Raw genomic sequence first — 130,000 nt, forward strand, 5'->3', positions numbered from 1 at the left:
AAGAGGCAATAAAACTGCAGCCATCCTCTCCTCAGCCTTCATACCAGTGCAGCAGTAACAGTGGTGATTTTAGCATGTAAATTTGGTGTGGCAAAACAAAATAATTGAGGAATGCATGCCAGCAAAGCCACTACACAACACAACACTAAACCATACATTAACTGCACTATAACGGTGACAAACGGTGCCCTAAATAGACCAAATTGTTAGGGTAATGCACACACTAACATCTTACTACACAACATACACTTAGTATTACTTTCTTAGCTACAGTGTACATATCTCCGTGACATATTACATCATTTTTGAAGCAGCATACTAGACATTGTTGGACTCACATTGTTGTGCTCGGCTCACTTGAACAGGTGGCATTGCGGTCCTCCGTGTTAACCTCTATGGGCTAGGTGGGACGCTTGCCTCCCACCTACTCAACAGCCAGTGTAATCCCGTGGCGAGTTATTCAAATTCCTCAAAAATGCAAAAACTTAAATTTTTCAAACATATGACTATTTTACACCATTTTAAAGATAAGACTCTCGTTAATCTAACCACACTGTCCAATTTCAAAAAGGCTTTACAACGAAAACAAAACATTAGATTATGTCAACAGAGTACCCAGCCAGAAATAATCAGACACCCATCTGATCTTCATCAGATGACAAACAACCCTAGGACATTATGTTATACAATACATGCATGTTTTGTTCAATCAAGTTCATATTTATATCAAAAACCAGCTTTTTACATTAGCATGTGACTAGCATGTGACTAGCATTCCCACCGAACACTGCCGGTGAATTTACTAAATTACTCACGATAAACGTTCACAAAAAGCATAACAATTATTTTAAGAATTATAGATACAGAACTCCTCTATGCACTCGATATGTCCGATTTTAAAATAGCTTTTCGGTGAAAGCACATTTTGCAATATTCTCAGTACATAGCCCAGCATTACAGGGCTAGCTATTTAGACACCCAGCAAGTTTAGCACTCATCAAAGTCAGATTTACTATAAGAAAAATTGTATTACCTTTGCTGTCTTCGTCAGAATGCACTCCCAGGACTTCTACTTCAATAACAAATGTTGATTTGGTTCAAAATAATCCATAGTTATATCCAAACAGCGGCGTTTTGTTCGTGCGTTCAAGACACTATCCGAAAGGGTAAATAAGGGTGACGAGCATGGCGCAATTTGTGACAAAAAAATTCTAAATATTCCATTACCGTACTTCGAAGCATGTCAACCGCTGTTTAAAATCAATTTTTATGCCATTTTTCTCATAAAAAAGCGATAATATTCCGACCGGGAATCTGCGTTTAGGTAAACAGACGAAAGAAAATAAAGCATTCGGTCGACTCGGCACGCGCCTAAGCCCATAGTACTCTGAGTGGCCACTTGCCAAAAGCGATAAAGTGTTTCAGCCAGAGCCTGCCTCGATATCGTTCAGCTTTTTCCCGGGCTCTGAGAGCCTATGGGGAGCCGTAGGAAGTGTCACGTTTTTGCAAAGATCCTCAGTCTTCAATAAAAAGAGCCAAGATGAAACACAATTTGTCAGACAGGCCACTTCCTGCATGGAATCTTCTCAGGTTTTGGCCTGCCATATGAGTTCTGTTATACTCACAGACACCATTCAAACAGTTTTAGAAACTTTAGGGTGTTTTCTATCCAAAGCCAATAATTATATGCATATTCTAGTTACTGGGCAGGAGTAGTAACCAGATTAAATCGGGTACGTTTTTTATCCGGCTGTGTCAATACTGCCCCCAAGCCCTAACAGGTTAACAGTTGTTTTGACCGCGGTACAAGTCTGTTTTGTGTATTTCTGTGTTTAGTTCTAGTTTTTGTATTTCAAGATTTAGTTTTGTTTGGCATGACCTCCAATTAGAGGCAGCTGTTTGTCGTTGTCTCTAATTGGAGGCCATATTTAAGTTGATGTTTGTCTCACTGGTGTTGGTGAGTGATTATTTTGTGAGTAGTGTATGCCTGCTCTGCGTCACGGCTTTCCTGTTTTTGTATTTCAAGTTTATGGTTTATTGCATGAGTTTCACGACTGAAATAAAAGATGTGGAACTACGATCACGCTGCGTTTTGGTTCAATCCTTCCGAAAGTTGTGACAGAATCACCCACCACCGAAGGACCAAGCAGCGTGGAAGGGAGCAGCAGGACAAGTGGATTTGGGAGGAGGTGTTGGACGGCAAGGGATCCTGGACATGGGAGGAGATCCAGGTGGGATGGGATCTCCTTCCATGGGAACAGGTGGAGGCAGCGAGAGCAGAGCAGCGACGAGAGGAGGCACGATACCAACGAAGAGGCAGGTGCGAGAGGCAGCCCCAATTTTTTTTGGGGGGCGGGGCACACGGGGAGTTGGGCAGAGTCAGGGTGGAGTCCTGAGCCAGCTTCATGTCTACTTCATGTCTACTTCAGCTTCGTGTCTACTGTGGGGAGCAAGCAACGGGGCAGGCACCGTATTGTGCGATGATGCGCACTGTGATCTGTGCCCGCACCCGGCAGTTGTCGAGCTGAGTTGAGCATCCAGCCAGGGCGGTTTGTGCAAGCCATACGCTCCAGGCCTCCAGCGCACATTCGCGGCCCAGTACGTCCTGTGCCTGCTCCTCACACTCTCCCTCCAGTGCGCCTCCATAGTCCAGTACGTCCTGTACCTGCTCCTCGCACTCTCCTTTCAGTGCGCAGCCATAACCCGGTACAGCCAGTGCCTGCTGTGAGCACTCGGCCCTTAGTGCGTCTCCTCAGTCCTGTGAGACCGATTCCTGCTCCTCGCACTATTCCTCCAGTGCGCAGCCATAACCCGATACAGTCAGTGCCTGCTGTGAGCACTCGGCCCTTAGTGCATCTCCCCAGTCCGTTGAGACCGATTCCTGCTCCTCGCACTCTCCCTCCAGTGCGCCTCCATAGCCCAGTACGTCCTGTGCCTGTTCCCCGCACTCAACCTGAGGTGCGTGTTACCAGTCTGGCACCACCTATGCTAGTCCCACGCATTGGACCTCCAGTGCGCATCCCTAGTCCAGAGCCTTCAGCGGAGGTCTGCAGCCCAGAGCATTCAGCGACGGTCTGCAGCCCAGAGTCTTCAGCAGCGGCCTTTAGCCCAGAGTCTTCAGCGGCGGTTGGCGGTCCGAAGCCTCCGACGATGATCCATGGTCTGGTTCCTCCAGACATACAGAAGTGGAGGATCAGCGGGCGGTGGGGTACTACGCCCGGAACCAGAGCCGCCGCCATAGACATTTGTCACCCACCCTACCCTCCCTTTGTTTTTGTGGGGGGGTTGTTGTTTCTTTTATTTTTTTATAGGTGCGGTCGGGGTCCGCACCTTTGGGGGGGGTACTGTCACATCCTAACCATAGTAATTTGTTATTTTCTATGGTAGAGTAGGTCAGGGCGTGACAGGGGGTGTTTGTCTGTTTTGTGTATTTCTATGTTTAGTTCTAGTTTTTGTATTTCTAGATTCGTTTTTGTTTGGCATGACCTCCAATTAGAGGCAGTTGTTTGTCGTTGTCTCTAATTGGAGGCCATATTTAAGTTGATGTTTGTCTCACCGGTGTTGGTGGGTGATTATTTTGTGAGTAGTGTATGCCTGCTCTGCCTCACGGCTTTCTTGTTTTCGTATTTCAAGTTTATGATTTATTGCATGAGCTCCACGACTAAAATAAAAGATGTGGAACTACGATCACGCTGCGCATTGGTCCAATATTTCCGAAAGCTGTGACATTGTGAAAATATGATGTTGACATGATCAGTCCAATCAAAGCTGCTGTACATATAACGTGATTTAACATCTTTTTATCTGTGGCCAATGACCTTGAGCCTTCTTTGATGGGCACTTTATAACATCAGCAGCCAAATGGCTAGAATTTTCAACGTCTCCTCTTAAGGGACACTGTGTTTTTATTTAAAACATAATGACTAGGCAAACAATCAGTCTAGATTATTCTAGTATATTTTTCTAGTAGACATGAGTGACCACGACTCATTGAGAGTCAGGCACGGACTAAACGCCAATCCTCACTACCAAACTACAGAAATAGAACGACGTAATGGTTTTCCATCTGTGCCAGGTTAGGCGGTTTCTGGCGGAACATTTATTTGCTTACTAAGACGTGTTACGGTGTACCCATTTGAGACAGCCTACATTTCAGATCCGTGGAAATAGTAAAAGTCCTGATGGTGAAGTTTATTTTACAGACAGGACACCCATCAAACGATTAGAGATGTCGGAATGGTTCTGTATTCTGCTCATCGCTGCACTCGGAGACATTGGTAAGTTTTAATATGATAAAGACATTTTCAGATTGTTTTGTAATTCAATATGAAAAGCACAGGTATTGAGATATCGTAGTTGTGCCAACGGTTTTTAAATCAAAGTAATGTTTAATTATTATTACACAGTAATAGCCTACGCAGCCTTCTGCAGTGGGTATTTATAAACAAGTTGAAAGTAGCTGGATGAAGGACGTTCTTGCAAGGCTACTGAAGCGATTTAAAGACAAAATATCATTTACAAGTGTACAACTAAATCTCTAAAGGGAAAATCCCTATTCTGGTAAACAGCTGGATGAGTCTGGAGAAATAAATGTAAGAGAGAGTTCGACATTTACTGGGGTACACTCTAAAAAGAAAAGTTTCCTGCTTTTAGGAGTTCTTCGAAGTGAAACTGTGGGGGTTTTAATGGATCCTTGAATAACCTTTTGAAGAACCTTTCCGTGTACATTTTTTGAACTACCCCCTCCCCTATTATTAATAATAATACGCATAACAATAACAACAATAACACAATATTTTAGTTCTCAGCGTTTATTATGATTTTAATGGCAAAGCAGAATAAAACAATCTGAGTATGAGTCAAACTACCAGCAGAGCCCCAAGTCCAATGGGTATATCCTCTGTCCTGTTGATGTTAATGTGTTGCTCTTCTACCGAGGTAAAGACAGTTTCAGGTTGGATATTCAACCAAGTCCAATGGATATATCCTCTGTCCTGTTGATGTTAATGTGTTGCTCTTCTACCGAGGTAAAGACAGTTTCAGGTTGGATATTCAACCAAGTCCAATGGGTATATCCTCTGTCCTGTTGATGTTAATGTGTTGCTCTTCTACCGAGGTAAAGACAGTTTCAGGTTGGATATTCAACGGATATTCGCCAGTATTTTTTCTTACGTCCACCAACAGCCGTTAGGGACCGTCAACATAGTGATAAATCAATTTTTTTCAAATTTCAGTAGCTGTTTAACCATTACTCCTAAAACTTTCAAAACGGGTTGTAGCTAACCCGATGGCATAGACACATATTGCACACACTTTTTTTTGTCGATTTACATCTCGCACTATTTTAAATTAGTTATTTACATTTTATTTATTTACAATTTCAATAGCTCCTTGGTCATGTGATTTACTGACTTCAAACAAGGTTCAGAATGTCCACTCAGTGGGCCTACAAATCAAATCAAAATCAAATGTATTTATAAAGCCCTTCTTACATCAGCTGATATCTCAAAGTGCTGTACAGAAACCCAGCCTAAAACCCCAAACAGCAAGCAATGCAGGTGTAGAAGCACGGTGGCTAGGAAAAACTCCCTAGAAAGGCCAGAACCTAGGAAGAAACCTAGAGAGGAACCAAGCTATGAGGGGTGGCCAGTCCTCTTCTGGCTGTGCCGGGTGGAGATTATGACAGAACATGGCCAAGATGTTCAAATGTTCATAAATGACCAGCAGGGTCAAATAATAATAATCACAGTGGTTGTAGAGGGTGCAACAGGTCAGCACGTCAGGAGTAAATGTCAGTTGGCTTTTCATAGCCGATCATTCAGAGTATCTCTACCGCTCCTGCTGTCTCTAGAGAGTTGAAAACTCTCTCTCCCTGTCTGGGACAGGTAGCACGTCCGCTGAACAGGTCAGGGTTCTATAGCTGCAGGCAGAACAGTTGAAACTGGAGCAGCAGCACGGCCAGGTGGACTGGGGACAGCAAGGAGTCCTAGGGCTTGGTCCTAGGGCTCATGTCCTCCAAGAGAGAGAAAGTAAGAAAGAATTAGAGAGAGCATACTTAAATTCACACAGGACACCGGATAAGACAATAGAAATACTCCAGATATAACAGACTGACCCTAGCCTCCCCGACACATAAACTACTGCAGCATAAATACTGTAGGCTGAGACATGAGGGGTCGGGAGACAATGTGGCCCCGTCCGACTATAACCCCAGACAGGGCCAAACAGGCAGGATATAACCCCACCCACTTTGCCAAAGCACAGCTCCGACACCACTAGAGGGATATCTTCAACCACCAACTTCAACCACCAACATAAGACAAGGCCGAATATAGCCCACCAAGATCTCCGCCCCAAGTGGGGGCGCCAACCCAGACAGGAAGATCATGTCAGTGACTCAACCCACTCAAGTGATGCACCCCTCCTAGGGACGGCATGGAAGAACACCAATAAGCCAGTGACTCAGCCCCTGTAATAGGGTTAGAGGCAGAGAATCCCAGTGGAGAGAGGGGAACTGGCCAGGCAGAGACAGCAAGGGCGGTTCGTTGCTCCAGTGCATTTCTGTTCACCTTCACACTCCTGGGCCAGACTACACTCAGTCATAAGACCTACTGAAGAGATGAGTATTCAATAAAGACTTAAAGGTTGAGACAGAGTCTGCGTCTCTCACATGGGTAGGCAGACCATTCCATAAAAATGGAGCTCTGTAGGAAGCCCTGCCTCCAGCTGTTTGCTACACATTGCACAGCCTTTAGTTTGCCCAGATTTTACATTCATTTTTCAAAATTTAACATTTCAATAGCTCCTTTTCAATTTCCTTTGTTAATATGGACTCTTTTGATCTAAATTGCTTTTGTTTTATAGATGAGTACTGAATTGCATGGCCTCTAAAGGCACATTTAAAAGTGTCCCATACAATAAAGGGATCTGCTGTACCTATGTTTTGTCTGAAAAAGTCAGTTATAAATTCTTCTGTCCTAGTTCTAAACAATTTATCATCTAGTAGGCTTTGATTAAATTTCCAATATCCTAGCCAACATGGAAATTCTTTAAGAGTAATATATATGCCAATTATGTGATGATCCGACCGCATTCTGTCCCCTATCAACACTTTTTTAAACTTTTGGTGCCAGAGAAAATGGCATAAGAAAGTAGTATCGAATGAAGGCTCTCTCACGTCTTAGTAAGCAAATAAATGTTCCGCCAGAAACCGCCTAACCTGGTACAGATGGAAAACACTTACAAGTAGAGAGGATTGGAGTTCAGTCACTTTTTTTTAAACTTTTGGTGCCAGAGCAGAGAGAATGGCATAAGAAAGTAGTCAAGACGACTAGCTTGATTAAGCCTCCGCCATGTATGTCTCACTAGGTCAGGGTATTTAAGTCTCCATATATCCACTAATTCCAATATATCCATGACATTCATGATTTCCTTAACTGTCTGAGGGTGATAGTTTGTAGTGTGATTTCCTTTCCGGTCCATAGAGGTATTTAAGACCGTATTAAAATCTCCCACCATAATAATAGAGTCTAGTGTTTCTTGTAGAGTTGATAAATTCTTATATATATTTTCAAAGAAGCTTGTATCATCTTTATTTGGACCGTATAGGTTAATAAGCCATATCTGTTTATTGTCCAATAACATATTTAAAATAATCCATCTATCTTCATGATCTGTTTGGACAATTTGCACATTTGGATCAAAATTACTGTTAATTAAAACCATCACCCCTTTTGAATTTCTTTGCCCCATGGGAGAAATATATTTCACCCCCCAGTCTTTTATCCACAAAACTTCATCTAAAATTGTTGAATGAGTTTCCTGTAAACAATAGATATTATATTCCTTCTCTTTTAGCCAGGTAAATACTGATCGTCTTTTCTTATTATCTGCTAGGCCATTACAATTGTAACTGGCTATGCTTAATTCACCACTTACCATAATGAGACACAACTTTCAATTCCATTTATCAAAATATATGCTTATAAACGTACCATTAAAAAGTAACATGATGATTGAGTGTCTATATAGCTGTACCATGATATTTGCATTGCTACTAAGTAAACCTCCAATTGGTCCCTACTATTCCACCCACTAAAAGCCCTCCTCATCCCTAGTTGGGTTGTCATCCCAATGCCCGGCAGACCACCCCCCGACCCCCCGTATCCCAGGGCCCTGAACAGACTGGGATCCATCCTTCGAAAAGAGCACACAGTGCCATTTACAGAACAGAAGTAGATCAACCTCCGTATGCATTTCCATCGCCCTCATCTCGATTTGTATTATATATAGCCATCAAAAAAAATATATATTTTAAAAATCCTGTTTCTTATTTTCCATAATTAGCTATTAATATTTGTAGTAATGTAGGCAATTTATGCAAAGGATTTTACCTCTCACCAGTCTCGCCATTACCAAAATTACATTATTGCAAGCAATTATTATATTAGCAAACAATTATTGTTTATCATCCTATATTGTCCCTAATATATTTTACTCCCTCGCAATAGTTGTGGGATACGCACATACACCCACACACTCATACACCCACACACTCAACCCTTTCCCCCCACACAACCATAGGCTCACATTCTCAACCCTTCCCCCACACACTCATACACACACACACTCAACTCTTTCCCCCCACACAACCATAGGCTCACATTCTCAACCTCCCTCCAGTTGCACCATCCCAGAGCCCAACTCAAGAAAGGTCTTGATTTATAAATGCATATACAGTTGCAGCTGTATAAGAAGGCCTTCAAGACCGTGCAAAAAAAATGGGCAGAAATGAAGAGATTTTATTAACCATTGTCACATCCTAGATGATGGAGCTCAAATGTACACCTTTCCCCTGAAACACCTACAACACGGTCCTCTGTATTCACCATTTTTCCCAAGCAAACTAACTTGCCTAGTTAAATAAAGGTTCCATATAGAAGATAAAAAAGGCCTTTGATACTGGGTAGGGAGCGATGTGTTTTCTGTTTGTCAGACATACTCTATTTGATTGTTTTGTTGAAAACACAAACCATAATGAAGCACCAGAAGTCGGTAATCGTTATGCAGTTATGCGTTGCTTTCTGGTTATGTGTGGTGCATTGGGACAGAAACCTGTTGGTGGAAAATCATTGCATATAAAATTATTTTATACAGTATAAATATAAATGTTGAAAATCTTATTTCCATTTAGCTGATGATTGTCTGCGTCCGGCTCTGATCTCTTTAATGAAACAGGCAGGGAGAGTGAGCTTGTCCGTCGTGCTTCGGCGAACCTTCAAACTTCTGGCCGTGCTTCGCTGCGCTACAGCCATTTGTGGTAGTAATCATTCTTTTTGAGTAAATAATAGGATTGGGGAGGGTGTTCAAATGTTTTTACAGGACAAGGAAAGGGTCATGTGAAAATATTTTGGCCAAAGTGAGTACATGTATTTTATGGGATACCTCCAGTTGGACCAGCTCCAGTAAATGTTGAACTGTCCAAAACCACTCTTACATTCATAGACAAAGCAATGGAAGCAATGTTTTTTTAAACTATACAATGTTTATTTACTATTAAAAGTAATACAAGTTAATATTTTGGACTGTGATGTCGTACGCTAAGACAGTTGAACTAAGCTCATGAGGCTTTTAATATATTCTTCAAGAATCAATGATGATATATCATTCATTTAAAAGTACAGGAATTGGATGTAGAAATCTCAGATTGCCCCTTTAACCCTTGCCGTTTTGCATAAGGAATTTTAGTGCTATCTAATGTACTGTATCTTCTTCCTACATTAGACCTCCACACTGACCATGGATTAGAGCTGGTTGTTAATAACTGAGTGAAGGAAAAAAGGAAACCGCACACTGTTCTTGATAGTATCACTGATATTTAATAAGCTTGCGTATCGGCCTAACGGCCTTCGTCAGAGCTTTTGTGAATTTTCGGAAAACAGCACCTCTATGTAAACCTAGCCCCACCCACATCCGTTCCACGTATGGAAAGGGGTTGGAGGCAAAGGAAAAATAAATAAGTGCTACCAAACATAACAATATGCATTTCACAAATATTACAAAAGTGTATAGACAAAACGTACCGAACACGTCAATAAAATCACAACGAGGACATAGCAAGTTTTCATTAATCATTGGGTACATCATACGTATCGGTTAGGCCGATACGTAAGCTTATTAAATATCAGTGATACTATCAAGAACAGTGTGCGGTTTCCTTTTTTCATTCATCCTGTTTCAACTGTTGCCATGCACCTGTAACAAGATTGCTCAGATGTGCGAGTGCCTTTTGAATCTTGTTAATAACTGAGTGAAATTGAAGATGTGTGCATTTATGGACATGATTTATGTGCATTGTGGAGCGGAGCCTACGGCTATGGAAGCAAAGTGTACTGATGGGAAATCCAGCTCCTCTGCTTTACAAACCAGCACACACTACTGCATCTATCCCCTTTGTTATAAGTTAATATCTTTCTAACCCTTTTGTCCCTACCATGACACACACACACACCCAGACACACAAACTCAAGTCTCTCCCTTGTTCCCCCAGATGCCTTCGAAGTACAGGCGCCCCAGCCCAGAGTGGTAGCCGTCTATGACCAACCGGCTGTTTTGGGCTGTGTGTTCCCCCCTAGTCTTGACTCTGGTGCCCCCCTGGAAGAGGGTCTCGTGGTGACATGGCAGAGGGTAGAAGATTCGCGGGTGGTCCACAGTTTCTACTACGGAACAGACCAACTGGCACGCCAGAGCGGGGAGTACCACAACCGCACTGGACTGTTCCATTCCCAGCTCCCTGGGGGAAACGCATCCCTCAGGTTGGAGAGTGTAGGTCCAGGGGATCAGGGAAGATATCTCTGTTCGGTTAATAACATGAAGGGGACAGGAAAGGCTGAGGTCCAGCTCAAATACGCAGGTAGGTTTGCTTTTCTTCTCTCTACTCTATTCCCCCTACTTCTCCTGATGTCTTTTGTTCAATTATCTTTCCTCATTTAGGTGTCGCCTATCTTCCCCATTATCCCCTGGGTATTTCTATCTGTGTTCTCTGTTTGTGTGTTGCCAGTTCGTCTTGTCTTGTCAGGTCTTACCAGCGTGTTTTCCCGTCTCCCTGCTTTCTCAAGTTCTGTTTCATAGTTTCCCCGGTTCTGACCATTCTGCATGCCCTGACCCCGAGCCTGCCTACCATTCTGTACCTGCCTGACTCTGACCCGTTTCTGAACCTCTGCCTGTCCTGACCCCAGCCTGCCTGCTGTTCTGTACCTTATTGACTCTGCCCTGGATTACGGACCTCTGCCTGCCTTTGGCCTGTCTTTTGCCTGCCCCCTGTTTGGGTCAATAAACATCTGTGACTCTAGCTGTCTGCATCTGGCCCTTATTCTGAGTTCTTATAGTACGAACTGGCCATGACTAACCCAGCAGACTCAGACCAGCTCCACAATGCTATCTCCCTGCAAGGAGCCACCATTGGAAGACACAAGGAGTTACTGCAATGTCTTATGAAGGGACTCCATACCCTGGCAGAATGCCATGACCAGGCATTTGACGCATTGCTGGAGCAATTCAGCAGATTCCCCTATTGGGCAGCGGGTCACACCAGTAATCTCTCAGCCTACCCCATTGTCCTGAGAACCCCGCTTACCTCCTCCTGAGCGCTACGCTGGAGATTCTGGAACTTGCCTGGCTTTTCTCTCCCAGTGCTCCCTCATTTTCCATCTGCAGCCTTCTTCGTTCCCCACTGACCGCTCGAGGATAGCGTACATCATAACGCTGATGACTGGGAGGGCACTCGCCTGGGCTACGGTGGTGTGGGAGCAACACTCCACCATCTGCCTCAGTCTGGAGGAGTTGATAGCGGAGGTTCGGGAGGTGTTTGATTCTCCGTTGTCCGGGAGAGAGGCTGCTCATGAGTTGCTCCAGCTATGTCAAGACTACACAGTGGATTTTCGCAGGTTGTTGGCTGAGAGTGCCTGTAACCCGGAAGCATTGTTTGACATGTTCCTTCACAGAGTATCGGAGGTGATTAAAGATGAGTTCGCAGCCCAGGAGCTGCCCATGGACCTTGACTCCCTCATTGCCTTGACCATCCGGATCGATTTGCGACTTTGAGAACGTAGGAGGGAAAGGGAATCTGTACTCTGTCGCCCAGGTTCGCACTTTCGATTCACCCCTCGTCTTTGAAGAATCCCGATGACGCCCGAAGTTTACATGTCCAAGTTCCTGCCACCCAGGCTCTCGTCAGACCCTGGCCTTTGTGTGACAACGCTTTTGGTGGCCTACCTTGGCTCCTGACGTTTCTGCGTTCGTCGCCTCATGCATGATCTGTGTGCAGAACAAGACTAACCGGCAAGCTCCTGCTGGTCTCCTTCAACCCCTGCCTGTTCCTCACCGTCCCTGGTCTCACATATCCCTGGACTTTGTCACGGGTCTCCCCCCGCCATCCTGACAGTAGTGGACCGGTTTTCCAAAGCCGCCTACTTCATTCCTCTCCCCAAGCTACCCTCTGCCAAAGAAACGGTCCAGCTCATGGTGCAGCACGTCTTGCGGATCCATGGACTCCCAGTGGACATGGTCTCCGACCGGGGTCCTCAGTTCTCGTCCCGGTTCTGGAAGGCGTTCCGCATACTCAGTAGGTCGTCGGCCAGTCTGTCCTCCGGGTTCAACACCCAGTCCAATGGCCAGTCGGAGCGAGCCAACCAAGACCTGGAGACGACTCTTCGCTGCCTGGTCTCCGCCAACCCCACCACATGGAGCCAGCAACTAGTGTGGGTTGAATATGTCCGCAACACCCTTCCTTGCTCTGCCACAGGTCTCTTGCCCTTTGAGTGTTCCCTGGGTTATCAGCCCCCGCTCTTCCCAGAGCAAGAGGTCGGCACACCCTCGGTCCAGATGATTGTCCGCCCCTGTCGTTGTACCTGGACCATAGCCCGGTCGGCTCTTCTCAAGACCACCTCCAAGTATCGATGACAAGCGGACCGCCACCGGATCCCGGCTCCCGGGTATCGTTTCGGGCAGAGGGTACAGCTGTCCACTCAAGATCTGCTCCACCGGGTGGATCCCAGCAAACTTTCCCCCCGGTTTATCGGCCCTTTCCCCATCTCCAAGATCATTAGCCCCTCTGCTGTTGGTCTTCTGTTGCCCCATACCCTCTGTATACATCACACTTTTCATGTGTTTAGGATCAAAACCATGTGTCACAGCTCTTTGTCTTGTGTTTCCAATGTTGCCACCTTTTTTGCAGTATTACTTAAGTGCATTATTGAAAACAGGAAGCATCTTTTGTCATATTTTTATTCTCTACAGGCTTCCTTCTTTTCCCTCTGTCATTTACGTTAGTATTGTGGAGTAATTACAATGCTGTTGATCCATCCTCAGTTTTCCCCTGTCAAAGCCATTAAACTTTGTAACTATTTTAAAGTCACCATTTTCCTCATGGTAAAAATCATGAGTGGTTTCCTACCTCTCCTGCAACTGAGTTAATAACCTCTTACATGTAGACGTTCCGCTAGCGGAACACCTGCTCCAATATCCAATGATGGGCGTGGCGCGAAATACAAAGTCCTCGAAATTCCGAAAACTTCAATTTTTCAAACATATGACTATTTTACACCATTTTAAAGACAAGACTCTCCTTTATCTAACCACACTGTCCGATTTCAAAAAGGCTTTACAGCGAAAGCAAAACATTAGATTATGTCAGCAGAGTACCCAGCCAGAAATAATCAGACACCCATTTTTCAAGTTAGCATATAATGTCACAAAAAACAAAACCACAGCTAAATGCAGCACTAACCTTTGATGATCTTCATCAGATGACACTCCTAGGACATTATGTTATACAATACATGCATGTTTTGTTCAATCAAGTTCATATTTATATCAAAAAACAGCTTTTTACATTAGCATGTGATGTTCAGAACTAGCATTCCCACCGAACACTTCCGGTGAATTTACTAAATTACTCACGATAAACGTTCACAAAAAACATAACAATTATTTTAAGAATTATAGATACAGAACTCCTTTATGCAATCGCGGTGTCCGATTTTAAAATAGCTTTTCGGTGAAAGCACATTTTGCAATATTCTGAGTAGATAGCCCGGCATCACGAGCTAGCTATTTAGACACCCACCAAGTTTGGCCCTCACCAAACTCAGATTTACTATAAGAAAAATTGGATTATCTTTGCTGTTCTTCGTCAGAATGCACTCCCAGGATTCTAGTTCAATAACAAATGTTGGTTTGGTTCCAAATAATCCATAGTTATATCCAAATAGCGGCGTTTTGTTCGTGCGTTCAAGACACTATCCGAAGGGCAAAGAAGGGTGACGCGCCCGGCGCGTTTCGTGACCAAAAATGTCAAAATATTCCATTACCGTACTTCGAAGCATGTCAAACTCATGCATGATCTGTGTGCAGAACAAGACTAACCGGCAAGCTCCTGCTGGTCTCCTTCAACCCCTGCCTGTTCCTCACCGTCCCTGGTCTCACATATCCCTGGACTTTGTCACGGGTCTCCCCCCGCCATCCTGACAGTAGTGGACCGGTTTTCCAAAGCCGCCTACTTCATTCCTCTCCCCAAGCTACCCTCTGCCAAAGAAACGGTCCAGCTCATGGTGCAGCACGTCTTGCGGATCCATGGACTCCCAGTGGACATGGTCTCCGACCGGGGTCCTCAGTTCTCGTCCCGGTTCTGGAAGGCGTTCCGCATACTCAGTAGGTCGTCGGCCAGTCTGTCCTCCGGGTTCAACACCCAGTCCAATGGCCAGTCGGAGCGAGCCAACCAAGACCTGGAGACGACTCTTCGCTGCCTGGTCTCCGCCAACCCCACCACATGGAGCCAGCAACTAGTGTGGGTTGAATATGTCCGCAACACCCTTCCTTGCTCTGCCACAGGTCTCTTGCCCTTTGAGTGTTCCCTGGGTTATCAGCCCCCGCTCTTCCCAGAGCAAGAGGTCGGCACACCCTCGGTCCAGATGATTGTCCGCCCCTGTCGTTGTACCTGGACCATAGCCCGGTCGGCTCTTCTCAAGACCACCTCCAAGTATCGATGACAAGCGGACCGCCACCGGATCCCGGCTCCCGGGTATCGTTTCGGGCAGAGGGTACAGCTGTCCACTCAAGATCTGCTCCACCGGGTGGATCCCAACAAACTTTCCCCCGGTTTATCGGCCCTTTCCCCATCTCCAAGATCATTAGCCCCTCTGCTGTTGGTCTTCTGTTGCCCCATACCCTCTGTATACATCACACTTTTCATGTGTTTAGGATCAAAACCATGTGTCACAGCTCTTTGTCTTGTGTTTCCAATGTTGCCACCTTTTTGCAGTATTACTTAAGTGCATTATTGAAAACAGGAAGCATCTTTTGTCATATTTTTATTCTCTACAGGCTTCCTTCTTTTCCCTCTGTCATTTACGTTAGTATTGTGGAGTAATTACAATGCTGTTGATCCATCCTCAGTTTTCCCCTGTCAAAGCCATTAAACTTTGTAACTATTTTAAAGTCACCATTTTCCTCATGGTAAAAATCATGAGTGGTTTCCTACCTCTCCTGCAACTGAGTTAATAACCTCTTACATGTAGACGTTCCGCTAGCGGAACACCTGCTCCAATATCCAATGATGGGCGTGGCGCGAAATACAAAGTCCTCGAAATTCCGAAAACTTTTATTTTACCTTTATTTATACAGGTTTATTCTCATTGAGATAAATATCTCTTTTCCAAGAGAGACCTGATCCAATAGCAGCAAGGGGAACAACGTTTCAGACAAACCAAATGTCATACACTAACACAACATTAAACAAAACTATAAACATATTACATTTAAAAACACAAACATCTTGACTAAAATCAGCTGGCCTAAAAATGATAACACTCTTCTATAATATATACATCCATCAAGTGTTTAAACTCCACCAACTAAACTATTTCTACCATGACCTGTTCTAATTCTTGGTACTGTTAGAAGCACATCAGAATGGGACCGTAATTGATATTTATTTACTGACCTGACTAAAAAAGTACAGAAATAAAATGGCATTTTACCCAATATGGCCTTATAAATCAGTGTATACCAGTGTTTAAGCCTACGCAAGGTAAATGACGACCAGCCAACAGCGCTGTAGAGATCACAATGATATGTTAGACGTTTCTGATTTGTAATGAACCTGAGGGCTGCATGATATACTGAATCAAATGCTCTCAGGGAAGTGGCTGAGGCCTGCATATATATAACATCACTAAAATCTAAAACCGACAGTAATCGTACCAGCTCCTTCCTGGCCTCAAAAAAAAACAAGCCTTATGCTGGTAATAAAATCCTATTTTCAGCTTGAGATCCTTATCAAGTTCTCTACATGAACAGTGAAGCTCAGCTTATCAACAACCCACACACCCAAATATTTGTACACTTTAACTTGCTCTATATTATGTCCAGCCAATGTAGCAATGACATGATTTGTAACATGCCTGGCATTTGAAATGCCTGGCATTTTGTTTTACTCTAATTTAGAATCAGCTTTAAATCATACAGATTCTGTTGTATGATGTTAAATTCTCTTTGGGCATTTTCAAAAGCTCATGATAAACTACAACCACTTGAATAAAGAACAGTATCATCTGCATAAAAATGAACATCCGTTTGTTTCAATAAGATCCCCAATGTTGTTGATATACAAAATGAACAACAGCGGGCCCAAAATAGAACCTTGCGGAACACCTGAGCTATGGACTCAGATTTGCAACCATCCGCCATTACACATTAAGACACTAACAGCTTACAGATGGTAGGCAATTAAGGTCACAGTTATGAAAACTTAGGTCACTAAAGAGGCCTTTCTGCTGACTCTGAGAAACACCAAAAGAAAGATGCCCAAGGTCCCTGCTCATCTGTGTGAACATGCCTTAGGCATGCTGCAAGGAGGCATGAGGACTGCAGATGTGGCCAGGGCAATAAATTACAATGTCCGTACTGTAAGATGCCTAAGACAGCGCTACAGGGAGAAAGGATGTACAGCTGATCATCCTCACAGTGGCAGGCCACGTGTAACAACACCTGCACAGGATCGGTACATCCGAACATCACACCTGTGGGACAGGTACAGGATGGCAACAACAACTGCCCGAGTTACACCAGGAATGCACAATCCCTCCATCAGTGCTCAGACTGTCCGCAATGGGCTGAGAGAGGCTGGACTGCGGGCTTGTAGGCCTGTTGTAAGGCATGTCCTCACCAGACATCACCAGCAACAACGTCGCCTATGGGCACAAACCCACCGTCGCTGGACCAGACAGGACTGGCAAAAAGTGCTCTTCACTGACGAGTCGCGGTTTTGTCTCACCAGGGGTGATGGTTGGATTTGCGTTTATCGTCAAAGCAATGAACGTTACACTGAGGCCTGTACTCTGGAGCGGGATCGATTTGGAGGTGGAGGGTCCATCATGGTCTGGGGCAGTGTGTCACAGCATCATTGGACTGAGCTTGTTGTCATTGCAGGCAATCTCAACGCTGTGCGTTACAGGGAAGACATCCTCCTCCCTCATGTGGTACCCTTCCTGCAGGCTCATCCTGACATGACCCTCCAGCATGACAATTCCACCAGCCATACTGCTCGTTCTGTGCATGATTTCCTGCAAGACAGGAATGTCAGGGTTCTACATGGCCAGCGAAGAGCCCGGATCTCGATCCCATTGAGCCCATCTGGGACCTGTTGGATCGGAGGGTGAGGGCTAGGGCCATTCCCCCCAGAAATGTCAGGGAATTTGCAGGTGCCTTGGTGGAAGAGTGGGGTAACATCTCAAAGCAAGAACTGGCAAATCTGGTGCAGTCCATGAGGAGGAGATGCACTGCAGTACTTAATGCAGCTGGTGGCCACACCAGATACTGACTGTTACTTTTGATTTTGACCCCCCCTTTGTTCAGGGACACATTATTCCATTTATGTTAGTCACATGTCTGTGGAACTTGTTCAGTTTATGTCTCAGTTGTTGAATCTTGTAACGTTCATAGAAATATTTACACATGTTAAGTTTGCTGAAAATAAACGCAGTTGACAGTTAGAGGACTGAGTTTATATAGTGTATTCTAGTCAAGGCCATCCTATTCAACTATTGCTGTAAATGTACTATTCTATCCTACATATTCTTCAGATATGCTACATAGCAAGTCTTTTCATCTTATTGGTGTCCTTTAGTAGTGGTTTTCTTTGCAGAAATTTGACCATGAAGGCCTGATTTACGCAGTCTCCTCTGAACAGTTGATGTTGAGATGTGTCTGTTACTTGAACTCTGTGAAGCATTTTTTTGGGCTGCAATCTTAGGTGCAGTTAACTCTAATGAATGTATCCTCTGCAGCAGAGGATATCTCTGGGTCTTCCTTTCCTTTGGTGGTCCTCTTGAGAGCCAGTTTCATCACAGCGCGTGATGGTTTTTGCGACTGCACTTGAAGAAAGTTGACATTTTACGGATTGACTGTCATTTCTCTTTGCTTATTTGAGCTTTTCTTGCCATAACATGGACTTGGTCTTTTACCAAATAGGGCTATCTTCTGTATACCACACCTACCTGGTCACAGCACAACTGATTGGCTCAAACACATTAAGAAGGAAAGACATTCCACTAATTTACTTTTAACAAGGCACACCTGTTTATTGAAATTCATTCCAGGTGACTACCTCATGAAGCTGGTTGAGAGAATGCTAAAGCTGCCATCAAGGCAAAGGGTGGCTTCTTTGAAGTATCTCAAATATAAAATATATTTTGATTTGTTTAACCTGTCTGGGATAGGGGGCAGTATTTTCACGGCCGGATAAAAAAAACGTACCCAATTTAAACTGGTTACTACTCTTGAGAATATGCATATTATTAGTAGATTTGGATAGAAAACGCTCTAAAGTTTCTAAAACTGTTTGAATGGTGTCTGTGAGTATAACAGAACTCATACGGCAGGCAAAAACCTGAGAAGATTCCAAGCAGGAAGTGGCCTGTCTGACAATTTGTAGTTCTTCTGTTGCATCTCTATCGAAATTACAGTATCTGTGCTGTTACGTGACACTTTCTAAGGCTTCCATTGGCTCTCTAAAGCCTTCAGAAACCGGAATGACGCGTCTCCTGTCTCTGGGCAGATAACAGCAGCATAGTTTGTCAGTGGACTGCCTGGTGACAGAGAGACTGGAGATGCGCATTCACGAGACCTCAAACATTTTTTATTTCCCTCTTTGAATGAATACAACATTGTCCGGTTGGAATATTAGCATAAAAATTGATTTTAAACAGCGTTTGACATGCTTCTAAGTACGGTAATGGAACATTTTGAAAATTTTTTGTCACGAAATATGCTCGCGCGTTACCCTTTGGATAGTGACCTGAACGCACGAACAAAACGGAGGTATTTGGATATAACTATGGATTATTTGGAACCAAAACAACATTTGTTGTTGAAGTAGAAGTCCTGGCAGTGCATTCTGACGAAGAACAGCAAAGGTAATACAATTTTTCTAATAGTAATTCTGAGTTTAGTGAGCCCCGAAGTTGGCGGGTGTCTGAATAGCTAGCTTGTGATGGCCGAGCAATGTACTCAGAATATTGCAAAATGTGCTTTCGCCGAAAAGCTATTTTAAAATCTGACATAGCGATTGCATAAAAGAGTTCTGTATCTATAATTCTTAAGATAATTGTTATGTATTTTGTAAACGTTTATGATGAGTAATTTAGTAAATTCACCGGACGTTTTCGGTGGGTATACTAGTTCTGAACATCACATGCTAATGTAAAAAGCTGTTTTTTGATATAAATATGAACTTGATTGAACAAAACATGCATGTATTGTATAACATAATGTCCTAGGAGTGTCATCTGATGAAGATCATCAAAGGTTAGTGCTGCATTTAGCTGTGGTTTGGGTTTTTGTGACATATATGCTTGTTTTGAAAATAGCTGTGTGATTATTTTTTGCTGGGTACTGACATAATCTAATGTTTTGCTTTCGCTGTAAAGCCTTTTTGAAATTGGACAATGTGGTTGGATTAACGAGAGTCTTATCTTTCAAATGGTGTAAAATAGTCATATGTTTGAGAAATTGAAGTTATAGCATTTTTAAGGTTTTTGTATTTCGCGCCACGCTCTACCATTGGATACTGGTGAGGCATTCCGCTCGCGGAACATCTAGATGCGAGAGGTTAACACTTTTTGGTTACTACATGATTCCATATGTGTTATTTCATAGTTTTGATGTCTTCACTATTATTCTGCAATTTACAAAATAGTAAAAATAAAGAAAAACCCTTGAATGAGTAGGTGTGTCCAAACGTTTGAGTGGTACTGTATATATAGAGAAAGAGAGAGAGAAGGAGAGAGAAGGAGAGAGAAAGAGAGGGAGAAAGAGGGGAAAGAGAGAGAGAAAGAGAGAGAGAAAGAGAGAGGGAGAGAGAGAGAGAGAAAGAGAGAGAGAGAAAGAGAGAGAGAGAAAGAGAGGGAGAAAGAGATAGAGAGAGAGAGAGAAAGAGAGAGAGAGAAAGAGAGAGAGAGAAAGAGAGGGAGAAAGAGAGAGAGAGAGAAAGAGAGAGAGAGAGATACTTTTTTGTATGGTGTATGTGGACAACCCTTCCAATTAGTGGTTTCTGCCACATCTGTTGCTGACAGGTGTATAAAATCAACCACACATTTATGCAATCTACATAGATAAACATAGGCAGTAGAATGGCCCTGAAGAACTCAATGACTTTCAACGTGGCACCGTCATAGGATGCCAAATTTCCAACAAGTCAGTTCGTCCTATGTCTGCCCTGCTAGAGCTGCCCCAGTCAACTGTAATTGCTGTTATTGGGAAGTGGAAATGTCTAGGATCAACAATGGCTCAGCCGTGAAGTGGTAGGTGTCACGTCCTGACCAGTAAAAGAGGTTATTTGTTATTGTAGTTTGGTCAGGATGTGGCAGGGGGTGTGTTTGTTTTGTGTTGTTTGGGTTTTTGGGTTGTGTTCTATGTTTTGTATTTCTATGTCCTATTTTCTCGTTTTTCTATTTCTATGTCTAGTTTATTGTTTTGACCTTCAATTGGAGGCAGCTGTTCCTCGTTGCCTCTAATTGAAGGTCCTATTTAGTAGGGGTGTTTTTTCTATGGGATTTGTGGGTAGTTGTTTCCTGTTTAGTGTTTGTTGCACCTGACAAGACTGTTTTCGTCGTTCTTTTTGTTCCGTGTCCATTTTTGTTTATTAAAGAAGATAATGAGCATTCACATTCCCGCTGCGTTTTGGTCCAATTCATACGACACCCGTGACAGAAGGCCACACAAGTTCACAGAACGGGACCGCCGAGTGCTGAAGCGTGTAATAATCATCAGTCCTCGGTTGTAACACTCACTACCAAGTTCCAAACTGCCTATGCAAGCAATGACAACACAATAACTATACAATGACATTCTAGACAATTCTTTGTTTCTAACTTTGTTGCAACAGTTTAGGGAAGGCCCTTTCCTGTTCCAACATGAGAATGCTCCTAAGCACAAAGCGAGGTCTATACAGAAATGGTTTGTCGAGATCAGTGTGGAAGAACTTGACTGGCTTGCACAGAGCCCTGACCTCAACCCCATCAAACACCTTTGGGATGAATTGGATCACCGACTGTAAGCCAAGCCTAATCGCCCAACATCCGTGGCCAAGCACACTGTTCAATTATATTCTTCTTACTATAAAATCATATAAAATAAAATTATAGCACGGGACTCATATTCTGTTCTTCTGAAATACATTTTCTTCATATCATAATGTTTCTTTAGACCTGACACAAATGAATTATGCATTTATTGTGATGGTGTATAATTCAATTGAGGTATTAGACTTTTTTATGTATCTGTTCCAAAGTCACGCATCAGCTGCTTGTATGTGTGGAGGCCAGGAGATGCTAAATGTGTTTGTTAATTAACGGTCAATTACCGTGAGACCGGCAGTCATTTGCCTGACAATAACCGTCTGACAAAATGCCACAGCTCTACCCTGACCTAGATTCATTTTTGCCTTTTAAAGCAGACAGGGCTGACCTGAATTGACTCCCTCTATTTTACTGTAAAAGTAAACCAGGAAGGGTCTGGCCCTTTTTTGCTTCAACTCATTTCCTGTTTTAGTGGTATTACTACACAGGACTAGATCCCGTAAAGAAGTGTGAATATTAGTCGGGGAAAATACCAAGTCATCTCTGTGGCTGTGAAAATACATTCTTTAGATTACCTGGAAAGATGACGGTGTTTGAAAAAATAATATACGATAGCCTCGTCCTGACTAAGAATAACAAGTTCCGGATAAAACATTCACGTCATTTTGGTCTGGAATTTTCCCCAACTCACTGGCTACAAACGGCACCATATTGCTTATCCAGTCTACTACTTTATACCAGGGTCCACTGAGCTACATTACCGAGCTACATATCCCCTTCAACCTCTCTTTATCCGTTTATTTTCTTTAACTCTCTCTGTCTCTCTCTCTCTGTCTCTCTCTGTCTCTCTCTCTGTCTCTCTCCCTGTCTCTCTCTCTCTCTCTCTCTCTCTCTCTATCCAATGGTTGCTTTGTCCCACTTGTTTCCCCCTTCATGTAATGCCTGTCTGTTCTCTCTATTCCACTCCCATTGGCTTTTGTCTTCCATCTGTCGCACAGTGACCACTCACACACGCACACACGGTCACTGTGGTGGTTAATATCTTTACTATCAAATGAGGAGAGACAAACGTATCATACAAGTCAGAGTTATACTTAAACTAAATCTTTATTCACTTATTAACCTCTATGGGCTAGGTGGGACGCTTGCGTCCCACCTACTCAACAGCCAGTGTAATCCCGTGGCGCGTTATTCAAATTCCTCAAAAATGCAAAAACTTCAATTTTTCAAACATATGACTATTTTACACAATTTTAAAGACAAGACTATCGTTAATCTAACCACACTGTCCGATTTCAAAAAGGCTTTACAACGAAAGCAAAACATTATGTAAAAAAGCTGGTTTTTGATATAAATTTGAACTTGATTGAACAAAACATGCATGCATTGTATAACATAATGTCCTAGGGTTGTCATATGATGAAGATCATCAAAGATTAGTGCTGCATTTAGCTGTGGTTTTGTTTTTTGTGACATTATATGCTAGCTAGAAAAATGGGTGTCTGATTATTTCTGGCTGGGTACTCTGCTGACATAATCTAATGTTTTGCTTTCGCTGTAAAGCCTTTTGAAATCGGACAGTGTGGTTAGATTAACGAGAGTCTTGTCTTTAAAATGCTGTAAAATAGTCATATGTTTCAAAAATGGAAGTTTTCGGATTTTAGAGGACTTTGTATTTCGCGCCACACCCATCATTGGATATTGGAGCAGGTGTTCCGCTAACGGAACGTCTAGATGTAAGAGGTTAACAACTTTTTTCCTCAACTTGTTTTTCGATTACTTTCTAGCTACTGTAACTTACAGAGTAGCTAGCTAGTTAGTCAGCTTTGGAGCCATGGATTGTGCACCTTTCATTGTTTAGCTACCTAGCTTGCTGGTGGATGTTTTCTTTTTGAAACCAGGTACAGAGGAAAGAAACATTCATCTCCACAAATGCTGTTTAGATTATTAAACAGTACATACTGAATGAAGACTTTCAGGAACCTCATGGGCACTCTTAACTTTTTCACATTCCAGGCCCTTAACCCTCCCTCTCTCCCTCTCTCTCTCTCTCTCGCTCTCCTCTCTTCTCCTCTCTCTCTCACTATACTTTTCTTGTCCTGCCCTGGAAAGTCCCAAAGAGGTATGGCCTAAACAATGAAAAAGCCTTTCTGGATGTTTTATTGTTTTATAGAAGCAGCCTTCATGGATATTACATTTGGAATAAGTAGCCTTTGTGGATATTGCCTTCTATATATTCTTCTATATCTTTGTATTTGACTGAAGAGATTATGTGGTATCAGTGATTACTGTGGGATATTTGAAAGAAGAAGTCAACACATTTATTGAGAATTCGATGGGTCAATAGGGTTAGACTGGCCCATGGAGTTGGGGACTGACAGATGAATGGTTGCTTTGTACCCCTGTTTCCTTCATGTAATGCATGTCTGTTCTCTCTATTCCATCCATCCCTCTCTCTCTCTCTCTCTCTGCACAGAGCCTCACCTCACCGGGGACTGACAGATGAATGGTTACTTTGTTCACCTGTTTCCCCATTCATGTAATGCCTGTCTGTTCACTCTATTCCATCCCTCTCTCCATCTCTCTCTCTCTCTCTCTCTCTATCCCACTCCACTCTCTCTCTCTCTCTCTCTCTATCCCACTCCTCTCTCTCTATCTCTCTCTCTCTCTCTCTCTCTCTCTCTCTCTCTCTCTCTCTCTCTCTCTCTCTCTCTCTCTCTCTCTCTCTCTCTCTCTCTCTCTCTCTCTCTCTCTCTCTCTCTCTCTCTCTCTCTCTATCCCACTCCACTCTCTCTATCTCTCTCTCTCTATCCCACTCTCTCTCTCTCTCTCTCTATCCCACTCCACTCTCTCTCTCTCTATCCCACTCCACTCTCTCTCTCTCTCTATCCTACTCCACTCTCTCTCTCTCTCTCTCTCTATCCCACTCCACTCTCTCTCTATCTATCTCTCTCTCTCTCTATCCCACTCCACACTCTCTCTCTCTATCCCACTCCTCTCTCTCTAGCATTCTACACAGAGCCACACCTCACAGTCCAGGCCCAGCACTCTTACATGACCTTCCTCTATGAGACTGATGGTTACCCAGAACCAGAGGTCCGCTGGTTGGACCCGCATGGCCATAACCTCACGCATAACATCTCAGTGACCCAGTCGTCCAGGGCCCCGGGCCTGCTCCTCTCCCTCCGTACCCAGCTCGTGATGCAGGCTGGTGGGGCAGTCAACTTCACCTTCTCCCTGAGGAACCAGGTCCTGGAGCAGGTCATGGAGAGGTCCCTGAGCTATGGTGAGCTGATGTCCGCTGAATAGTTTGATTGAATACCTCGTTAATGATAATAGTAATACTCTTTTAAGTTACATTTTAAAAAAGCGTTTCAAAACAGATGAAAAAAAGCAAACATAAGATAAACAGTTGATTTTGAAAGCGGATGAATAACAACAGGACAAGAAAACAATATTGAGACTGGGAAAAGCTCTGGTGGACATTCCTGCAGTCAGCATGCCCAAATTGCATGCCGCTGCAAAAGTTGAAACATCTGTGGCATTCGGATTTGTGACAAAACTGCACATTCAAGCCTTTTGGTGTCCCCAGCACAAGGTGCAATTGTGTGTTAGGTTCTTATTTTTCAGAATAAATCACTCACGGACACTGGAGAAGCTTTAACCAAGTTTAATATTATATTTAAAATCCCCAAAAGGTTCTGTACAGCTGTAAACAGACAGCAAAAGATTTCAGACTTCACAGTTTATATGCATCCTACTTAAGACACTCCCCTTTCTCTCCAATCCTTACATTTGTTTTATTTCACCTTTATATAACCAGGTAGGCTAGTTGAGAACAAGTTCTCATTTACAACTGCGACCTGGCCAAGATAAAGCGAAGCAGTTCGACACATACAACAACACAGAGTTACACATGGAGTAAAACAAACATACAGTCAATAGTACAGTAGAAAAATAAGTCTATATACAATGTGAGCAAATGAGGTGAGATAAGGGAGGTAAAGGCAAAAAAAGGCCATGGTGGCGAAGTAAATACAATATAGCAATTAAAACACTGGAATGGTAGATTTCACAGTAGATGAGTGTGCAAAGTAGAAATACTGGGGTGCAAAGGAGCAAAATAAATAAATAAATACAGTAGGGGAAGAGGTAGTTGTTTGGGCTAAATTATAGATGGGCTATGTACAGGTGCAGTGAACTGTGAGCTGCTCTGACAGCTGGTGCTTAAAGCTAGTGAGGGAGATAAGTGTTTCCAGTTTCAGAGATTTTTGTAGTTCGTTCCAGTCATTGGCAGCAGAGACCTGGAAGGAGAGGCGGCCAAAGGAGGAATTGGCTTTGGGGGTGACAAGTGAGATATACCTGCTGGAGCGCGTGCTACGGGTGGGTGCAGCTATGGTGATCAGCGAGCTGAGATAAGGATTTATGGCTCTACAGGAAGCGAATTAAAAGGGTAACAGGATTCCAAACATTTATTACTCTCTGTCCTCACCTCCTGACCTCAAACCCTCTTTCATCTAATACACAGATGTTTATCAGTCTCCCCTGTATCAACACATCGCTCTCCTCTCCTCCATCAAACACACTCGAAAGCCTTCTTCTTTCTTCTGAGAAGCATTAACTTCTAACATAACCCCCAGTCTCTTTCATTTCCAATCATTCATTAAGTACCTCAATGATCAAATTTTAGCCGAACATGTGTTCTGTCTTGATATGCCACACCTGTTAGGTGGATTGATTATCTTGGCAAAGGAGAAATGCACACTAACAGGGATGTAAACAAATTTGTGCACAAAATTAGAGAAAAATAAGCTTATTGTGGCTATGGAAAATGTATGGGATGTTTTATTTGAGCTCATGAAACATGACACCAACACTTTACATGTTGTGTTTTCATTCAGCATACAGCTGTGCCTGTGGAGTCATGTTTCCTAGGACACTGTTCAAACAATAACAAAGAAGACCACATCTTTTTATTGGTAAAAATGGCTACGGGATGGGGATGTAGCTATAGATACAAAGACTGGCCATTCACGAGATCAAAAATATAGTTGTAACCATGTCTTGAATACAGTATTTGTTTACAATTATATATGTTTTACCAACATTGGAGTAAAGCAAGCTTACAGTGCCTTGAAAAAGTATTTTCTGTAGTTGTTGATCAGTCTCTCACGTCGCTGTGGAGGAATTCTGACCCACTCTTGCACGCAGAACTCCTTTAACTCAGCGACATTTGTGTGTTTTCAAGCATGAACTGCTCGTTTCAAGTCCTTCCATGACATCTCAATTGGGGGGCAATTATTTTTTCACGGCACTGTATATGTTGGGTTCTGATGAGATAATACTTTTGAACTAAGCTCACGAGGTATTTACAGTGCCTTCAGAAAGTATTCCCACCCCTTTACTTTTTCCACGTTTTGTTGTGTTACAAATTGGGGATTAAAATTAATTTAATTGAACAATTTTGTCAACGATCTACGCAAAATACTCTGTGATTTGAAAGTGGTAGAAAAATCTGAACTTTTGTAAAAAAAAAAAAATATATATATATATATATTTATATATATATATAAATAATAATATAAATAATATATAATATATAATATATTATATAATATATATATATATATAAATATATCTGTAACACTAATGTCTTGATTAGATACATATTCACCCCTGAGTCAATACATGTTAGAATCACCGTTGGCAGTGATTACAGCTGTGCGTCTTTCTGGGTTAGTCTCTAAGAAGCTTTGCAAACCTGGATTGTACAAGATTTGCACATTATTCTTTAAAAAAATTCTTCAAGCTCTGTCAAGTTGGTTGTTGACCATTGCTAGTCAGCCATTTTGAAGTCTTGTCATAGATTTTCAAGACGATTTAAGTCAGACCTGTAACTAGGCCTCTCAGGAACATTCAATGTCGTCTTAGTAAGCAACTTTACTTTATACAGTATTTGGCGTACTGTCGCGCCCTGATCTGTTTCACCTGTCCTTGTGCTTGTCTCCACCCCTTCCAGGTGTCGCCCATCTTCCCCACTTATCTTCTGGGTATTTATACCTGTTTTCTGTCTGTTCGTCTTGTTTGTTCAAGTCAACCAGTTTTTGTCTCTGCTCCTGTTTTTTCTCCGATTCTTTTTTTTTCTTCTCATCCTCCTGGTTTTTGACCCTTGACTGTCCTGATCCTGTACCCACCCACCTGACCACTCTGCCTGAGCCTGCCTGCCATCCTGTACCTTTGCTCCACTTCTGGATTACCAACCTCTGCCCCTGTTACTTCACACAGTCTGCACTTGGGTCTTACTGATAGAATTCCTGATAGAACCAGGTTTTCCTCTAGGATTTAGCCTTTGTTTAGCTCTATTCCGTTTTTTTATCATTAACCTCTATGGGCTAGGCGGGACGAATTCGTCCCACCTACGTAACAGCCACTTGAAGCCTGTGGCGCGATTTTAAAAACCTTAAAAATCCTATTACTTCAATTTCTCAAACATATGACTATTTTACAGCTATTTAAAGACAAGACTCTCGTTAATCTAACCACACTGTCCGATTTCAAAAAGGCTTTACAACGAAAGCAAAACATTAGATTATGTCAGCAGGGTACCAAGCCAGAAATAATCAGACACCCATTTTTCAAGCTAGCATATAATGTCACAAAAACCCAGAAGACAGCTAAATGCAGCACTAACCTTTGATGATCTTCATCAGATGACAACCCTAGGACATTATGTTATACAATACATGCATGTTTTGTTCAATCAAGTTCATATTTATATCAAAAACCAGCTTTTTACATTAGCATGTGACGTTCAGAACTAGCATACCCCCCGCAAACTTCCGGGGAATTCGCTAACATTTTACTAAATTACTCACGATAAACGTTCACAAAAAGCATAACAATTATTTTAAGAATTATAGATACAGAACTCCTCTATGCACTCGATGAAAGCACATTTTGCAATATTCTAAGTACATAGCCCAGGCATCACGGGCTAGCTATTTAGACACCCGGCAAGTTTAGCACTCACCAATATCAGCTTTACTATTATAAAAGTTTGATTACCTTTTGTTGTCTTTGTCAGAATGCACTCTCAGGACTGCTACTTCAATAACAAATGTTGGTTTGGTCCAAAATAATCCATCGTTATATCCGAATAGCGGCGTTTTGTTCGTGCGTCCCAGACACTATCTGAAATGGTAAATCAGGGTCGTGCGCATGGTGCAATTCGTGACAAAAAAAATCTAAATATTCCACTACCGTACTTCGAAGCATGTCAACCGCTGTTTAAAATCCATTTTTATGCAATTTTTCTCGTAAAAAAGCGATAATATTCCGACCGGGAATGTCCATTTAGCTAAACAGAGGAAAGTAAACAAAGCTTTCGGTCGACGCGGGCACGAGCCTGAGTCTCACAGTACTGTAACCAGCCACTACCCAAACGCGCTACTTTTTTTCAGCCAGAGCCTGCAAAGCCACGATTCCGCTTTTTGCCGCCTTCTGAGACCCTATGGCAGCCGTAGGAAGTGTCACGGGACAGCTAAGATCCTCACTCTTCAATAAACAGAGACAAGAAGAACGACACCTTGTCAGACAGGCCACTTCCTGCCTGAAACCTTGTCAGGTTTTTGCCTGCCAAATGAGTTCTGTTATACTCACAGACACCATTCAAACAGTTTTAGAAACTTTAGGGTGTTTTCCATCCATATGTAATAAGTATATGCATATTCTAGTTACTGGGTAGGAGTGGTAACCAGATTAAATCGGGTACGTTTTTTATCCGGCGGTGTAAATACTGCCCCCTAGCCCTAACAGGTTAACTCACTAGTCCTTGGTGATGACAAGCATACCCATAACATGATGCAGCCACCACCATGCTTGAAAATATGAAGTGGTACTCAGTGATGTGTTGTGTTCGCCCCAAACATAATGCATTGTATTCAGGACATACATTTAATTTCTTAGCACATTTTTCTGCAGTTTTACTTCAGTGCATTATTGCAAACAGGATGCATGTTTTAGAATATTTTAATGTACAGGCGTCCTTCTTTTCACTGTGTCAATTAGGTTAGTATTGTGGCATAACTACAATGTTGTTGATCCATCCTCAGTTTTCTCCTGTCACAGCTGTTCTGTTATAGTACCAATACTTACCTATATTACTTACCTTGAATTTGGCTCCCTCTAGTGTTGATCGGGAGTATTTTCCTTTAGCGAGAAAATGACCCGTCATTTGACCTGTTAGGAGAAAGTTGTTCATTGTTGCCTCATGTAGAGCTCAGAGTGCTCTGTTTTAGTTGTCTGCTTACAAACTTCATCCATCCTTTGTTGAATGCCTTGGGAAGCTTTGTCAGTGGGTATTTTCATTCCTTTTGCGTATATCTTTTGTTTCAGCATTATTTGTGGAATTTGGATGTGTATGTTTACTTTCTGGAATAGATGGACAGCACTAGCTTAATTCCTACAGTATGTTAGCCTAGCTTTTCCTAATTGTCAGTGTGAGCAAAATATCAGGTTACGTTCATATCTAGTTTGTATTTCAGGACAGATTACATTGTCTTATGCAGACTTTGTTTTTGTTTAACCTCTCTGGTTTCATTGGGACGCTAGTGTCCCACCTCGACAACAGCCAGTGAAATTGCAGGGCGCCAAATTCAAACAACAGAAATCCCATAATTAAAATTCCTCAAACATACAAGTATTATACACTATTTTAAAGATAAAACTTCTTGTTAATCCAACCACAGTGTCCGATTTCAAAAAGGCTTTACGGCGAAAGCACACCATGCGATTATGTTAGGACAGCTCCTAGCCACAAAAAAACCATACAGACATTTCACAGCCCAGGAGAGGACTCACAAAAGTCAGAAATAGCGATTAAATGAATCACTAACCTTTGATGATCTTCATCTGGTGGCACTCCCAGGACTCCATGTTACACAATAAATGTTTGTTTTGTTCGATAATGTCCCTCTTTATGTCCAAAAACCTCAATTTTGTTGGTGCGTTTAGTTCAGTAATCCAAAGGCACAAAGCGCTCTCAACACCCAGACAAAAAGTTTAAAAAAGTATAATAAAAGTTAGTAGAAACATGTCAAACGATGTTTAAAATCAATCCTCAGGTTGTTTTTAGTCATAATAATCAATAATATTTCACCCGGACAAAAGCTTCGTCAATAGAAAAGGAGAAACAAGAAAGGCGTGCTCCCGATCGCGCGCTGGCTTCATGTCTGGAAATTTCCACTGTCCACTCATTGAAAGTGGTGTTTCTTCCTCATTTTTCAGAGTAAAAGCCTGAAACAATGCCTAAAGACTGGCCACATGTAGAAGAAGCCATAGAGATCGTGAACTGGGTCCTAAGTCTTTGCATGGTGGATAGGCTTTCAATGGAAAAACAGCCTTTCAAAATAATAGTACTTCCTGGATGGATTTTCCTCAGGTTTTCACCTGCCATATCAGTTCTGTTATACTCACAGACATTCTTTTAACAGTTTTGGAAACTTTAGAGTGTTTTCTATCCAAATCTACCAATTATATGCATATCCTAGCTTCTGGGCCTGAGTAGCAGGCAGTTTAATTTAGGCACGCTTTTCATCCAAAATTCCGAATGCTGCCCGCTACCCTAGTGAAGTTAAGTTTCACGCTGTTTCAACTCAATACATCTTGGGAACATGGATATAATGCTTTGAGGGTTGTGTCGTGGAAAATTGTCTTAAGAACATAATACTCTTACAAGAACTTGTGAATTCAATATAGAGTTTAATACAGAGTAGCAAAGCCGAGCCCTTCCATGGAAGGACTCTACCACACACGTAACAGAGCCAAGCCCCTCCATGAAAAAGCCTAAATTCTCATATTACAGAGTCCTATCTTTATATGATTCTGTCTTTGCATAACGTATAGAGTCCCCTCCCTCTATATGAAAATAGCTTCCCTTGACCGTTCTTTACCATTATCTCTCCATATGAGTTGTTGCTTGTTAACGCCCACATCCGACAGCTGTATAGATTATAATGCTAGCAGGGCCTCCTCATGTGGTTTCTCTGTACTTCTTTGTCTGGCTATCTTGAGTTTTTGGACCCTTTCTGCATAACTCAAGTCTGGTTGTCAGGTCGCTATGCCTCCCACCGTGGCCTGTTGCTCTATCAGAACCAGATGTCTTCTTCTCCCTCTGTAGCCAAAATATTGATGTTCTTTCCACCTCAGCACATCTTCTTATCTCCCACAGTTGTTGATGTGAAAGGGGTTTATCTTGCTGTCAAAATAAGCACAGTAACGCACACAGAGGAGAGTATAGTGAAATGACAGCTCTCAGACACTGTTGCTTGAAATTGCCAGACACAAACACTATACGATACATTTATTAAAATAAGAATGAGTGTGAGTTTTTGTCCCAACAATGGCTCGTGGGAAGTGACAAAGAGCTATTATAGGACCAGGGCACAAATAATAATATAATAATAAACAATAATTTTGCTCTTTATTTAGCCATCTTACATATAAAATATTATTTGTTCATAAAAAATTGTGAATAACTCACCACAGGTTAATGAGAAGGGTGTGCTTGAAAGGATACACATAACTCTGCAATGTTGGGTTGTATTGGAGAGAGTCTCAGACTTAAATCATTTTCCACACACAGTCTGTGCCTGTATTTAGTTGTCATGCTAGAGAGGGCCGAGGATCCACTCTCACATAGGTAAGTGGTTGCAAAGGGCATCAGCGTCTTAACAGCGCGATTTGCCAAGGCAAGAAACTCAGAGCGCAGCCCTATCCACAAATCTGGCAGTGGCTTCTGATTCAATTCAATTTTCACAGAACCGCTTGTTGCAATTTCTATGAGGCTCTCTTGTTCAGATATCGGTAAGTGGACTGGAGGCAGGGCATGAAAGGGATAATGAATCCAGTTGTTTGTGTCATCCGTTTTGGGAAAGTACCTGCGTAATTGCGCACCCACCTCACTCAGGTGCTTTGCTATTGAGTTCATTTGCACACAAAAACAGAAAAGACAGAAAAGAGCTCCAACTTCTTAATCATAGCCTCAATTTTGTCCCGCACATTGAATATAGTTGCAGAGAGTCCCTGTAATCATAGATTCAGATCATTCAGGCGAGAAAAAACATCACCCAGATAGGCCAGTCGTGTGAGAAACTCGTCATCATGCAAGCGGTCAGACAAGTGAAAATTATGGTCAATAAAGAACTTTAAGCTCATCTCTCAATTTAAAAAAAAAAAAACGTGTCAATTCTTTGCCCCTTGATAACCAGAGCACTTCTGTATGTGGTAAAAAGTGTTACATGGTCGCTGCCAATATCATTGCATAATGCAGAAAATACACAAGAGTTTTGGGGTCTTGCTTTAACAAAGTTAACCATTTTCACTGTAGTGTCCAAAACATCTTTCAAGCTGTCAGGCATTCCCTTGGTAGCAAGAGCCTCTCGGCGGATGCTGCAGTGGACCCAAGTGGCATCGGGAGCAACTGCTTGCATGCGCGTTACCACTCCACTGTGTCTCCCTGTCATGGCTTTTGTGCCATCAGTACAGATACCAACACATCTTGAACACCAAAGTCCATTTGATGTCACAAAGCTGTCCAGTACTTAAAAAATATCCTCTCCTGTTGTCCTGGTTTCCAGTGGTTTGCAGAAGAGGATGTCTTCCTTAACTGACCCCCCATAAACGTAACGGACATATACCAGGAGCTGTGCCAGGCCCGCCACGTCTGTTGACTCATCCAGCTGTAACGCATATAATTCACTGGCTTGTATGCAAACCAGTAATTGTTTCAAAACAGCTCCTGCCACGTCACTGATGCGTCGTGAAACAGTGTTGTTTGATGAAGGCATTTTCTATATAGTTTTTTGGGCTTTTTCCCCGAGCCATATCCGCGGCAGCAGGAAGAATTAAGTCCTCCACAATAGTATGGGGCTTGCCTGTCCTAGCCACTCGGTAGCTCACCATATAAGACGCTTCTAGCCCCTTCTTATTAATGGTATCTGTTGCTTTTATACATGTCTTACTACTCAAGTTGTCTTTATTCTCACTCAAAAAACTAATTTTTTTAATTGTCATGTTTCGTTTCTAAATGTCTGCGCAAGAGTGAAGGTTTCCGCGAGAGAGTAACGGTTAATGTGATTGGTGTTCATTGTTATTAATTATGATGTTAATTATTTGACTAGGATACCTGTATTTGACATTGTGTTGTCATTTCGCTGAACACTAGATGGTTTAATTTTATTTTTGGCCGTGAAACGAAGCTACTCAGGCGAGAGAAAAATACTTGCCCAAATGTATAGCCCCCGTTAGAAAATATAAATGTACTGTTTGAAAATGTGAAGATTATTATTTTTTTATTACATTTTTATTTTATTTTTATGAATCACATTTGTATTTGGCCCCCGACAGCTGTACCCCATACCCCAGTTTGGGAATACCTGCCTTGGAGTGATGAATCATACTCCACCATCTGGCAGACCGACGGAAAAATCTAGGTTTGGCAGATGCCAGGACAACACTACCAGCACCAATGCATAGTGGCAACTGTAAAGAACAGAAATCTTTGTTTCTGTTTTAATTATTTCCCGAGGCTCCTCTTTCTAATAATAGGTTTGTGGTTGAGAGAAAATACACTGGCATGTATGTTCCAATGGAAGGGCGTTTTTGGTTTCTGTGCTGTAAACACTACTCAGTCCAAATTAAAGGCTTTGCTAATTGCATGTTTGTCAGCTGGAGTAAATATTTGTTAGACAGCTTGACTCAATGTCACACTCTACACAATCTACATTTAGAAAGTTTGCATAGAAAATAGATGTGGCAATTGCCTGCTAGGGTGTTTCCATTTAACCATCTTCTGTGGATAAAAACAGCTGGCCGTAAAGACACACACAAACAAGTAACAAACTGTAGTGACCCTATGTTTATAAACGAGGTTATCAATATAACGAGGATATTTGCCACTTCAGCATGATTTTGTCACACAGTCGATGCCACTCAAGGGTACGGACCAGAAGGTTGAGGGTTTGCCGACCACCTGCGTATGGAACATTTCTGGGATCTTTTATTTCAATGATGACTTTAAAACAGTTACAGAGTTGAATGGCTGTTATACTGTCCTCCGTATGAGTTACTGTGCATATTTTGACAGCATGATAAACGCCTTCACATCAACAACCCTCAAAGCATGATCTCCATGTTCCCTAAGATTTATTGAGTTGAAACAGCGTGAAACTGAAACACAAAGACAATAATGTCTGCATCAGACGATGCAATCTGTCCTAAAATACATACTAGATATGAACGTAACCTGATATTTTGCTCACACTGACAACTAGCAAAAGCTAGCCTAACAGACTATAGCAATTAAGCTAGTGCGCCTCTTTGTCACAAGGCAGACTTTTGTAGCAGCATAATGCAGGTTGATTGGGAGCATTCCAGAATCTTTCTTTCACCAAGAAGAGGTTGGGAACATAGCTCGAAGAGAATAGGGCGTCCTTCTTCTAAAGTGTTTGTGTAAAAGGTACTCACTGAGAGAGGCTTGTGAACGCTCCCCAGGCAGACGTTGCCTATTATGACCCATCTGAGGCCAAGCTTCTGGGAGTATAGGGGGGGGGGGAAATACAAATACCTCAAAAATGCTATAACTTCAATTTCTCAAACATATGACTATTTTACACCATTTTAAAGACAAGACTCTCGTTAATCTAACCACATTGTTCGATTTCAAAAAGGCTTTACAGCGAAAGCAAAACATTAGATTATGTCAGGAGAGTACCCTACCAAAAATAATCACACAGCCATTTTCAAAGCAAGCATATATGTCACAAAAACCAGAACCACAGCTAAATGCAGCACTAACCTTTGATGATCTTCATCAGATGACACTCCTAGGACATTATGTTATACAATACATGCATGTTTTGTTCAATCAAGTTCATATTTATATCAAAAAACAGCTTTTTACATTAGCATATGACGTTCAGAACTAGCATACCCACAGCAAACTTCCGGTGAATTTACTAAATTACTCACGATTAACGTTCACAAAATACATAACAATTATTTTAAGAATTATAGATACAGAACTCCTTTATGCAATCGCGGTGTCCGATTTTAAAATAGCTTTTCGGTGAAAGCACATTTTGCAATACTCTGAGTAGATAGCCCGGCCATCACAGGCTAGCTATTTTGACACCCACCAAGTTTGGTACTCACCAAACTCAGATTTACTATAAGAAAAATTGGATTACCTTTGCTGTTCTTCATCAGAATGCACTCCCAGGACTTCTACTTAAACAACAAATGTTGGTTTGGTTCCAAATAATCCATAGTTATATCCAAATAGCGGCGTTTTGTTCATGCGTTCAAGACACTATCCGAAGGGTAAAGAAGGGTGATGCGCCCGGCACGTTTCGTGACAAAAAAATTCAAAATATTCCATTACCGTACTTCGAAGCATGTCAAACGCTGTTTAAAATAAATTTTTATGCAATTTTTCTCATAAAATAGCAATAATATTCCGACCGGGAGTCGTTGTTTTCGTTCAAAGACAGAGAAAGTAAAATGGACTCTTCACGTGCATGCGTGCGCCCGTCTCATTGTTCTCAGATCGACCACTTACCAAATGCACTACTGTTTTTCAGCCAGAGACTGGAGAGTCATCATTCAACGTTCTGGCGCCTTCTGAGAGCCTATGGGAGCCTTAGAAAATGTCACGTTACAGCAGAGATCCTTTGTTTTGGATAGAGATGACAAAGAAGGCCAAGAAATGGTCAGAGGGCGCTTCCTGTTTGGAATCTTCTCAGGTTTTGGCCTGCCATATGAGTTCTGTTATACTCACAGACACCATTCAAACAGTTTTAGAAACTTTAGGGTGTTTTCTATCCAGATCAAACAATTATATGCATATATGCAAATGTAGTTACTGGGCAGGAGTAGTAACCAGATTAAATCGGGTACGTTTTTTATCTGGCCGTGCAAATACTGCCCCCTATCCCCAACAGGTTAATCCATTTTAGAATAAGGCTGTAACGTAACAAAATGTGGAAAAAAATCAAGGGGTCTGAATACTTCCCAAATGTATAGTGCCTTCAGAAAGTATTCACACCCCTTGACTTTTTTCACATTTTATTGTGTTACAGCCTGAATTTAAAATGGATTGCCGTAATGTCAAAGTGGAATTATGTGTATAGAATTTTTTACTACATAATTAAAAATGAAAAGCTCAGATGTCTTGAGTTAATAAGTATTTAACCTTTTGTTATGGAAAGCCTAAATAAGTTCAGTAGTAAAACTGTGTTTAGCAAATAACATGGAGTTGCATGGACTAGAGTTCGACTGATTAGGATTTTTCAATACCGATACTGATTATCCTGCCCAGTAACTACATTTGCATATATGCATATAATTGTTTGATCTGGATAGAAAACACCCTAAAGTTTCTAAAACTGTTTGAATGGTGTCTGTGAGTATAACAGAACTCATATGGCAGGCCAAAACCTGAGAAGATTCCAAACAGGAAGCGCCCTCTGACCATTTCTTGGCCTTCTTTGTCATCTCTATCCAAAACAAAGGATCTCTGCTGTAACGTGACATTTTCTAAGGCTCCCATAGGCTCTCAGAAGGCGCCAGAACGTTGAATGATGACTCTCCAGTCTCTGGCTGAAAAACAGTAGTGCATTTGGTAAGTGGTCGATCTGAGAACAATGAGACGGGCGACGCATGCACGTGAAGAGTCCATTTTACTTTCTCTGTCTTTGAACGAAAACAACGACTCCCCGGTCGGAATATTATTGCTATTTTATGAGAAAAATTGCATAAAAATTTATTTTAAACAGCGTTTGACATGCTTCGAAGTACGGTAATGGAATATTTTGAATTTTTTTGTCACGAACGTGCCGGGCGCATCACCCTTCTTTACCCTTCGGATAGTGTCTTGAACGCATGAACAAAACGCCGCTATTTGGATATAACTATGGATTATTTGGAACCAAACCAACATTTGTTGTTTAAGTAGAAGTCCTGGGAGTGCATTCTGATGAAGAACAGCAAAGGTAATCCAATTTTTCTTATAGTAAATCTGAGTTTGGTGAGTACCAAACTTGGTGGGTGTCAAAATAGCTAGCCTGTGATGGCCGGGCTATCTACTCAGAGTATTGCAAAATGTGCTTTCACCGAAAAGCTATTTTAAAATCGGACACCGCGATTGCATAAAGGAGTTCTGTATCTATAATTCTTAAAATAATTGTTATGTATTTTGTGAACGTTAATCGTGAGTAATTTAGTAAATTCACCGGAAGTTTGCGGTGGGTATGCTAGTTCTGAACGTCACATGCTAATGTAAAAGCTGGTTTTTGATATAAATATGAACTTGATTGAACAAAACATGCATGTATTGTATAACATAATGTCCTAGGAGTGTCATCTGATGAAGATCATCAAAGGTTAGTGCTGCATTTAGCTGTGGTTCTGGTTTTTGTGACATATATGCTTGCTTTGAAAATGGCTGTGTGATTATTTTTGGTAGGGTACTCTCCTGACATAATCTAATGTTTTGCTTTCGCTGTAAAGCCTTTTTGAAATCGAACAATGTGGTTAGATTAACGAGAGTCTTGTCTTTAAAATGGTGTAAAATAGTCATATGTTTGAGAAATTGAAGTTATAGCATTTTTGAGGTATTTGTATTTCCCCCCCCCTATACGCCCAGAAGCTTGGCCTCAGATTATATGGAAATACAAATAATCACACGCTATATGTAAACACAAATAATCACACGCTATATGGAAACACAAATAATCACACGCTATATGGAAACACAAATAATCACACGCTATATGGAAACACAAATAATCACACGCTATATGTAAACACAAATAATCACACGCTATATGGAAACACAAATAATCACACGCTATATGGAAACACAAATAATCACACGCTATATGGAAACACAAATAATCACACGCTATATGGAAACACAAATAATCACACGCTATATGGAAACACAAATAATCACACGCTATATGTAAACACAAATAATCACACGCTATATGGAAACACAAATAATCACACGCTATATGGGAATACAAATAATCACACGCTATATGGGAATACAAATAATCACACGCTATATGGAAATACAAATAATCACACGCTATATGGAAACACAAATAATCACACGCTATATGGAAACACAAATAATCACACGCTATATGGAAACACAAATAATCACACGCTTTATGGAAACACAAATAATCACACGCTATATGGAAACACAAATAATCACACGCTATATGGAAACACAAATAATCACACGCTATATGGAAACACAAATAATCACACGCTATATGGGAATACAAATAATCACACGCTATATGGAAATACAAATAATCACACGCTATATGGGAATACAAATAATCATACGCTATATGGGAATACAAATAATCACACGCTATATGGGAATACAAATAATCACACGCTATATGGGAATACAAATAATCACACGCTATATGGGAATACAAATAATCACACGCTATATGGAAACACAAATAATCACACGCTATATGGGAATACAAATAATCACACGCTATATGGAAATACAAATAATCATACGCTATATGGAAACACAAATAATCACACGCTATATGGAAACACAAATAATCACACGCTATATGGAAATACAAATAATCACACGCTATATGGGAATACAAATAATCACACGCTATATGGAAACACAAATAATCACACGCTATATGGAAACACAAATAATCACACGCTATATGGAAACACAAATAATCACACGCTATATGGAAACACAAATAATCACACGCTATATGGAAACACAAATAATCACACGCTATATGGAAACACAAATAATCACACGCTATATGGGAATACAAATAATCACACGCTATATGGGAATACAAATAATCACACGCTATATGGGAATACAAATAATCACACGCTATATGGGAATACAAATAATCACACGCTATATGGAAATACAAATAATCACACGCTATATGGGAATACAAATAATCACACGCTTTATGTAAACACAAATAATCACACGCTATATGGGAATACAAATAATCACACGCTTTATGTAAACACAAATAATCACACGCTATATGGAAACACAAATAATCACACGCTATATGGGAATACAAATAATCACACGCTATATGGGAATACAAATAATCACACGCTTTATGTAAACACAAATAATCACACGCTATATGGAAATACAAATAATCACACGCTATATGGGAACACAAATAATCACACGCTTTATGGAAACACAAATAATCACACGCTATATGTAAACACAAATAATCACACGCTTTATGTAAACACAAATAATCACACGCTATATGGAAACACAAATAATCACACGCTATATGTAAACACAAATAATCACACGCTATATGGAAACACAAATAATCACACGCTTTATGTAAACACAAATAATCACACGCTATATGGAAACACAAATAATCACACGCTATATGGAAACACAAATAATCACACGCTATATGTAAACACAAATAATCACACGCTATATGGAAACACAAATAATCACACGCTTTATGTAAACACAAATAATCACACGCTATATGGAAACACAAATAATCACACGCTATATGGAAACACAAATAATCACACGCTATATGGGAATACAAATAATCACACGCTATATGGGAATACAAATAATCACACGCTATATGGAAACACAAATAATCACACGCTATATGGGAATACAAATAATCACACGCTATATGGAAACACAAATAATCACACGCTATATGGGAATACAAATAATCACACGCTATATGGAAACACAAATAATCACACGCTATATGGAAACACAAATAATCACACGCTATATGGAAACACAAATAATCACACGCTATATGGAAACACAAATAATCACACGCTATATGGAAACACAAATAATCACACGCTATATGGAAACACAAATAATCACACGCTATATGGAAACACAAATAATCACACGCTATATGGAAACACAAATAATCACACGCTTTATGGAAATACAAATAATCACACGCTATATGGAAATACAAATAATCATACGCTATATGTAAACACAAATAATCACACGCTTTATGTAACTTAATTGTGATACAAGGATTAAACAAGACCGATACATGAATATTCCTCCTACTCCTTCATTACTGTCCTAGGCCTATTTCCAATTATGACACTTCGATTTAGGATTTTCATCATAATTTTCATTAAAGGAACAGTGAATCTAAACGTTGAAAAATGTTTCATCAAACATTGGCTCCTCGTTATTGAAAGAGACGGAGCCATCTTCCTGGCCTGGAGGCCCGCATTCGCCATCCCACTGATCGGAGCTCGGAATTGGTCCATATCTCACCATCTGCTGCGTCATCGATCTCTCTAGAGTCCTGGTGATTAAACCTCTCACACATGGGACGAGACAACATCCACACAACACAAGCACACTCATACAGGTGAAAGCAGCCCATAATACAGTTCTTACAACACTTTTCCATTTCCCAAACATGGGATGTGTTATCAGGAATGTACGTGCAGCGATGAACCTAATCATTCTACCTACGCCACCCTCTTCTGCCAATAACATATCGAGAGTCAGTCTATTTTACCAGGTCATGAGAGAGGTGGTGGATAATTGGTCAGAGAACCTCTTTACTGCATCCCCGGTTTCATTCATGAATCTTTGTTGATTATAAAAGATGTCATTAATCCAATCCACATTTCTATTTATTGTCAATCACCAAAATAATGTAGTGTTAAAGCCTTCACATATTTGATTCTTAGCTTTGTATTCATCTGGAACTTCCCTGAGGATGCCAATAGCATCCATCTAGACAAAGCTACTCCCATCCTGATCAAAACTCCTCCTGTGCCTTCTTTAGCCTCCTATAACTGGCCTCTGATGACTAACTTGAACTGGTTGGACCAATAACCCCGGGGCGCAAGTTCCTAACCAGCCTTTGTGGTAATTTCTGTCGTATGCATCCTTTGCTGGTACTAGCCCACCCTACATCAGCTGTGAGGTTAAGAATGTTCTATTCATCTTTCAAACCTAATTCAGTCACATTAACGATTACTTTCAGCCATTAAAATCATCTAAGTTCTCGGTGCCATTCTTGTATCTATAACACTGGTATTCATCCGGAGTTAAGGTGAACCGAGGTGTGTTGGCTGAGTACTTCAATCTGGCCAACCCCAATTCCTGTACAGTTGTCTTCTTTCCCAGGAAATTGTTTAATGTTTACCTTAAACCTACATCCTGATCTTTTTTGATTCCTTATTCTGTACATCACTCATCAGTGTATTATATAGTTTATCTTTTTATCCTTATAAATGACAAGGTATCGTATGATTAGTACCAGAAGGTGGTGGATCTGAATGTATCGGAAAGGTTACTAAAACTATGATGCAGCTCAGAGTCTCTACTCTTCCCAAAAACCGCCAACCCTCTCCTGCCCTTAGTCTCTCTGCAAGGTACCACCCCATACTCACACCTCTAGGAGCACACACGGTGATGAACGGTTGGGATAGGAAATCTTCGTTAAGGAGGTAACCCCCGGACCTTATTGGTACTCGGTTCTTCTCCTAACTCTGTGGGTGATCAGCAGTGCTCATATGTGTACATACCTTCTTGCAGTGGGTAACGTGGACCCAAGTGACTCTCTCAGCTTTCCTAATGGCAAAGGCAGTGGTTTAACAGCACCTGGTATGGGCCTTCCCAACGGTGTTGCTTCCAGTTTTTTCTCCTCAGGGACTGGATCCACACCCAGTCTCCTGGTTGGATTGAGTGAATCACCTTCTCCTGTAATTCACCTGTTGGACACAAAATCTTGGACATACGGGTTTGGTTAAAAAACTGTCTTCTCACTAGTTCTGTTAGTATTTCTTCAACTTCTATGTCTACCTGTTCTGGTATCTCTATTCTCCCTAACTCTGGTATTCTATAGGCTCTACCTGATTAGCTAAAATGTCCTCCATCATTTAAAGAGATTGCTCCTAGTAAACCAACTCTAGGGATAATATCTTGACTTAATATTTTAGCTACCATAATCATGTCCACCAAGTAAGTTGGGAACGCTTCTACCCATTTGCTATACTTATTTATTATTGTTAAACACCCCTTCTTCCCCTCATTTCGGAATAGTTCAATAAGTCCAAATCAAAATGTTGGAATGGATCTTCTTACAAAAAAAAAAATTGTTCAAGTAATTATCCTCTAGGCCATCACTCTTTCCTAACTACTCTACTATACTTCCCTCCCCTTGATACATTGCTTAGCCTATGTATCAACATTGCTGCATATCCATACAATGTCTTTGGTAGGATATGTAAATTATCCTTAAGTAAATTATCCTTCTCTTGTAGGATGCCCCCTTTCATTTTCCACATGTCCAATTCTCCCTGAGGCCTTCATCCTCGGCTATTCTGTAACAATTCTCTGTCAAGTGTTTTATCTTCTTTAACCTGTTGGGTCTAGGGGGCAGCATTTGCACGTCTGGATAAAAAAAATGTACCCGATTTAATCTGGTTACTAATCCTACCCAGTAACTAGAATATGCATATACTTATTATATATGGATAGAAAACACTCTAAAGTTTCCAAAACTGTTTGAATGGTGTCTGTGAGTATAACAGAACTCATTTGGCAGGCAAAACCCTGAGACATTTTCTGACAGGAAGTGGATACCTGATGTGTTGTATTGACTTTAAACCTATCCCATTGAAAAACACAGGGGTTTAGGAATATTTTGGCACTTCCTATTGCTTCCACTAGATGTCACCAGCCTTTACAAAGTGTTTTGAGTCTTCTGGAGGGAGATCTGACCGAACAAGAGCCATGGAACGGTGATGTCCCATTAGACACCTGGCGCGCTACTTCATGTTGGGTACCCTCGTTCCAATACGTTATAAAAGACTATGCATTCGTCCACCTTGAATATTATTCATGTTCTGGTTAAAAAGGCCCTAATGATTTATGCTATACAACGTTTGACATGTTTGAACGAACGGAAATATTTTTTTCCCCTCGTTCATGACGAGAAGTCCGGCTGGCTTACATCATGTGCTAACGAGACGGAGATTTTTGGACATAAATGATGAGCTTTTTTGAACAAAACTACATTCGTTATGGACCTGTGATACCTGGAAGTGACATCTGATGAAGAGAATCAAAGGTAATGGATTATTTACATAGTATTTTCGATTTTAGATCTCCCCAACATGACGTCTAGTCTGTATCGCAACGCGTATTTTTCTGGGCACAGTGCTCAGATTATTGCAAAGTGTGATTTCCCAGTAAGGTTATTTTTAAATCTGGCAAGTTGATTGCGTTCAAAAGATGTAAATCTATAATTCTTTAAATGACAATATAATATTTTACCAATGTTTTCTAATTTTAATTATTTAATTTGTGACGCTGACTTGACTGCCGGTTATTGGAGGGAAACGATTTCCTCAACATCAATGCCATAGTAAAACGCTGTTTTTGGATATAAATATCAACTTGATAGAACTAAAAATGCATGCATTGTCTAACATAATGTCCTAGGAGTGTCATCTGATGGAGATTGTAAAAGGTTAGTGTATCATTTTAGCTGGTTTTATGGTTTTGGTGACCCTGTCTTTGACTTGACAAAACATTACACACAACTCTTGTAAATGTACTGTCCTAACATACTCTAAATTTATGCTTTCGCCGTAAAACCTTTTTGAAATCGTAAAACGTGGTTAGATTAAGGAGATGTTTATCTTTCAAATGGTGTAACATAGTTGTATTTTTGAAAAATTTGAATTTTGACATTTATTTGGATTCAAATTTGCCGCTCTTGAAATGCACCTGCTGTTGATGGAGTGCACCACGGGTGGCACGCTAGCGTCCCACCTAGCCCCAAGAGGTTAACCTCTCTAGGCTAGGCGGGACGAATTCGTCCCACCTACGTAACAGCCACTGCCAGCCTGTGGCGCGATTTTCAAAACCTTAAAAATCCTATTACTTCAATTTCTCAAACATATGACTATTTTACAGCCATTTAAAGACAAGACTCTCATTAATCTAACCACACTGTCCGATTTCAAAAAGGCTTTACAACGAAAGCAAAACATTAGATTATGTCAGCAGAGTACCAAGCCAGAAATAATCAGACACCCATTTTTCAAGCCAGCATATAATGTCACCAAAACCCAGAAGACAGCTAAATGCAGCACTCACCTTTGATGATCTTCATCAGATGACAACCCTAGGACATTATGTTATACAATACATGCATGTTTTGTTCAATCAAGTTCATATTTATATCAAAAACCAGCTTTTTACATTAGCATGTGACGTTCAGAACTAGCATACCCCCGCACACTTCCGGGGAATTCGCTAACATTTTACTAAATTACTCACGATAAACATTCACAAAAAGCATAACAATTATTTTAAGAATTATAGATACAGACCTCCTCTATGCACTCGATATGTCCGATTTTAAAATAGCTTTTTGGTGAAAGCACATTTTGCAATATTCTAAGTACATAGCCCAGGCATCACGGGCTCGCTATTTAGACACCCGGCAAGTTTAGCACTCACCATAATCATATTTACTATTATAAAAGTTTGATTACCTTTTGTTGTCTTCGTCAGAATGCACACCCAGGACTGCTACTTCAATAACAAATGTTGGTTTGGTCCAAAATAATCCATCGTTATATCCGAATAGCGGCGTTTTGTTCGTGCGTTCCAGACACTATCCGAAATAGTAAATGATAGAGATGGAAAAGAAGTTCAAGAAATGGTCAGACAGGCCACTTCCTGTAAAGGAATCTCTCAGGTTTTGACCTGCCATTTGAGTTCTGTTATACTCACAGACACCATTCAAACAGTTTTAGAAAATTTAGGGTGTTTTCTATCCATATGTAATAAGTATATGCATATTCTAGTTACTGGGTAGGAGTGGTAACCAGATTAAATCGGGTATGTTTTTTATCCAGCCGTGTCAATACTGCCCCCTAGCCCTAACAGGTTAACCTCTTGGGGCTAGGTGGGACGCTAGCGTGCCACCCGTGGTGCACTCCATCAACAGCAGGTGCATTTCAAGAGCGGCAAATTTGAATCCAAATAAACGTCAAAATTCAAATTTTTCAAAAATACAACTATTTTACACCATTTGAAAGATAAACATCTCCTTAATCTAACCACGTTTTACGATTTCAAAAAGGTTTTACGGCGAAAGCATAAATTTAGAGTATGTTAGGACAGTACATTTACAAGAGTTGTGTGTAATGTTTTGTCAAGTCAAAGACAGGGTCACCAAAACCATAAAACCAGCTAAAATGATGCACTAACCTTTTACAATCTCCATCAGATGACACTCCTAGGACATTATGTTAGACAATGCATGCATTTTTAGTTCTATCAAGTTCATATTTATATCCAAAAACAGCGTTTTACTATGGCATTGATGTTGAGGAAATCGTTTCCCTCCAATAACCGGCAGTCAAGTCAGCGTAACAAATTAAATAATTAAAATTAGAAAACATTGGTAAAATATTATATTGTCATTTAAAGAATTATAGATTTACATCTCTTGAACGCAATCAACTTGCCAGATTTAAAAATAACCTTACTGGGAAATCACACTTTGCAATAATCTGAGCACTGCGCCCAGAAAAATACGCGTTGCGATACAGACTAGACGTCATGTTGGGGAGATCTAAAATCGAAAATACTATGTAAATAATCCATTACCTTTGATTCTCTTCATCAGATGTCACTTCCAGGTATCACAGGTCCATAACGAATGTAGTTTTGTTCAAAAAAGCTCATCATTTATGTCCAAAAATCTCCGTCTCGTTAGCACATGATGTAAGCCAGCCGGACTTCTCGTCATGAACGAGGGGAAAAATATATTTCCGTTCGTTCAAACATGTCAAACGTTGTATAGCATAAATCATTAGGGCCTTTTTAACCAGAACATGAATAATATTCAAGGTGGACGAATGCATACTCTTTTATAACGTATTGGAACGAGGGTACCCAACATGAACTCGCGCGCCAGGTGTCTAATGGGACATCATCGTTCCATGGCTCTTGTTCGGTCAGATCTCCCTCCAGAAGACTCAAAACACTTTGTAAAGGCTGGTGACATCTAGTGGAAGCAATAGGAAGTGCCAAAATATTCCTAAACCCCTGTGTTTTTCAATGGGATAGGTTTAAAGTCAATACAACACATCAGGTATCCACTTCCTGTCAGAAAATGTCTCAGGGTTTTGCCTGCCAAATGAGTTCTGTTATACTCACAGACACCATTCAAACAGTTTTGGAAACTTTAGAGTGTTTTCTATCCATATATAATAAGTATATGCATATTCTAGTTACTGGGTAGGATTAGTAACCAGATTAAATCGGGTACATTTTTTTTATCCAGACGTGCAAATGCTGCCCCCTAGACCCAACAGGTTAACTTTTATTTATCTAGGCAAGTCAGTTAAGAACAAATTCTTATTTACAATGACGGCCTACATCGAGACGACGCAGGGCCAATTGTGCACCGCTCTGTGGGACTCCCAATCACGGCCTGTTGTGATACAGCCTGGAATCGAACCAGGGTGTCTGTAGTGATGCCTCTATCACTGAGATGCAGTGCCTTAGACTGCTGCGTCACTTGGGAGCCCAAAGGATAAATGTTGCACAATCCAGGTGTGGAAAGCTCTTAAAGTTACCTGACAAAGCTTGAGAGGATCTGCAGAGAAGAATGGGAGAAACTCCCCAAATACATGTGTGCCAAGCGTGTAGCATCATACCTAAGAAGACTCGAGGCTGTAGTCTCTGCCAAAGGTGCTTGCACAAAGTACTGAGTAAAGGGTCTGAATACTTATGTAAATGTGATATTTCCTGTTTTTTTTATTTATACATTTGCAAAAAGAAACTGTTTTTGCTTCGTCATTATGGAGTATTGTGTGTAGATTGATGAGAAAAAAACTAGTTAATTCATTTTAGAATAAGTCTGTAACATTACTAAATGTGGAAAAAGTAAATGGGGTCTGAAAAGTTTCCTCCGGGATGCTGGCCTTCTAGGCAGAGTTGCAACGAAAAAGCCATATCTCAGACTGGCCAATAAAAAGAAAAGATTAAGATGGGCAAAAGAACACAGACACTGGACAGAGGAACTCTGCCTAGAAGGCCAGCATCCTGTAGTCGCCTCTTCACTGTTGACGTTGAGACTGGTGTTTTGCGAGTACTATTTAATGAAGCTGCCAGTTGAGGACTTGTGAGGCGTCTGTTTCTCAAACTAGACACTCTAATGTACTTGTCCTCTTGCTCTGTTGTGCACCGGGGCCTCCCACTCTTTCTATTCTGGTTAGAGACAGTTTGCGCTGTTCTGTGAAGGGAGTAGTCCACAGCGTTGTACGAGATCTTCAGTTTCTTGGCAATTTCTTGCATGGAATAGCCTTCATTTCTCAGAACAAGAATAGACTGACTAGTTTCAGAAGAAAGTTATTTGTTTCTGGCCATTTTGATCCTGTAATCGAACCCACAAATGCTGATGCTCCAGATACTCAACTAGTCTAAAGAGGGCCAGTTTTATTGCTTCTTTAATCAGAACAACAGTTTTCAACTGTGCTGCCATAATTGCAAAAGGGTTTCCTAATGATCAATTAGCCTTTTAATATGATAAACTTGCTTAGCTAACACAACGTGCCATTGGAACACAGGAGTGATGGTTGCTGATAATGGGCCTCTGTACGCCTATGTAGATATTCCATTTTTTTTAAAAATCGAACGTCTCCAGCTACTATAGCCATTTACAACATTAACAATGTCTTCATTGTATTTGTGATCAATTTGATGTTATTTTAATGGACAAAATAAATTGTGGTTCTTTCAAAAACAAGGACATTTCTAAGTGACCCCAAACTTTTGAACGGTAGTATATATATACCGGGTGCGTTTAATAATGACATATTATATTACTACCTTCTTCAGGGTGGATATATACTGCGTGTGTTTAATAATTTTGCCACTGTTTATCATTTGTTCTTTTGTGTCAACAGAGTCAAGCAGTAGAATCGATGACGACTGTCCCAGAGACAGATCTACACTGCTGATGTTGTTCATCCCTGCCGGAGGCTTGGTTATCTTCCTCATATTCCTTTACTTACGACACAAACGGACATGGAAAGCCACGTCTAAATCACAAAATATGACAAAAATAACTGGGCGTAAACAAACTTGTGACAAGAACACTGGTCCTCTAAAGTCAAGGACATCCAACTGCGATTCGGACGTCTCACCTCCAAGCCCAGTACATGAAATTTAAGGGACTCCATTGATCATTCTCTGTGTTTCTGTTCTAGTAGTCTCATGGTAACATGCTTCCTAGGGCTGAGAATGCTGCAAATCCAGTCGGCAGTCTAGCAGTAACAATGAATCACTGTTTCATTAGGTGGTTTTAACATTAAATGACTCTTTCTTCTCTTCATTGCCTAACACGTTATCACTGGGTCAGATTACTGGAAAGGGAACAAAGCTTCTATTGAGAGAGAGTCTCATTACAGACCTGAGGGGAAACAATCTGACAGATTTGGTGGGAGGGGCCCCTAACAACAATCCAGAACAGTGTTTATGGGAAACGACAGACATTTGTTGACAATATTTACATTTATTTTCCTGTGTAAAGTGCATTGAAAGTATTCAGAACCCTTGACTTTTTCGACATTTTGTTACATTTACAGCCTTATTTTCCTCATCAATCTACACACAATATCCCATAATGACAAAGTAAAAACAGGTTTTAAGAAATTTTGTCAAATGTAAAAAAAAAAAAAACAGCTTCTTTACGTAAATATTCAGACCCTTCGCTATGAGACTTTAAATGGAGCTCAGGTGCATCCCGTTTCCATTGATCATCCTTGAGATGTTTCTACAACTTGATTACACAGCATATGGTTCAGCATATGGTTCAGCAAGAGTCCACCTGTGGTAAATTCAATTGATTCGACATGATTTGGAAAGGCACAAACCTGTCTATATAAGGTCCCACAGTTGACAGTGCAAAGTCAAAGTAAAAACCAAGCCATGAGGTCGAAGGAATTGTCCGTAGAGCTCCGAGACAGGATTGTGTCGATGCAGATCTGAGGAAGGGTAACTAAACATTTCTGCAGCATTCAAGGTCCCCAAGAACACAGGGGCCTCCATCATTCTTGAATGGAAGAAGTTTGGAACCACCAATACTCTTCCTAGAGCTGGCCGCCCAGCCAAACTGAGCAATCGGGAGAAGGGCCTTGGTCAGGGAGATGATCAAGAACCCGATGGTCACTCTGACAGCGCTCCAGAGTTCTTCTGTGGAGATGGGAGAACCTTCCAGAAGGGCAACCATCTTTGCAGCACTCCACCAATCAGGCCTTTATGGTAGCGTGGCCAGACGGAAGCCACTCCTCAGTAAAAGGCACATAACAGCCCGCTTGGAGTTTGCCAAGAGGAACATAAAAACTCTCAGACCATGAGAAACAAGATTCTCTGGTCTGATGAAACCAAGAGTGAACTCTTTGGCCTGAATGCCAAGTGTCACATCTGGAGGAAACCTGGTACCATCCCTACAGTGAAGCATGGTGGTGGCAGCATCAGTCTGTTGTGATGTTTTTCAGCGGCAGGGACTGAGAGACTAGTCAGGATTGGGGGAAAGATGAACAGAGCAAAGTACAGAGATCCTTGATGAAAACCTGCTCCAGATGTTTTTCAGACTGGGGCGAAGGTTCCCCTTCCAACAGGACAATGACCCTAAGCACACAGCCAAGACAATGCAGGAGTGGCTTCGGGACAAGCCTCTGAATGTCCTTGAGTGGCCCAGCCAGAGCCCGGACTTGAACCCGATCGAACATCTCTGGAGAGACCTGAAAATAGCTGTGCAGCGACGCTCCCCATCCAACCTGACAGAGCTTGAGTGGATCTGCAGAGAAGAATGGGAGAAACTCCCCAAATACAGGTGTGCCAAGCTTGTAGCGTCATACCCAAGAAGACTCGAGGCTGTAGTCGCTGCTAAAGGTGCTTCAGCAAAGTACTGAGTAAAGGGTCTGAATACTTATGTAAATGTGATATTTCAGGGGTTTTTTAATTCTAAAAACCTGTTGTGGCTTTGTCATTATGTGGTTTTGTGTTTAGATTGATTATAAAACACATTTTTTAATCAATTTTAGAATAAGGCTGTAACGTAACAAAATGTAGAACAAGTCAAGGGGCACACCTGTATTGTACAATATTTGCCCATTTATTATTTTTACAATTCTTCAATCTCCAACAAATTGGTTGTTGATCATTGCTTGATTATTTTCCCTTAACCCTACCATCCCTTACCTAATTGGAGTAAACTAATGGACAACAACACTTAGGCTTCTACTTCCAGCTTATACATTCTATATACATTTTACGGACACAGTATAGTTTGAAATAGTTGTCTTTTGTCCCATCTTTCAGCTCCACTCAACCCCTCCCATCTATCTCTGAACACCATCCAGTTGTGATTTCTATTTGCCGTATATTTTTCAACTGTGCTGTGATGTTTCACAAAAGTTCTGAACCTTTCTATTCTCATAGATTCTACATATTGTAAATTAAATATCTTTTTTTTTGCTAAGAGTATTATACTATTATTTCAATTGACTATGACTTTTTAAAATCACCCAGCAGTGCTATTTGCTCCAGGTAAATATTGCAGTTCTTCAGCCATTCCTGGACCTGTGACCAAAAACAACCTACATATGGACAGTACAAAAACAAATGATCTAATGATTCTGTCTCTTCGCAGAAAAATCTGCAGAGCTGGTATAGTTGTATCCCCCATATAAATAACATTCCATTGGTTGCAAAAGTTTTGTATAATAATTCAAATTTAAGTTTTGAATCCAGCATTTGTGTATATCAGTTGATAAACCATGTGCCATGGAATTTGTAAATTGAAAATTTCTTCCCAACAATTTTGCAATCCATATTGCACAGCTGTCAATTTTTTGGTCCTTAATTGAAATTGTTATGCTTTTTATTTATCGCAATTATCTTTAGCCAATTTTAGTCTTTAATGCAGGGCCAACAGTAAAGTTCCTTACTTTCCTCTTCCATTTTTGCAGTAATGCTGCAATAAATTGGTTCTAATTTTGAGTAGAGCAGATATTTCCATACATTTATTTAGCTACATGTGTGAAATAACTCCACCAGTCCTATTTATGAAGATACCATTTCTTCTTTGTATATAATCCATTTGTATATTTCAGTTTAAGCATAATATTTGTTGTAATATCTGTTCTGTGTTTTCTGGTGGATTAAACTGAAATTGCAATCAACCTTCTATGGCTTGTTTGAAAAATAGCAATATTTTGGAGATTATTTTATTTTCAAATAACCGAAAGTGAGAGGTTGTAATCTGAATAAAGGGAAAAAGGCCATTCTTGAACATGAGGTGAGACATTCTTACTAATCGGCTTTTCAAGACGATTTAAGTCAAAACTGTAACTAGGCCACTGGATTTTTTTGGTTTCAGTCTTGTTACAGGTTCTTTTACTGTCTCAACCTGTGTGAAACCAGACAATGTAATTCAAGGAGTCAGCCTGAGGTCAGGAAAACAACAATAATGAGTGTCTGACTTGGCTTTAGGCAGACAATAGTCTCCCAGGCTTTAGGCAGACAATAGTCTCCCAGGCTTTAGGCAGACAATAGTCTCCCAGGCTTTAGGCAGACAATAGTCTCCCAGGCTTTAGGCAGACAATAGTCTCCCAGGCTTTAGGCAGACAATATCTCCCAGGCTTTAGGCAGACAATAGTCTATATATACACATATACATACATATATATATATATATATATATACATACACTTACATATATACAGTGGGGAGAACAATTATTTGATACACTGCCAATTTTGCAGGATTTCCTACTTACAAAGCATGTAGAGGTCTGTAATTTTTATCATAGGTACACTTCAACTGTGGGAGACAGAATCTAAAAATCCAGAAAATCACATTGTATGATTTTTAAGTAATTAATTTGCATTTTATTGCATGACATAAGTATTTGATCACCTACCAACCAGTAAGAATTCCGGCTCTCACAGACCTGTTAGTTTTTCTTTAAGAAGCCCTCCTGTTCTCCACTCATTACCTGTATTAACTGCACCTGTTTGAACTCGTTACCTGTATAAAACACACCTGTCCACACACTCAATCAAACAGACTCCAACCTCTCCACAATGGCCAAGACCAGAGAGCTGTGTAAGGACATCAGGGATAAAATTGTAGACCTGCACAAGGCTGGGATGGGCTACAGGACAATAGGCAAGCAGCTTGGTGAGAAGGCAACAACTGTTGGCGCAATAATTAGAAAATGGAAGAAGTTCAAGATGACGGTCAATCACCCTCGGTCTGGGGCTCCATGCAAGATCTCACCTCGTGGGGTATCAATGATCATGAGGAAGGTGAGGGATCAGCCCAGAACTACACGGCAGGACCTGGTCAATGACCTGAAGAGAGCTGGGACCACAGTCTCAAAGAAAACCATTAGTAACACACTACGCCGTCATGGATTAAAATCATGCAGTGCACGCAAGGTCCCCCTGCTCAAGCCAGCGCATGTTCAGGCCCGTCTGAAGTTTGCCAATGACCATCTGGACGATCCAGAGGAGGAATGGGAGAAGGTCATGTGGTCTGATGAGACAAAAATAGAGCTTTTTGGTCTAAACTCCACTCGCCGTGTTTGGAGGAAGAAGAAGGATGAGTACAACCCCAAGAACACCATCCCAACCATGAAGCATGGAGGTGGAAACATCATTCTTTGGGGATGCTTTTCTGCAAAGGGGACAGGACGACTGCACCGTATTGAGGGGAGGATGGATGGGGCCATGTATCGCGAGATCTTGGCCAACAACCTCCTTCCTTCAGTAAGAGCATTGAAGATGGGTCGTGGCTGGGTCTTCCAGCATGACAACGACCCGAAACACACAGCCAGGGCAACTAAGGTGTGGCTCCGTAAGAAGCATCTCAAGGTCCTGGAGTGGCCTAGCCAGTCTCCAGACCTGAACCCAATAGAAAATCTTTGGAGGGAGCTGAAAGTCCGTATTGCCCAGCGACAGCCCCGAAACCTGAAGGATCTGGAGAAGGTCTGTATGGAGGAGTGGGCCAAAATCCCTGCTGCAGTGTGTGCAAACCTGGTCAAAAACTACAGGAAACGTATGATCTCTGTAATTACAAACAAAGGTTTCTGTACCAAATATTAAGTTCTGCTTTTCTGATGTATCAAATACTTATGTCATGCAATAAAATGCAAATTAATTACTTAAAAATCATACAATGTGATTTTCAGGATTTTTTTGATTCCGTCTCTCACAGTTGAAGTGTACCTATGATAAAATTTACAGACCTCTACATGCTTTGTAAGTAGGAAAACCTGCAAAATCGGCAGTGTATCAAATACTTGTTCTCCCCACTGTACATATACATATACACACACACACACACACACACACACACAAACACACACACACATATACATATATATATATATATATATATATATATACACACACATTTACATACATACATATATATATATATATATACACATACACACATATACATATATACACATATTAGGGATGCACATTTTAACGGTAAACATATCGGAATCGGCCGATATTAGCTAAACATCCGTAAAATTTTGCGCTAGACGTGCAACACAGCATTCCTAACTTAGCCCACAATGTCTGCTGTGTGGATCGAGCAATCAACAAGTCGAGCAGTCATTTGAAAGAGTAAGAAAATTTCAGCGAGACAACTCAAAGGCCAAATCCATTTCCCCCAAAATAATGGAATTCATTGTCCTTGACAATCAATCGTTCTCTGTTGTGGGTGATGTTGGCTTTCGCGACATGGTCGAGCACCGGGTACACACTACCAAGTGCACTATTTTTCAGATGTTGCCCTACCGGAGTTACACATGTCATGATGGGGCACTTTCGGGGTGTAGATCGTGGCTTCCCTCCCCCTCTCTCTCTCACTCTCTCTCTCCTAAAGCCAGGTTTTATTGCCTAGGTCATACATTTCTGGCAGTGACTCTTTCCCCTTGGTCATGCAGAGAGAGAGAGAGAGAGAGAGAGAGAGAGAGAGAGAGAGCACAGTGAACAAAGGATTTCACTTGGCCAAACTCCTAAATCCCCAAAATGGGAGAATGAAACAATGTCCACTTTTGAGAGTGTTGGAATGGTCCGTGGACACTTAAGGAACAGTTATGTTGAGTGTGTTTCATTTAGTGACCTCATAAAGGAGGTCACTAGCTTAGTGTATGTAAACTTCTGACCCACTGGAATTGTGATACAGTGAATTATAAGTGAAGTAATCTGTCTGTAAACAATTGTTGGAAAAATGACTTGTCATGCACAAAGTAGATATCCTAACTGACTTTCCAAAACTATAATTTGTTAACAAGAAATTTGTGAAGTGGTTGAAAAATGAGTTTAATTGACTCCAACCTAAGTGTATGTAAACTTCTGACTTAAACTGTATCATTACTAGACTGCAGCTAGAAATTATGTAAACCTAGGGTGAGAATACCGTATTATAACCGCCAAAACATCTATTCTAAAAACAATGGACGCCTGACGTAACCATTACAACAGACACTATCCCGAGCCGCTGATAAAGCTACAACCATGAAAGACGTTGTGACTTCTGGGGAAGTAACCAGAGAGTCTCTGATGAACTGACTCTCCAGCAGACGGACTGACAATTCCAACAGAGAAGACAACAACGACATACAGGCGTAAATATATTTATTGCAGTTATTCCCGAATGAGCGGCCGTTCATGTGCAAAGGATTAGCATTTCAATGAATATAATTACCCACTGTGTGTAGTGAATCCATTTTCTCTTTCCCGCTCCTTTAAATCGGTCCACACCCACTTTTCTTTACCCACCAAGCCGTCATATCGGCTTAGCCCACTAGGGAATCTTCCCTATCATTGTTAGTTACCAATATCTACTGATTGTTTGTTTGTTTATGCATTTCTGTGATTATTTAGTTCGTAAATAAATGATTAAGCCAATTGGTGTATGGATGATTCATGGTTTAGGCTGGGTTCTTGCAGATAACCAACAATTCTAAGATGTTTGAAATGAGACTGACGTAGGGTAAAGAATAATTCATTAATTGAAGACTAATTGATCAGATATTAAAATATCTGAAGCGTTATATTCGGACAATTCTAAGCTTTTAATTTGAAACGTCAAATAACACAGTTCTATTATAGAATGTTGTGGTGTTCTGAATTTGCACGTCCAAGCCAAGCGCCACCACTACTATCAGTAGCACTGTCAAAGCTGTACAAAAAAGTCTGCAAACACCGGCCACGAGCGATGTGTTTACAATACCGCGTTGGTAATAAAGCATTATTTGTTCGATCGCATCTTATGGGGTAGCTAGCTAGCTTTAGCTTGATACCTAGCTAGCACCAATACAACTAGCCTGAAAACAATGACAAGTAGAAACTGCAGTCATTTTCATTATTTTTAGCAATGATTTAGGAATCCATGTGAGTAAGTATTAGCTAGGTAGAAACTTGATGTTCGCCTATTGATATTGAACTTCAGTTCATGAAAATAAATTGCTAGCCAGCTACTTAACCCTCTTGCCCAAAGCTAACGTTATAAGCAGCCAGCTAGCTTCATCTGGTTAGTGAGGGTCGACCGGACAGGGTCATGTGTTGTGAAGCTAGCCACAATAAGGATTAGGCACAATAGTGGAATTTGCGGTTTGCCTTCAAAATAAAAGTACCTCTTTGAAAGTGATGCAGAAGGTTACAATTGGTGGAATCTTGCCATATTTAGACTGGATAATGTTAAACAAGGTTGGAATGTGAAGCAATGAAATGGGGTATCAGTCTACTTGGTGACACCCACAAAACACAACTGTGAAGCGTTTACACAAATATTAGCGTTGTAGCTCTTATCGCGGGTCTGTGACTGTGTGAAATCACCTCCCCAGTCAGCCTATTGTGTGTATTGACATTCATGTTGCACTGTACAGCTTTACCTAAGGATTGGGGAATCAGTCTACTCAATACTCAAGATATTTTTTCCTCAGAGTTAACAAGATGGCGCTGATAGAGATGGCAGCTTCACTTCTAGTCCTTAGCAAACTGTGCAGTATTTAGCTTTTTTAATGTATAATTTCTTACGTTGTTAGCCTAGAAAACCTTAACCTCTCTGGGCTAGGCGGGACGAATTCGTCCCACCTACTCAACAGCCAGTTGAATCCTGTGGCGCGTTATTCAAATACCTTAGAAATGCTATTACTTCAATTTCTCAAACATATGACTATTTTACAGCATTTTAAAGACAAGACTCTCGTTAATCTAACCACACTGTCCGATTTCAAAAAGGCTTTACAAACATTAGATTATGTCAGCAGAGTACCCAGCCAGAAATAATCAGACACCCATTTTTCAAGCTAGCATATAATGTCACATAAACCCAGAAGACAGCTAAATGCAGCACTAACCTTTGATGATCTTCATCAGATGACAACCCTAGGACATTATGTTATACAATACATGCATGTTTTGTTCAATCAAGTTCATATTTATATCAAAAACCAGCTTTTTACATTAGCATGTGACGTTCAGAACTAGCATACCCCCCGCAAACCTCCGGTGAATTTACTAAATTACTCACGATAAACGTTCACAAAAAACATAAAAACTATTTTAAGAATTATAGATACAGAACTCCTTTGTGCAATCGAGGTGTCCGATTTTAAAATAGATTTTCGGTGAAAGCACATTTTGCAATATTCTCAGTAGATAGCCCAGCCATCACGGCTAGCTATTTAGACACCCACCAAGTTTAGCCCTGACCAAAGTCAGATTTACTATTACAAAAGTTTGATTACCTTTGATGTTCTTCGTCAGAATGCACTCCCAGGACTGCTACTTCAATAACAAATGTTGGTTTGGTTCAAAATAATCCATCGTTATATCCAAATAGCGGCGTTTTGTTTGTGCGTTCAAGACACTATCCCAAGTGTAAATAAGGGTCACGAGCATGGCGCAATTCGTGACAAAAAAATTCTAAATATTCCATTACGATAATATTCCGACCGGGAATCTGCGTTTAGGTAAACAGAGGAAAGAAAACAAAGCATTCGGTCGACGCGGGCACACGCCTGAGTCTCACAGTACTGTAACCAGCCACTACCCAAACGCGCTACTTTTTTTCAGCCAGAGCCTGCAAAGCCACGATTCAGCTTTTTGACGCCTTCTGAGAGCCAATGGGAGCCATAAGAAGTGTCACGTTATAGCAGAGATCCTCAGTCTTCAATAAACAGAGGCAAGAAGAACGACACCTTGTCAGACAGGCCACTTCCTGCATGAAATCTCAGGTTTTTGCCTGCCATATGAGTTCTGTTATACTCACAGACACCATTCAAACAGTTTTAGAAACTTTAGGGTGTTTTCTATCCAAAGCCAATAATTATATGCATATTCTAGTTACTGGGCAGGAGTAGTAACCAGATTAAATCGGGTACGTTTTTTATCCAGCCGTGTCAATACTGCCCCCTAGCCCTAACAGGTTGTGTTATTACATACAGCCGGGAAGAACTATTGGATATCAGAGAGACATCAACTTACCAGCACTACGACTTTCCCAAAGCGGATCCTTTGTCTGCATCTCCCAGGGCATTTGAACTGATTCCAGAGGCCGACCCAAAACAACGCCGCCGGAGGAGAGAGAGCCGGAGCGGTCTTCTAGTGAGGTGTTGGAGGCGTGCACACCAACTAACCGCTTCCGAGTATATTACTTGCTAATGTCCAGTCCCTAGTTAACAAAGTCAACGAAATCAGGGCTAGAGTTGCTTTCCAAATAGATATCTGGGATTGTAACATACTCTGTTTCATGGAAACATGGCTAGCTTGGGATATGCTGTCGGAGTCGGTACAGCCAACGAGATTTTCAGTGAATCGCGCCGACAGGAATAAACATCTTTCCGGTAAGGAGAAGGGCGGGGGTGTATTTTTCATTATTAACGACTCATGGTGTAATCGTAACAACATACAGGAACTCAAGTCCTTTTGTTCACCTGACCTAGAATTCATCACAATCAAATGCCGACAGTATTATCTCCCAAAATAACTCTCCTCGGCTATTGTCACAGCGGTGTCTACCACCCAAAGCCGATACAAAGACGGCCCTCAAGGAACTTCACTGGACTTTATGCAAACTGGAAAGCATATATCCTGAGGCTGCATTTATTGTAGCTGGGGATTTTAACAAAGCTAATTTGAGAACAAGGCTACCTAAATTCTATTCACTCGTGTACTGCATATCAAATGCAGTACAAGAGTGAGTAACACGCTCGACCATTGCTACTCTAACTTCCGCAATGCATACAAGGCCTTCCCCCGCCCTACTTTTGGCAAATCTGACCATGACTCCATCTTGTTGCTCCCTTCCTATAGGCAGAAACTAAAACAGGAAGCGCACGTGCTTAGGTCTATCCAACGCTGGTCTGACCAATCGGATTCCACGCTTCAAGATTGCTTCGATCACGTGGACTGGGATATGTTCTGGGTAGCCTCGGAGAATAACATTGACGTATACGCTGACTCAGTGAGCGAGTTTATAAGGAAGTATATAGGAGATGTTGTACCCACTGTGACTATTAAAACCTTCCCTAACCAGAAACAGTGGATAGATGGCAGCATTTGCGAAAAACTGAAAGCACGTTCCACCGCATTTAATCATGGCAAGGAAACTGTAAATATGGCCGAATACAAACAGTGCAGTTATTCCCTCCGTAAGGCAATCAAACAAGCAAAGTGTCAGTATAGAGACAAAGTGGAGTCGCAATTTAACGGCTCAAACACGAGACGTATGTGGCAGGGTCTACAGACAATCACGGATTACAAAGAGAAAACCAGCCCCTTCGTGGACATCGACGTCTTGCTCCCAGACAAACTAAACACCTTCTTTACGTGCTTTGAGGATAATACAGTGCCACCGACACGGCCCGCTACCAAAGACTGTGGGCTCTCCTTCTCCGTGGCCGATGTGGGTAAAATATTTAAAAGCGTTAACCCTCGCAAGGCTGCCGACCCAGACGGCATCCCGGCACTGACGTCCTCAGAGCATGCGCAGAACAGCTGGCTGGCGTGTTTACAGACATATTCAATCAATCCCAACCCAGTCTGCTGTCCCCACATGCTTCAAGATGGCCACCAAAGTTCCTGTTCCCAAGAAAGCAAAGGTAAGGGAACCAAATGACTATCGCCCCGTTGCACTCTCTTCTGTCATCATGAAGTGCTTTGAGAGACTAGTCAAGGATCATATCACCTCCACCCTACCTGTCACCCTAGACCCACTTCACTTTGCTTACCGCCCCAGTAGGTCCACAGACGATGCAATGGCCATCACACTGCACACTGCCCTATCCCATATGGACAAGTGGAATACCTATGTAAGAATGCTGTTCATTGACTACAGCTCAGCATTCAACACCATAGTACCCTCCAAACTCATCAGCTTCAGACCCTGGGTCTCGACCCTGCCCTGTGCAATTGGGTCCTGGACTTCCTGACGGGTCGCCCCCAGGTGGTGAAGGTAGGAAACTATCTATTCAATTATGGCATAATTCTATTCATTTGCATCACTGTCAATGACATACTTTTATTTTGAAGGCTAACCGCAAAGTCCACTATTGTGGCTAATCCTTATTGTGGCTAGCTTCACATAGATGGGTCCGACCACCATTAATCAATTAAGAACTGTCTTATAAATGAGGGTTATTTTAGATGATGACACCTAGCTATATAGTTGGTTAGCTAGCTAACTATAGCTACTGAAACAGATTGTCGTTTTGCTATGTTTTTGGAGAAGAACATTGTTTGCATCCATGAGCTAACTAGCTTTTTTTTATGACCAGCACTGTAGGTGCGTGAGACAACTTTACCAGCATCATAGCATACGTATCGATGAATCGTTGTAACATATGAAATACGAGTCATAGCGTAATCAATGAATAAAAACTACGTAAAACATTTATGAATGTGTTAAATTATTATGTGACGTGCAGTCATATTCACGTCCTGATTGGTCAACAAGCTTATTTGACACTACAAATAGTGCTTTTTAACGTGCATCTTTTTTTGACACACAAAGACCCAAACGGCGTTCCATAGAAATCCTGATTGAGAATGAAACGACTGAACAAATGAACAATGAAACATCACAGCAAGTAAGTGAAAGAAATAGGTTTTGATGACGTTTTACTGGTAATGGGGACATACGTAAATGCCATCAAAAAGGCTTTTTGGTCAGTGTGGTGTATGTGTGTGTGTGTGTGTAACCTTTATTTAACTAGGCAAGTCAGAAAATAACAAATTCTGGAACTATTTAACTGTACTATAATGCTCAAAAGGCAGCTAAAATGTAAAATGCGGTTATCGGTATCGTTTTCTTGGGAGGGGAAAGGAAAATATTGGTTATCAGTATGGACCAAAAACATCATAGCGGAGCATCCCTAGTTAAAACATGGTAATAATGGTCCTCTGAGTATATAAAAAAAGGTTTGATATACCTCAACTGGTATGCCATCCAGCCCTGGAGAGTTCCCGGACTTAAAGGCTTTAATTGCATCCAAAAGTTCCTCCTTTGTAATTGAGTCTTTCTGTACAGCTGTTAATTTTACAATTAACACAATTATCTTTGGTTAGAGGAAATGGAGGAGACAAACAAAAACATATCCTTAAAGTACTTTGCTTCCTCTTTTCAAAATATAATTTTGTGAATCATGGGTGACTCCGTCATTTGTAAAAAGTTTCAGTAAATTCTTTTTTGGTAGCATTTCTATGTTGAAGAATAACAAAATAATTTAATGCATTTTTCTGTTACTTTTCTCCATGCTGGCCTTCTAGGCAGAGTTCCTCTGTCCAGTGTCTGTGTTCTTTTGCCCATATTAATCTTTTCTTTTTATTGGCCAGTCTGAGAGATGGCTTTTTCTTTGCAACTCTGCCTAGAAGGCCAGCATCCATGTACGGCTGTTATTTTCCCCCATATTCCATCCAGTTTGCTTAATTTTTTAAATAATATATTACACTTGATCTTTCTTGAAAAAGTTCTTTCATTTCTTTTTGTGTTTCCTCTTACTTACTCTGAGCCTCCATGGTAAAGTTTTTATTGCCATCTATCTGTAGCTGTTAGTCCTTTTATTTCCTTTGTAAGTATGGCCTCTTTTGGCCTAAATTGCTTTTGTTGTAGGGATGAGTACTGAATTGCATGGCCTGTAATTACACATTTAAAAGTTTCCTATACAATAAGGGGATTTGCTGTACCTATGTTATTCCCGAAAATTGCAGTTATAAATTATTCTGTCCTGGTTAAAAACAAGTTATCATCCAATAGGCTGTTTAAATTTCCAATATCCTCGCCCACGTCGAAATTCAGTAAGAGTAATATATATTCCAATTATCTTATGGTCCGACTGCATTCTATCCCCTATCAACATTTTTTTTTACTTTTGGTGCCAACGAGAATGACAAAAGAAAGTAGTCAAGACGGAACTCAGCAAAAAAATAAACGTCCCTTTTTCAGGACCCTGTCTTTCAAAGATAATTAGTAAAAATCCAAATAACTTCACAGATCTTCATTGTAAAGGGTTTAAACGCTTGTTTCCCATGCTTGTTCAATGAACCATAAACAATTAATGAACATGCACCTGTGGAACGGTCGTTAAGACATTAACAGCTTACAGATGGTAGGTAATTAAGGTCACAGTTATGAAAACTTAGGACACTGAAGAGGCCTTTCTACTGACTCTGAAAAACTCCAAAAGAAAGATGCAAATTGCAATGTTTGTACTGTGAGACGCCTAAGACAGCGCTACAGGGAGACAGGACGGACAGCTGATCGTCTTCGCAGTGGCAGACCACGTGCAGCAACACCTGCACAGGATCAGTACATCCGAACATGACACCTGCGGGACAGGTACAGGATGGCAACAACAATTGCCCAAGTTACACCAGGAACGCACAATTCCTCCATCAGTGCTCAGACTGTCCACAATAGGCTGAGAGAGGCTGGACTGAGGACTTGTAGGCCTGTTGTAAGGCAGGTCCTCACCAGACATCTACGGTAACAACGTCGCCTATAGGCACAAACCCACCGTCACTGGACCAGACAGGACTGGCAAAAAGTGCTCTTCACTGACGAGTCTCGGTTTTGTCTCACCAAGGGTGATGGTCGGATTCGCATTTATTGTCGAAGGAATGAGCGTTACACCGAGGCCTGTACTCTAGAGTGGGATCGATTTGGAGGTGAAGTTTCCATCATGGTCTGGGGCGGTGTGTCACAGCATCATTGGACTGAGCTTGTTGTCATTGCAGGCAATCTCAAAGCTGTTCATTACAGGGAAGACATCCTCCTCCCTCATGTGGTAGCCTTCCTGCAGGCTCATCCTGACATGACCCTCCAGCATGACAATGCCACCAGTCATACTGCTCGTTCTGTGCGTGATTTCCTGCAAGACAGGAATGTCAGTGTTCTGCCATGGCCAGAGAAGAGCCCGGATCTCAATCCCATTGAGCACGTCTGGGACCTGTTGGATCGGAGGGTGAGGGCTAGGGCCATTCCTCCCAGAAATGTCCGGGAACTTGCAGGTGCCTTGGTGGAAGAGTGGGGTAACATCTCACAGCAAGAACTGTCCATTATGGTGCAGTCCATGAGGAGGAGATGCACTACAGTGCTCAATGCAGCTGGTGGCCACACCAGATACTGACTGTTACTTTTGATTTTGACCCCCCCTTTGTTCAGGGACACATTATTCCATTTCTTTTAGTCACATGTCTGTGGAACTTGTTCAGTTTATGTCTCAGTTGTTGAATCTTTTTATGTTCATAGAAATCTTTACACATGTTAAGTTTGCTGAAAATAAACGCCGTTGACAGTGAGAGGACGTTTCTTTTTTTGCTGAGTTTATATCTCACTAGTTCAGGGTATGTAAGCCTCCATATTTCCACTAGTTCCAATGTATCCATGACATTCATGATTTCCTTAAGAGCATGAGGGTGATAGTCTGTAGTGCGATTTCCTTTTCAGTCCATTGAGGTATTTAAAAACAGTATTTTAAACTCCCACCTTAATATTAAGAGTCTTGTATTGCTTGTAGAGTTGATAAATTATTATATATATTTTCAAAGACCTGTGGATCATCATTATTTGGTCCGTAAAGGTTAATGAGCCATATCTATGGTCCAATAACATATTTTAAATCATCCATACCCCATGACTCCCACAATGTTACCAATTGTCTGGGATGTCAGACTAACAAGGTAACTTTTAATGTCAGCCTGCAATGGCCAACAATGAATGACTACACGGCACCCCCTTGTGGTGAAAATGAGGAGTCACAGGCTTGATGCAGCTACCGTAATTTCCAGACTATTAAGCGCACCTGAATATAAGCCGCACCCACTGAATTAAAAAAATATATATTATTTTGAACATAAATAAGCCGCACATGTCTATAAGCCGCAGGTGCCTACGGTACATTGAAACAAATAAACTTTACACAGGCTTTAACGAAACACGGCTTGTAACAAAAAACAAAAAATTTGCAGTAAACAGTAGCCTACCAAGAAAGTCATTGGTCACTATCTTCCTCCTCCTGTGCACTGAAATCACTGAATCTCCTTCAGTGTTGGAGTTGAATAGCCTCAGAATTGAGTCATCCGATATTGGATCGTTTTCATTGTCACTCTCGTCACTTTCATCCGGAGGCAAATCCCCCACTGAGCCCTCTTCAACATGCAGCAGTCCAGCCTTTTGAAACCCGTTGATGATAGTGGATTTTTTGACAATGCCCCACGCTGTCAGGACCCACAAATTTGAAAGCGGGAAAAATTAATATATTAGCCGCGTCATTGTTTAAGCCGCGAAGTTCAAAGCGTGGGAAAAAAGTTGCAGCTTATAGTCTGGAATTTACGGTACATGAGTAATTACAGGCAGGTATATGAGAACTATGTAAACCTACACTGGAATTACACTGTACTTCATACATACTTTTTCGATGACTTTACATGGTCAGAATAATTGAACCATTTCTCTCTGCCTCCTTTCCGCTCCTCTCCTCTTTTGACCTCACCCTCTCACCGTCCCCCCCTACTCACAAGGCAGGCAATACGCTTGACCTCATCTTCTCTAGATGCTGTTCTTCTACTAATCTCACTGCAACTCCCCTCCAAGTCTCCGATCACTACCTTGTATCCTTTTCCCTCTCGCTCTCCTCCAACACTACTCACTCTGCCCCTACTCAGATGGTATTGCGCCGTCGCAACCTTCGCTCTCTCTCTCCTGCTACTCTCTCCTCTTCCATTCTATCATCTCTTCCCTCTGCTCAACCCTTCTCCAACCAATCTCCTGATTCTGCCTCCTCAACCCTCCTCTCCTCCCTATCTGCATCCTTTGACTCTCTATGTCCCCTATCCTCCCGACCGGCTCGGTCCTCCCCTCCTGCTCCGTGGCTTGACGACTCACTGCAAGCTCACAGAACAGGGCTCCGGGCAGCCGAGCGGAAATGGAGGAAAACTAGCCTCCCTGCGGACCTGGCATCTTTTCACTCCCTCCTCTCTACATTTTCCTCCTCCGTTTCTGCTGCTAAAGCCACTTTCTACCACTCTAACTTCCAAGCATCTGCCTCTAACCCTAGGAAGCTCTTTGCCACCTTCTCCTCCCTCCTGAATCCTCCTCGCGCTCCCTCTCTGCGGATGACTTCGTCAACCATTTTGAAAAGAAGGTCGACGACATCCGATCCTCGTTAAGTCAAACGACACCGCTGGTCCTGCTCACATTGCCCTACCCTATGCTTTGACCTCTTTCTCCCCTCTCTCTCCAGATGAAATCTTGCGTCTTGTGACGGCCGGCCGCCCAACAACCTGCCCGCTTGAACCTATCCCCTCCTCTCTTCTCCAGACCATTTCCGGAGACCTTCTCCCTTACCTCACCTCGCTCATCAACTCATCCTTGACCGCTGGCTACGTCCCTTCCGTATTCAAGAGAGCGAGAGTTGCACCCCTTCTCAAGAAACCTACACTCGATCCCTCCGATGTCAACAACTACAGACCAGTATCCCTTCTTTCTTTTCTCTCCAAAACTCTTGAACGTGCCGTCCTTGGCCAGCTCTCCTGCTATCTCTCTCAGAATGACCTTCTCGATCCAAATCAGTCAGGTTTCAAGGCTGGTCATTCAACTGAGACTGTTCTTCTCTGTGTCACGGAGGCTCTCCGCACTGCTAAAGCTAACTCTCTCTCCTCTGCTCTCATCCTTCTAGACCTATCTGCTGCCTTTGATACTGTGAACCATCAGATCCTCCTCTCCACCCTCTCCGAGTTGGGGTATCTCTGGCGCGGCTCACTCTTGGATTGCGTCCTACCTGACAGGTCGCTCCTACCAGGTGGCGTGGCGTGAATCCGTCTCCGCACCACGTGCTCTCACCACTGGTGTCCCCCAGGGCTCAGTTCTAGGCCCTCTCCTATTCTCGCTATACACCAAGTCACTTGTCTCTGTCATATCCTCACATGGTCTCTCCTATCATTGCTACGCAGACGACACACAATTAATCTTCTCCTTTCCCCCTTCTGATAACCAGGTGGCGAATCGCATCTCTGCATGTCTGGCAGACATATCAGTGTGGACGACGGATCACCACCTCAAGCTGAACCTCAGCAAGACGGAGCTGCTCTTCCTCCCGGGGAAGGACTGCCCGTTCCATGATCTCGCCATCACGGTTGACAACTCCATTGTGTCCTCCTCCCAGAGTGCTAAGAGCCTTGGCGTGACCCTGGACAACACCCTGTCGTTCTCCGCTAACATCAAGGCGGTGACCCGATCCTGTAGGTTCATGCTATACAACATTCGCAGAGTACGACCCTGCCTTACACAGGAAGCGGCGCAGGTCCTAATCCAGGCACTTGTCATCTCCCGTCTGGATTACTGCAACTCCCTGTTGGCGGGGCTTGCCTGCCTGTGCCATTAAACTCCTACAACTCATCCAGAACGCCGCAGCCCGTCTGGTGTTCAACCTTCCCAAGTTCTCTCGCATCTGCTACAAGACCATGGTGCTTGCCTACGGAGCTGCGAGGGGAACGGCACCTCCGTACCTTCAGGCTCTGATCAGGCCCTACACCCAAACAAGGGCACTGCGTTCATCCACCTCTGGCCTGCTGGCCCCCCTACCTCTGCGGAAGCACAGTTCCCGCTCAGCCCAGTCAAAACTGTTCGCTGCCCTGGCACCCCAATGTTGGAACAAGCTCCCTCACGACGCCAGGACAGCGGAGTCAATCACCACCTTCCGTAGACACCTGAAACCCCACCTCTTTAAGGAATACCTGGGATAGGATATAGTAATCCTTCTAACCCCCCCAAAAAAAGATATAGATGTACTATTGTAAAGTGGTTGTTCCACTGGATATCATAAGGTGAATGCACCAATTTGTAAGTCGCTCTGGATAAGAGCGTCTGCTAAATGACTTAAATGTAAATGCAAAACACTAAAGTTTGTTTACATGTTGTTTTTTATTATATTTTTTTGTTGACAGGTAAAAGCAGAAAAAAAAGAAGAGCTTTAAGGGTCTGTCCATACGGAGAGCCCCTTAATACAAATCTATACTTAACTAAAATGTAAACGCAACATGTAAAGTGTTGGTCCCATTTTTGATATGTCCCAGGTGTGACATATCAAGAAGCTGATTAAACAGCATGATCATTACACAGGTGCACCTTGAGCTGGGGACAATAAAAGGTCACAACACAATGCCACAGATGTCTCAAGTTTGAGGGAGCGTACAATTGGCATGCTGACTGCAGGAATGTCCAACAGAGCTGTTGCCAGAGAATTGAACGTTCATTTCTCTACAATAAGCTGCCTCCAATGTTGTTTTAGAGAATTTGGAGGTACAGCCAACTGGCCTCACAACCGCAGACCACATGTAACCATGTCAGCCAAGGACCTCCACATCCGGCTTCTTCACCTGACAGATCGTCTGAGAAGTGTGGGGGGGGGTGGTGCTCAGGAGTATTTCTGTCTATAATAAAGCCCTTTTGTGGAGAAAAAAACGAATTCTGATTGGCTGGCCCTCCCAGGCCCACCCGTGGCTGCGCCCCTGCCGTCATGTGAAATCCATAGATTAAGACCTATTGAATTTCTTAATAGACTGATTTCCTTCGATAAAATGGTTCTCAGTAAAAACTTTTAAAATTGTTGCAAGTTGCGTTTATATTTTTGTTCAGTATAGGATCAGATTACCTTCCATTAAACATTATGGCGGAGGACATATAACTGACTTGATATCAGTGTCAGTGGGTAACTTGATCTAAGGATAATCTTATTCTCCATGTAATCTATCCTGATCCTATCCTTAGGATGCGTCTCGTGGCAACTTCAGCCCCGTCCCCCTCGGATTGGGTCTGTAGTAGGGTGAAGCAATCCCAGTAACATTCCCTGGTTTTTCAGAAAGCCTGGTTGCAGAATTCCCGGATTTACAGCTTATGCTCTCCTAAATTTTCAGGAATGTTCCCAACAAAGGATTAGTGGAAAACCTGGGGAGTTACCGTAGCAACCCTAGTCTGTTGTTATTGCACTGTTATAAACAGGGTAACACTACTTTACGCCGAACCCTCTATCATCCGGTCTACATAACGCTGTCATAGCAATAACATAAGAGGTGTCATAAAACAGTCATAACAGCTAATGTTATGTATACGACCGCTGACTTTATAACCTCCCTAACCCAGAGGTCAGCTACTTGGCTAAAGTTACAGTAGATATTGCAGCGACTTTAACCCAACACCGAACAACCTCATCAAGGGGTTCGGATCTCTTGGCGTTACGGCAAAGCTGTTTGGTTGACAGTCCCTGGACCAAGTATCAAGTCCAAATCCCATACACTATTACTAAATCAAGCTAATGAGGTAACCTAAACACTGGTATGTGTCATAACAGGGAGAAGTCAGGGGACATAAAGTGCATTCGTAAAGTATTCAGACCCCTTGACTTTTTTTCCACATTCTAAAATGGATTAAATTGTAATTTTTTTTCTCATCAATCTATACACAATACCCCATAATGACAAAACAGGTTGCTAATTTATTAAAAATAAAAAACAGAAATACCTTATTTACATAAGAATTCAGACCCTTTGCTATGAGACTCAAAATTGAGCTTAGGTTCATCCTGTTTCCATTGATCATCCTTGAGATGTTTCTACAACTTGATTGGAGTCCACCTGTGGTACAATCAATTGATTGGACATGATTTGGAAAGGCACAAACCTGTCTATAAAAAGGTCCCACATTTGACAATGCATGTAAGAGCAAAAACCAAGCCATGAGGTCGAAGGTATTGTCCGTAGAGCGCCAAGAAAGGATTGTTTCGAGGCACAGATCTGGGAAAGTGTACCAAAACATTTTTGCAGCATTGAAGGTCCCCAAGAACAGTGACCTCCATCATTCTTTAATGCAATCGGGGAGAAGGTCACTCTGACAGAGCTCCAGAGTTCCTCTGTGGAGATGGGAGAACCTTCCAGAAGGACAACCATCTCTGCAGCACTTCGCCTTTATGGAAGAGTGGCCAGACGGAAGCCACTCCTCAGTAAAAGGCACATCACAGCCCGCTTGGAGTTAAGGACTCTCAGACCATTAGAAACAAGATTCTCTGGTCTGATGAAACCAAGATTGAACTCTTTGGCCTGAATGCCATCCGTCACGTCTGGAGGAAACCTGGCACCATCCCTATGGTGAAGCATGGTGGTGGCAGCATCATGCTGTGGGGATGTTTTTCAGCAGCTGGGACTGGGAGACTAGTCAGGATCAAGGGAAAGATGAACGAAGCAAAGTACAGAGATATCCTTGATGAAAACCTGCTCCAGAGCACTCAGAACCTCAGACTAGGGCGAAGGTTCACCTTCCAACAGGACAATGACCCTAAGCACACAGCCAAGACAATACAGGGGTGGCTTTGGGACAAGTCTCTGAATGTCCTTTAGTGGCCCAGCCAGAGCCCGGACTTGAACCCGATCGAACATCTCTGGAGAGACCTGAAAATAGCTGTGCATCAACACTCCCCATCCAACTTCACAGAGCTTGAGAGGATCTGCAGAGAAGAATGGGAGAAACTCCCCAAATACAAGTGTGCCAAGCTTGTAGCGTCATACCCAAGACTCAAGGCTGTAATCACTGCCAAAGGTGCTTCAACAAAGTACTGAGTAAAGGGTCTGAATACTTACGTAAACATGATAGTTCAGTTTTATTTTTTATAAAATGTGTGCAAAAAAAAGAACTGTTTTTCCTTTGTCATTATGTGGTATTGTGTGTAGATTAATGAGGGGATTTTTTTTCAAATCAATTTTAGAATAATCTGTAATGTAACAAAATGTGGAAAAAGTCAAGGGGGTCTGAATATTTTCCAAATGCACTGTAAGCTGTACATATCTACTGGTTCCTAAATGAGTCTACCTCACTACTCGTCTGTACCTTGGCAGAGCTTTGGCATTAGGAGGTAAAATGTTAGAGGGCTTGTACTGGAGGGGGGAGGGGTGTCTGAGCTTAACTTGCCTTTTCAGGCTTATCTTTCCTATTTACTTAAATGTATGATTTATGGAGAGGTCACAGAGTTAAGGAAAGTCTGTAAAGTTAGGATTCAGGCGCTGTGATAATAGACATGTCTTGGTGCATTTCATGACCAAAAGAAAATAACAACTATTAAGGTCTTGGGCCAGTGGCTAGAGGGGGAAGAACAGCTAAATCCATATTGGAAACAAAGTGTTTCCTTAAACACTATCTATCTATTTTTAAGAAGGGAAACCACATGCAGAGAATTCTGTTTCAATCCCCCCCCCTAACTCTGGGATTTTTTTTTTTACCAAGAGCGAAGAGTTAACAGGAAATGAACTTGTAAGCACATGTTCCTTCCACTTCTTGGAAAATACATATTAAAAAAGGAATAACCAGGAAAGTGCAGCATTTCAGTCATACACACATACCATATGTAAAGAGTAGCTTATACTAGAATGAGCAGAGGTGCTTATAGCACGACAGACAAGTCATGATTAACAAACACATTTTATGTCGCCTAGAACATTTTTTTATTTTTTATTAAACCTGTAGACTACAGACTAGCTTATCTGGGTTTCAGAGAATAATAAGACTTGAGTGGTTAATGTATGTTGATAAGAGAAAAAAAAGGGACATAATTAACTGATTATAATTAGTTACTAATACATAATGTTCCTTTGATTAATAGAGACATTTATTGACAAAGAAAGACAAGTAGAAGGAAGCATATAGAAGGGAACCCTGGGCTTGGCTGACATTAAAAATAAGACATACAGTTGAAGTCGGAAGTTTACATACACTTAGTTTGGAGTCATTAAAACTCGTTTTTCAACCACTCCACAAATTTCTTGTTAACAAACTATAGTTTTGGCAAGTCGGTTAGGACATCTACTTTGTGCATGACACAAGTCATTTTTCCAAACAATTGTTTACAGACAGATTACTTCACTTATAATTCACTGTATCATAATTCCAGTGGGTCAGAAGTTTACATACAGTAAGTTGAAGCAACATCTCAAGACATCAGTCAGGAAGTTAAAGCTTGGTCACAAATGGGTCTTCCAAACGGACAATGACCCCAAGCATACTTCCAAAGTTGTGGCAAAATGGCTTAAGGACAACAAAGTCAAGGTATTGGAGTGGCCATCACAAAGCCCTGACCTCAATCCTATAGAAAATGTGTGGGTAGAACTGAAAAAGCGTGTGCGAGCAATGAGGCCTACAAACCTGACTCAGTTACACCAGCTCTGTCAGAAGAAATTGGCCAAAATTCACCCAACTTAATGTGGGAAGCTTGTGGAAGGCTACCCGAAACGTTTGACCCAAGTTAAACAATTTAAAGGCAATGCTACCAAATACTAATTGAGCGTATGTAAACGTCTGACCCACTGGGAATGTGATGAAAGAAATAAAAGCTGAAATAAATCCTTCTCTCTACTATTATTCTGACATTTCACATTCTTAAAATAAAGTGGTGGTCCTAACTGACCTAAAACAGGGACATTTAACTAGGATTAAATGTCAGGAATTATGAAAAACTGAGTTTAAATGTATTTGGCTGAGGTGTATGTAAACTTCCGACTTCAACTGTACATAATACACAGTAAATGCAGTGAGGAAAACAAGTTGAAAAGACGTAATTTCAACCCATTTTTGCTCACTGGATGTTCATGTTTTGGCAGAAAACAGTCAATATTATTATATGATATGAAACATTCCTTTGAACAAGCTTATTACAGAGAAATATTGGACGATTCATCAGCCTCATCCACCATGTTTGGGTTTACCTGAGATTCCGTTTGTCCCTCAGGGTTGGACTCTTAACACTGACCAGACTACTTGATTGATCACTTGACCGATCGACAGATTGAGCCCAAAGTCTAACAAGGTTACTAAGATCAGGTCAGACATTCAAGCGAGCACAGAAGGCGGATATTATCATGCTGATATTATCGAAACACTATCGTCAAACCAAAGATCAACCAAACTCAGCCTCGCTCGCTTCAACCAAACACAGCCGACTCACCTTATCATCAAACACACCTGACCTGCAGGTTGAAAACATTCCTTACCCACTCCACTTAGCTCCAGTTCCATTTTACACAACCACTCGTCAATACCTTTTAAAAAGAAAAATCGCAAATAAATTTTTTAAAGAAAGGCTTTTAGCTTATAGAAGGGACGATATATCCGCTTACCGGTACAACCCTCTTCCTTCTAAGGAGTTGTCTTTCGTTTAAGACAGTCTTGGAATGCACTATATATATATATATATATATAGAGATAAATATTGCCATTACTATAAAGCATGATTACTGTATACATACAGTGGCCTCCCTACCACTAGAGGCACCAGAGCGACCTGTAGCACCCTTCACTATTAACTCTGACTGTCATAGCCCCTGAAGACCTCTAGGACAGACAGAGCAGTCATAACCCCTGAAGACCTATAGGGGGACAGACACTCAGAGCAGTCATAACCCCTGGAGACCTCTAGGGGGACAGACACTCAGAGCAGTCATAACCCCTGAAGACCTCTAGGGGGACAGACACTCAGAGCAGTCATAACCCCTGGAGACCTCTAGGACAGACAGAGCAGTCATAACCCCTGAAGACCTATAGGGGAACAGACACTCAGAGCAGTCATAACCCCTGGAGACCTCTAGGACAGACAGAGCAGTCATAACCCCTGAAGACCTCTAGGGGGACAGACACTCAGAGCAGTCATAACCCCTGGAGACCTCTAGGGGGACAAACACTCAGAGCAGTCATAACCCCTGGAGACCTCTAGGGGGACAGACACTCAGAGCAGTCATAACCCCTGGAGACCTCTAGGGGGACAGACACTTAGAACAGTCATTTTTCTTTTTTTTTAATCCCTTATATATGTAAAGAAATCCACACTTTAGTGATGTTCTTCTCCCATAGGTCACTCCTCATCCACAGTCTCCCTTTTCGATTCGTCAGCTTTGTGTTCCAGGACCTGAGGGGCGGGGCTAGGAGGGGGAAGGACATTGACGGCAGCCAATGAGGAGGGTTCTTGTTGATCAAGGTCCTTCCTGGATGAAATCTCTTCCTGTGAAGGAAAAAGGTATTCATTTATTAAACAGTTGACTCCCGATACATTCAATTCAGTTCATCGTTTCAGGGATAGTTTAACAAATCGCTAACTGAATCGTTGATTCACTGACTCACCTGCTCTAAGAATCGTTGATTCACTTGCTCTGCGTAGTCATGTGGCTCGCTGACTGAATCGTTGATTCACTGACTCACCTGCTCTAAGAATCGTTGATTCACTTGCTCTGCGTAGTCATGTGGCTCGCTGACTGAATCGTTGATTCACTGACTCACCTGCTCTAAGAATCGTTGATTCACTTGCTCTGCGTAGTCATGTGGCTCGCTGACTGAATCGTTGATTCACTGACTCACCTGCTCTAAGAATCGTTGATTCACTTGCTCTGCGTAGTCATGTGGCTCGCTGACTGAATCGTTGATTCACTGACTCACCTGCTCTAAGAATCGTTGATTCACTTGCTCTGCGTAGTCATGTGGCTCCAGCTCCTCCCCGTTGGAGTGACAGCTCGGGCTGCGAACCTCGATACCATGACTCTCCAAGATGGCCGCCTCTGAGGGAGAGAGAGCGAGAGAGAGAGGAGGAAGGAGTAAGGAGGGTAAATAACGAATGAGAGGGGGGGCAACTTCTTGCGGTCTATTTCCAGTCTACAAATTATTTGCAATTATGTTCTGGTCCCCCAAACTATCTGCTCTCGAAAAAAAAACATACCGCGGCTGAATCTAGTTGATGGTCCCTCGTGTACGAATTGGTATGGCGCACGACTTGGTATGGCGCACGACTTGGTATGGAGCATCAGAGATTCTCACCTATATTAGCCCGCCTCTTCATCTCCTTCCGGCGGTTGGCAAACCAGTTGTACACCTTCAGAGCCGTGACACGCTCAAACTCAGACAGCTTGCCTCCTGGGTAATGACAACAGAAAAAAAGATGAACAAGTGAATACATTTCATTGGGTGAGCTGCTCCCTCTTCATGAGAAAATGAGAGCTTTTTAAACATGGGATTCGATTGACAAATGAAGACGTTTGAGAGACCTAACAGATAGATTTGGTTACAGGCGTGTTCTATCCAAACTGACCAGGTTTCTGGATGACTGAGTTGCAGGCATTAGCGATCTCCTCTCTCTTTGCCTCGTCAGGGTACTGGTTCTCCACGAAGAAACTGATAGCCAATAAGAAAACAGAAAGATGAGTCCTTCCTGCCCATGATCATAACCAATCTCAAACTCTCATCATAGTGGAGGCGGGAGAAAGACACCATCCAGCCAATGACAGTGCAGCTACATCAGCCTAAATCAGGGCCATTAACCAATCAGAGACACTCATTGAAGCGGTATGGTAGATTAATGGACACATTAGGTGGTTTACATTCAGTACTGTTTTTATAACTCTCACTGTCTCTCCTCTTCTAGGAGGCCATAAATAATAACCAAATGTTACAATAACAGAAAGATATACTGCACCAAAAGATTTCACTAGTTACCACAGACAACGTCCATATCGTAAGATTCATGGGGGAAAAGAAAATAGTTTTTTAGTCTTAATTTAAGGTTAGCAGTGTGGTTTAGGTTAGGTTCCCGAGGGTTGGGCTCCTGAGGGGTTGGGTTCCCGAGTGGTGCAGCGGTCTAAAGGCACTGCATCTCAGTGCTTGAGGCGTTACAACAGACACCCTGGTTCGAATCCAGGCTGTATCACAACCGGCCGTGATTGGGAGTCCCATAGGGAGGCGCACAATTGGCCCAGATTCGTCAGATGTTAAGGAGAGAAATAGGGTAGTGACGACCACCTACTCCTTCCCTCTCTCCTTTTCTCTCCATGCCCCTCTCCTCTCTCCTTTTCTCTTCATACCCCTCTTTCACTCACTCTCCTTTTCTCTCCATTCCCCTCCTCTCTCTCTCTCTCTCGCTCTCCATGCCCCTCCCCTCTCTCTATGCCCCTGTCTGAATAAGAATAACCTCACAAAATGTAGGAGCAGCATTTTTCTCCGTCTCTTCCTCCTTCTCCATGCCTCCCACCTCTCCCTCCATGCCTCCCACCTCTCCCTCCATGCCTCCCACCTCTCCCTCCATGCCTCCCACCTCACCCACCCTCCATGCCTCCCACCTCACCCACCCTCCATGCCTCCCACCTCACCCACCCTCCATGCCTCCCACCTCACCCACCCTCCATCACAATAACCTCTACAGTATCGTCCTTCAATGACTCTAAAGTTGCCCATAAAGGAGTAGCAGCACTGCAGTGGTATTGCGTAATCCATAGAGCTGTTGGTTGGTGTGGCTTGTCTAAGCGCCTGTGTATTTCTCATTACTGAGAGTGCCCTCTGCTTAGAAATATCACAGAGTCGATCGCTTATATTAGGATATGCTTTGCTTTAAAAAAAAAAAAAACTGAAAACGATAGACTGGTTATAAAGAATCTGTTAAGCTACATCCTGGGCTCTGAATTAAAACATTTCATTCATTTAAAAAGTTAGAGGAGCACCATATAAAATCTATGAGCAGCAGAAAATATAAATATATATATATTTTTTAACAATTTATTGAGATACTAACTATATGAATTCTAGCTACTGCCGAAGCACATGTTGTAACCTAGAAACGAAATACATTAGCCTATTATGAAAGCTAAAATGTTTATACAAAACACCTGTGGATGAAATTACAAACACCATGTGTAATAGTAGGTTTCAACAGTCTAAAAGCACTATTTTCCTATTGACACGCAACACATTGAAAACTGTACACCATCTCTTTAAAAAAAAAGAAAATGGCAGGTTTGTCATGACAACGTGCAAGACAAGAGATCTGTCATACATTCATTGCTATCAAAGAAAGTGTGTGTTTGCTATGATCATTGATCTAAAGAAGCTACACTTTTCCCCCCTTCTTTCAGTGCCCCCTCAGCTAGCATAACCGACGAGGAAACGTGACTGAACGAAGTGTAAACAAATGTTTAACGACGTCAACGCGCGAGTAGTTTAAAAAAAAAAAGGCCCACGACGTGGTTTATGAGCATAAAATGCGATCCCGCTATAAGACGAGACAAAATGTCACGCAGGTAATATACAGCGCATTCGGAAAGTATTCAGACCCCTCCGTCACATTTTGTTACCTTACAGCCTTATTCTAAAGTCGTTTAAATATATATATTTTCCCTCATCAATCTACACACAATACCCAATAATAACACTGCAAAAACATTCACATGAACCTTAAAGTAACAAAGTTAATTCCTTGTGGCATGCAGCTTGCAAAACACCTGATGAGATCAAAGTGTTTTTTGGTTTTTTGCAATGAAAGAGAACCACAAAGTGACACACCTTAATAGTGAAATGAATGAAATAGTAGTTTATTCTACAGGTTGGCAGTAGTAGGTTGGGAGTGGTCAGTAAGCAGGGGTGATAGACCATCTATCTACATTAAAATGACCCCTCCTAAATGATCTGATCACAGTCACATCCGGCATGACTAAAAGCCCCATCAGCCTGGGCAGCAGGACCAGCTGTACAGCTGTGTGATGTGGTGGTGAGAGGTGACACCTTCTATAGATGAATGAGCCGTCTAGTCTAGATAAAGAGTGTCTGCTAAATGACTCAAATATACATGTACTGTAGGTCAGATCTTTCTTGACCTGGTTGAGCTAGATAAATGGTGCAACCATGATGTTATCGAATCTGCACTCGCTTGTTTCTGTTAGGGCACCCTGAAAACAAGAGTACAGTGAAGCCTTATTACAATAATTATTATCTGGGAGATGTTTTTCACAGTACTCCCAAAAAATAAAACTCCTGGGTCGCACAACAAAATATTTTGCCGTATATACGACCAAATTGTTTGCACTTCAGAGCCCTAACAAGCCCAATGTGTCCGGGTAAAGGGGAGGGTTTTGGCCAGGGTAGGCTGTCATTGAATCATGTCGACTGTTGTATTTAACCTTTATTTAAACTAGGCAAGTCAGCTAAGAACAAATTCTCATTTACAATGACGGCCTATCCCCGCCAAACACTCCCCTAACCAGGACGACGCTGGGCCAATTGCGTGCCGCCCTATGAGACTCCTGATCACGGACGGTTGTGATACAGCCCGGGATCGAACCAGGCCTCTTGCACGGAGATGCAGTGTCTTAGACCGCTGCGCCACACACAGGAAGTTAAATTAGAAGCCCTATCACAAACTTCAATAGAATCAACCACTATTATTGTTTAGTGCTGGAACAAAAGCCTGGACACCCCATAGCTCTCCAGCCTAGACCAGGGTTGGGGTCCACTCATCAGACTTCCAAAACATGTTCTAGATTAATGGACAGTTGACTTTCATAATTTTTCCAATTCTCAGTGCGGCTCAAGCAACCTCACCAACCACCAAACGAGAGCAAACATACCTCAAAAAAAGGCACAATTTTTGGGGAAACGTTGTCATTCAATACAAACCGCCACGCAACGTAGCAAACGTTGAAGCGAAATGAACACACCCCTAAAAAAAAAATGTTTTAGCGACAAAATCACTAACATGAATAGACTCAACCCCCATTGGTTAGCGCTGAGTGGAGAATCTGTTTTGGATCCGTTGTCATGGAAACCTGACCCAATCAGGGTCTGTGATTGGCTCACCTCTCCATGATTGACTGGCACTCCTTCCTCCAGGTGAACCTGCTTCCCCTCCGCAGCCTCAGAGGACCGCCCACCACCCCGCTCCTCTCCCCGGGACTGACCACCGTCCTCCAATCAGGCTCCTCCTTCACCAGAGAGCGCATCGACAGGGTAGCACCTATAGCAGGTAACAGGGAGGGAGGGATGACAATAAAAAGAATGGAGGAGAAAACACACCCCAAAAAATGTAAAAGATCACTGATTGCAACTAGTAGCCTGATTGTTCAATAACTATTTTATTTTGCTAAAGTATAAAACTGTTTCAAGACAAGTCAACATTTACGATACAGGACACAGTAAAAACCCACCAGGAAGGCAGACAGTGGACATACAGTGCATTCGTAAAGTATTCATGATCCCTTGACTTTTTCAACATTTTGTTACGTTACAGCCTTTTTCAAAAAATTATTAAAATGTTTATTTTCCCCTTATCCACACACACACACACACACACACACACACACACACACACACACACACACACACACACACACACACACACACACACACACACACACACACACACACACACACACACACACACACACACACAGAGAAAGGTAAAACAGGTAAAAACATTATTATTATTATTAATTTAAAAAATAATAATTTATAATCACATTTACATAATTATTCAGACCCTTTACTCAGTACTTTGTTGAAGCAACTGTGGCAGAGATTACAGCTTTGAGTCTTCTTGGGTATGATGCTACAAGCTTAGCACACCTGTATTTGAGGAGTTTCTCTCATTCTTCTTTGCAGATCCTCTCAAGTTCTGTCAGGATTGGATGGGGAGTGTTGATGCACAGCTATTGCACAGTCTCTCCAGAGATGTTCGATTGGGTTCAAGTCCGGGCTCTGGCTGGCCCACTCAAGGACATTCAGAGACTTGTCCCAAAGCCACTCCTGTGTTGTCTTGGCTGTGTGCTTAGGGTTGTTGTCCTGTTGGAAGGTGAACCTGCGTCCCAGTCTGAGGTCCTGAGCGCTCTGGAGCAGGTTTTCATCAAGGATCTCTCTGTACTTTCCCGTTCATATTACCCTCCATCCTGACTAGATCTTAGTGCCGCTTTTGATACCATCGATCACCACATTCTTTTGGAGAGATTGGAAACCCAAATTGGTCTACATGGACAAGTTCTGGCCTGGTTTAGATCTTATCGGTCGGAAAGATATCAGTTTGTCTCTGTGAATGGTTTGTCCTCTGACAAATCAATTGTAAATTTCGGTGTTCCTCAAGGTTCCGTTTTAGGACCACTATTGTTTTCACTATATATTTTACCTCTTGGGGATGTCATTCGAAAACATAATGTTAAATTTCACTGCTATGCGGACGACACACAGCTGTACATTTCAATGAAACATGGTGAAGCCCCAAAATTGCCCTCGCTAGAAGCCTGTGTTTCAGACATAAGGAAGTGGATGGCTGCAAACTTTCTACTTTTAAACTCGGACAAAACAGAGATGCTTGTTCTAGGGCCCAAGAAACAAAGAGATCTTCTGTTGAATCTGACGATTAATCTGGATGGTTGTACAGTCGTCTCAAATAAAACTGTGAAGGACCTCGGCGTTACTCTGGACCCTGATCTCTCTTTTGAAGAACATATCAAGACTGTTTCAAGGACAGCTTTTTTCCATCTACGTAACATTGCAAAAATCAGAAACTTTGTCCAAAAATGACGCAGAAAAATTAATCCATGCTTTTGTTACTTCTAGGCTGGACTACTGCAATGCTCTACTTTCCGGCTACCCGGATAAAGCACTAAACAAACTTCAGTTAGTGCTAAATACGGCTGCTAGAATCCTGACTAGAACCAAAAAATTTGATCATATTACTCCAGTGCTAGCCTCCCTACACTGGCTTCCTGTTAAGGCAAGGGCTGATTTCAAGGTTTTACTGCTAACCTACAAAGCATTACATGGGCTTGCTCCTACCTATCTTTCTGATTTGGTCCTGCCGTACATACCTACACGTACGCTACGGTCACAAGACGCAGGCCTCCTAATTGTCCCTAGAATTTCTAAGCAAACGGCTGGAGGCAGGGCTTTCTCCTATAGAGCTCCATTTTTATGGAATGGTCTGCCTACCAATGTGAGAGACGCAGACTCAGTCTCAACCTTTAAGTCTTTACTGAAGACTTATCTCTTCAGTAGGTCTTATGATTAAGTATAGTCTGGCCCAGGAGTGTGAAGGTGAACGGAAAGGCTGGCGCAACGAACCGCCCTTGCTGTCTCTGCCTTGCCGGTTCCCCTCTTTCCACTGGGATTCTCTGCCTCTAACCCTTTTACAGGGGCTGAGTCACTGGCTTACTGGTGTTCTTCCATGCCGTCCATGGGAGGGGTGCGTCACTTGAGTGGGTTGAGTCACTGACCTGGTCTTCCTGTCTGGGTTGGCGCCCCCCCTTGGGTTGTGCCATGGCGGAGATCGTTGTGGGCTATACTCTGCCTTGTCTTAGGACGGTAAGTTATGGTTGGAGACATCCCTCTAGTGGTGTGGGGGCTGTGCTTTGGCAAAGTGGGTGGGGTTATATCCTGCCTGTTTGGCCCTGTCCGGGGGTATCATCGGATGGGGCCAGTGTCTTCTGATCCCTCCTGTCTCAGCCTCCAGTATTTATGCTGCAGTAGTTTATGTGTCGGGGGGCTAGGATCAGTCTGTTACATCTGGAGTATTTCTCTTGTCTTATACGGTGTCCTGTGTGTATTTAAATATGCTCTCTAATTCTCTTTTTCTCTCTTTCTCTCGGAGGACCTGAGCCCTAGGACCATGCCTCAGGACTACCTGGTATGATGACTCCTTGCTGTCCCCAGTCCACCTGGCCGTGCTGCTGCTCCAGTTTCAACTGTTCTGCCTGCGGCTATGGAACCCTGACCTGTTCACCGGACGTGCTTGTTGCACCCTCGACAACTACTATGATTATTATTATTTGACCATGCTGGTCATTTATGAACATTTTAACATCTTGACCATGTTCTGTTATAATATCCACCCTGCACAGCCAGAAGAGGACTGGCCTGGTTCCTCTCTAGGTTCCTTCCTAGGTTTTTGGCCTTTCTAGGGAGTTTTTCCTAGGGAGTTTTTCCTAGCCACCGTGCTTCTTTCCCCTGCATTGCTTGCTGTTTGGGGTTTTAGGCTGGGTTTCTGTACAGCACTTTGAGATATCAGCTGATGTACGAAGGGCTATATAAATAAATTTGATTTGATTTGAATTTGATTTGACTAGTCTCCCAGTCCCTGCCGCTGAAAAACATCCCCACAGCATGATGTTGCCACAACCATGCTTCACCGTAGGGATGGTGCCAGGTTTCCTCCAGACGTGCCGCTTGGCATTCAGGCCAATCTTGGTTTCATCGGACCAGAGAATCATGTTTCTCATGGTCTGAAACTCCAAGCGGACTGTCATGTGCCTTTTACTGAGGAGTGGCTTCCGTCTGGCCACTCTACCATAAAGGCCTGATTGGTGGAGTGCTGCAGAGATGGTTGTCCTTCTAGAAGTTTCTCCCATCTCCACAGAGGAACGCTGGAGCTCTGTCAGAGTGACCATGACCACAGCCCTTCTCACCCAATTTCTCAATTTGGCCGGGAGGCCAGCTCTAGGAAGAGTCTTGGTGGTTCCAAACTTCTTCCATTAAAGAATGATGGAGGCCACAGTGATCTTGGGGACTTTCAATGCTGCATACCCTTCCCCAGATCTACGGACAATTCCTTCGACCTCGTGGCTTTGTTTTTGCTCTGACATGCATTGTCAACTGTGGGACCTCATATTTTTTATTCAATCCATTTTAGAATAAGGCTGTATAACTTAACAACATTTGGAAAAAGGGAAGAGGTCTGAAAAATCTCCGAATGCACTGTAGGCATGCAGGCTAGGTCATGTGATCACAGGCACGCATCAGCTCCAGTCTTCCATGACTCAGACAGAGTGGACTAGGTCAAGTGATCACAGTCACGTATCAGACAGAGTGGACTAGATCAAGTGATCACAGGCATGTATCAGCTCCAGTCCTCCATGACTCAGACAGATGTCACAACACAGTGCCCTTACTGAGTCTAAAATAATACAGGCCATTCCTCACACCTTTATTCCATTCCAAAATCTGATTTGGCCAAAAAGAAAATTCAAATGTGAAACGATATACAAAACTAAATGTAAAACCCGGTTTCCCTCCTCAGTCCTGTTGCGGCTGGTTACCTGGCAGCTGGTTACCTGGCTGCGCGGCGGCTGGCTACACGGCGGCTAGCTACCTGGCTGCTGGTTACCTGGCTGTGTGGCTGCTCGTTATCTGGCTGCGCGGCGGCTGGTTACCTGGCTGCGCGGCGGCTGGCTACCTGGCTGCGCGGCGGCTGGCTACCTGGCTGCGCGGCGGCTGGCTACCTGGCTGCGCGGCGGCTGGCTACCTGGCGGCTGGCTACCTGGCTGCTCGTTACCTGGCTGCGCGGTGGCTGCTCGTTACCTGGCTGCGCGGCGGCTGGCTACCTGGCTACGCGGCGGCTGGTTACCTGGCTACGCGGCGGCTGGCTACCTGGCTGCTCGTTACCTAGCTGCGGGTTACCTGGCTGCAAGTTACCTGGCTGCGAGTTACCTGGTTGCGGGGCTGCTGGTTACCTGGCTGCGCGGCTGCTGGTTACCTGGCTGCGCGGCTGCTGGTTACCTGGCTGCGCGGCTGCTGGCTGCTGGTTACCTGGCTGCGCGGCTGCTGGCTGCTTGTTACCTGGCTGCGCGGCTGCTTGTTACCTGGCTGTGTGGCGGCTGGTTACCTGGCGGCTGGTTACCTGGCTGTGTGGCGGCTGGTTACCTGGCGGCTGGTTACCTGGCTGTGCGGCTGCTGGTTACCTGGCTGTGCGGCTGCTGGTTACCTGGCTGCTGGTTACCTGGCTGTGCGGCTGCTGGTTACCTGGCTGTGCGGCTGCTGGTTACCTGGCTGCTGGTTACCTGGCTGCTGGTTACCTGGCTGCTGGTTACCTGGCTGTGTGGCGGCTGGTTACCTGGCGGCTGGTTACCTGGCTGCTGGCGGCTGCTGGTTACCTGGCTGGCTGGTTACCTGGCTGTGCGGCTGCTGGTTACCTGGCTGCTGGTTACCTGGCTGCTGGTTACCTGGCTGTGTGGCGGCTGCAGTGTACCATGGCAGCAGGTGCATCAGCAGCTCTCTCTGTCTGCCCCAGGTGGTGGAGGCGGTCGCGGCTGTAGTGGCTGTGGCGCCCGTAGCGGCGTTGCCCGTCCCTGTGACGTCTCTGTCCCCTCCCCTGGCTGCCCTGGGTCCAGAGCCCAGGTTTTGGCCCAGCCCCTGGCCGAGACCACTGAGCCCCAGGCCCAGAGCCGCCGGGCCATGCTGGCTTTCACTCCACCTCAGCCCTTCAGTCAGGACAAAACCAAACCAGTGGTCAGGCCAAAGCCAGATATACGGAGACGGTTTGAGAGTTTTAGCAGAAGCCAAGTTGATACTTGCAGTCAATCAAAATCACCTGTTTTTATGGCTATCAACAGGAATATAGTTTATTCAAACGGCAGGCCAGACATAACTTGTTTTATAGCTGAATCGTACTGAACGTTTAGTTCTGTTCTGAAAAGGTATACAGCTCCAAAGAAGATAATAATTGTAGAATTATTAAAATGCCTGCTCGGTAGAGAGAGAGAAAAAAGCATAGAGAAATGCTAGGCAACGTGTTAGCATTAGGATCCAGAATTAGCATCACTGTTAGTGTTTTGCGATAGGGCTATCATTGTTAGCCATGTAGGAATGAAAACCAGCATATCCAGGAACAGGACAGAGTCACACAGAGGAAAGCAGCAGTGGCAAAGGAGAGGAGATGGTATGAGGAGGGCTTATTTCATGCACGTGACTGACATAGGAGTAAAATCACTTGTATGGTGACTCAAAGACAGTGGGACGTAGCCTAAACATTCCATTATTTAGGCTACGTCGCTTGCTGATGTAGAATTGAGCAAAACGTTTAGTTTAGAAAACCCTCCTAGTGCATCTGTACATGTCTGCAGTTTATGTTAATTCTCTCATCAGGTCACAATGCTACTCTAGCTTGTCTTAAAAGGGATAGTTCGAGAATTTGGCAATTAACCCCCTTTTTCTACTTTACCAGAGTCATATTTTTTTTTATTTAACCAACAATTTGTTCTTAACTGACTTGGTTATTTACAATGACGGCCAAACGCGGACGACGCTGGGCCAAATTGTGCGCCGCCCTACGGGACACCAAATCACGGCCAGTTGGAATACAGCCTGGATTCGAACCAGGGTGTCTGTAGTGACGCCTCAACCCCAAAATGCAGTGCCTTAGACCGCTGCGCCACTCGGGAGCCCCACTCATAGATATCATTTTTATGTCTCTGTGTGTAGTTTGAAGGAAGTCGAAGGTAGTTTCAAGAGACATTGCTAACTAGCGTTAGCGCAAAGACAGAAAGTCAACAGGAACAGCTAGCGTAATTGCCAAAATCTAGAACTCTCTCTTTAAGCCATAGCTAAATGGAAAGCACATTCATTCAAGCCAGATGACTAATGTTATGGATTAGCATCTACAGTGACAGATCTGTTTTTATCCTACTGTGTCTTGTCTTTGGGAGTCATAAATATCTCTGATCTCTGTCCTTCACTGAACTCTAGCCAGCCCTCCATGACTCTGTGTGTGTGTGTGTGTGTGTGTGTGTGTGGTGCATCCGTCCGTGTCACAATGCTTGGTCACAGGGATGGGACATAAACTAATGGACAGAGGGAGATGGCACAAGCAGCTTTCAAAAGATCCCATAAATTTGTCATAGAGTCAACATGAACCCTTTCCTCCTCTAGCACGATACACCCAGCAAACAGTAGCCTCCAGCTCCTACCGTGGCTCTTACCTGGGTTGTTCTTCTCTAGCAGGTACCAGCGGTAGAAAGATCTGCGTTTGGAGTCGCTCATCTCCAAGCCCTGCTGCAGCAACCACTGGGAGATGTAACTCTGACTGATACCTAGGGAGAAGACAGGAGATGTAACTCTGACTGATACCTAGGGAGAAGACAGGAGATGTAACTGACTGATACCTAGAGAGAAGACAGGAGATGTAACTCTGACTGATACCTAGGGAGAAGACAGGAGATGTAACTGACTGATACCTAGAGAGAAGACAGGAGATGTAACTCTGACTGATACCTAGAGAGAAGACAGGAGATGTAACTCTGACTGATACCTAGGGAGAAGACAGGAGATGTAACTCTGACTGATACCTAGGGAGAAGACAGGAGATGTAACTGACTGATACCTAGAGAGAAGACAGGAGATGTAACTCTGACTAATACCTAGAGAGAAGACAGGAGATGTAACTCTGACTGATACCTAGAGAGAAGACAGGAGATGTAACTCTGACTGATACCTAGGGAGAAGACAGGAGATGTAACTCTGACTGATACCTAGGGAGAAGACAGGAGATGTAACTGACTGATACCTAGGGAGAAGACAGGAGATGTAACTGACTGATACCTAGAGAGAAGACAGGAGATGTAACTCTGACTGATACCTAGGGAGAAGACAGGAGATGTAACTCTGACTGATACCTAGGGAGAAGACAGGAGATGTAACTCTGACTGATACCTAGGGAGAAGACAGGAGATGTAACTGACTGATACCTAGAGAGAAGACAGGAGATGTAACTCTGACTGATACCTAGGGAGAAGACAGGAGATGTAACTGACTGATACCTAGGGAGAAGACAGGAGATGTAACTGACTGATACCTAGGGAGAAGACAGGAGATGTAACTCTGACTGATACCTAGGGAGAAGACAGGAGATGTAACTCTGACTGATACCTAGAGAGAAGACAGGAGATGTAACTCTGACTGATACCTAGGGAGAAGACAGGAGATGTAACTCTGACTGATACCTAGGGAGAAGACAGGAGATGTAACTCTGACTGATACCTAGGGAGAAGACAGGAGATGTAACTGACTGATACCTAGAGAGAAGACAGGAGATGTAACTGACTGATACCTAGGGAGAAGACAGGAGATGTAACTCTGACTGATACCTAGGGAGAAGACAGGAGATGTAACTGACTGATACCTAGAGAGAAGACAGGAGATGTAACTGACTGATACCTAGAGAGAAGACAGGAGATGTAACTGACTGATACCTAGGGAGAAGACAGGAGATGTAACTCTGACTGATACCTAGGGAGAAGACAGGAGATGTAACTCTGACTGATACCTAGGGAGAAGACAGGAGATGTAACTGACTGATACCTAGGGAGAAGACAGGAGATGTAACTCTGACTGATACCTAGGGAGAAGACAGGAGATGTAACTCTGACTGATACCTAGGGAGAAGACAGGAGATGTAACTCTGACTGATACCTAGGGAGAAGACAGGAGATGTAACTCTGACTGATACCTAGGGAGAAGACAGGAGATGTAACTCTGACTGATACCTAGAGAGAAGACAGGAGATGTAACTCTGACTGATACCTAGGGAGAAGACAGGAGATGTAACTCTGACTGATACCTAGGGAGAAGACAGGAGATGTAACTCTGACTGATACCTAGGGAGAAGACAGGAGATGTAACTGACTGATACCTAGGGAGAATACAGGAGATGTAACTCTGACTGATACCTAGGGAGAAGACAGGAGATGTAACTCTGACTGATACCTAGAGAGAAGACAGGAGATGTAACTGACTGATACCTAGAGAGAAGACAGGAGATGTAACTCTGACTGATACCTAGAGAGAAGACAGGAGATGTAACTCTGACTGATACCTAGGGAGAAGACAGGAGATGTAACTCTGACTGATACCTAGAGAGAAGACAGGAGATGTAACTCTGACTGATACCTAGAGAGATGACATGAGATGTAACTCTGACTGATACCTAGGGAGAAGACAGGAGATGTAACTCTGACTGATACCTAGGGAGAAGACAGGAGATGTAACTGACTGATACCTAGAGAGAAGACAGGAGATGTAACTCTGACTGATACCTAGGGAGAAGACAGGAGATGTAACTCTGACTGATACCTAGGGAGAAGACAGGAGATGTAACTCTGACTGATACCTAGAGAGAAGACAGGAGATGTAACTCTGACTGATACCTAGGGCGAAGACAGGAGATGTAACTCTGACTGATACCTAGAGAGAAGACAGGAGATGTAACTCTGACTGATACCTAGGGAGAAGACAGGAGATGTAACTGACTGATACCTAGAGAGAAGACAGGAGATGTAACTGACTGATACCTAGAGAGAAGACAGGAGATGTAACTCTGACTGATACCTAGGGAGAAGACAGGAGATGTAACTGACTGATACCTAGGGAGAAGACAGGAGATGTAACTGACTGATACCTAGGGAGAAGACAGGAGATGTAACTGACTGATACCTAGAGAGAAGACAGGAGATGTAACTCTGACTGATACCTAGAGAGAAGACAGGAGATGTAACTCTGACTGATACCTAGGGAGAAGAGAAGAGAAGGAGGGGAGAAGAGAAGGAGGGGAGGAGAAGAAGAGAAAGAGAGCCAGGGTGAAGGAGGAGAAGAGAATGAGGGGAGGAGAAGAGGAGAATGAGGGGAGGAGAAGAGGAGAAGAGAGCCAGGGTGAAGGAGGAGAAGAGAATGAGAGGAGGAGAAGAGGAGAAGAGAGCCAGGGTGAAGGAGGAGAAGAGAATGAGGGGAGAAGAGAGCCAGGGTGAAGGAGGAGAAGAGAATGAGGGGAGGAGAAGAGGAGAAGAGAGCCAGGGTGAAGGAGGAGAAGAGAATGAGGGGAGGAGAAGAGAGCCAGGGTGGAGGAGGAGAGGAGAAGAGGAGAAGAGAATGAGGGGAGGAGAAGAGAGCCAGGGTGGACCCATTCGAAAATATCCTAAACAGAAAGACAGTAATAGCCAAACAAAACGACATAAACAGTACCCCCCCCCAAAAAAAAGAGATGCCACAGGTACACTGAAAGCTGTCTGAGCAGAATAAATGTATTACCTGTGACCTGTCCCACGATGGCCTGGGAGATCCTGCGGTTGTTGAGGAAGGTTTTGATTTCCTCCTTCACCAGGTTACTGTCCCTCCTAGAAGAACAGGCACCACAGAGTTAGCAGACATAGTAGGACAGATTACCAACAACGACCAGACAGCCTACAGGGAGGAGGTGAGGGCCCTGGCGGAGTGGTGCCAGGAAAATAACCTCTCCCTCAACAGATGCACAATTGAGAGCATCCTGTCGGGCTGTATCACCGCCTGGTACGGCAACTGCACCGCCCTGCAACTGCAGGGCTCTCCAGAGGGTGGTGCGGTCTGCACAACGCATCACCGGGGGCAAACTACCTGCCCTCTAGGACACCTACAGCACCTGATGTCACAGGAAGGCCAAAAAGATCAGAGGACCACAACCACCCGAGCCACTGCCTGTTCACCCCGCTACCATCCAGAAGGAGAGGTCAGTACAGGTGCATCAAAGCTGGGACCAAGAGACTGAAAAACAACTTCTATCTCAAGGCCATCAGACTGTTAAATAGCCATCACTAGCCAGCTACCACCCGGTTACGCAACCCTGCACCTTAGAGGCTGCGGCCCCATATACAGACATGGAATCACTGGTCACTTTAATAATATTTACATAGTGCTTTACTCATCTCATATGTATATACTGTATTCTATTCTAGTGTATTTTAGTCTATGCCAGTCCGACATTGCTCATCCTAATATTTATAAATTCCTTAATTCCATTAATTTACTTTTAGATGTGTGTATCGTTAGATAGTACTACACTGTTGGAGCTAGGAACATAAGCATTTTGCTACACCAGCAATAACATCTGCTAAATATGTGTATGTGACCAATTACCTTTGATTTGAAGAACAGACCACACACACACACACTTCCTGCAACAGACACCACAGAGGAAGAACAGACCACACACACGTCCTGCCTCATCACATCTGCACTAATGTGGATCTACTAATGCCGTCTGGGGTACGTAAAAAAAATAAAAATAAATGTGATTCACATTTTCAAACAGTCCAATTAGATTTTCCAACGGGGCTATACATTTGGGTGATGTTTTTCCCCCCATCGCCTGAGTAGCCTCGTTTCACTGCCAAAAATAACATGAAACCATCTAGTGTTCAGCGAAATAACAACACAATGTCAAATACAGGTAGCCTAGTCAAATAATTAACATCCAATCACATTAACCGGTAATCCCTCACGGGAATTCCACTAACGGTCCGTATGTAGACAAACGTACAGAAGTGCGTTGGTTATCAAGGGGCAAAGTACTGACAGGTTTTTTATTTATTTATTGAGACGAGTTTAAAGTTCATTACTGACCATAATTTTCACTTGTCTGACCGTTTGAACGATGACGAGTTTCTCACGCAACTGACCTATCTGGGTGTCGTTTTTTCCTCGCCTGAATGATCTGAATCTAGGATTACAGGGACTCTCCGCAACTATATTCAATGTGCGGGAATTGAAATCAGAAGCCATTGCCGGATTTCTGAATAGGGCTGCGCTCAGAGTTTCTTGCTTTGGCAAATTACGCTGTTAAAAGACGCTGATGCCCTTTGCAACCACGTACCTATGTGAGAGTGGATCCTCGGCCCTCACTAGCATGAAAACTAAATACAGGCACAGACTGTGTGTGGAAGATGATTTAAGACTGAGACTCTCTCCAATACAACCCAACATTGCAGAGTTATGTGCATCCTTTCAAGCACACCCTTCTCATTAACCTGTGGTGAGTTATTCACCATTTTTGATGAACAAATAATATTTGATATGTAAGATGGCTAAATAAAGAGAGCAAAATTATTGATAATTTTTTTGTGACCTGGTCCTATAAGAGCTCTTTGTCACTTCCTACGAGCCAGGTTGGGACAAAAACTCACACTCATGTTTAATAAATGTATCGTATAGTGTGTGTGTGGCAGCTTGCAATACCATACTATATACAGGGTCAGTTCATACCATACTATATACAGGGTCAGTTCATACCATACTATATACAGTTAATACCATACTATATACAGGGTCAGTTAATACCATACTATATACAGTTAATACCATACTATATACAGTTAATACCATACTATATACAGGATCAGTTCATACCATACTATATACAGGTTCAGTTCATACCATACTATATACAGTTAATACCATACTATATACAGGGTCAGTTAATACCATACTATATACAGGGTCAGTTAATACCATACTATTTACAGGGTCAGTTCAATACCATACTATATACAGGGCCAGTTAAATACCATACTATATACAGGGCCAGTTAATACCATACTATATACAGGGTCAGTTCAATACCATACTATATACAGTTAATACCATACTATATACAGATAATACCATACTATATACAGGGTCAGTTCAATACATTACATTTACATTACATTACGTAAAAATTTAAGTCATTTAGCAGACGCTCTTATCCAGAGCGACTTACAAATTGGTGCATTCACCTTATGATATCCAGTGGAACAACCACTTTACAATAGTGCATCTAAATCTTTTAAGGGGGGGTTAGAAGGATTACTTTATCCTATCCTAGGTATTCCTTAAAGAGGTGGGGTTTCAGGTGTCTCCGGAAGGTGGTGATTGACTCCGCTGTCCTGGCGTCGTGAGGGAGCTTGTTCCACCATTGGGGTGCCAGAGCAGCGAACAGTTTTGACTGGGCTGAGCGGGAACTGTGCTTCCTCAGAGGTAGGGGGGCCAGCAGGCCAGAGGTGGATGAACGCAGTGCCATTGTTTGGGTGTAGGGCCTGATCAGAGCCTGAAGGTATGGAGGTGCCGTTCCCTTCACAGCTCCGTAGGCAATCACCATGGTCTTGTAGCGGATGCGAGCTTCAACTGGAAGCCAGTGGAGAGAGCGGAGGAGCGGGGTGACGTGAGAGAACTTGGGAAAGTTGAACACCAGACGGGCTGCGGCGTTCTGGATGAGTTGTAGGGGTTTAATGGCACAGGCAGGGAGCCCAGCCAACAGCGAGTTGCAGTAATCCAGACGGGAGATGACAAGTGCCTGGATTAGGACCTGCGCCCCACCTGTGGACGTCGGGCCCTCATACCACCCTCATGGAGTCTGTTTCTGACCGTTTGAGCAGACACATGCACATTTGTGGCCTGCTGGAGGTCATTTTGCAGGGCTCTGGCAGTGCTTCTCCTGCTCCTCCTTGCACAAAGGCAGAGGTAGCCGTCCTGCTGCTGGGTTGTTGCCCTCCTACGGCCTCCTCCACGTCTCCTGATGTACTGGCCTGTCTCCTGGTAGCGCCTCCATGCTCTGGACACTACGCTGACAGACACAGCAAACCTTCCTGCCACAGCTCGCATTGATGTGCCATCCTGGATGAGCTGCACTACCTGAGCCACTTGTGTGGGTTGTAGACTCCTTCTCATGCTACCACTAGAGTGAAAGCACCGCCAGCATTCAAAAGTGACCAAAACATCAGCCAGGAAGCATAGAAACTGAGAAGTGGTCTGTGGTCCCCACCTGCAGAACCACTCCTTTATTGGGGGTGTCTTGCTAATTGCCTATAATTTCCACCTGTTGTCTAATCCATTTGCACAACAGCATGTGAAATGTATTGTCAATCAGTGTTGCTTCCTAAGTGGACAGTTTGATTTCACAGAAGTGTGATTGATTTGGAGTTACATTGTGTTGTATACAGGATCAGTTAATGCCATACTATATACAGGTTCAGTTAATACCATACTATATACAGTTCATACCATACTATATACAGGTTCAGTTCATACCATACTATATACAGTTAATACCATACTATATACAGGGTCAGTTAATACCATACTATATACAGTTAATACCATACTATATACAGGGTCAGTTAATACCATACTATATACAGTTAATACCATACTATATACAGTTCATTCCATATACAGTTCATACCATACTATATACAGTTCATACCATACTATATACAGTTCATACCATACTATATACAGTTCATACTATATACAGTTCATACCATACTATATACAGTTCATACTATATACAGTTCATACCATACTATATACAGTTCATACAATACTATATACAGTTCATACCATACTATATACAGTTCATACCATACTATATACAGTTCATACCATACTATATACAGGGTCAGTTAATACCATACTATATACAGTTAATACCATACTATATACAGGGTCAGTTAATACCATACTATATACAGGGTCAGTTAATACCATACTATATACAGGGTCAGTTAATACCATACTATATACAGTTAATACCATACTATATACAGGGTCAGCTATATACAGGGTCAGTTAATACCATACTATATACAGTTAATACCATACTATATACAGGGTCAGTTAATACCATACTATATACAGTTAATACCATACTATATACAGTTAATACCATACTATATACAGGGTCAGTTAATACCATACTATATACAGTTAATACCATACTATATACAGTTAATACCATACTATATACAGGGTCAGTTAATACCATACTATATACAGGGTCAGTTAATACCATACTATATACAGGGTCAGTTAATACCATACTATATACAGTTAATACCATACTATATACAGTTAATACCATACTATATAAAGGGTCAGTTAATACCATACTATATACAGTTAATACCATACTATATACAGTTAATACCATACTATATACAGGGTCAGTTAATACCATACTATATACAGGGTCAGTTCAATACCATATTAACAATGTGCAGGGATACTGGAGTGATGGAGGCAGATATGTATAGGGGTAAAGTGACTATATACAGGGTCAGTACCATATTAACAATGTACAGGGATACTGGAGTGATGGAGGTAGATATGTATGATTGCCTGAATGCAATCATCTCTTTATCCACCCCTCCCTACACACCTGACCCAAATCAGCCAGGCTGACAGCTAACAGTAGGAGAATAAGTCATTGTCACCAGGGACTCTGGTCATTACCTGATAATGATATAATCATCCTCCTCCTCCTCCTCTCCAGATGCAAGACTAGTTTCTCTTCTCCCTCTCTTACTGTGTTCACCTCAAATAACCATCCTTCTCTTTTTCATGTTTCATTATTCTCTCCTAATCTTCTTCTACCATCTCTTTAAGAAGTAGGCCTATACCTCTCCTCATTACTGTCCTATAGGCCCACACCTCTCCTCATTACTGTCCTATAGGCCCACACCTCTCCTCATTACTGTCCTATAGGCCCACACCTCTCCTCATTACTGTCCTATAGGCCCACACCTCTCCTCATTACTGTCCTATAGGCCCACACCTCTCCTCATTACTGTCCTATAGGCCCACATCTCTTAAGCAGTAGGCCCACATCTCTTAAGCAGTAGGCCCACATCTCTTAAGCAGTAGGCCCACATCTCTCCTCATTACTATCCTATAGGCCCACACCTCTCCTCATTACTGTCCTATAGGCCCACACCTCTCCTCATTACTGTCCTATAGGCCCACACCTCTCCTCATTACTGTCCTATAGGCCCACACCTCTCCTCATTACTGTCCTATAGGCCCACACCTCTCCTCATTACTGTCCTATAGGCCCACACCTCTCCTCATTACTGTCCTATAGGCCCACACCTCTCCTCATTACTGTCCTATAGGCCCACACCTCTCCTCATTACTATCCTATAGGCCCACATCTCTCCTCATTCCTATCCTTTAGGCCCACATCTCTCCTCAGTACTATCCTATAGACCCACATCTCTTTAAGCAGTAGGCTCACATCTCTCCTCATTACTGTCCTATAGGCCCACATCGCTCCTCAGTACTGTCCTATAGGCCCACATCGCTCCTCATTACTGTCCTATAGGCCCACACCTCTCCTCATTACTGTCCTATAGGCCCACACCTCTCCTCATTACTATCCTATAGGCCCACATCTCTCCTCATTCCTATCCTATAGGCCCACATCTCTCCTCAGTACTATCCTATAGACCCACATCTCTTTAAGCAGTAGTCTCACATCTCTCCTCATTACTATCCTATAGGCCCACACCTCTCCTCATTACTGTCCTATAGGCCCACATCGCTCCTCATTACTGTCCTATAGGCCCACATCGCTCCTCATTACTGTCCTATAGGCCCACATCTCTCCTCATTACTGTCCTATAGGCCCACATCTCTCCTCATTACTGTCCTATAGGCCCACATCTCTCCTCATTACTGTCCTATAGGCCCACACCTCTCCTCATTACTGTCCTATAGGCCCACATCTCTTAAGCAGTAGGCCCACATCTCTTAAGCAGTAGGCCCACATCTCTCCTCATTACTGTCCTATAGGCCCACATCGCTCCTCATTACTGTCCTATAGGCCCACATCGCTCCTCAGTACTGTCCTATAGGCCCACATCTCTCCTCAGTACTATCCTATAGGCCCACACCTCTCCTCATTACTGTCCTATAGGCCCACATCGCTCCTCATTACTGTCCTATAGGCCCACATCTCTCCTCATTACTGTCCTATAGGCCCACATCTCTCCTCATTACTGTCCTATAGGCCCACATCGCTCCTCATTACTGTCCTATAGGCCCACATCTCTCCTCATTACTGTCCTATAGGCCCACATCTCTTTTCTCCTTTCCTGTCTCCATTAATGAAACCCACTCTCTCAACTTCCCTCTTGCCCCCTCCTCACCTCATGTACTCCTCCACCTTCTCCTCCAGGTCCCAGTCCTCCTCCGCCATGTCATAGCTGAATGACCTCTGAACTCCGACTGCCGGGGGGTACAGCGGCGGGGGCGAGGTTTCGTAGCTGTTGCTAGGCGACAGGGAGGCGCCATCCAGCCCGGGTGTCTGTGTGGTGACGGAGGCCAGGGAGAGGGAGGAAGAGGAGGAGGAAGAGGAGGAAGGGGCTGGGGCGGAGGCTGTGGTAGGGGTAGTGTTGGTTGTGGGGTTGGCGGTGTGGGTGTCATTGCAGTACGGGGGGCGATGGTCGGGATCTAGCCGCTCTAGGGACGCCAAAGCCTGGATGATCTGTGGCTTGGTCATCCCTGAGAGACGGAGACGCTGGAGGAGGTCGATCTGCTCGATGGTATAGCGTGGCTCCACCTCACAACACTCCATCCTGACATCTAACGGGTTAAAACAGACATGACTAGTTCACACACACTTTCAAAAAGGTCTCTAAAATACTGTATCAGAGACACGTTGTTATCAATTTGATTTACAAAGAAAAATATAGCTGGATTTATAGTCAGTGTGAGGCTGCATCCTTCTCCATGGGGTAACTGTGGGTCATTCATGAATCTGGCTTCCCTTGTCCCGCAACTAGGCATCTATATTATCATTTAACATCTCTGACTTACTTTAACTGGAGGCCTCAGTAAACATAAAAGTAAAAAGTCAGAACTGTTAATATAAATGCCTAGTTGCGGGCTGAACTTTGGCACAGTCACATCGCTTACATATTTGTCCTGGGTATAAGACAGTCACAGCCTGATTACTCATTAAGTTATAATAAGATAGTATATTCAGAATGTATTGAGACCCCTTCCCTTTTTCCAAATGTTGTTACATTACAGCCTTGTTCTAAAATGGATTAAATAAGTACAATTCCTCATCAATCTACACACAATACCCCCATAATGACAAAGCGAAAACAGGTTAAGAAATGTTTGCATAATTATTAAAAATAGAAAACAGAAATACCTTATTTACGTAAGTATTCAGACACTTTGCTATGAGACTCAAAATTGAGCTCAGGTGCATCCTGTTTCCATTGATCATCCTTGAGATGTTTCTACAACTTGGAGTCCACCTGTGGTAAATTCAATTGATTGGACATGATTTGCAAAGGCACACACCTGTCTATATAAGGTCCCACAGTTGACAGTGCATGTCAGAGCAAAAACCAAGCCATGAGGTCGAAGGAATTGTCCGTAGAGCTCAGAGACAGGATTTAGTCGAGGCACAGATCTGGGGAAGGGTACCTAAACATTTCTGCAGCATTGAAGGTCCCCAGGAACACAGTGGCCTCCATCACTCTTGAATGGAAGAAGTTTGGAACCATCAAGACTCTTCCTAGAGCTGGCCGCCCGGCCAAACTGAGCAATCGGGGGAGAAGGGCCTTTGTCAGGGAGGTGACCAAGAACCTGATGATCACTCTGACAGTGTTCCAGAGTTCCTCTGTGGAGATGGGAGAACCTTCCAGAAGGACAACCATCTCTGCAGCACTCCACCAAACAGGCCTTTATGGCAGAGTGGCAAGACGGAAGCCACTTGTCATTAAAAAAGGCACATGACCGACTGCTTGGAGTTTGCCAAAAGGCACCTAAAGGACTCTCAGACCACGAGAAACAAGATTCTCTGGTCTGATGAATCCAAGATTGAACTCTTTGGCCTGAATGACAAGCGTCACATCTGGAGGAAACCTGGCACCATCCCTACGGTGAAGCATGGTGGTGGCAGCATAGTGCCGTGGGGATGTTTTTCAGCGGCAGGGACTAGGAAACTAGTCAGGATTGAGGGTAAAAATGAACAGAGCAAAGTACAGAGAGATACTTCATGAAAACCTGCTCCAGAGAGCTTAGGACCTCAGACTGGGGCAAAGGTCCACCTTCCAACAGGACAACGACCCTAAGCACACAGCCAAGACAAAGGAGGAATGGCTTCGGGACAAGCCTCTGAATGTCCTTGAGTGGCCCAGCCAGAGCCCGGACTTGAACCTGATCGAACATCTCTGGAGAGACTTAAATAGCTGTGCAGCGACGCTCCCCATCCAACCTGACAGAGCTTGAGAGGATCTACAGAGAAGAATGGGAGAAACTCCCCAAATACAGGTGTGCCAAGCTTGTAGCATCATACCCAATTAGACTCAAGGCTGTAATCACTGCCAAAAGGTGCTTCAACAAAGTACTGAGTAAAGGGTCTGAATACTTATGTCAATATCATATTTCCTTTTATTTTTTTCAAAAAAACTGTTTTTACTTTGTCATTATGGGATTTATGTGTATATTAAATCTATTTTAGAATAAGGCTGTAACATAACACATTTTGGAAAAAGTCAAGGGGTCTGAATACATTTCCGAAATAACCTATGTATTTATTGCCATGATGTTGAATGCTATCTATGTACTGACATGAATAATTAAAATCTGTGCATTGATTGTAAAAGAATGTGTGTCTTTGCCCCTGTCCACGGCATTACAGTGCCAGACTGCAGCCTACCTGACAGCGGCGGTGAGAGGCGCCCTGTGGGCAGAGGTTCGGTTCGCGGTGCCGCAGCCGGGAGGCACCACTGTCGCATGGCTCGATGGAGAGCTGCCGGGGAGAGGTAGGCGGGGGGTAAAGACTAAAGGAGGAAATGTCACTGTAGTCAACTAGCCAGCTAGTTGCAACTTCACTTCAAATATGATCAACGTTTTGTAGTTAAATTAGATGTGGTTTGTTACTAAATAAGTTAGCTAACTAGCTATCAAGCTTAGCTTGTTGTTAGCCAATTGCCAGGTGAGATGCGCCAGTCACTTTCACTGACGTGCTGCAGTCTGGTTCGGTTATATGGTTAGCTTATCATGCTAGCTAATTATTAGCTCGCTAGCTATCTATAATCTGTTGACAGTAACTTGCAAGCTATTAAAAAGTAGCAAACTTTAGCTAAGTTGTAAACGCTAGCTAGCTCATTGCGTCCACATTGCACCAATAGCTAGCGTACGCTAATTAGGTCATAAACCAGAGAAGTTTGCACCAAAAGTATGTTGATTTAGCCGAGGTGGGAGATAATGGCATGCTAATGCAGACACATGATGCTAACCGGCAGCGCCCCTTTTATCTTACCTCCCTCCCGCTGCTGTGGTAAGCTGCAGCCGTTTAAATGGGTAGCTATAACGCAGCAGGGGACGCTATGTGGGCACTTCTCTTGAAATGCTCAACGGTGCACGTCGACCGACCCACTTCGTAAACGGTTTCTAACTAGCTGATGAAGGTGATCCGTGCAGGGTCACATTGTCCCGGGATGCAGCAGCAGCAGAACCGTAGAGAAACGGGGAGTCGGTCTCAGTTTCTGACCTTTAACCCCCACCACACTGTCCCGGGATGATATAGGAAGTTATTCATCTGGGAGGGAAAATCAAAACGTTTTTTATTTTTTTAAATTCATTAATGCATTCAGTTCTCAAAAAAAAACGTAATAGTGCAAACCTTATAGCCATTAGCCTACAATAAAGTGATCTGTAAAGCACTTTGAGGCAAAACATTTTGTGACAAAAAAAAAGGCTTTGTTAATAAGTTTGATTGATAAAACACTATTTGGCAATGTTCTATTCCTTCTGTTGCCTGTTGATATTTCTATATCTGATCTGTTTATAAAGTAGGCCTAATGACAGTCCAGGATCAACTACACTAAGGGTTTTTACCCTCAGAACAGCCTCAATTTGTCGGGGCATGGACACTACAAGGTGTCGTTCCACAGGGATGCTGGCCCTTGTTGACTCCGATGCTTCCCACAGTTGTGTCACGTTGGCTGGATGTCCCTTGAGTGGTGGACTGTTCTTGATATACACAGGAAAGTGTTGAGCGTGGAAAGAATCCAGCAGCGTTGCAGTTCTTGATACAAACCGGTGCGCCTGGCACCTACTACCATACCTCGTTCAAAGGCAATTCAATATTTTGTCTTGCCCATTCACTCTCTGAATAGCACACATGTGTCAAGGCTTAAAAAACCCTTCTTTAACCTGTCTCCTCCCCTTCATCTACACTGATTTTGAAGTGGATTTAACACGTGACATCAATAAGGGATCATAGCTTTCACCTGGATTCACCATGTCGGTTTATGTCATGGAAAGAGCAGGTGTCCTTAATGTTTTTCATTCTCAGTGTATATGTCTCTATGTATTTCAATCGGCATGATCACATATCATGCAGATTGCAAGCAGACTTATAAATGGCATCAAGTGAAATATACAGTGCCTTCAGAAAGTACACATACAGTACCACTTGACTTATTCCACATTTTGTTGTGTTACAGCCTGAAAAAAAAAAGGATTACATTTATTTTTCTCTCACACATCTACAAACAAAGTGAAAACATGTTTTTACTGAAAATACAGGTCAGTCAAAAGTTTGGCTATACCTACTCATTCAAAGGTTTTTCTTAATTTGTACTATTTTTCTACATTGTAGAATAGTAGTGAAGATATCAAAACTATGAAATAACACATATGGAATCATGTAGTAACCAAAAAAGTGTTAAACAAATCAAAATATATTTTAGATACTTCAAAGTAGCCACCCTTTGCCTTGATGATAGCTTTGCACACTCTTGGCATTCTCTCAACCAGCTTCATGGGGTAGTCACCTGGAATGCTTTTCCAACAGTCTTGGAGGAGTTCCTACATATGCTGAACACTTATTGTCTGCTTTTCCTTCACTCTGTGGTCCAAATCACCCCAAACAATCTCACTGACAGTGTCACCAGCAAAGCACCATCGCATCTCCTCCATGCTTCACGGTGGAAATTACACATGCAGAGATCATCAATACTCTGCAAAGACACGACGGTTGGAACCAAAAATAAAAAATGTGGACTCATTAATCAATCAATCAAATGTATTTATAAAGTCCTTTTCACATCAGCAGATGTCACAAAGTGCTATACAGAAACCCAGCCTAAAACCCCAAACAGCAAGCAATGCAGATGTAGAAGTTACCATTTTGGGGCGGCAGGTAGCCTAGTTGCTGGATCGAATCCCCGAGCTGACAAGGTAAAAATCTGTCGTTCTGCCCCTGAACAAGGGAGTTAACCCACTGTTCCTAGGCCGTCATTGTAAAATAAGAATTTGTTCTTAACTAACTTGCCTAGTTAAATAAAGCTTACATTTAAAATATATTTTAAAAAGAAGCTTGACCAAATCAGACCAAAGGATAGATTTCCACCAGTCCATTGCTCATGTTTATTGGCTCAAGCAAGTCTTTTCTTCTTATTGGTGTCCTTTAGTAGTGGTTTCTTTGCAGCAATTCGACCACGAAGGCCTGATTCACACAGTCTCCTCTGAACAGTTGATGTTGAGATATGTCTGTTACTTGAACACTGTGAAGCATTTATTGGGGCTGCAATCTGAGGTGAAGTTAATTGCCGATTTCTGAGGCTGGTAACTCTAATGAAATCCTCTGCAGCAGAGGTAACTCTGGGTCTTCATTTCCTGTAGCGTTCCTCATGAGAGCCAGTTTCATTATAACACTTGGTGGTTTTTCGACTGCACTTGAAGAAACTTTCAAAGTTCTTGAAATGTTCCGGATTGACTGATCTTCATGTCTTAAAGTAATGTTGGACTGTCGTTTCTCTTTGCTTATTTGAGATGTTCTTGACGTAATATGGACTTGGTCTTTTACCAAATAGGGCTATCTTCTGTATACCTCCCTACCTTGTCACAACACATCTGATTGGCTCAAACGCATTAAGAAGGAAAGAAATTACACAAATTAACTTTTTAAGAAGGCACACCTGTTATTTAAAATGCATTCCAGGTGACTGTGTCCAAACCTTTGGCTGATACTGTAAGTATTCACACCCATGAGTCAATACAGTAGAAGCACCTTTTAGCAGCAATTACAGCTGTGAGTCTTTCTGGGTAAGTCTTTAAGAGTTTTCCACACCTAGATTGTGCAACATTTGCCCATTATTCTTTACAAAATTCTTCAAGCTTTGTCAAATTGGTTGCTGATCATTGCTAGAAAACCATTCTCAGGTCTTGCTAAAGCTTTTCAAGTAGATTTAAGTCAAAGCATTAACTGAGCGTAGATTTGACCTTGTGTTTTAGGTTATTGTCCGGCTGAAAGGTGAATTCATCTCCCAGTGTCTGGTGGAAAGCAAACTGAACCAGGTTTTCCTCTAGGATTGTTCCAGTGCTTAGATGCATTCTGTTTCTTCTTTATCCTGAAAAACTCCCCAGTCCTTAACGATTAGAAGCATACCCATAACATGATGCAGCCACCAATATGCTTGAAAATATTTAGTGGGACTCAGTAATGTGTTTTATTGGATTTGCCCCAAACGTAACATTTGGTATTCAGGGCGAAAAGCGAATTGCTTTGCCACATTTTTTGCAGTATTACATTAGTGCCTTGTTGCAAACAAGTTACATGTTTTGGAATATTTATATTCTGTACAAACCTCCTTCTTTTCACTCTGTTATTTAGGTTAGTATTGTGTAGTAACTACAAAGGTGTTGATCCAGCTTTAGGAGAGAACTATCATAGCCATTAAACTATGTAACTGTTATAAAGTCACCATTGACAACTATGTGTTTTATCCATCCTCAGTTGTCTTCAATCACAACTCTGTGTCACAGCCCTTTGTCTCCTGTCTCCAATGTTGCCACATTTTTTGGCAGTATTACTTAAGTGCATTATTGAAAACAGGATGCATCTTTTGGCATATTTTTATTCTCTACAGGCTTCCTTCTTTTCACTCTGTCATTTAGGTTAGTATTGTGGATGTCACGTTCTGACCAGTATAAGGGGTTATTTGTTATTGTAGTTTGGTCAGGACGTGGCAGGGGGGTATTTGTTTTATGTGGTTCGGGGTGTGTTAGTATATGTGTTTATGTAGAGGGGTGTTTGTTTAGAGTATTCCGGGGTTTTGGTTATGTTCTATGTTGTGTATTTCTATGATCTATCTATGTTGTGTATTTCTTTGTGTTGGCCTGGTATGGCTCTCAATCAGGAACAGCTGTACATCGTTGTTGCTGATTGAGAGTCATACTTAGGTAGCCTGTTTTCACCTGTCCCTTTGTGGGAAGTTATTTGTGCACTGCTATGTTTAGCCTGCAGTACTGTTTAGCTGTCGTTAGTTTTTCGTTTTGTGTAGTGTTCGTAATAAAATAAATATGAGCATTCACGTACCCGCTGCATTTTGGTCCACTTCCTACGACGGCCGTTACAGTGGAGTAATTACAATGTTGTTGATCCATCCTCAGTTTTCCCCTGTCACAGCCGTTAAACTGTAACTGTTTTAAAGTCACCATTGGCCTCATGGTGAAATCCCTGAGCAGTTTCCTTCCTCTCCGGCAACTGAGTTAGGAGGTACATCCTGTATATTTGTAGTGACTGGGTATATTGATACACCATCCAAAGAGTAATTAATAACTTCACCATGCTCAAAGGGATATTAAATGTTTTTAGTTTTTTTTACCCATCTACCAATAAATGCCCTCCCTGGTCTTTTTTCTTTTATTTATTTTTTAATCTGTGTTTGAAATTCACAGCGTGACTTACAGATAATTATATGTGTGGGGTACAGAGATGACCTAGTCATAAACAAATCATGTTAAACACTATTATTGCATACAGAGTGAGTACATGCAACTTATTATGTAACTTGTTAAGCACATTTTTACTCCTGAACTTATTTAGGCTTGCCTTAACAAAGGGATTGAAGACTTTTTGACTCAATACATTTCAGCTTTTCATTTTTTATTCATTTGTAAAAAAATATTTAAAAAAAAACATATTTCCAATTTGACATTATGGGGTATTGTGTGGAGGCCATAGACACCAACTCTCAGTTTAATCCATTTTAATTTCAGGCTGTAACACTACAAAATGTGGAAAAAGTCAAGAGGTGCAAATGCTTTTTGAAGGCACTCCTCTCATTGCACATGCGCGCACACACACACACACACACACACACACACACACACACACACATACCATTGAAATGAACATGCCCTTGCTGAAGTTGCATTCTTCTTGGTCTCCAACCCAACAATTCTCTCTCACTTCCTCTCTCTCTCAATTCAATTCAAATGGGCTTTATTGGCATGGGAAACGTGTTTACAAAGCAAGTTAAATAAAACAACGACAAAAAAACATCAAAGCGAATTAAAGAAAAACAATCAGACATTACCAGTATTACTCAAATTTCAATCACATTTATTTATAAAAAGACCTTTTTATATCAGCAGATGTCACAAAGTGCTTTACGGAAACCCCGCCTAAAACCCCAAACAGCAAGCAATGCAGATGTAGAAACACGGTGGCTAGGAAAAACTCCCTAGATTAGTCAGTTAAGTCAGTTAGTCAGTTAAGAACAAATTCTTATTTACAATGTCGGCCTACCCCCGACAAACCGACGACGCTGGGACAATTGTGCACCGCCCTATGGGACTTCCAATCACGGCCGGATGTGATACAGCCTGGATTCAAACCAGGGACTGTAGTGACGGCTCTTGCACTGAGATGCAGTGCCTTAGACCGCTGCGCCACTCGGGAGCCCGAGGTTAGACGTTCAATCAATCAAATGTATTTATAAAGCCCTTTTTACATCAGCCGTTCAAGCGTTCATAGATGACCAGCAGGGTAGTAGAGGGTGCAACAGGTCAGTACCTCGGGTGTAAATGTCAGTTAGCTTTTCATAGCCTAGCATTCAGAGGTCGAGACAGTAGGTCCGGGACAAGGTATTACGTCCGGTGAACAAGTCAGGGTTCCATAGCATGCAGAACAGTTGAAACTGGAGCAGCAGCATGACCAGGTGGACTGGGGACAGCCAGGAGTCATCAGGCCAGGTAGTCCTGAGGAATGGTCCTAGGGCTCAGGTCCTCCGGGAGGTGAAGGTGATAGGGAGAGAATTAGAGGGAGCATACTTAAATTCACACAGGACACCAGATAAGACAGGAGAATTACACCAGGTATAACAGACTGACCCTAGACTATAGCAGCATAGATGCTGGAGGCTGAGACGGGGGTGGGTCGAGGGACACGGTGGCCCTGTTCGAAGATACCCACAGACAGGGCCAACCAGGTAGTATATAACCCCATCCACTTTGCCAAATCACCCACACCACCAGAGGGATATCAACAGACCACCAACTTACTACCCTGAGGCAAGGCTGAGTATAGCCCACGAAGATCTTCTCCACAGCAAGAGCCAGAGGGGGTGCCAAACCACACAGGATGATCACGTCAGTGACTCAACCCACTCAAGGGACGTACCCCTCATAGGGACGCATGGGAGAGGACCAGTAAGCCAGTGACTCAGCCCCCGTAATAGGGTCAGAGGCAGAGAATCCCAGTGGAGAGAGGGGAACCGGCCAGGCAGAGACAGCAAGTGCCAGTGCCTTGTCGTTCACCTTCGCACCCCTGGGCCAGACTACACTCAATCATAGGACCCACTGAAGAGATGAGTCTTCAGTAAAGACTTAAAGGTTGAGACTGAGTCTGTGTCTCTCACATAGATTGTGTTTAGCAGTTGATGTTATTCTTCAATAACACAGAACCCAAAGCAAATCAGGGGGAGAAAAATATACACATTCAAGGAGAACAAATCGTAGTTGTTATGCTGGAAAGTGGCTGGTAGATGTTTATTCTTCCTCAGTGTTTTTCTCCACTGAACAAAGAGACAGGATGTAGTTTATACCCAAGCCTAGCCTGTGGTTGACCAATTAGAATTCTTTGCAATTAAATTGGGCCAATCGCCAAATACCAAGTATCCCATTTCAGGCTGGATGTATAGACAATTTGGACCAATGAGAACTTGCCACATGTAGCTATGAGTCCCAGACTGGAATTCCTACACAGATCCTAAACTGATATTGACCTGAAAAACACTAGTTCCAATGCTTTCTAGACCTCTTGACCTCTAGTCCTCTGCGTTGTGGATTTACGTATCTTATAATATTCTTACAATAGGCAGACCATTCCATAAAAATGGAGCTCTATTGAAGAAAGCCCTGCCTCCACCTGTTTGCTTAGAAATTCTAGGGACAATAAGGAGACCTGCATCTTGTGACCCTTGCCTGTCCTGACTCCGAGCCCGCCTGCCAGTCCACTCTGCCTTACCCTGACCCTGAGCCTGCACCAGTCTCAATGTCAACAGTGAAGAGGCGACACAGTGTCTGTGTTCTTTTGACCATCTTAATATTTTATTTTTATTGGCCAGTCTGAGATATGGATTTTTTTTTGCAACTCTGCCTAGAAGGCCAGCATCCCGGGGTCACCTCTTCACTGTTAAAACTCTTTAGGGATAGGGGGCAGCATTGGGAAGTTTAGATGAAAAGCGTGCCCAGAGTAAACTGCCTGTTACTCAGGCCCAGAAGCTAGAATATGCATATAATTAGTAGATTTGGATAGAAAAGACTGAAGTTTCTAAGACTGTTTGAATGATGTCTGTGAGTATAACAGAACTCATATGGCAGGCAAAGTGATTGCCTATCCAATATACAGTGTAAATGGGGTCACACTTCCTAAGGCTTCCACTAGATGTCAACAGTCTTTAGAACATTGTTTCAGGCTTCTACTGTGAAGGGGTAGAGAATAAGAGCTGTTTGATTCAGAGGTCTGGCTGAATGCCATGAGCTAAGTCTCGCGCGCGACCATGGGCGCGAGCTGCATTCCCTTTCACTTCTAAAGACAAAGGAATTGTCCTGTTAGAATATTATTGAAGATTTATGATAAAAACATCCTAAAGATTGATTCTATACATCGTTTGACATATTTCTACAAACTGTAATGGAAGTTTTTTTACTTTTCGTCTGGACTTAGTTCTTGCGCCTTGTGCATTTAGATTAGTGAACTGAGCGCGCGAACAAAAAGGAGGTATTTGGACATAAAGATGAACTTTATCGAACAACTCAAACATTTATTGTGGAACTGGGATTCCTGGGAGTGCATTCCGATGAAGATCATCAAAGGTAAGTGAATATTTGTAACTTTTACTGACTCCACAACATGGCGGGTATCTGTATGGCTTGTTTTGGTGGTTGAGCGCTGTACTCAGATTATTGCATGGTGTGCTTTTGCCGTAAAGCTTTTTTGAAATCTGACACAGCGGTTGCATTAAGGAGATTATATTGTGTAACATGAAGTCCTATGAGTGCCATCTGATGAAGATCATCAAAAGTTAGTGATTCATTTTATCTCTATTTCTGCTTTTCGTGACTCCTCTCTTTGGCTGGAAAATGGCTGTATGTTTTTTTGTGACTAGGCGCTGACCTAACGTAATCGTATGGTGTGCTTTCACTGTAAAGACTTTTTGAAATCTGAGACGATGGCTAGATTAACGAGAAGTTAAGCTTTAATTTGGTGTATTGCACTTGTGAATGTATGAAAGTCTAATATTTCAAATAATTGTTTTTGAATTTCGCACTCTGCCATTTCACCGGATATTGTCGAGGAACCCCTAGCCATAACAGGTTTTAACGTTGAGACTGGTGTTTTGCGGGCACTATTTAATGAAGCTGCCATTTGAGGGACTTGTGAGACGTCTGTTTCTCAAACTAGACACTCTAATGAGCTTGGCCTCTTGCTCAGTTGTGCAACGGGGCCTCCGACTCCTCTTTCCTTTCTGGTTAGAGCCAGTTTGCACTGTTCTGTGAAGGGAGTAGTACACAGCGTTGTACGGGATCTTCAGTTTCTTGGCAATTTCTCTCATGGAATAGCCTTCATTTCTCAGAACAAGAATAGACTGACGAGTTTAAGATGAAAGTTCTTTGTTTCTGGCCATTTTGAGGCTGGAATCGAACCCACATATGCTGATGCTCCAGATATTCAACTAGTCTAAATAAGGACACTTTTATTGCTTCTTTAATTAGCACAACAGTTTTCAGCTGTGCTAACATAATTGCAAAGGGTTTTCTAATGATCAATTAGCCTTTTAAAATGATAAACTTGGATTAGCTAACACAACGTGCCATTGGAACACAGGAGTGATGGTTGCTGATAATGGGCCTCTGTACGCCTATGTAGATATTCCATAAAAAATCTGCCATTTCCAGAAACAGTAGTCATTTACAACATTAACAGTGTCTACATAGTATTTCTGACCAATTTTATGTTATTTTAATGGACAAAACATTTGCTTTTCTTTCAAAAACAAGAACATTTTGAAGTGACCCCAAACTTTTGAACGTAAGTGTATGTACGGCAAAACCAAATCGGAGAGATAGGTACTGTAGGAGCAAGCCCATGTAATGCTTTTTAGATTAGCACTGGAGTAATATGATCACATTTTTTGGTTCTTGTCAAGATTCTAGCAGCCATGTTTTGCACTAACTGAAGTTTTGTTAGTTTTATCGGGGTAGAGCATTGAAGTAGTCTAATCTTGAAGTGACAAAGGCATGGATTGGCTTTTATGCAAAATTTTGGGACCAAACGTTTCAGATTTTTGCAATGTTACGAAGATGGAAAGAAGCTGTCCTTGAAAATGTCTTGATATGTTCATCAAAAGAGAGATCAGGGTCCAGAGTAACGCCGAGGTCCTTCACAGTTGTATTTGAAACGACTGTACAACCATCAAGATTAATTGTCAGATCCAACAGAATAGTGCTTTGTTTCTTGGGACGTAGAACTAGCATCTCTGTTTTGTCCGAGTTTAAAAGTAAAACATTTGCTGCCATCCACTTCCTTATGTCTGAAACATAGGCTTCCAGGGTAGGCAATTCTGGAGCTTCACCAGGTTTCATCGAAATGTACAGCTGCGTGTCATCCACAAGCAGCGACAGATAAGATCTAAACCAGGCAAGAAGCTGTCCGTGTAGACCAATTAGGGTTTCCAATCTCTCCAAAAGAACGTGGTGATCGATGGTGTCAAAAGCAGCACTAAGGTCTAGAAGCACGAGGACAGATGCAGAGACTTGGTCTGACACCATTAAAAGGTAATTTACCATCTTTACTTGTCCAGTCTCAGTGATAGCATCTAAGACCAGACTGAAGTGTTTCGTATACATTATTTGTCTTCAGGAAGGCAGGGAGTTGGGTCAAGGTTTGGCTTTTTCAAGAGAGGCTTTATTACTGCCACTTTTAGTGAATGTGGTACACATCCAATGGATAGGGAGCCATTTATTATGTTCAAAATAGGAGGGCCAAGCACAGGAAGTAACTCTTTCAGTAGTTTAGCGCTCCCGAGTTGCGCACGGGTCTGAGGCACTGCATCTTAGTGCTAGATACGTCACTACAGACCCTGGTTTGATTCCAGAATGTATCACAACCGGCTGTGATTGGGAGTCCTATAGGGCGGCACACAATTGGCCCAGTGTCGTCTGGGTTAGGGTTTGGCTGGGGTAGGTCATCATTGTAAATAAGAATTGGTTAACTGACTTGCCTAGTTAAATAAAGGTTAAATAAAATAAATACATGCATTTTGTTGGAATAGGGTCCTGCATGAAGGTTTAGAGGCCATGACTATTTTCAAGAATGTGTCAAGAGATACAGGATTAAAAATCTTGAGCATCTCCATTGATCCTAGGTCCTGTTCAGTTCTGTGCAAACTCAGAACAACTGAGCTTTGGAGAAATAATCAGATTCAAATAGGAGTCCGTAATTTGCTTTCTAATGATCATGATCTTGTCATCGTAGAAGTTCACGAATTCATCGCTGCTGAAGTGAAACATCTCTTGTGGAATGCTGCTTTTTAGTATCAGTATCATTTTTTGGGGGGGATTGTTCTTATTCTCCTCAATTAGGTTGGAGAAATGGGATGATCGAGCAGCAGTGAGGGCTCTTCGATATTGCACAGTATTGTCTTTCCAAGCTAGTCGGAAGACTTCCAGTTTGGTGGAATACCATTTCCGTTCCAATTTTCTGGAAGCTTGCTTCAGTGCTTGGGTATTTTACCAGGGAGCAAATTTCTTGTGACCAATTTTTTTGTGTTTTTAGGGGTGCGACTGCGTCTAGGTATTACACAAGGTTAAATTTAGATCGTCAGTGAGGTGGTTAACCAATTTTTGTACTCCGATGTCCTTGGGTTGGGTGAGGGAGTCTGGAAGGGCATCTAGGAATCTTTGGGTTGTCTGAGGATTTATAGCACGGCATTTGATGATCCTTGATTGGAGTCTGTGCAGATTATTTGTTGCGATTGTAAACGTAATAAGATGGTGGTCCGATAGTCCAGGATTATGAGGAAAAACATTTAGATCCACAATATTTATTCCACAGGACAAAACTAGATCCAGGGTGTGACTGTGGTAATGAGTAGGTCCGGAGACATGTTAGACAAAACCCACTAAGTTGATGATGGCCCCCGAAAGCTTTTTGGAGGTGGTCTGTGGACTTTTTCATGTGTATTAAAGTCACCGATTTATCTGCCATGACTACAAGGTCTGATAGGAATTCGGGGAACTCAGTGAGGAACGCTGTATACGGCCCAGGAGACCTGTAAATAGTAGCTATAAAAAGTTGCAGACCACGTCAAATAAACAATAGTTTAATATTCCAACAGGGGCAGGAAATAGCAGGAAATAGACAGGTCAGGGCAGGCAATCGACAGGTCCAGACAGGCAATCCCGTGTGGCTCAGTTGGTAGAGCATGGTGTTTGCAACGCCAGGGTTGTGGGTTTGATTCCCACGTGGGACCAGTACGGGGAAAAAAATGTATGAAATGTATGCATTCACTACTGTAAGTCGCTCTGGATAAGAGTGTCTGCTAAATGACTAAAATGTAAAATGCAATCGTCAAGGTAGGTAGGCGTCAGTAAACTAGTGGTGGGGCAATGGTACCGGGCGGCAGGCAGGGTCAGGGTAAGGCAGAGGTCGGTAATCCAGAGGGGGGGCAAAGGTACAGGTCGGCAGGCAGGTTCAGGGGCAGGCAGAGTGGTCAGGCAGGCGGGCTCGGAGTCAGGACAGGCAAGGGTCAAAACCAGGAGGGCGAGGAAAGAGAGACTGGAAAAAACAGGAGCTGAGACCCAAAATGTTGGTTGACTTGAACAAACAAGACGAACTGGCAACAGAGAACACGGGGAAGATGGGTGACACCTGGAGGGGGGTGGAGACAATCACAAAGACAGGTGAAACAGATCAGAGTGGGATTTCATGACTAGAAGCTCAAAAAAAAGATGAAAATGCAGTCATTTTTTGGGGGTAAATTGAAATTGTCTGTCAAATGTTAGCAACATCTTTGCAGGATGTGTGGGGGATATGGTCACTAATGTAATCAGGAAGAGAGGCCTAATTTAACACAGTAAATGAATCAGGCTTGAGCCATGTTTCAGTCAGGCCAATCACATCACAATTATGATCAGTGGCTGTGACTGCCTTGGAAGTGAGGCATCTAACATTAAGTAAACCTATTTTGAGATGTGAGAGATCACAATCTCTTTCAATAATAACAGGAATGGAGGAGGTCTCTATTCCAATGAGATTGCTAAGGCGAACACTGCCATGTATAGTTTTGCTCAACCTAGATTGAGGCACAGATACGGTCTCAATGGGGATAGCTGAGCAGACTACACTGACTGTGCTAGTGGCAGACTCCACTAAGCTGGCAGGCTGGCTAACAGCCTGCTGCCTGGCCTGCACCCTATATAATTTTGGAGCTAGGGGAGTTAGAGCCCTGTCTATGTTCGTAGATAAGATGAGAGCACCCCTCCAGCTAGGATGGAGTCCATCACTCCTCATCAGGCCAGGCTTGGTCCTGTTTATGGGTGAGTCCCAGAAAGAGGGCCAATTATCTACAAATGATATATTTTGGGAGGGGCAGAAAACTGTTTTCAACCAGCGATTTGAGTTGTGAGACTCTGCTGTAGAGCTCATCACTCCCCCTAACTGGGAGGTGGCCAGAGACAATTACTCGATGCCGACAGACTGTTTAATCCTAACAGGTCTTCCCTGTGGCTCAGTTGGTAGAGCATGGTGTTTGCAACGCCAGCGTGGTGTGTGCAACGTCAGGGTTGTGGGTTCGATTCCCACGGGGGGCCAGTGTATGCATTCACTACTGTAAGTTGCTCTGGATAAGAGCGTCTACTAAAATGTAAAAAAATGTAACATCGTTGGCACTCACATTGATAACAATATCCCAATATCTAAGCTTGCCAGTTTTAGCCTTAGCTAGCACCCTCTTCAGATTAGCCTTTACGTCGGTAGCCCTGCCCCCAGGTAAACAGTGTATGATCGCTGGATGATTTATTTTTTAAGTCTAATACTGTGGGTAATGGAGTCGCCAATGACAAGGGTTTTCAATTTGTCAGAGCTAATGGTGGGAGGCTTCGGCGGCTCAGACCCCTTAACGGGTGGAGGAGAAACCTGAGAAGGCTCGGCCTCTGACTCCGACTCGTTGTTTAATAGGGAGAACCCGTTGAAAGTTTCTGTCGGCTGAATGAGTGACACCAGTTGAGCATGCCAAAAGCATTTCTTTCCAGAAGCCATAAGAAAATTGTCCGGCTGCGGGGACCGTGCGAGGGGATTTATATTACTATCTGTACTTACACAGACGCTGTTTCATCCTTTCCTACACTTAAATTACCCTCGCCTAACGATTGCGTCTGAAGCTGGGCTTGCAGCACAGCTATCCTCGCCGTAAGGCGATCGTTCTCCTATATATTATGAGTACAGCGACTGCAATTAGAAGGCATAGCGTTAATGTTACTACTTAGCTTTTTCGGCTAGTGGAGGTCCTGTAGAACCATGTTCAGATAAAGCGTCCGTAGTAAAAAAGTTTAATGAAAAAAGTTGTGTGAGGAAAAAAAAAACGAAGACGTTGGTAAATGTGTTAAATGCATATATTTCAAACGGTTATTAAATGTAAAAATCAAATAGTTTGGCAGGTAGCAACAACCAGCAGAGCAGCACAGGACAACATTACGCTAAAAGTTTCAAGAAAATAACAACATTTATATGATATTTATATGATATTTCTAAATATGATATTATGATGTTAAAATAGTAGAATGGAAGAATGATGGAGGGGGGGGGGGTAAATAGGCAAATAACTATAGGAGTGAACCGCACGGTCTGAGCAGTTGGTAGAGCATGGTGTTTGCAACGCCAGGGTTGTGGGTTCGATTCCCACAGGGGGACCAGTACGGAGAAAAAAAAATGTATGAAATGTATGCATTCACTACTGTAAGTCGCTCTGGATAAGAGCGTCTGCTAAATTACTAAAATGTAAAAAAAAAAAATATATATATATATAGATTATATTTACATTGGTGTTTCTGACCCCCTGGTTGACCTTTACTTGTGGCATCCGGTCAGGAGTTTAGGAAGTGCAGCTCAGTTTCCACCTCATTTTGTGGGCAGTGGCCACATATCCTGTCTTCTCTTGAGAGCCAGGTCTGTCTATAGCGACTTCTCTCAATAGCAAGGCTATGCTCACTAAGTCTGTACATAGTCAAAGATTTCCTTAATTTTGTATTAGTCACAGTGGTCAGGTATTCTGCCACTGTGTACTCTCAGTTTAGGGCCAAATAGAATTCTAGTTTGCTCTGTTTTTTGGTTGAGTCTTTCCAATGTGTCAAGTAATTATGGTTGGGTCTAATTGTGTTGCTGTCCTGGGGCTCTGTGGGGTCTGTTTGTGTTTGTGAACAGAGCCCCAGGACCAGCTTGCTTAGGGGACTCTTCTCCAGGTTAATTTCTCTGTAGGTGATGGCTTTGTTATGGAAGGTTTGGGAATCGCTTTTCTGGTTTTTGATAATTAGTGGGTATCAGCCTAATTCTGCTCTGCTCTAATTCTGCTCTGCATTCTGCTCTGGACCTTTTTTTGGACACCATTACTGAGATTCACTGTCAGGGCCCAGGTCTGACAGAATCTGTGCAGAAGATCTAGGTGCTGCTGTAGACCCTCCTGGGGATAGAAGCAACAGATCATCTCCAAACAGTAGACATTTGATTTCCGAGCCCGCTAGAGTGAGTCCTTGTGCTACATACTGTTCTAGTGCCATAGCCAATTCATTGATACAAATGTTGAAGAGAGTGGGGCTCATGCTGTTCCCCTTACACCACTATTGCAAGGAAAATATTTCTCTCTCTCTCTCTCTCTCTCTCTCTCTGTCTCTCTCTCTCTCTCTCCTTTTTGTGGTTTGAATCAGTCTCCTTCTCTCTATGGTAAAAGTTGAATAATAAGTTGTCAGCCACTCCCTAATTTACTCAAACACTAAGCTGAGGGTGTAGCAGCCATGTTTACCTAGCTAGTGCACTCAGTATGGGCAGTACATCCCTCCCCTCTTGTGCCAACCAAGCTGAGTAAGTCTTATTAAAGACCCACCTTTCCTGAGTGCAGTTGAGTATTTTTTTTACCAAAGGGTAGAAACCCACTGGGAACGAGAGGCGGTTGTGACAAGAGCCAGGGGCCTGTTGAAGGCTGAACTGAACTTATACTACAAATTCTAATTCTACAACTTGTACATCCGCTATGAACTGGGCGTTTTTGCAGGGCCTGCTTAGCGGGGTCAATAAGTACTCCACGGCGTTCGGTCGTATCTGGCTCTCCGTCGTCTTCATCTTCAGACTCATGGTCTTCGTCGTGGCTGCGGAGAAAGTGTGGGGTGACGAGCAGAAAGACTTTGACTGCAACACCCGCCAACCTGGCTGCCACAACGTCTGTTACGACCACTTCTTCCCTGTCTCCCACAGCCGGCTCTGGGCACTCCAACTCATCTTCGTCACCTGTCCCTCGCTCCTGGTCGTCCTCCATGTTGCGTACAGAGATGAACGAGAGCGGAAACACTGTCTGAAGCACGGTGAGGGATGCACCCGTCTGTATGACAATACGGGGAAGAAGCGCGGCGGCCTGTGGTGGACCTACCTCTTCAGTCTGCTATTTAAGATGGCGGTGGACGGCGTGTTCATCTTTCTGTTGTTTTACATCTACGAGGCGTACTTCTTCCCGCTGGTGGTGAAGTGCTCAGAGGACCCCTGTCCCAACGAGGTGGACTGCTTTATTGCCAGGTATTGCTATTATTATTACTATTATTACAAACAGAGCACACTTTGCACTGATCATTGCCATGACCCTGCATGACCCTGACCATCAGGAGAATCTCTTGAGCGCTAAAGTATCACAAATGCTGCACTTGTTGAGGTGATGAACGGCGTGAGCTAAACCAGTATGTGATTACAATGCTTTGTTATTTTTGAACAACCATGTACTGTTTCACGAAGCTCATCTTTTATTGTCTGCTCCCCAGGCCAACAGAGAAGCGAGTGTTCACGGTCTTCATGGTGGTGATAAGCTTGGTGTGTATACTCTTGACCCTGTGTGAGATCCTCTACCTGCTGGGGAAGAAGTGCAAAGAGTGTATTGGCGGTGGAGGACCCCGTGCCATCAGGGAGAGACCCCAGTTCACCATGCCAGCTACCATACCCCTGACAGAGAAAGATACCTCTGTGTTCAAGCAGTCTGAACTAAAGAAGATGAATATGGCTGATGGGGATAGAGGAGTGGATAAGAGAGAGAGCCCTGCTCCGGGTTACAGTGTGACCGTCTCTTAAGAGTGTTATCTTTAATTCTGGTCCTGGAGACGCCATAACTTGTTCAGGCTTTCCGTTCAAGCCCAGTATTAATACCTGATTAGATGCATCTAATCAAGGCATTGATGATTAGTTGATCAGTTGTTTTATGCTAGTAAGTCTAGTAGTAGTTGGTATATAGTACTGGTCTGGAAGAAAAGCCTATGGAAAGACTACAACATTTTGTTATGTCTGTGTCAAGGCAAGGGCCACATATACTGTTCAGTGTGAGTATGAAGATATGGGTCTGGTACTCCAAAATGTTGTTTACAAAGTCACTGCCAAAATGGGAAAATATTTTGTACATGTTTAGTCATGATTAATTCGAGAATGACATGCCATCTGTTTTTTTGTAAGCAGTTTTTATTTCATGAAATGTACATTATTTCTAGTCTTGTTCAGTTATTGATAAGTGTAATATAATTTCAAGTCTGATGATTGTAGTTTGCTTGTAATTTGAAATAAAACCATATTTTATTATGATCTATTATATATATTTTTTGTTGTATTTTCTATAAATATAAATGTTTCTTCAATTTCAACTAAAATATCATGATGATTTTCAACTTAATAAGTAAAGTCCATTGAGCACAAAGCTGATAGTAAATCGGATTGGATCAAGGACTCTTATTCATTCCATCAACCATTTATAGGCCGTTTTACAGTACATATAGCATGCTAGCACAACAGGAGGAGCAACAGTACTACACTTTCAGTGCTTTACACAATGTCATTAAATGGATCACATATTTTAACCGTTATTTAAGTCGGTTAAGAACAAATTCTTATTTTACAATGACGGCCTAGGAACAGTGGGTTAACTGCCTTGTTCAGGGGCAGAACGACAGATTTTTACCATGTCAGCTCAGGGATTCGATATAGCAACCTTTCGGTTACTGGCCCAATGCTAGCTATCTACTAGGCTACCTGCCACCCCAACAGTCTCACAGATAAGTTATCATATGTGGTGTATACATTTTGAATGAAGTTTGTTCAAGAGTCCCTCAAAACATTCACATGAACCTTAAAGTAACAAAGTTAATTCCTTGTGGCATGCAGCTTGCAAAACACCTGATGAGATTTTTTTGCAATGAAAGAGAACCACAAAGTGACACACCTTAATAGTGAAATGAATTAAATAGTAGTTTATTCTACAGGTTGGCAGTAGTAGGTTGGGAGTGGTCAGTAAGCAGGGGTGATAGACCATACTATCTACATTAAAATGACCCCTCCTAAATGATCTGATCACAGTCACATCCGGCATGACTAAAAGCCCCATCAGCCTGGGCAGCAGGACCAGCTGTACAGCTGTGTGATGTGGTAGTGAGAGGTGACACCTTCTATAGATGAATGAGCCGTCTAGTCTAGATAAAGAGTGTCTGCTAAATGATGTGGTGGTAAGGTGTGATGTGGTAGTGAGAGGTGACACCTTCTATAGATGAATGAGCCGTCTAGTCTAGATAAAGAGTGTCTGCTAAATGACTCAAAATATACATGTACATTTGCTGAATGGGCATGAACACCAATGTTCAGTGTTTGAGTATCTAGAAGAATGAAGCAACAACAAATACTACAGACACAGTCACCGTATCAATTCTCTGTGAGACTGGAGTGTCCTATGTCCACATCCCGATACCTCTGTACCATAGTTCCATCTCTCCGGGCAAATAAAGGATCAGCGTTTTTTTATCTCGGAATCTGTGGCAGTGCCGGATAAATGAGGGTGACTAAGCAGACATGGAGTGGTACCAAACCATACTCGTCATCTGTTTGGGCCTGGGGTGTTACCGATACCAGAGTCACCTGGTGGGAACACTTAGTCACCATGACAACTCCGATGTTGATTTTAACAAGGGTATTGCATCACTAACTGGCCAGTGGAGAGAAGAAGAAGAAGAAGAAGAAGACCCACAGCACTGATTCCAAAGCTTGACCACACCTCCTGAGTGTGGCTAAATCATCATGTCCAGACTTACAGTAGTGGTGCAGCCATTTTGTTCAGCCCTGCCATTCAATAGTCAAATCAGACTGAGGCAAAGTTGAACAGAGAGACGGACAAGCTTTGAACAGAGAGACGGACAAGCTTAAATGGATTGGGCATCAGCCTAGTGATCCGAAACAACTGTAAGTATGACTTGACTAATAATCCATCTGTAATAGTGATACGAATTACTTTTGCCTCAAAATGATGTGTATTCAGCAACAGGTAACTATCACATACTCTACCTGTTTTGGAATATAATTCCACTGTTTTCATAAGAAATTACTTTGCTCAAGATGTTCTCCTATGAAATCCCGCAACAACAAAATGTGATTTTGTGAGCGTTAGACTCTTGATGGAAGGCAAACAGTGTTTTGATCAAATATTAAAGCCGCATTTCTTCAAAGAACCCCACGCCTTTAAGCAAACAGCTTCAGAAGGTGAAGAGAGAGTCGCAGGGAGATTTGGATGAAAAGTTGGATCAGAGTAAAAAAAAAAAAGGCTGTGAACAGATCTTTCAAAAGAAAAATACTTTTAACACCCAAAAGAAAATGTATTTCTATGTAAAATTGAAGAGTTGTATTATATGTTGTTCAGCTGGTAGATGTTTCCTGTTGTTTATAGCTTTATTACCTAGCATTCTGTAGCCTTCCAGTAGGGCAGGCGATGGCAATGCCAGTGTTAGGTGATGCCAAAGGGGTCTGGAACTTGATTTTAATTAGTTCCCTTTCCCTGAAATGGAGGATGGACTGGCTCAATACATACCCTGGTTGTTTAACCGTTATTCATACACTTATTAATTAATCACTTTCTCTTCTTCCTCCAGCTTCACACAGCCGGGTGAAAGTTCAACGGTGACAGAAGGGGATCCCACTCCGATCTCACCATGGACTGGAAGACCTTCGAGGCGCTGCTTAGCGGGGTCAATAAATACTCTACCGCGTTTGGACGTATCTGGCTCGCGGTGGTCTTCGTGTTTCGCGTCATGGTCTTTGTCGTGGCCGCAGAACGCGTCTGGAGTGAGGACCAGAAAGACTTTGACTGCAACACTCGCCAACCCGGCTGCGCCAATGCCTGTTACGACCACTTCTTTCCTGTCTCCCACACCAGGATCTGGGCACTCCAGCTCATCTTCGTCACCTGTCCCACCTTCATGGTCGTGATGCACGTGGCGTACCGCGAGGAACGCGAACGCAAGTACCGCATCACACATGGTGAAAACGCCCGTCTCTACGACAACACAGGACAGAAGCACGGAGGACTCTGGTGGACATATCTCCTCAGCCTCTTCTTCAAAACGGCCATCGAGGTGGCGTTCCTCTACCTCCTGCATCTCATCTACAACAACTTTGACCTGCCGCGCCGCGTCATTTGCGACCTTTGGCCTTGTCCTAACCAGGTGGATTGCTACATCGGCCGGCCCACGGAGAAGAGGGTGTTTACCTACTTCATGGTAGGGGCGTCGGCTGTGTGTATAGTGCTCAACGTGTGTGAGATCTTTTACCTGATAGCCATCCGGTTGCTGAGGATCAGTCATCGGGGAAGCCTCCATACCTCCCCCAACATTAGATGCTCTGAGCTGGACTGTGATGGGTGTCAGGCGCTGGCGGAGACAGCAGAGTACCAGGAGTGCAATGAGGCCAACTTAGCCATGGAGAAGAAAAGTACATCTATATTTTGAGTCAGACAATGAAACTTTTTACAATTTAACTTTTATTAGATGACAAATCTTTATTGACTAAATGTTGTCAACTAAAATCAGAGTTTTATCAATACATTTATTTTAGTCAAATGTAATTGTTATGGCCACCACCTCACCCTCCCTTACGGACACGCCTCTGTGAGGGTGAAAGACTGACGGACGTTAACAGTTTTTGAAAGTGATTTGACAGGTCGTGTTCCTCTGCTCAGACTTTGCTGACGAATACCAGAGTTTACAACACATGGTCGGTATTTTACATGTTAGCTAAGCGCATCTTATGCTAATCTGGTGTCCGACTGCACAGTCGATGTAACGTCTGAGGAAGGAAACGCAACACTCTGCTCATCTGATCTGGTCCCCTGCTTTTTTCTGTATTGTTTTAACTTTTTATATTTACAGTTAATTTAATATTATCTTAATTCGTTTTTTCCTTAATAATTTCAAGTTTCCTTACAGTGAAATGCAGGGCAGTGTACAGACCTTTCATTCATGTCTTGAACTTCATAACATAGACTACTAACTGCCTCTCTAGCGAACATTTTAAATATTTTCAGCATAGGCCTGTTTATCTCTGCAACAACACACTCACTCATTACAAATTGTAAGCAAGCTAATTACAGTGCCTCCAAAAGACACGATTGACATCTGAAAAAAGGGTAGGCTATCAGCTGGTTTTTATTTAAGAAAATGTCCCCTTTATTTATCTAGGCAAGTCAGTTAAGAACATATTCTTATTTACAACGAAGACACTGGGCCAAATGTGCGACGCCCTGTGGGACTCCCAATCACAGCCAGTTGTGATACAGCCACGGTGTCTGTATTGACGCCTCTAGCACTGAGACGCACTGCCTTAGACCGCTGCGCCACTACGGAGCTGATCTTTGATGTTGATGATTGATGGATATCTACTATTCACCTAGCCCAATTTTTTTTTTTTTTTTTTACTGATTGTGATTCATCTTCAATGCGATTAAATAATAACTTTAGAATATAGCCTAATATTTATAATCTTCAAACTAATGATATATGGCTGGCTGGTAAGAGGCTTGTGTGGATATTGTAGTATATGGTGGTTAGCTAGAGTGTAGACTACCTGTGTTCAGTGCTTCATTTGTAAATCTGAAGGTGCCATAACAAAAAGTGAGGGGGGGGGACCTAGGGAGTTCTGAGGTACCCGAACACGTGAAAAAAAGCCCCCTTTATAATAAAGTATTGCTTATCATCACCTTTATAATAAAGTATTGCATATCATCACCTTCATAATAAAGTACTGCAAATCATCACCTTTATAATAAAGTGTTGCATATCATCACCTTTATAATAAAGTATTGCATATCATCGCCTTTATAATAAAGTATTGCATATCATCACCTTCATAATAAAGTACTGCAAATCATCACCTTTATAATAAAGTATTGCATATCATCACCTTTATAATAAAGTATTGCATATCATCACATTTATAATAAAGTATTCCATATCATCACCTTTATAATAAAGTATTGCATGCATATCATCACCTTTATAATAAAGTATTGCATGTCATCACCTTTATAATAAAGTATTGCATATCATCACATTTATAATAAAGTATTCCATATCATCACCTTTATAATAAAGTATTCCAAGCATATCATCACCTTTATAATAAAGTATTGCATGTCATCACCTTTATAATAAAGTATTGCATGTCATCACCTTTATAATAAAGTATTGCATATCATCACCTTTATAATAAAGTATTGCATATCATCACCTTTATAATAAAGTATTGCATGTCATCACCTTTATAATAAAGTATTCCAAGCATATCATCACCTTTATAATAAAGTATTGCATATCATCACCTTTATAATAAAGTATTGCATATCATCACCTTTATAATAAAGTATTGCATATCATCACCTTTATAATAAAGTATTGCATGCATATCTGTCACGTCCTGACCCTAGTAAGAGGTCATTTTCTATAGTAGAGTTGGTCAGGGCGTGACAGGGGGTGTTTTGGATATTTCTATGTTTTCTATTTCTATGTATTAGTTCTAGTTTTTCTATTTCTATGTTGGGGTTGTTTGGGTTAATCTCCAATTGGAGGCAGCTGATCCTCGTTGTAGGGGTTTTTCTTCCTGGGTTTTTGTGGGTAGTTGTTTTCTGTTTAGTGTATATCGCCTGACGGAACTGGTTTCAGTCGTTTTGTTGTTTTGTTTAAGTATATTAATTAAAAGTAAATATGAGCACTCTACACGCTGCGCCTTGGTCCCCTTTAGACGACCCGCGTTACAATATCATCACATTTATAATAAAGTATTGCATATCATCACCTTCATAATAAAATATTGCATATCATCACCTTTATAATAAAGTATTCCATTCATAGCATCACCTTTATAATAAAGTATTGAATATCATCACCTTTATAATAAGTATTGCCTATCATCACATGTATAATAAAGTATTGCATAGCATCACCTTTATAATAAAGTATTGCATATCATCACCTTTATAATAAAGTATTGCATATCATCACCTTTATAATAAGTATTGCATATCATCACATGTATAATAAAGTATTGCATATCATCACCTTTATAATAAAGTATTTCATGCATATCATCACATTTATAATAAAGTATTGCATATCATTACCTTTATAATAAAGTATTGCATATCATCACCTTTATAATAAAGTATTGCATATCATCACCTTTATAATAAAGTATTGCATATCATCACCTTTATAATAAAGTATTGCATATCATCACCTTTATAATAAAGTATTGCATATCATCACCTTTAAAATAAAGTATTCCATTCATATCATCACCTTTAAAATAAAGTATTCCATGCATATCATCACCTTAATAATTAAGTATTGCATATCATCACCTTTATAATAAAGTATTGCATATCATCACCTTTATAATAAAGTATTGCATTTCATCACCTTTATAATAAAGTATTGCATATCATCACCTTTATAATATAGTATTCCATGCGTATCATCACCTTTATAATATAGTATTGCATTTCATCACCTTTATAATAAAGTATTGCATATCATCACCTTTATAATAAAGTATTGCATTTCATCACCTTTATAATAAAGTATTGCATATCATCACCTTTATAATAAAGTATTGCATATCATCACCTTTATAATAAAGTATTGCATTTCATCACCTTTATAATAAAGTATTGCATATCATCACCTTTATAATAAAGTATTCCATTCGTATCATCACCTTTATAATATAGTATTGCATATCATCACCTTTATAATAAAGTATTGCATATCATCACCTTTATAATAAAGTATTGCATATCATCACCTTTATAATAAAGTATTGCATTTCATCACCTTTATAATAAAGTATTGCATATCATCACCTTTATAATAAAGTATTGCATATCATCACCTTTATAATAAAGTATTGCATAGCATCACCTTTATAATATAGTATTCCATGCGTATCATCACCTTTATAATATAGTATTTCATGCGTATCATCACATTTGCGCAGTGGCCGTTGATCAGTCGAGAGGTGCTTACAGAAGTTGCACACATGTATTTTAGATTTTTTTTTGTTGTGAACCTTTATTTAAATATGGAGAACACATGGGGAACATTTTTAGTAACCTAGGGTCTGGGAAAAATGTGGCCTTTTTTAAGCCCATTTCTTGCAGCTATACGTCCTTTTACATGACTTGAGACTTTATAGCAGAATATTTTTTAATACCGCACAAATGATCTAAGATGAATAGAAACGTAACTAATCTTGAATCCATCAATAGCCTAGACCAGGGGTGGGCAAACTATTTGGCTCGAGGGCCACATCGGGATTTTGAAATTCAATTTTGGGGGGGAACAATTGTTTGTAAAAATCAATTTGTGGGGGCCTCCCGAGTGGTGCAACGGTCTAGGCACTGTATCGCAGTGCTCGAGGCGTCACTACAGACCCAGGTTCGATCCTAGGCTGTGTCACAGCTGGCCGTGACTGAGAGACCCATGAGGCGGCGCACAATTGGTGGCACAAATTTCCTTGTCCCATCTCGCTCTAGCGACTCCTGGGGCAGGCTGGGTGCATACACGGTCATCAGGTGTATGGTGTTTCCTCTGACACATTGATGCGGCTGGCTTCCGGGTTAAGTGGGCATTGTGTCAAGAAGCAGTGCAGCTTGGCAGGGTTGTGTTTCGGAGGACACACAGCTCTTGACCTTCGCCTCTCCCGAGTCTGTACGGGAGTTGCAGCGATGGGACAAGACTGTAACTACCAATTGGATACCATGAAATTGGGGAGAAATAAGGGCTTAAAAAATATATTTATTTTCATTTTTAATGTCTCGTGGGCCAGATTGAAGTGCCCGGCCGTACTTTGCCCCCCCCCTTGGCCTAGACCTAGGTGTGTGGAGAAACACATTGTACAGTATGAGGAGAAAGTTATAGTCATAAACAAGTTTTCCAGTTTCACTGACTCACTCAATGTCGATGGCCAATGCGCTTGTGCCAAAAGCCTATCTACAATGTTCGCTCAATAGACCTATTAGGAAGTTGATCTAATATGTAGGTAGCCTACAGCAGACAGATTATAGTCTTCTCTTTTCAGCAGGAGCCATTTGCTTTCCAACCTGTATTTGAAATATTGTGTAAGAGCCTGTTTTGTCTGCATGCTGTTCACTGGCAGACGGTAGGCAATGACTTGTTATTGGGCTACACACACGATCCACAGCTAGGCAATTTTTTAAAAGAAAGAATAGGCCTGCTCCTAGTGTAGTAGGCTATTCTGCAACCTGGACTCAGGGGTAGACGTAACATAGTAAATGTAAATCTGTAAATCTGGAACACTCCAATTAGTATGATGTAATAATTTGTGGATTTGCATCATACATTTAATATGATATGTTACGAATTGCAATTTGTTGTGACGTAACATTAGCTAGGTTAGGGTTAGGGTTAAGGTTAGGGTTAAGGTCAGGAGTTAAGTTAAAGGGTTAGGGGAATGGTTGCTAATTAGCTAAAATGCTTAAGTTGTCTGTGATGAGATGTTTTTCCAGCACCCTTCCCGTGATTCTATAAGAAAATAAATGAGGAAGTGCTGCTGCGTATAGGCTATCAGCCAGTGGTGTAGTGGACGGTATACACCGATACCCAGTTTTTTTTTTCAGTGAGGATTGCATATACGCATTTCTTAATTCACATAATGCGTATCAAAGTAGTGTAATGGAACTATATGCCGTATCAATTAATAAGGCTGATGGAACGGATCAGAATGTTTAGCTTAAAATGTTGATTAACTAATATTTCTTCACACTTCAGGCTCGGCAACACGGTTAGTAGCGCGAATGTTCAAAAAAAAACTATTTGTGGAAAAACACTGTTCTAACACTGTTCTAAGTTGGAAACATCCATTAGACATTTTGAAAGAAGGGGAGAATTAAAGATGCAACAACTATCAAATCAAATCAAATGTATTTATATAAAGCCCTTCTTACATCAGCTGATGTCACAAAGTGCTGTACAGAAACCCAGCCTAAAACCCCCAAACAGCAAGCAATGCAAGAGTAGAAGCACGGTGTCTAGGAAAAACTCCCTAGAAAGGCCAGAAGCTAGGAAAAACCTAGAGAGGAACCAGGGTATGATGGGTGGCCAGTCCTCTTCTGGCTGTGCCGGGTGGAGATTATAACAGAACATGGCCAATCATGGGTTGCTATGCTAATATGACTAGGATAATGCCTTTGGCTGCTAGACAATGAAATAAAGTTGAAAGAAAACTAATATCACTACTCCTCCTCAATGCTTTACGGTGGGAAATACACATGCAGAGACCATGCGTTCACCTACACCTCGTCTCACAAAGATACAGGAGGTTGGAACCCAAAATGTCCAAATTGGACTCCAGACCAAAGGACAAATTTCCACCTCTGAACAGTTGATGTTGAGATGTGTCTGTTACTTGAACTCTGTGAAGCATTTATTTGGGCTGCAATTTCTGAGGCTGTTAACTCTATTGAACTTATCCTCTGCAGCAGAGGTAACTCTGGGTCTTCCATTCCTGGTACGGTCCTCATGAGAGCCAGTTTCAAAGTTCAAAGTTCTTGAAATGTTCCATATTGACTGGCCTTCATGTCTTAAACTAATGATGTACTGTCATTTGTCTTTGCTTATTTGAGCTGTTCTTGCCATAATATGGACTTGGTCTTTTACCAAATAGGGCTATCTTCTGTATACCACCCCCTACCTTGTCACAACACAGCTGATTGGCTCAAACTCACGAAGAAGGAAAGAAATTCCACAAATTAACTTTTAAAAAGGCACACCTTTTAATTTAAATCCATTCCAGGTGACTACCTCATGAAGCTGGTTGAGAGAATGCCAAGAATGTGCAAAGCTGTCATCAAGACATAGGGTGGCTATTTGAAGAATCTCAAATACAAAATATATTTTGATTTGTTTAACACTTTTTTGGTTACTACATGATTCCATATGTGTTATTTCATAGTTTTGGTTGTTTTCACTATTTTTCTACAATGTAGAAAATAGTAAAAATAAAGAAAAACCCTTGAATGAGTAGGTATTCTAAAATGTTTGACCGGTACTGTATATATATATATATATGTATATATATATGTATACCACCATCCAAAAGAGCACTTGGTGAGTGGGAGGGCAAAGGGGCAGGTGCTTGGACACAGCTAAACTCTATCTGAAACGTTATGTCGGCCTGGCTGTGTTGTATTTGCTTTTTTGATTGGTCCATCTCTCCACCTAGTGGCGACAAAGTACCATCATATCATTTCCTGTGAATAACTTTTTTTTTGGGGGGGGGGGGGCGGGAATAACTTTATATAAATATTGGAAAACTGCATTTTGACCATAGTTTGTGTCATTTGTATTATGTATTATGATTGAATTCATGTTGTTTTAAAATAAAATAGAAAATCACAACAAGTCACGTGTGTGTGTTTAAATTCCAGGGGGACCCGCCTATTTTTTTTTGTGTGTTTTTTTTTATATGTACTTGTGCGGTCGGGTCGGGACGGACTGACGGGGAACGTTCACCAGGAGGAGGGAAAGAGAAAACACATATAAAATCATCATATAGAAATCTATTAGATTGTCAAAATAACACAACATCTGGACAGATGATGACTTAAACGGGGGGGGGATTCAAATCACCAACAATGGCCAATACAGGTGAATATTGGACTTTAGTTCATAATCTGTTTAACCTTTTGACATGAGTGCTACAGTATTCTGATAGACAGGATACATCATAAAGTGAGTTCTTCAGTTCAGCCACTGAGCCATCCCGTTTCCAACAGGTTTCTGTTGGAACTGTTTTGACTGAAGAATGGGCTACAGGTGGGTTAAAGTCACTGTTAGATTGATCTTTATAAACCCATCTGATCCTATAGTGGCCAGTGGTTGAATTGGAAACGTGTCCTTTTGCAAAAGTTACAGAAATACACCGCACTTCATTATCTGACACATTGTGGTAACCTGAAAGAGAATAGACATTACACTTTGAATGTTTGATGATTAGAATTCCCTTAGTCAACACATGTTATATGACCAACATCTAATATATACTGACAGAAGGGCGTTTGTAAGGACCAGACCAGTACATCAGTTCTAGTCTATGTATCCATCACCCGCCAGGTCAGGAGGAACAAGATTTTACAGTTAGAACCTTGATCGGTGGGCTGTACCAACATATGTGGAGGGGAATGTGGATGTTGTGAAACACCGTTGTGGTTGTGTGAAGGGGGGTGGACACACGAATGGTATAGAGAGGTGATGGAGATGCCTAACGTCTAAACGTCAATAAGTACCCTGGTGAAATGGGTTGGTTCATTTTCAATTCATCTTCTGTAATGTTTTGCTTTTAATGATAGACAGTGAAAACTGAGTAGAAAATGTCTAAGGCTCAATGTACCTGTAATAATGCATGTAATAAATTAAAGTACATATCCTAAATACAACATCGAGCTGTCACTAAGCTTACATTATGATCGCTAAGCTTTTACATTATGATCGCTAAGCTTTTACATTATGATCACTAAGCTTACATTATGATCGCTAAGCTTTTACATTATGATCACTAAGCTTTTACATTATGATCACTAAGCTTTTACATTATGATCACTAAGCTTTTACATTATGATCACTAAGCTTACATTATGATCGCTAAGCTTTTACATTATGATCACTAAGCTTTTACATTATGATCACTAAGCTTTTACATTATGATCACTAAGCTTTTACATTATGATCACTAAGCTTTTACATTATGATGCATCAGCTTCACAGTGTTGAGATCAGTGTTGAGCCTATCATTATACCACACTGTCTGGATGTTGTCTGATTTTAGATGGCATGTCTCTGTTATACCACAATGTTTACCCAACATCATACATGAACTGGGTTCAAATAATATTTTACATCTTTCAAATAATTTAAGCGTTTGCTTTAGAATGGAATGGCCTGTCGGCTAAGTTTGCACTTTTGGGACTTTTCTATTAGTCCATTGCAAATGGCAAGCTCAATCAAGCACATCAACACTTCAATAAGTACCCTGTTAAAGAAAGTGGTGAAATGGGTTGGTTAATTTTCAATTAAAATTGCAAATGGCAAGCTCAATCAAGCACATCTTAAATATAAGACATTATTTCAAAAAGTATTTGAACCCAGGTCAGCTTCTCATACATGTGAAGCTTCTTGATGCAAAATCCTGTAGTGTAGAGAGACTCTGTTTGGATAGGACCAGAGATAGTACTAGACCCTAGAGATGTGTGTGTTCAGCAGGTAATCATTAATGCCCGTGACATCTCCACTGTGGTTTTAACCCTGGGACTGTGTGGAGCAGATCAATAGTAAATGGACCCTGAACATGGACTTGATGATACTGTCTCTCTCTTCTCTCTCTTCCTCCTTATGATGTTTACATTCTCTCCTGTATCTATGTCCTCTCTCGCTCTCTCTCACGCTCTCTCTCTCGCACTCTCTCTTTCTTGCGCTCTCTCTTTCTCGCTCTCTCGCTCTCTGTCTCTCTCTGTTTATCTCTCTCTGTCTCTGTTTGTCTCTCTCTCTCTCTCTCTGTCTCTCAATCTCTCTTTCTCTTTTCTTTCTCTCTCCTCTGCCTCCCCCTCCCTCTCTATAGGTAGGTGCTGTGCCAGTCTGGAGATGCCCAAGGCCCTGATGAAGATGGGCCTGAGTATGGTGCTTGTAGGACACGTCAACTTCCTGCTGGGGGCGCTAGTCCATGGGGCTGTGCTGCGACACATCAACCTGAACGCACGGACACGCACCGTGGCATACTCCATATCTAATGTAGTGGCACTCACTACCGGACTAGTGGTGAGACTGATATCTAATGTAGTGGCACTCACTACCGGACTAGTGGTGAGACTGAGATATAATGTAGTACTACTGGACTAGTGGTGAGACTGATATCTAATGTAGTGGCACTCACTACTGGACTAGTGGTGAGACTGAGATATAATGTAGTACTACTGGACTAGTGGTGAGACTGATATCTAATGTAGTACTACTGGACTAGTGGTGAGACTGAGATATAATGTAGTACTACTGGACTAGTGGTGAGACTGATATATAATGTAGTACTACTGGACTAGTGGTGAGACTGAGATATAATGTAGTACTACTGGACTAGTGGTGAGACTGATATCTAATGTAGTACTACTGGACTAGTGGTGAGACTGATATATAATGTAGTACTACTGGACTAGTGGTGAGACTGAGATATAATGTAGTACTACTGGACTAGCTGTAATATGTCCCTGTAGGGTGTTGTCTCATCCAGCTGTAATATGTCCCTGTAGGGTGTTGTCTCATCCAGCTGTAATATGTCCCTGTAGGGTGTTGTCTCATCCAGCTGTAATATGTCCCTGTAGGGTGTTGTCTCATCCAGCTGTAATATGTCCCTGTAGGGTGTTGTCTCATCCAGCTGTAATATGTCCCTGTAGGGTGTTGTCTCATCCAGCTGTAATATGTCTCTGTAGGGTGTTGTCTCATCCAGCTGTAATATGTCCCTGTAGGGTGTTGTAGGAATCCTTGCCATCATCCTGTCTAATAACTATCTCTGTAATGTGTCCCTGTAGGGTGTTGTTGTAGGAATCCTTGCCATCATCCTGTCTAATAACTATCTCTGTAATGTGTCCCTGTAGGGTGTTGTAGGAATGCTGGCCATCATCCTGTCTAATAACTATCTCTGTAATGTGTCCCTGTAGGGTGTTGTTGTAGGAATCCTTGCCATCATCCTGTCTAATAACTATCTCTGTAATGTGTCCCTGTAGGGTGTTGTAGGAATGCTGGCCATCATCCTGTCTAATAACTATCTCTGTAATGTGTCCCTGTAGGGTGTTGTTGTAGGAATCCTTGCCATCATCCTGTCTAAAAACAAGAAGAGCAGAGTGCTGGTGAGTTACTGATGTTTCATTATGTGTCTGTCTATTCACTGTAAGGTGATGTTACTGATGTTTACTCAATATGTACAGTTGAAGTCGGAAGTTTACATACACCTTAGCCAAATACATTTAAACTCAGTTTTTCACAATTCCTGACATTTAATCCTAGTAAAAATTCCCTGTTTTAGGTCAGTTAGGATCACCACTTTATTTTATGAATGTGAAATGTCAGAATAATAGTAGAGAGAATGATTTATTTCAGCTTTTATTTCTTTCATCACATTCCCAGTGGGTCAGAAGTTTACATACACTCAATTAGTATTTGGTAGCATTGCTTTTAAATTGTTTAACTTGCGTTAAACGTTTCGGGTAGCCTTCCACATGCTTCCCACAATAAGCTGGGTGAATTTTGGCCCATTCCTCCTGACAGAGCTGCTGTAACTGAGTCAGGTTTGTAGACCTCCTTTTTCAGTTCTGCCCACACATTTTCTATAGGATTGAGGTCAGGGCTTTGTGATGGCCACTCCAATACCTTGACTTTGTTGTCCTTAAGCCATTTTGCAACTACTTTGGAAGTATGCTTGGGGTCATTGTCCATTTGGAAGACCCATTTGCGACCAAGCTTTAACTTCCTGACTGATGTCTTGAGATGTTGCAATATATCCACATAATTTTCCTGCCTCATGATGCCATCTATTTTGTGAAGTGCACCGGTCCCTCCTGTAGCAAAGCACCCCCACAACATGATGCTGCCATCCCCGTGCTTCACGGTTGGGATGGTGTTCTTCGGCTTGCAAGCCTCCCCCTTTTTCCTCCAAAGATAACGATGGTCATTATGGCCAAACAGTTTTATTTTTGTTTCATCAGACCAGAGGACATTTCTCCAAAAAGTACAATCTTTGTCCCCATGTGCAGTTGCAAACCGTAGTCTGGCTTTTTTATGGCGGTTTTGGAGCAGTGGCTTCTTCCTTGCTGAGCGGCCTTTCAGGTTATGTCGATATAGGACTCGTTTTACTGTGGATATAGATACTTTTGTACCTGTTTCCTCCAGCATCTTTACAAGGTCCTTTGCTGTTGTTCTGGGATTGATTTACACTTTTTGCACCAAAGTATGTTCATCTCTAGGAGACAGAACGTGTCTCCTTCCTGAGCGGTATGACGACTGCGTGGTCCCATGGTGTTTATACTTGCGTACCATTATTTGTACAGATGAATGTGGTACCTTCAGGCGTTTGGATATTGCTCCAAAGGATGAACCAGACTTGTGGTCTACACATTTTTTTCTGAGGTCTTGGCTGATTTCTTTTGATTTTCCCATGATGTCAAGCAAGGAGGCACTGAGTTTGAAGGTATGCCTTGAAACACATCCACAGGTACACCTCCAATTGACTCAAATGATGTCAATTAGCCTATCAGAAGTTTCTAAAGCCATTACATCATTTTTTTGGAATTTTCCAAGCTGTTTAAAGGCACAGTCAACTTACTGTATGTAAACTTCTGATCCACTGGAATTGTGATACAGTGAATTATAAGTGAAGTAATCTGTCTGTAAATAATTGTTGGAAAAATTACTTGTGTCATGAACAAAGTAGATGTCCTAACCGACTTGCCAAACCTATAGTTTGTTTTAAACTAGTTTTAATGACTCCAACCTAAGTGTATGTAAACTTCAGACTTCAAATGTAGTGACACTGTAGTGACACTGAAGTTTCCCCATGTGGTTCACC

At 42.3% G+C, this 130,000-nt stretch overlaps 5 protein-coding genes across 12 annotated transcripts in view; 4 read left to right on the forward strand and 1 right to left on the reverse strand.

Moving 5' to 3' along the window:
• Positions 1 to 3,813: 3,813 nt before the first annotated feature.
• Positions 3,814 to 49,767, forward strand: LOC123726888 (CD276 antigen). Of its 2 annotated transcripts, none has more exons than XM_045695058.1 (4): positions 3,814 to 4,277; positions 10,550 to 10,912; positions 24,643 to 24,921; positions 34,041 to 34,306. In XM_045695058.1, exons 1-4 carry the CDS (start codon positions 4,229 to 4,231, stop codon positions 34,124 to 34,126), a joined length of 777 nt encoding a protein of 258 aa, XP_045551014.1. In that variant the 5' UTR covers positions 3,814 to 4,228; the 3' UTR covers positions 34,127 to 34,306. The 2 variants fall into 2 exon arrangements, with proteins under 2 accessions (XP_045551014.1, XP_045551015.1); XM_045695059.1 differs by lacking the exon at positions 34,041 to 34,306 and adding an exon at positions 48,714 to 49,767 and having other exon boundaries at positions 4,115 to 4,277.
• Positions 49,768 to 71,677: 21,910 nt separating this feature from the next.
• zgc:91944 (HNF-1_N and homeodomain domain-containing protein) lies at positions 71,678 to 98,040 on the reverse strand. 6 transcript variants are annotated; one of them, XR_006759017.1, is made up of 12 exons: positions 97,790 to 98,040; positions 97,184 to 97,276; positions 94,653 to 95,088; positions 87,967 to 88,052; positions 84,867 to 84,977; positions 83,112 to 83,369; positions 77,983 to 78,139; positions 74,453 to 74,535; positions 74,182 to 74,277; positions 73,807 to 73,925; positions 73,085 to 73,375; positions 71,682 to 72,996 (listed from the first exon to the last, which is right to left on the reverse strand). XR_006759017.1 is itself a non-coding variant. In XM_014143177.2 (11 exons), exons 2-11 carry the CDS (start codon positions 97,260 to 97,262, stop codon positions 73,229 to 73,231), a joined length of 1,572 nt encoding a protein of 523 aa, XP_013998652.2. In that variant the 5' UTR covers positions 97,263 to 97,307; positions 97,790 to 98,040; the 3' UTR covers positions 71,681 to 73,228. The 6 variants fall into 6 exon arrangements, 3 of the variants coding, with proteins under 3 accessions (XP_013998653.2, XP_013998652.2, XP_013998651.2); XR_006759016.1 differs by having other exon boundaries at positions 71,682 to 72,959; positions 73,041 to 73,375; XR_001320736.2 differs by having other exon boundaries at positions 71,682 to 72,878; positions 72,997 to 73,375.
• A 14,881-nt stretch (positions 98,041 to 112,921) lies between these two features.
• Positions 112,922 to 114,658, forward strand: LOC106570708 (gap junction beta-4 protein). The gene is made up of 2 exons (XM_014143183.2): positions 112,922 to 113,605; positions 113,845 to 114,658. The coding sequence occupies exons 1-2, from the start codon at positions 113,070 to 113,072 to the stop codon at positions 114,146 to 114,148; spliced, it is 840 nt and encodes a 279-aa protein (XP_013998658.1). The 5' UTR covers positions 112,922 to 113,069; the 3' UTR covers positions 114,149 to 114,658.
• A 1,387-nt stretch (positions 114,659 to 116,045) lies between these two features.
• Positions 116,046 to 118,996, forward strand: LOC106570709 (gap junction beta-3 protein). Its single transcript, XM_014143184.2, has 2 exons — positions 116,046 to 116,290; positions 116,974 to 118,996. The coding sequence occupies exon 2, from the start codon at positions 117,034 to 117,036 to the stop codon at positions 117,826 to 117,828; it is 795 nt and encodes a 264-aa protein (XP_013998659.1). The 5' UTR covers positions 116,046 to 116,290; positions 116,974 to 117,033; the 3' UTR covers positions 117,829 to 118,996.
• Positions 118,997 to 124,908: 5,912 nt separating this feature from the next.
• Positions 124,909 to 130,000, forward strand: part of LOC106570707 (uncharacterized) — a 9,104-nt gene continuing 4,012 nt past the window's right edge. Inside the window, exons 1-3 of one of the 2 annotated variants that reach the window (XM_045695060.1) lie at positions 124,909 to 125,040; positions 127,007 to 127,203; positions 128,226 to 128,285. In XM_045695060.1, coding sequence (XP_045551016.1) covers positions 125,028 to 125,040; positions 127,007 to 127,203; positions 128,226 to 128,285 — 270 coding nt within the window. In that variant the 5' untranslated portion in view covers positions 124,909 to 125,027. Of the gene's footprint in view, positions 125,041 to 126,766; positions 127,204 to 128,225; positions 128,286 to 130,000 lie in introns of those variants that run through there. The other variant, XM_014143182.2, reaches the window with a different exon arrangement.

Source organism: Salmo salar, chromosome ssa14, assembly GCF_905237065.1.
Source record: "Salmo salar chromosome ssa14, Ssal_v3.1, whole genome shotgun sequence".
NCBI classification, from domain to species: Eukaryota; Metazoa; Chordata; class Actinopteri; order Salmoniformes; family Salmonidae; genus Salmo; species Salmo salar.

Excerpts from the sequence above, each read along its gene's own strand:
- LOC123726888 (XM_045695059.1), top strand. The coding sequence starts at position 4,229 with ATGTCGGAATGGTTCTGTATTCTGCTCATCGCTGCACTCGGAGACATT. Across the intron at positions 10,913-24,642 it reads GGTCCAGCTCAAATACGCAG|CATTCTACACAGAGCCACAC; the intron begins GTAGGTTTGCTT and ends CTCTCTCTCTAG. Across the intron at positions 24,922-48,713 it reads GGAGAGGTCCCTGAGCTATG|AGTCAAGCAGTAGAATCGAT; the intron begins GTGAGCTGATGT and ends TTGTGTCAACAG.
- zgc:91944 (XM_014143177.2), bottom strand. The coding sequence starts at position 97,262 with ATGCGACAGTGGTGCCTCCCGGCTGCGGCACCGCGAACCGAACCTCTG. Across the intron at positions 88,053-94,652 it reads AAGGTGGAGGAGTACATGAG|GAGGGACAGTAACCTGGTGA; the intron begins GTGAGGAGGGGG and ends CTGTTCTTCTAG. Across the intron at positions 83,370-84,866 it reads GCTAGAGAAGAACAACCCAG|GGCTGAGGTGGAGTGAAAGC; the intron begins GTAAGAGCCACG and ends TCCTGACTGAAG.
- LOC106570708 (XM_014143183.2), top strand. The coding sequence starts at position 113,070 with ATGAACTGGGCGTTTTTGCAGGGCCTGCTTAGCGGGGTCAATAAGTAC. Across the intron at positions 113,606-113,844 it reads GTGGACTGCTTTATTGCCAG|GCCAACAGAGAAGCGAGTGT; the intron begins GTATTGCTATTA and ends TCTGCTCCCCAG.
- LOC106570709 (XM_014143184.2), top strand. The coding sequence starts at position 117,034 with ATGGACTGGAAGACCTTCGAGGCGCTGCTTAGCGGGGTCAATAAATAC.